The sequence below is a fragment of the Arachis ipaensis genome, chromosome B2, assembly GCF_059453495.1.
Source record: "Arachis ipaensis isolate K30076 ecotype BB chromosome B2, ASM5945349v1, whole genome shotgun sequence".
NCBI classification, from domain to species: domain Eukaryota; kingdom Viridiplantae; phylum Streptophyta; class Magnoliopsida; order Fabales; family Fabaceae; genus Arachis; species Arachis ipaensis.
The window spans coordinates 13,987,576-14,131,754 of NC_142437.1; the positions used below are offsets into that span (position 1 = coordinate 13,987,576).

Below are 144,179 nucleotides of genomic sequence, written 5' to 3' on the forward strand. Positions count from 1 at the left end.
GTTTTGGCATCTCACTTTATCCATTGAAGTTCAGAATGATTGGCATCTATAGGAACTCAGAGTTCAGATAGTGTTATTGATTCTCCTAGTTCAGTATGTTGATTCTTGAACACAGCTACTTTATGAGTCTTGGCCGTGGCCCTAAGCACTTTGTTTTCCAGTATTACCACCGGATACATAAATGCCACAGACACATAACTGGGTGAACCTTTTCAGATTGTGACTCAGCTTTGCTAAAGTCCCCAATTGGAGGTGTCCATGGTTCTTAAGCACACTCTTTTTTTGCTTTGGACCTTGACTTTAACCGCTCAGTCTCAAGTTTTCACTTGACACCTTCACGCCACAAGCACATGGTTAGGGACAGCTTGGTTTAGCCGCTTAGGCCAGGATTTTATTCCTTTAGGCCCTCCTATCCACTGATGCTCAAAGCCTTGGGATCCTTTTTAATTGCCCTTGCCTTTTGGTTTTAAGGGTTATTGGCTTTTTGCTCTTGCCTCTTGGTTTTAAGAGCTTTTGGCTTTTTCTGCTTGCTTTTTCTTTCTCTCTTTTTTTTTTCGCCATTTTTTTTCTGCAAGCTTTGTTCTTTGCTGCTTTTTCTTGCTTCAAGAATCAATTTTATGATTTTTCAGATTATCAAATAACATGTCTCCTTGTCATCATTCTTTCAAGAGCCAACATATTTAACATTCTTAAACAACAACTTCAAAAGACATATGCACTGTTCAAGCATTCATTCAGAAAACAAGAAGCATTGTCACCACATCAATATAATTAAACTAAGTTCAAGGATAAATTCGAAACTCATGTACTTCTTGTTCTTTTGAATTAAAACATTTTTCATTTAAGAGAGGTGATGGATTCATAGGACATTCATAACTTTAAGACATCGTTACTAACTACTAACGATCATGTAATAAGACACAAACATAGATAAGCACTTAACATAGAGAAAGCGAAAAACAGAGAATGTAAGAACAAGGAATGAGTCCACCTTAGTGCTGGTGGTGTTTTCTCCTTGAGGAACCAATGATATCCTTGAGCTCTTCTATGTCTCTTCCTTGTCTTTGTTGCTCCTCCCTCATTGCTCTTTGATCTTCTCTAATTTCATGAAGGATGATGGAGTGCTCTTGATGTTCCACCCTTAATTGTCCCATGTTGGAACTTAATTCTTCTAGGGAGGTGTTGATTTGCTCCCAATAGTTTTGTGGAGAAAAATGCATTTGAGGCATCTCCGGGATCTCATGGTGATGAGCTTCATGCGTCTCTTGAGCTCCATGAATGGGCTCTCTTGCTTGCTCCATCCTTTTCTTAGTGATGGGCTTCTCTTCCTCAATGGGAATGTCTCCTTCTATGAAAGCTCCAGCTGAGTAACATAGATGGCAAATAAGATGAGGGAAAGCTAGCCTTGCCCCAGGAGAGGGCTTTTCGGCTATTTTGTAGAGTTCAAGGGAGATGACTTCATGAACTTCTACTTCCTCTCCAATCATGATGCTATGGATCATGATGGCCCGATCCACAGTAACTTCGGATCGGTTGCTAGTGGGGATGATGGAGCGTTGGATGAACTCCAACCATCCTCTAGCCACAGGCTTGAGGTCCAGTCTTCTTAATTGAACCGGCTTGCCTTTGGAGTCAATCTTCCATTGAGCTCCTTCCACACATATGTCCATAAGGACTTGGTCCAACATTTGATCAAAGTTGACTCTCCTTGTGTAGGGGCGTGCATCTCCTTGCATCATAGGCAAGTTGAACGCCACCCTCACATTTTCCGGACTAAAATCTAAGTATTTCCCCCGAACCATTGTAATATAATTCTTTGGATTCAGGTTCTTACTTTGATCATGGTTCCTAGTGATCCATGCATTGGCATAGAACTCTTGAACCATTAGGATGCCGACTTGTTGGATGGGGTTTGTTAGAACTTCCCAACCTCTTCTTTGGATTTCATGTCGGATCTCCGGATACTCATTTCTCTTGAGCTTGAAAGGTACCTCAGGGATCACCTTCTTCTTGGCCACAACATCATAGAAGTGGTCTTGATGAGCTTTGGAGATGAATCTTTCCATCTCCCATGACTCGGAGGTGGAAGCTTTTGTCTTCCCTTTCTCTTTTCTAGAGGATTCTCCAGTCTTGGGTGCCATCAATGGTATTAGAAAAACAAAAAGCTTATGCTTTTACCACACCAAACTTAGAATATTGCTCGGCCTCGAGCAAGAGAGGAAAGAATAGATGAAGAAGAAGAAGAAAATATGGAGGAGAGGGGGGAGGGGTGTATTCGGCCAAGAAGGGGAAGAGGGGGTTGTGTTGTATGAAAATGAGGAAGAATGGAGGGCTATATATAGGGAAGGGAGGGGGGTAAGGTTCGGCCATATATGGTGGGTTTGGGTGGGAAATTGATTTTGAATTTTGAAGGTAGGTGGAATTTATGAGGTAGGTATATGGGGAAGAGTGGATGGATGTGAGTGGTGAAGTGGTGATAGGGAAGAGAGATTGAGGTGATTGGTGAAGAGTTTTGGGGAAGAGTGTTTATGGGATTGTGTGAAAGAGGGGTGAGAAGAAGTGAGTGGAGGTAGGTGGGGATCCGGTGGGGTCCACAGATCCTGAGGTGATCCTGTGGGGTCCACAGATCCTGAGGTGTTAAAGGATTTACAACCTTGCACCAAATGAGGCATGCAAAATGCCCTTGCACACAACTCTGGGCGTTCAGCGCCAGATTGGTGCTTGTTCTGGGCATTGAATGCCCATTTGTTGCCCATTTCTGGCGTTGAACGCCAGAACCATGCTTGTTCTGGGTGTTCAGTGCCAACTCTTCTCCAGGGTGCAATTCTGGCGTTCAAACGCCCAGATGCTGCCTATTTTGGGCGTTCAACGCCAGAACCATGCTCTGTTCTGGCGTTGAACGCCAGCCAGATGCTTCTTACTGGCGTTTAAACGCCAGTGAGATCCTCCTCCAAGGTGTGATTTTTCTTTTGCTGTTTTTGATTCCGTTTTCAATTTTTAGATTTATTTTGTGACTCCACATGATCATGTACCTATAAAGACATATAACTAATAAAAATATAATTAAATAAAAATTGGGTTGCCTCCCAACAAGCGCTTCTTTAATGTCAATAGCTTGACAGTGGGCTCTCATGGAGCCTCACAGATGTTCAGAGCATTGTTGAAACTCCCCAACACCAAACTTAGAGTTTGGATATGGGAGTTCAACACCAAACTAGGAGTTTAACTGTAGGGGCTCTGGTTGACTCTGTTTTGAGAGAAGCTTTTTATGCTTCCTCTCCATGTTTACAGAAGGATGACCTCGAGTTTTAAACACAAGGGAGTCCTCATTCAATTGAAGGACTAGTTCACCTCTGTCAACATCAATCACAGCTCTTGTTGTGGCTAGGAAGGGTCTTCCAAGGATGATGGATTCATCCTCATCCTTCCCAGTATCTAGGACTATGAAATCAGCAGGGATGTAAAGGCCTTCAACCTTTACTAACACGTCCTCTACTTGTCCATAAGCCTGTTTTCTTGAATTGTCTGCCATCTCTAATGAGATTTTAGCAGCTTGCACCCCAAAGATTCCCAGTTTCTCTATTACAGAGAGGGGCATGAGGTTTATCCCTGAACCAAGGTCACACAGAGCCTTTTCAAAGATCATGGTGCCTATGGTACAAGGTATTAGGAACTTTCCAGGATCCTGTTTCTTCTGAGGCAATGTCAGTTGATCCAGATCACTTAGTTCATTGGTAAACAAGGGAGGTTCATCTTCCCAAGTCTCAATACTAAATAATTTGGCATTCAGCTTCATGATTGCACCAAGGTACTTGGTGACTTGCTCCTCAGTAACATCCTCATTCTCTTCAGAAGAGGAATACTTATCAAAGCTCATGATTGGCATAAGGAGGTTCAATGGAATCTCTATGGTCTCTAGATGAGCCTCAGATTCCTTTGGTTCCTCAGAGTGAAACTCCTTATTGATCACTGGACGTCCCAGGAGGTCTTCCTCCTTGGGATTCACGTCCTCCTCCTCTTTTGTGGTTTCGGCCATGATGGTCATTTCAATGGCCTTGCACTCTCCTTTTGGATTTTCTTCTGTATTGCTTGGGAGAGTACTAGGAGGGATTTCAGTGATCCTTTTACTCAGCTGGCCCACTTGTGCCTCCAAATTTCTAATGGAGGAGCTTGTTTCATTCATGAAACTTACAGTGGCCTTAGATAGATCAGAGACTAAGTTTGCTAAATTAGATGTATTTTGTTCAGAGTTCTCTGTCTGTTGCTGAGTGGATGATGGAAAAGGTTTACTATTGTTAAACCTATTTCTTCCACCATTATTAAAGCCTTGTTGAGGCCTTTGTTGATCCTTCCATGAGAGATTTGGGTGATTTCTCCATGAGGGGTTATAGGTGTTTCCATAAGGTTCACCCATGTAATTCACCTCTGCTATTGCAGGGTTCTCAGGATCATAAGCTTCTTCTTCAGAAGATGCCTCTTGAGTACTGTTGGATGCAGCTTGCATTCCATTCAGACTCTGAGAAATCATATTGACTTGCTGAGTCAATATTTTATTCTGAGCCAATATGGCATTCAGAGTATCAATTTCAAGAACTCCCTTCTTCATAGGCGTCCCATTACTCACAGGATTCCTCTCAGAAGTGTACATGAACTGGTTATTAGCAACCATGTCAATGAGTTCTTGAGCTTCTGCATGCGTTGTCTTTAGGTGAATGGATCCACCTGCAGAAGTATCAAATGACATCTTTGATAGCTCAGATAAACCATCATAGAATATATCCAGGATGGTCCATTCTGAAAGCATGTCAGAATGACACTTTTTGGTCAGTTGCTTGTATCTCTCCCAAGCTTCATAGAGGGATTCACCTTCTTTCTGTCTGAAGGTTTGAACATCCACTCTAAGCTTGCTCAGCTTTTGAGGAGGGAAGAACTTGGCTAAGAAAGCCTTGACCAGCTTATCCCAAGAGTTCATGCTATCTTTGGGTTGAGGGTCCAACCACACTCTAGCTCTGTCTCTACAGCAAAAGAGAAAAGCATGAGCCTGTAGACTTCAGGATCTACTCCATTAGTCTTAACAGTATCACAGATCTGCAAGAATTCAGTTAAGAACTGAAAAGGATCTTCAGATGGAAGTCCATGAAACTTGCAGTTCTGCTGCATCAGAGAAACTAGCTGAGGTTTCAGCTCAAAATTGTTTGCTCCAATGGTAGGGATAGAGATGCTTCTTCCATGTAAATTGGAATTTGGTGCAGTAAAGTCACCAAGCATCCTCCTTGCATTATTATTATTTTCGGCTGCCATCTCCTCTTCTTGTTCGAGAATTTCTGTAAGGTTATCTCTGGATTGTTGTATTTTAGCTTCTCTTAATTTCCTCTTCAGAGTCCTTTCAGGTTCTGGATCTACTTCAACAAGAATATTCTTGTCCTTGCTCCTGCTCATATGAAAGAAAAGGAAACAGAAAAATAATAATAGGGATCCTTTTTACCACAGTATAGAGGTCCCTGTGTGAGTAGAAGAAAAGAAGAAGAAAAGAATGTAATGTAAGGAAAGAAACACAAGGGTGAGGAGAGCAGAGATGTGAGATGAAGGAGAAAGAGAATTTTTGAAAATTATTTTTGAAAAAGAGTTAGTGATTTTTGAAAATAGTTTTTGAAAAAGGTTAGTAATTTTCGAAAATTAAAATTAAAAATTAAAATAATTAGTTAATTAAAAAGAAATTTTGAAAAAGAGGGAAGATATTTTCAAAAATTAGAGAGAGAGAGTTAGTTAGGTAGTTTTGAAAAAGATAAGCAACAAACAAAAAGTTAGTTAGTTAGTTGAAACAAATTTGAAAATCAATTTTGAAAAGATAAGAAGATAAGAAGTTAGAAAAGATATTTTAAAATCAATTTTTGAAAAAGATAAGATAAGAAGATATTTTTGAAAAGATATGATTGAAATTAGTTTTGAAAAAGATTTGATTTTAAAAATCACAATTAATGACTTGATTCACAAGAAATCACAAGATATGATTCTAGAACTTAAAGTTTGAATATTTCTTAACAAGTAAGTAACAAACTTGAAATTTTTGAATCAAAACATTAATTGTTGATGATATTTTCGAAAATTATGAGATAGAATGAAGAAAAATATTTTTGAAAATTTTCGAAAATAAATAAGAAAAAAATGAAAAAGATTTTATTTTTGAAAAAGATTTTGAAAAAGATAAGATTTTCAAATTGAAAATTTGATTTGACTCATAAGAAACAACTAGATTTTAAAAATGTTGAAAAAGTAGTCAATTCAAATTTTCGAATTTGATGAGAAGAAAAAGGGAAAGATATTCTTTTTATTTTTGACTTTTTAATGATGAGAGAGAAAAACATGAAAATGATGCAATGCATGAAAATTTTGGGATCAAAGCAATGAATGCATGCAAGAATGCTATGAATGTTAAGATGAACACCAAGAACACTATGAAGATCATGATGAACATCAAGAACTTATTTTTGAAAATTTTTTTTTATGCAAAGAAAACATGCAAGACACCAAACTTAGAAATCTTTCATGTTTAGACTCTATGGATGCAAAAATGCACATGTAAAACAAGAAAAGATGCAAAACAAGAAAACATCAAGATCAAACAAGAAGACTTACCAAGAACAACTTGAAGATCATGAAGAACACTATGAATGCATGAATTTTTCGAAAAATACAAAGAATTTTTAGAAAAAATGCAACTGACACCAAACTTGAAAATTGACTCAAGACTCAAACAAGAAACACAAAATATTTTTGATTTTTATGATTTTCTAATTTTTTTTGTATTTTTATTTTATATTTTATTAAAATTAGTGTAAAAAAGAAAAATAAGGATTCCAAAATTTTTAATATGAATTCCAGGAATCTTGTATTCTTATTCTAAAGCTCCAATCTGAGGGTTAGGCATGGCTTAATAGCCAGCCAAGCTTTAGTATGTAGCTCAGACATGACACGGCTGACATTCCAATTAACTGGCTTCCATGCTGATGGTTGGAAGCCTCAGTCCAAAAGAATTTAGACATGGCTTTACAGCCAGCCAGGCTTCACATGCTTCATGAAACACTAGAATTCATTCTTAAAAATTCTGAAGAACATAAATTAAATATTTTTGAAAAGAATTTTTATTTTTATTTTTTTTTTTGAAAACAAATGAGAAATTTTTGAAAGATTTTTGAAAAAAATTTTTGGAAAGAAAACAAAAAGAAAATTACCTAATCTGAGCAACAGGATGAACCGTCAGTTGTCCAAACTCAAACAATCCCCGGCAACGGCGCCAAAAACTTGGTGCACGAAATTGTGATATCAGGCAACGGCGCCAAAAACTCTGTACGCACGTCTTAATAAATAATTTTTCATTCACAACTTCGATACAACTAACCAGCAAGTGCACTGGGTCGTCCAAGTAATAAACCTTACGTGAGTAAGGGTCGATCCCACGGAGATTGTCGGTATGAAGCAAGCTATGGTCACCTTGTAGATCTCAGTCAGGCGGATATAAAATAGTTATGGAGTTTTTGAAAATAAATAATAAAATAAGGATAGAAATACTTATGTAAATCATTGGTGAGAATTTCAGATAAGCGCATAGAGATGCTTTCGTTCCTCTGAACCTCTGCTTTCCTGCTGTCTTCATCCAATCAATCCTACTCCTTTCCATGGCTGGCTTTATGTAAGGACATCACCATTGTCAATGGCTACTTTTGATCCTCTCTGAAAATGGTCCAAATGCTCCGTCACAGCACGGCTAATCATCTGAGGTTCTCGATCATACTGGAATAGGATTCACCCTCCTTTTGCGTCTGTCACTACGCCCAGCACTCGCGAGTTTGAAGTTCGTCACAGTCATTCAATCCCAGAGTCCTACTCGGAATACCACAGACAAGGTTTAGACTTTCCGGACTCTCATAAATGCCGCTATCAATCTAGCTTATACCACGAAGATTCTGATTAAGAGATCTAAGAGATACTCATTCAATCTAAGGTAGAACAGAAGTGGTTGTCAGGCACGCGTTCATAGGGAATGATGATGATTGTCACGTTCATCACATTCATGTTGAAGTGCGAATGAATATCTTAGAAGTGGAATAAGTTGAATTGAATAGAAAAACAGTAGTACTTTGCATTAATTCATGAGGAACAGCAGAGCTCCACACCTTAATCTATGGAGTGCAGAAACTCTACCGTTGAAAAAATACATAAGTGAATATAGGGTAAGCATGGCTGAGTGGCCAGCCTCCCATGGAGGTCTAGAGATCTCAAAATGATCAAAAGATTATAAGATGTCTAATACAATAGTGAAAAGTTCTATTTATAATAAACTAGCTACTAGGGTTTACAGAAGTAAGTAATTGATGCATAAATCCACTTCCGGGGCCCACTTGGTGTGTGCTTGGGCTGAGCTTGAATGTTACACATGCAGAGGCTCTTTCTGGAGTTGAACGCCAGTTTGTAACGTGTTTCTGGCGTTCAACTCTGGTTTGTGACGTGTTTCTGGCGTTTAACTCCAGACAGCAGCGTAGAACTGGCGTTCAACGCCATTTTACGTCATCTAAACTCGGCCAAAGTATGAGCTAATATATATTGCTGGAAAGCCCTGGATGTCTACTTTCCAACGCAATTGAAAGCGCGCCATTTTGAGTTTTGTAGCTCCAGAAAATCCACTTTGAGTGCAGGGAGGTCAGAATCCAACAGCATCAGCAGTCCTTCTTCTACCTCTGAATCTGATTTTTGCTCAAGTCCCTCAATTTCAGCCAGAAAATATCTGAAATCACAGAAAAACACACAAACTCATAGTAAAGTCCAGAAATATGAATTTAGCATAAAAACTAATAAAAACATCCCTAAAAGTAACTAGATCCTACTAAAAACATACTAAAAACAATGCCAAAAAGCGTATAAATTATCCGCTCATCAGCGCTCCATCCCGCTGAAACAACAACACCTATCAATAATAATGAATTATCAAACACAATAAGTAGTTCAAACTTACTAAACTAAATTGAATCTATCTTAACAACCTAAGTCCACTAAAACTAGTAAAATTGAGTGTATTAAATGAAACTGATTAACTAAAATGGTTTGCATATGAAAAATTTAAAATTGAACTCACGCTGAAGTCCTATCAAGCAAAATCGTCATCCGTATGATGGGAGGTGGTGGAGGGACATCTGGCTAGAATCCGTGAGAGAATTCCAGCGGTGCGGTGTCTGTCGCTAGAGGCGGTGTCATCGAGGTAGTGCGCTGTTGAGCGGATGGAGGTGGTAGATGAGTCCAATCTGATGAAATAGATGGACGACTTCCTGCATGTTACGGGGCAGCGCAGTAGTAGGTACCAGGTAGTTGGGGTTAGGGATCATGATGAACGGTTGATCCTGTGCACCCATTGTCTATGACGTCACAGGAGTAGTCGGCGTAAAAGGGGACGACTGAGAAGTCTTGGAGGTTCCGGTAGAACTCCTCCTTCTACCACGACCACGTGGTCGATCCGTGACACCTCTACCTCTCGTCATGTCTACAAAGAGGATATCAATTAACACTAGTCACAAAAAGAATGCAATAGCAAAGATAAAATTCATAGATACTTTAAATCACATAAATCAGCAAATACAACACAAATTCTGAGTACATTTATATTAGTTGAAAAAAAAATTAGCATAACCTCCCCTAAAGTTGGACACATATCCACCTTTACGGTTCACACAAATCAAACTAACCTCAATTATGAATTAAAACTTACAAACGACCACAACATATCCAAATAACTTAATCAGTTAACTAATTAGTTGAGTTTCTACCTACTTAGGTGTTTTAAGTTGTTTATAATCAAACCAATAACTTAATCAACAACACCTCAAAACATATTTTAGTTAGAATCAGAACAAATCAGAACCAAAATAACGAATACAATTATAATAACAACTCATAACTAAAATTATAATAACAAATTAGAATAAATCAGAACCAAAATAACGAACACCTCAAAACATATTTTAGTTAGAATCAGAACAAATTAGAACCAAAATAACGAATACAATTATAATAACAACTCATAACTAAAATTATAATAACAAATTAGAATAAATCAGAATCAAAATAACGAACACAAAATTATAATAACAAATCAGTACCAAAATTATAATAACTTATAAAAACAAATCAAAATCAAATAACGAATGCAAAATTATAATAACAAATCAACACCAAAATCATAATAACAATTCAGAACAAATAAAAAATAAAACAACGAACACAAAATTATAATAGCAAATCAGAATAAAAATTATAATAATAAATCAAACCTTATTCCTATTTTAGAAAAAGGAAAGTTCAGAAGCATTACTTGAGAACCAGCGTAGAGAAGAAGAGGGTGATATAAGCGGTGGGAGCAGCAACGGCAAAAGCAGCGGCAGAATTCGGTAGCAACAACGTGACAAACAGAACCAACGAATAGCGCCAAGGGAGAGGAGGCTGCCGGCGTCGAAGGGGGCTTCCGGAAAGGAGGAAGGGGTAGAGAGAGAGTGGGAGGTGAGAGGGTTAAAGAGAGAGAGAGAAATTCAAATGAGGGAAAAAAGGATTTGCGGTTTAAATTTAGGGCACAATTACTGTTGAATTTACCGGCGGATAAAGACGATAACATGTTGCAGGTTATCAAATCGTAGTTTTCACCGAGTGGGTTTACCATCAAAATTTTTTTACTGTAAATATGACCCTAAATGTCGCGCCTATTTCTCACGTTTTCCTTTAATTATTACCGATGAATTTACCGTTAGAAACGATAATTTGCTGGTAATATTTTGACACCACGATTTCTACGCCTAAACCACTGGTAAAGACGTCGCTACTCTGCGACGTTAAGTTCGACAGTAAATCTAACTAGGGGTGTTCAAATTCAATCTGAACCAAATTAAACCGCCCATCCAATCCAATCTAAACCGAAAATCGATTAAAATCGCACTAATTTGGATATGATTGGATTTTATCTTTTACAAACAGCATAGATCGGATCGGATTTCAGCTCTACTTATTAAAACCGATCTAATCCAATCCAAACCGCATAATCTATATTATTATTATTTTATTATTATATTTATAATTTTACTTATAATATGTTCAATTTGTTATACATTTTTATATTATTCATATATTATCATTATCTAATAAATATTTTATGTTCAAAATAAAATTTATTTATTTATTTTAACTAACATAATTTTATTTCTATTGTTATATTATTGTTGGTTTTTTAAAATATTATTGAGACTTGTTATGTCATTGTTGATTATTTAAAATTTGATGTTGAGACTTGTTATGTATATTTAATTTTTTTAATTTATAAAACCGCAAATCTAATTCAATTCAAACCGCTTGAAATTGGATCGAATTTTTTAAAAAATATCATAGAATCCAAACCGCACCGCAAGTAAAATTAGTGTTCAGATTGGATGAATTTTTTTATTCAAAATCGATCCAAACCATACCGCGAACACCCCTAAATTTGACGATACTCAACGTTTTTTTTGTAGTGACAATTATTTAGTTCATTAAGTTATAACAATAACAATAATATAAACTAAACTTATTATTGTAATAAATTTTATTCATTTTAATATTTTATTATATATGATTTTTAATATTTTATTATATAATTAATATATTTTAATTTGTTAAAAAATATTTAATTCAAATTTTTCGTTTTGTATTTTTATGATTAATGAAACAATGTTTGAAATGAATAAATTTAATAATAAATATATATTTTATATTATTATTATCAATCAAACAATTATCGTTAATTTATATATATAATTATAATAATTATTAAAAAATACATATTTTAGTTAAGTGGACTAAAAAATAAATTATTTCAATATTACAGAAGCATAGAATATATTTTGCAAATAAATAAAAAGATAAATATCATTTAGATATCTCATATAGAAAAAAGTATCGTGTTTGTTAAAATAAATTCCTTTTTTTATTTATTTATATTTAGAATACTAACAAATTTATCTATGAAAAAATAAAATCAACTTTGTATCAATAAAAGATGAGTTTTAATTGACAAAATTATCAAAATCATAAATAATTATTTAAAATTTTTAAACTATCCCTCCTCAACTAATTTACCCTACCACAATTTATAATCCGTAACCATAGCCACAATCATGCCAATCCCTAACTTTTTACCACCATTACCTATACCTTTTCTCATCAAACTCTTATTCTCAAGTCCTACCATCAAACTCTTTTCTCATCAAACTCTTATAGCCACCTTCATGCTCTCCAGTCCCTTCAGCATTATTATTTGTGCATCAAGTTTAAACAACTGATGTGATTCTTTAATAGCTATAATCATAAAATAATCAAGGATACCGATATTTCAAAACGCAAAAAAAAAAAAGCAAAAAGAATATAGATATAAACATATAGATACTCAAAAACCTATTAAGAGTGGTGGTAGTTATGACGATGGTAGTTAATGATGAAAGTTGGATGGAAAAAAATTTGGTGGTAGTAATCTCAATTTGGTCTCTGAAATTTGGTTTGATGTTCAGAATGACCCTCATAATTTCGTTGGCCCTAATTAGAACCCCAAATTTGCAATCGTGGCTCCATATTGTCTCTGCGATCATCTCCGTGACTGAAATGCTGATCTGGCGTAATTACATGACACGGTGGACACAACTTAAATGACGGCGTATTGGTTTCGCGTCCAAACCCTTTGGAAACCACGTCGTTTAAGTTTTTTGTGGGTTAAAACTCTCTTTCTTTCCACTACAACGATTATAAGTTGTAAAATATCAAGAAATTTCATACACTTCTTCTTCTTCTTCCTTATTCTCCCTGATGCATTGTTGTCAAATTCAAAGGAGCTCCTTGTAGCTATTCTGGAAATCTTTGTGAACCTGGGGGTTTTGGCAAGAGTGAAAAAACCACAAGCACGAAACTTTATTGTTCATACAGAGGTTAGTTATGAAACCCATTGCTACCAATGTACTATCTTCTACTTCTTTAACTTTTGATTGCTGATTTCTCCTGTATTTTGTGTTCCATTGTGTTAATAAACTGTTGTAGTTAATGTACACATGCAATGTAGAACTTAAGGGTTGATGCTATTTTTTTTTAGTTTGCTACAAAGTTAGTTTTGTTGATGAGTGAGATATTGATTGGTTGTGTGTCTAGGATTAATGTTATAATGAAAAGATTTGACATTGGTGCTTTTGGGATGGTTTCGTATGAATGACATATGCATAAAAATTTGTCTGAACTTGTTTGAAATTTCTTTGCAAATGGATAACCATATAACCATAGTATTTCACTATGGTGGTAGGTTTGTTACCAAAGAGGATGGTAATGTAGTATATGTTAGAGACAACATTGATGAATTGGTTGGGTTAGATGAAGACACGATGGATGTGTTTTCAATTAGGGACTACTACAAAGTGTTAGGATATGATAACATTGTAGAGTGTTGGTGGCGGGATCGTGGAAGACTTCTAAAGACTGGGTTAAGATCTCTTTCACATGATTCTGAGTTGTTGGAGATATGTTTTCATGCGAAGAATAACCAAGGAATTGAACATGTCTACTTTGAACATGGAGTGTCCCAACCAGAATTTGATAATAAGGAGAAGTGTCCAGATTTGTGTGAGATTTTTTTCAACCCCATTTCTATTCCCATCCCAAACCTAAACACAAGCACCCCATATCACCACCAAACAATCCATTATTGATTCAACACCAACAATTCCCATCTCTAATGTAGCCATAAAATCAAATATTGAGACTACTTCAATTACCGAACCCCCACTCAATGCATCAGCTAATGCCCCAACAAAGTCAACAACCACCAATAAAGCCAAACCAACTACATCCAAGCCCAACTCATCTAAGCTCATCACTGCCATGCCCACTACATCCAAGCACAACTCACCTAATCACACCACTGCTAATCCCATTACATCCAAGTCCAACTAATCTTAGCCCACCACTGCGAAGCTCGCTATCTCTAAGGCCAACTTATATAAACCCACCACTGTCAAGCAAACCCAACCAAAGTCCTAGTCATCTAAGCCTACCACTAAAAAAGATACAAGCAAACATTATCAAATTCATTCTCCTTGTGACCAGATCAACTAGTAGATCAATACCTAAAGTTCAACAAAATGAGCATCTCAATGAGGATGACAGCAGCAGTAACAATGATTCATATGAGAGTGCTAAAGACTTCCTTTATAAGCCAGGAGCTATTGACAACTCAAGTGAAACTAATACTAACAATGGAGGATTTGAAGTGACGAAGAAGAATCATAAGTTGAAACATGCACCTGGGTCTGCTTGGAGCAAGGGAAAGAAAAAATGCTATTGAAAGAAGATATGCTAGTGGTGAACTCTGATGAGGAGGTTCAATTGGTAGAAGTGTTAGGCAATACAACTATTGCCCAGGGTGAAAAATATGATGCCTATGATCCATATCGTGCTGATTCGGATGAAAATGACTCCTGAAACTCCAAAGAGACAAAAACCTCCCAAACAGCGAAGATGAGGACACAGCTGATGATAGTGATGATGTGTTCCCATAATTTAATGAGGGTGCTAGATCCGAAGATTGCAACCTTTAAGTACGAATGAAGTTCAACACTAAACAAGACTTCATTGAAGCAGTTAGGAAATTCACTATACAAGAGGGAAGGCAAATCAAATGGAGAAGGAATGAGAGCTACAGGGCAAGAGCAATTTGTAAGTGGAAAAAACAAGGATGTAAGTGGATGGCTTATGCAAGCAAATATCATGAGGAGACATGCTAGTAGATGAAGACATATTATAATGATCATATATGTCCCAGAAAGAGAAAAAACAGAGCTACAAATAGGAAGTGTCTTACAGAAAAATTAGTCAAGAAGCTTAGGAAGTATCCAAACCTGAAACATGGCTAGGCAGCAACATATTTTAAGAGAATATGTGACTTGAATTTGAACAAATCATCATTGACTAGAGCCCTTACAGATGCACAAAATGTGGTATATGTGATGCGACTACGCAGTATTTAAGATTGAGAGACTATGCAGAGACTCTTCTTAAGAGAAATCCTGGATCCACCATTATGGGTTGTGTTACTCCCCAACTCGATTCAGATCCCATTTTTTAAAAAAATATATGTTTGCCTTGATAGAAGCAAGAAGGGATTTAAGGCTGGGTGTCGACCACTAATCGGCCTAAATGGAGCATTCTTGAAGACACAGTTTGGAGAACAAATCCTCTCTGTAGTTGGCTAGGATGCCAACAACCATGTCTACATCATTGCTTGGGCCATAATGGAGATGGAGAACATAGAAAATTGGAGGTGGTTTTTGGAGCTGCTGGTTGATGATGTTGGTGAATCAAATCATGGGTGGTGCATAATGTTAGACATGTAGAAGGTAACGAAATTCGTTCATTTATTTAATTTTCCGAACTTGCTATTAATTGAGTTCATTAGAATATTTAAGGAGTTGTATTGAGTACATTAATATATTTTGAGGGGTCTATTTGAGGCACGATATTAAATAAATTGAATGATGCAGGGACTTATACCAGCAGTACGGGAGGTAATGCCAACGGCCCACCATAGGTTTTGTGTCTGCCACATGTCGCGGAACTTTAATAAGCAATGGAAATAGTTAAAACTTAGGGGTCTTTTATGGGAGTGTGCTAGAGAAACTACAAGGTATGAATTTCAGCAAAAAATGGACAGGATTCGAAAACGAAGTGAAAAAGCGTGGGCTTATTTAGACAAATGGCCTAAGGAATCGTGGACCAAGGCATTCTTTGAGCAAGGCATTCTTTCAGCATGGCCCAAAAATTGATAACATCACAAATAATTCATGTGAAGTTTTTAACTCTAGGATCAAGGAGTACAGAGCAAAGCCGATTATAACATTTTTAGAGGAGGTCAGGTTGTTTGCAATGATCTCAATTGCAAAGAATAAAGTGAAATTAGCCAATCACATAGGTAAATTACCCCCAATTCAGCATAGCAGACTATAAAAGATAAGAAAAGAATATGAAAAGTGGCTTCCTCATTGAAGTGAAGTTGAATACTATGAAAGATTTGAAATTTATGAGTGCCCAACCAATATGTCAGTTGATTTGGGAAAGAGCATCTGTACCTACAAATTTTGGCAAATAAGAGGTCTATCTTTCATTATTATATGTACTCTAAAAATTTCATTAATATATATATTATTTGTTTATGTTGTTGAGCACTTGAGCTGACCTTATATACTTCGACAAATTTAATTAATATATGTATTTGTTTTTGTTGAGCTTATTGTATAAATTAAATATATACTTCGGCAAATTTATATATATGTTGTTGAGCTGACTTTAAATACTTTAAAAAATTCATTAATATATATATTTATTTATGTTGTTGAGCTTGCTGTATAAATTTCATTAACTAGTTACATAAATTGTAGATATGTCATGTGTTTATGCATGTGTTGAACTGTTAAGGGTAAACAAAGATCCTAAAATTTTTTGTCACAAATGGTTGACTATGAATTCTTATAGGGTTACATACTTGCACTCATTGAATCCAATTACAGGAAAAATACTGTGAAAAAAATCTCAATACCTTATGCCTTTAGCTTCTAAAGTAAAGAGAAAGCCAAGAACTTTGAAAAAAAAGAGAAGAAAAGATGTTAATGAAGAACCTTCCGACAGTAAAAAGAAAAAAAGTAAAATTAAGTTGAACAGAAAGTACAAACAGTTCATTTGTACCTATTGTGAGACAAAAAGCCACACTAAAAGGAGCTACAGTTATAGAAAGATTGATGATGAAGCCATTGCTGAAGCTGCTGCTGCACATACTAACAATGCTGTAAATACTGGTGATGTTGCCAATGTTGGTGTCGATGGACATAATGGGGCTGCTACTAGCAATAATGGACATGATGTTGCTAATGATATTGAAAATGATGCTGGTAATAATGCTGAAAATGATACTGCAGTTTCAGAGGATGAAATCACATAACTCAATTATTCACAACCATTGATTAATGAAAGGATATGAGTCTCAACTCACTCCGAAGCAATAAACAATAATTCTTGCTTACACATTTCTGTAGCAGAACTGACCCATTATCTTGCTGGTTGCTCTACTTGTTCCAATTCCACTTACAAAGCTAAAAAAGTTGTTCCCAAAAAAAAAGATCAATTCAACCCTCATCTGCTGCAAATATGGACCTAATGCAGGGAGTAAGTTATGGGACAATAGCAAGATTGGCAAGGGTCATAAAGTTTGTCCCTATGCCAGGCTTCATACCTCCAAAGAAGAAGTGATGGAATGCTTTATGTTTTGTAGTATTCAATTATGTTAAATTTGGGTTCATCTTAATCATTGTATCTTGAGATTTGTTTATGTACCAGTTAGAAACAGTAAACTGATATAGAGTGTTTAAGTTTGAATTTAAATAGGTGGTTTTATTTTAAATAATTTTAGTATTTTGTATAATGATGATACTATATAGGTATCAATGCTGGTGACTATTATAACTGTTAGTGTTAGTATCACCTTATTATCAATTTGGAAAAGAAACTTGCCTATTAATTATTATTATCATTTACCTTTAATTAGCCAATTTGATATGTGCACATTGTAAAATGTGATAATATTCAACATCACCACATTAGCCAATTTGAAAATGAAACTTGCATATTAGTTGTTATAATAATTTTTCTTCCATTAAGTACTGTTCTTAACTACAACTTCATGCATTGCAAAAATATAATTATATTGAACAACACCATATTAGCCAATTTTAAAATAAAACTTACATATTAGTTATTATAATTTATTTTTGATTGGTCATGTTTTTAACTGCAACTTGATATGTGTACATTGCAAAAAGTGATAATATTCAATATATCTATTGTATTCAAGTCAATTTGATTTGTACAATCAGAAATAATTCAACATATTATTTTTCTACAACTAAACCATAACCAATACACAAAACCACAATCGAAAACACAAACAAACTTAAAACACAGTTCCATATTTTTAAAATCCTAACATTAGCTTCTAAATATCTAATTGTCCAACTTAAATTCATTTTTCAATGGTCAGCATTTCTTGGTGGATTAACTCTCCCAACAATAGCTTCATCCTCCTTATCTGCCCATACGAAAAGACCACACTATTTCTTTCTTATGGTCTATAATGATACCAGAACAAAAAAAGAAATTAACATAAAAAATAATTAATAAAAAGGTTCCAATAAGCTCTCAGGATTCAACAACTCACATTATAGTTTAGACAACAAAAAAAGATCGCTTAGAGTTGGCATCTGTACCAGACCAACGAAAAACAAGCGCATCCTGCATTCACACCATTGAGAAAGCAGGAAGCTCTTATGCGATTGGTGGTCCTCGCCCACATTCTATGTGAATGTGACCTACTTGAGCTCTCTGAACCTTGACTGCTGCTCCCAATTATCCCTATGAAGACAATGATGCAGTTTGGGGGACTTTAGGGATTATAGGAGCTAGATTGAGACATAAAATTCCTTCTCCAAATTATATAATTATTATCAATTCCTTTCGGCACTTAATAGATCACATGTAGTTCACTATATCATGTAATTGCATCAAATCAGTATTTTATGCTACGTTTGTTTTTGAGAACAGAACATGACAAGACATTGAGAACAGGACAGGACAAGACACTGATGGATAGAGACATAAAATTTTGTGTTCTTATATTCTGTTTGGTGATAAACTAGAACAAATTATGAAAATCTAATTTATTCTTATTTTTTTTTTTCATTCAAAAAATTTGAGATGAAAAATATAACAATAAAATATATAATTATGAAAAATTAACAAAAATAAAGAAAGAAAAAATAAAAAATAAGTTGTTCCTTGTTAGTGTCTCCGTGTCCTTCCTGTTAGGATGGACACAAAATACACTAATTCATTGTTTTTAGACACACTATCTCTGTCCATGTCTCTTCTGCTAAATATAATTTTGTGTCTCTGTGTTCTTATCTCAGTGTCCTATCTCTGTAAACAAACGTAGTCTTAGTGACAGAGATATTGTGGCCTTAATAAATTAGTTACATTCCATTTCATTGACTTTTCATTTTTAAAATACAAAGGTTCAAATGAGTTCAACATATATATCAGCCGTTCGTTTAAGGTTAAAATAAACATCTAAACTTAATTAGAAAGATCTTGTAAATATAATAATTTACTAGATCGTGATGGGATCAACAACAAAATTTTAGATAAATAATTGTTAATGTAAACTATGACCAGTACTTTATGCTAGCTGATTATTTTGTTCCATATCAAGTGAAGATAAATGTATTGAAAATAAAATTATCAGGATGCGTTTCGTTTATGTTTTTTTTTTTGTGTTTTTTATTTTTAAAATTTTATAAAAAAATAATAAAAATAATAAAATTTTATTTTTTATCTGTTTTTTTAATTATAAAAACAAAAAACAGTAAAAAAAAATAAAATAAAAATACAAATAAAACACAATTTTAATCGCTGATTGTAAAAGACCAAGAGATCACTTAAGATTTTTTCAAACATGTTATTAATTGAATATTTTAAAAAGTTTGGTCTTGAATGGTCGTCGTCCATGAATTGATAAATTCATATATGTCTACAGTCTACTAATCATCATATATATGATAAAAATTAAGGAAATATTTTTGAAAGATATATATACCTAAATGTATAAATAATTAGGAAGTATATTAATATTTTTTTTTGGAAAAAATCCACAGCTATAATTTTTTTCGACCAAAACTATTGTTAGTTGGATTTTGAAAATGTAATAAAATTCAACTATTTTTCTTGTCAATTACAAAATTTGAATAAGGAAAAAGGTAGAACCTCTTAAGTTAATACATAAATTATCAAATTATATTTTTGTATATTTAATTAATTACCACCAATGAATAGATATCCAATTAATGTTAGAGAAAATGTTTAAATGTCTTTGTAAGAATTGCATGATTTTCGTAAGCATACGATATAAAAGTTTTGATAATAAGTATGCTGCAAAGATAAATTTGCTTAAATGAAAACTTCTAATCAAATCAAACCATTATAAAATTGGCAGAAGATAGAACTTTCATTTAAATTATTTAAAAGACATTAAAAAAATACAAAAAAAAAAAAAAACGAAAACATAGCACTAGCAGACATTCTTTAATTTGGCAGATTTATTTAGTAAATAAAGAAATTGGAAAGATATTGCATTTGGCAACAACTCCTTCAGCGTAAAATGGCAATGCCCCCAAAGAAAAGGAACCTATCTACGTCACATAACTCACAAGGCTGTCTTTAAGAAATTTAATGTAATTTAATCTGCTTTGAAATAATGCCTCTCCTAAGCATTATTAACAAATCCATGGCTGGTCGAATGATCCGCTTAAATAAGTATTAAAAATTTAAATTCTATTTTATATATGTAGTAATTTATTGGTCAATAATAAATTTATAAATAAAATTTAAATTTTTGATAGATCAGTCTTTGGTCTGTAACTAAAAGATATTATAGAAAAAAATTTCCTAAAAAAATCTATATCAAAATGTATAATTATATATCCTACAGGAACTTACAAATAAAGAAAATGAGATAAACCTTAAATAAGAAAAAAATGTCATTGTATTATTATTATTATTATTATTATTATTGGTCTAGCTCATAAAATAGTTCCCAATAAATGATAATCTTTAATATTACTTAATTAATAAGAGTAATATATATGACAGTTATATTTTTGAAAAACTTTATAATAAATTTATAGCTCCATAAGAAAAAAAAAATTCCATATAAGTATTTAATGATTGAAATGGTAGATTTATAAATTCTTGACAGAATGTAATAGAAGACTGAATTAATTAATCAGTAATATTTTAAGAATTTAATATAATATATTAATAGTGTAAAACTTATTGCATATTTATTAATTTATATTTGTTTTTTAAAGACTATTTACATGATAAACATAAAAGATAACTACTTTTACTAAGGTATAAAATTATTTTATATTAATATGAAAATTAAATTCTTAAATTAAAAAGGAAAGTGCAAATCAACAACATGGGACAGGCCACAAATCAAATGTCAAACTTAATATTATAATCTTTGAAGACCAAATCTCATGCAGACCAAAGACGCCAACAAAGTAAGAGAGAAGAGGCTTTCACGTTTGCTCCCTTCAATCACGGGCTTCCACGTGGATCCCTCCAATTCGTGGACCCTATGCTGACATGGACAAAGGGAGTGAAAAGAGAACAAGAAAAACTGTACCAGAAAAAAAAACACACACTAAACTCGCACATATAAATACCATCAGCAAAACACAAAAGCGAAATAGGTTGAAGAAAAAAAAAAAAAAAGAGGCCGTCCCAGCAACAATTTTAATTTTTTTTTCCAAAAAATTCTCCATTTTCCTTTTTTACTTTATTTTTCTTCTTCTTCTTCTTCCTATTTTCTTTTTTCTTTTTTCCAATTTAATTATTTTCTCTCTCAACAAACGAACAAACATCAGTACCTCTCACAAAAGAAGAAAAAAAAAAGAAAAAAAAAAAACACCGTTTCGTTTTTAGCTCTCTTCTTCTCTTCTCCCTCCGCTTTCTAGGGCTGCGAAACATTTTCCGAGAAATTAGAGGAAGCTAGATTGATCGAAGACCTCAACGACGACGACGAGGAAGAAGAAAGAAACCTGAAAAAATTAAAATGATAGTAAAAAATTAGGGAAGAGAAGAACGAACAAAGAAAAAGAAAGAAAAAAAAAACGCCGCGAAGAACTTTCAATTTTTTCACGAATCTGGAGGGATTTCGAATCGCAATCTGGTGGTGGTGGTGGCGGATCTCGGTTGGCGCTGAACCTTCCCTGCCATTTTTATTTTTTGAATCGGCACGGTTGAACGCATTCGGAGCTGTAATAATCGCAGATTTTCTTCCTTTTTTCATGTTGTTGTTGTGGATCTGTTGAAATTAACTGTGTTGTTGATGTGTTTGAAGGATCGAGAGGTAGGAGAACGATGAAATGGGGGACGTTGCTTAAGGACTTCAGAGAGAAGGTTGGCTTCACTCAATCGCCGCCCTCTGTTTCTTCTTCTTCAGCTTCTGCTTCAGCTTCCGCTTCTTTTCCTTCTGCTTCTTCCCCTACATCTCTTCCTTCGTCTTCTCCTAACCACAATGCCTTCTCAGCTTCGCAAATCTCTCCTCTCTCTCCTTCCAGGTTTGTTCCGCATCAACATTCTTCTTTTAGCACTATTTTACTTTTCCTTAATGTAAATCTTTGAATAATTAGTTAAGGAATGCTTTGTTTTAGTCAGGCTAGAGGATTGATACTTCACTTCTTATTTTATTTTATTTTTTGTGTGTTAAATATAGTTTTTGGCTAAATCTCTCTCAGTGTGAAGTTTGATTCAAATGCATTTGATTATGAGCTATTTTGAGTTGAAAATAAGTATGATTCAGATGTGCTAGTAGTTGTTTGGTTGAGTTTAAGCAATGGAAATTGTATTCTGTTGTTTGAGTGGGAGGATTTGAGCTTGGCTATTACATTGGCTTCGAGTTTTGCTTGTGAAGAATGGAAGGGAAAGGAGAGAGAATTGTGGATTTACCTTTCCTAGAAAACTTTATTCAGACAGTTTACTTCTGTAATTGGTATTTTGTGGGAAGTATGAAGGGTTATGGGCTTATTTCCAAAATCCTTTATTAACTTAGCTTTCTATTTTCTGCCATTGACTTGAGTTGTCAATTCTAAGCTGTAAGAAGTTTTGTTAGCTTAATTTAAGGCAAAGGATTATTGCTGGGTAGAGAAAGCAGAGTCCCGTTTGTTCTTAAAGCCATGGCAGTTATCTTTGTGTGCATGTGTGCGTGTGTGTATGTCTCTTGAATAATTTAGATTTTCGCGAGATTGCTAGTGTTTGTTTTACCATTAGTTTTTGATTTGTCAACATGGTTACTAAAATTGTTATCTTGTAGGGAAGTGCATACAGTACAACTAATTTCATTTCCTTGGCTGGTTTTCACTAAATACTATAAATAGTAATGTTCTAGTTTGTGATGATGCATGGTGCAAATGGCATCGTATTAAATTTCAGTAATAGAAAGTTGGAAACTTAACTGCGTGATAGTTCATCAGTAGCTCAATTCGAGAATCAAATTTTTAAATTGCAATCACATAGGCTGATCTGCACATTTAGCTGTTTATGACATTTAGCTCCGAGCCACCAGGTGCTCATATTTATCGAATAGAAAGTTTAAAATTAGCCAATGGTTTATATATTAATGAAAGCACATTTACAGTTAGTTTTGCACATCCATTCATTAATCATTGCCACATGGGAGCATATTTTGGAACATTTCTCATGTTGGTTTATTGTTGAGTCTAAGTTTAAAGAATAAGATATGAACTCACGTTCTTTCATTTAGTGCCTCTAATTTCAAATTCTTGTAATTGATGTATAATATTTGGTGAGAACTGATTCTCAAGCTTTTTATTTTTTATGTTCAATTTTAAATTATTACATCACATGCTTCACTTTTAATGTTACATATGATTATGACCTTTTCTAGCTTTAAATCAGGGATAAACATGAACTGGAATTGGACTTCAAGAGATTTTGGGAAGAGTTTCGGTCATCCAGCTCTGAGAAGGTTCTTTCTCTTTATTGCTTAGGTTTCTGGTGGTCTCATTCATATTTGACCTTGAATTGTTCATTATGGTAAATTATCAGTTGCTTATGCTTTGTCATTTGCTTGCAGGAAAAGGAAGCGTCCTTGATTTTGAGTATAGATGCCTTTTGTAAATTAGTAAAGCAGCATGCTAATGTAGCTCAGTTAGTTACCATGTAAAGACACTATTTCTCCTTATCTTCATTCCATACTTATTCATGGATGCCTTACCTTATATGCAACATTTTGGTGTGATTAAGCATTAGGGCAAATGTTTTGTACTCCAGTAATCGCATTCCTTGTTTTGTAAATATAATTGTCTGTTGGAAATTGCAACATATTGCTTTATTTTATTTACTATCCAGTTTGTGTGGTGCAGTAAATGCTTCTTATATGCTTGACTGTTCTTTTCCAAGTGCTTTGTATTGATAAGGATTGCTAAAGGTGAAAATGCCAATACTTAAATTTGCTGTAACTTATAATGATGACAATTAATGAACTTTGAACTGGTGGTTGATATATGTGTGGTCCAAGAGAGTAAAATCATCATACAGACATGTATGGTTTTTTTGGTTGAAAAATTGTCTCATATAACCACAAGCAGGTCTAGAGATGTCATTGTCATAAAATAATCATATGGTTTATATAGTTATAGTTATTCTTTCTGAAGATTTTTGGAAAAAAAGGTAGATTGGTGTTTCCTTCCTGAAGATTTACTGTTCTGAAAGATAAAATGTTATTCATGTTGCTGGTGGGATTTTGTTAAGTGATTTTTTATTACATTGATGGCAAACAGGTTAGTTGAGACACACATATTCTCTTTCGTTGTTGGAAGAGCATTTGTAACAGATATAGAAAAGTTAAAAATAAGCAGCAAATCAAGATCTCTGGATGTTGCTCAAGTTTTGAACTTCTTCTCTGAAGGCAAAAAGGTATCTCTTGAACATTTCTCTCTCGAAATTGCCCTTTTTAAAGCTGTATATCCTTTTGTGAATTTACAGTGATACCATTCTTTGCAGGATGACATCAGTCCAGGAGCAAATTTATTAGCTTCAGTTGAAATCCTTGTTTCTGGAGTATGCTTCTTGAAAGATTTTGTGAAAGATTTTATGTTTCCATCGTTGTAAATTCCTTGATTCTTCATAAGCATTAAGTGGAGTTTTTGTGTGTGCATTTTTCTGCAGCCTATTGACAAACAATCTCTACTTGATTCTGGGATATTTTGCTGTCTCATTCATGTTCTAAATGCCCTTCTAAATCCTGATGTAACCAGTCAACGAGCAAATACTGCTATTGATGATGAAGAGCAGTTGGTATTGCAAAAAGATTATAATGGTGATATTGGGGAAGGGCGCCGACTTGAGGTTCCTTTCTCTCCATACTATGTATATTTTATGCGTGTTTTTGTGGTTCAATGCACGAGTGGGTGGCATCTAATCATGTTTTAAAGATTTGAATTTTTCTTGTGTGTGACAAACTTAGGCCTAGCAGCCTTTGTTAATTTGAAAATATTGAACAATGATTTGGGCACTAAATTCTAATTGCTATTGCAGCACAAGGCATAATCACTGTATTGCAGTAGTTCGTATAGCAGTTCCTTTCTGTATCCATAGAGCATTAAGCATAAAATACACGAATTGGTTATCAGTTTATAACTGGAATTTTCCAATTCCTAAATTTGCATTTTAAACTAGTTTGCTTTATGTAGGTAGAGGCTAGTGTTGTGCATATCATGAAAGCCCTGGCAAGCCATCCATCAGCTGCACAGAGTTTGATTGAGGATGAGTCACTTGAGTTACTTTTTCAAATGGTTGCCAAGGGATCTTTGATTGTTTTCTCTCGTTATAAGGAAGGACTTGTTCCACTGCACAGTATACAACTTCATAGACATGCCATGCAGGTACGTGAAATGCATGCTTCTATGGTCAAAATAGTGACAAATGATGTAAATACTGTTTATGTGAGTAGTTTGAGCTGGTTTTGTGCATCTGATGATTGATTGCCTCACAGTTTTGGTGCTTTTATAATTTTAGATACTTGGTCTACTTTTGGGCAATGACAATGGAAGTACGGCCAAATACATCCGCAAGCATCATCTGGTATGTTGTTAGTTTGATTCCTTGTTCTCCCCTCTCTATTGTCAAATAACTTGTGTCACTAGATAGATATGATACCTTTTGTTGTATGTTGTAGTTATGTATATATTTTTTCAGCTGTTAAACTTTACTGTACAAGCCAGTGGTCACCAGCAATAGCCTAGATTATTGATTGAGCCTCCAACGTTGGAAACTTATTTTCTTACTATTGGGAATTGGCTCAAGGGGTGGATTGATGTAGCTGTTGGATTTGAATATTGTGAGAAAAGATCTTCTCGTTTCTTCCTCTTGTCATTTTATGCCAAGTGAATAGAAAAACAAAGCATTCACAGCTTCTCATATGATAATCATATTGTGGACCTTGAGCTGCGTAATTACCTATACATGAAATACAATGCACGTTTCATAAAGGAAACATTGTCCATTCTGTAATAGAAAGGCAGATCTGTTATTTAAAGGCAAAAGTATTCACATCAGGCTCTTCTGAGACATAGCTTAAGGGAAGTACATGGGAGAAACCATCAGAACACAATGCAGGGGTTACTAACTTCTAATTTTTTGTTTAGGTGGATATGCTAATATATTATAAACAAGTTCCATGAAGTTGGATTTCTTGTGTTGTTAATTTGATTTTGTTGATCGGTTTGGATATTCTTCATAGAAAAGACAAGGCAATGGGCCGATTTACTCAAGATATCATCTGTGCAATATTCAATTAACCCATTTAAAACTCATGCAAGCATCTCTTCAGCAACCAATACTATATATTTCATTATTTCTACGTTCTTTGTAAGCATACCCATGAAATTACTATATATCAGTGCTGAAATTTTCCTGTGCTTAACTTAAGACAGTTCCAAACATCTTAGGAAGTTGCTGTACACAGTAAAACTATCATGAGCTCAAATAATTTAACATCCTGATAAAATATACATGTACAGTATCATTATAAAATATCATGTATTTGTACCTTTGTTGCTTGCCACTGGCTATATTGTATAATGCTGAGGTCGTTAGTGTTTGCACCTTTTAAGCAGTACAATCGTTGTAGGATATTGTACTGATTATGATTTATTACCCCAAGTATTCATTTTATTTTGTTGAAATTTATGTTATGTGATATATCTTTTTGTCATGCAGATAAAGGTTCTTTTATTGGCTGTGAAAGATTTTGATCCTGATTGTGGTGATGCCGCCTATACTGTAGGGATTGTCGACTTGTTACTTAAGTGTGTGGAATTGTCGCATAGAACTGGTAATTTCCTAATCAATTCTTCCGAGTTACCAAAACCAAAGAGGAAGTATGAGTTTCTGATAGATGGCATAATTATTGGCTGCATATATTTCTTCACTGCTAGAAAAAATTGACAGCATTATTGTCCCCATCTACTGTTTGGGTAGTTTTGATTTGTTATATTTATTTTACAGATGCCGGCAGTGTCAGACTTCGTGAGGATATACATAATGCGCATGGATATCAATTCCTTGTTCAATTTGCTCTCACTCTGTCCAACTTGAAAAAAAACCAGGGCTTTCAGTCTATTCATTCCAACTCATCTGATGAACAGGATGGTGCTACAGATGGTTCCCAAGATTGCAGAAGAGAAAATTTCGATGACTCCATTCAATATCTTTCACCCACATTATCTAGATTGCTAGATGTTCTTGTTAGTCTAGCCCAAACCGGGCCAATTGAGTCTCCACATTCTGGAGGAAAGGGTTCTAAGAACAAGGGTGGGCCTCATAACAGAAGTCACACATCATCGATGGATTGGCTTGGTGATGATTTATGGGAGAAAGACATTGATAAAATTAAGGACCTGGAAGCAGTCCAGATGTTACAAGATATTCTCCTCAAAGCAAGTAGCCGGGAGTTGCAGGCTGAAGTATTAAATAGACTGTTCAAAATTTTTTCAGGACATATAGAAAACTATAAATTGTGTCAGCAATTACGAACTGTTCCACTTTTAATTCTAAACATGGCTGGTTTTCCTTCATCTTTGCAAGAGATAATTTTGAAAATTCTCGAGTACGCTGTGACTGTTGTCAATTGTGTTCCTGAGCAAGAGTTACTTTCACTTTGCTGCTTGTTGCAGCAGCCAATAACATCAGACTTGAAGCATACAATACTCTCTTTCTTTGTCAAACTCTTATCCTTTGATCAACAGTACAAGAAAGTTCTGCGTGAAGTTGGTGTTTTGGAAGTTATGTTAGATGATTTGAAGCAACACAGGCATTGGGGTCTGGATGCACAGAATGTTAACCTCCATCCGTTGGAGAGAAAAAATAGCTCGACCAGCTTCAAGAAACATCTGGAACAAAAGGATGCTATTATTTCTTCACCTAGGCTTTCAGAACCTGGTACCGGGAAGTCCCCCATTTTTGAAGCTGATGCTACAATTGCTATTGCCTGGGACTGCATGGTATCTTTATTGAAGAAAGCCGAGACTAATCAAGCTTCGTTTCGTGCAGCTAATGGTGTGACTACCATTCTGCCTTTCCTGGCTTCTGATGTACATCGCCCTGGGGTCCTCAGGATATTGACATGTCTTATAATTGAAGATAGTTCTCAGGTTGGTTTAACTCCACAATTTCTTTTTTCTTGTGATGTATCCTGCCTATTAGATTTATTAGTGCTGTTTTCCTTCCTCTTTACTTGAATCATCATGATGATCGTCTGATTATAATGTCTATTGTCAGGCACATCCTGAAGAATTAGGTGTTTTGGTTGAAATTTTGAAAAGTGGAATGGTGACTAGTGCTTTGGGGTTGCAATATCGGCTCTCCCTTGATGCAACATGTGATACTATGGGTGCACTATGGCGGGTATTGGGAGTTAATAGCTCTGCACAGAAGGTGTTCGGTGAAGCCACAGGCTTTTCCCTTTTGCTTACCACACTACACGGATTCCAGAATGAAAGTGGGGATGTGGACCAATCTTTATTGAGTGTTTACATTAAAGTATTTACATATTTGATGCGTCTTGTAATAGCTGGAGTTTCGGACAATGTTGTTAATCGAATGAAGTTGCATGCCATTATATCTTCACAGACTTTCTTTGATCTTCTTTGCGAGTCTGGCTTACTCTGTGTTGAGCATGAAAAGCAAGTCATCCAGTTGATGCTAGAACTTGCCCTTGAAATAGTGATTCCACCTTTCTTAGCATCAGAAGGTTCAACTAAATCAAATGCCACTATAGATGAGTCATCTCATAATCTTTTATTGACTGCGTCAGGTCCAATTAATCCTGACAAAGAGCGAGTTTACAATGCTGGTGCCGTTAGAGTTCTGCTCCGTTCTTTATTGCATTTTACTCCTATGGTTCAATTAAAACTTTTAGATTTAATCGAAAAGTTGGCTCGAGCTGGCCCCTTCAATCAGGAAAACCTAACCTCTGTAGGTATGTACTATGCCTTTTTGTTTTTGTTTTTTGTTTTCCCATCTCTCTTGACAAGCTCATGCACTTTCGTCCCCCTCTCCCCTTGCTCTCTTATCTATAGGTTGTGTGGAACTTTTGCTGGAGACTATCACCCCTTTTCTTCTGGGTTCATCTTCATTGCTTTCTTTTGCATTGAAAATTGTTGAAGTCCTTGGTTCTTATCGGTAGGATTCGTACTCTTTTTTTGTTATTGACTGAAAGTGATTGTGTTACATTTAATGTGCGCCTAAGTTTAAGTTTGAATAACTAAATGTTTCTGTTGATTAGGCTATCTGCATCTGAACTTCGTACGCTCATCAGATATGTTCTGCAAATGAAGCTGAAAAATACAGGTCATATAATTGTTGAAATGATGGAAAGATTAATTCTGATGGAAGATATGTCCTCAGAAACACTCTCTCTGGCACCTTATGTGGAGATGGATATGAGCAAGGTTGGGCATGCTGCTATTCAGGTTTCATTGGGGGAAAGATCATGGCCTCCAGCTGCTGGTTATTCCTTTGTTTGTTGGTTTCAATTTCAAAATTTTTTGAAATCACAGTCAAAAGACAATGACCCATCGAAATCTACTATTCCCAAGAAGCGGTCTGGCTCCGGTGGATTGCATGAGCGGAACTTTTTAAGGATCTTTTCTGTTGGGGGTACTGGCAATGAGAATGCAACCTATGCTGAACTTTATCTCCAGGAGGATGGTGTTCTGACTCTTTCCACTAGCAGCTCTTCCTTCTTATCATTTTCTGGTTTAGAACTTGAAGAAGGAAGGTGGCATCACCTTGCAGTCATTCACAGCAAACCAAATGCTCTTGCTGGGCTCTTCCAAGCAAGTGTTGCCTATGTTTATCTTAATGGGAAGCTAAGACACACTGGGAAGTTAGGATATTCACCGTCCCCTCCAGGTAAACCATTGCATGTCACTATTGGGACGTCAGCTGGGGTTGCTAGAGTAAGTGACTTGACGTGGAAAATGCGCTCTTGCTATCTATTTGAGGAAGTTCTCACTCCAGGCTGTATATGTTTTATGTATATACTTGGTAGAGGATATAGAGGGCTTTTTCAGGACACAGATCTTCTGCAATTTGTGCCTAACCAGGCCTGTGGTGGTGGTAGCATGGCCATATTAGATTCGTTAGATGCTGATGTTGCCTTGGCTGCTACCGGTCAAAGACTTGATACTTCCAACAAACAAGGAGATCTAAAGGCAGATGGGAGTGGAATTGTCTGGGATTTGGACAGACTTGGGAACCTTTCCTTACAGCTTTCAGGAAAGAAACTTATTTTTGCATTTGATGGAACTTCTACAGAGTTCAATCGATTGTCAGCTAGCTTTTCAATGCTCAATCTGGTTGATCCTATGTCAGCAGCTGCTTCTCCCATTGGAGGTGTGTGACTAAACTTGGAAAGTTTTGGATTTTGTTTTCTTTCACCTATTTGAGTTGCTGTTCCAGTCTGAGTCTTCTTATGGTCATTTTTTATGGTTGCAGGTATTCCACGCTTTGGACGTCTCTTTGGAGATATTTATGTTTGTAAACAAGGTCTAATTGGAGAGACTATCCGCCCAATTGGTGGGATGGAGCTTGTCCTTGCCCTTGTAGATGCTGCAAAAACTAGGGATATGCTGCATATGGCCCTTACTTTGCTTGCTTGCGTGCTTCATCAAAACCCTCAGAATCTCAAGGACATGCAAACATATAGGGGTTATCATCTACTTGCTCTTTTTCTGCATCGCAGAATGGCATTATTCGACATGCAATCTCTTGAGATCTTCTTTCAGATAGCTGCTTGTGAGGCGTCCTTTTCTGAACCAAAGAAGTTGGAAGCTACTCAGACCATTTTGTCTCCTGGATCTGTGCAGGATACCAGTCTTGAGGATCATTATTTGTCAAAGTTTCATGATGATAATTCTTCAGTTGGATCTCATGGAGACATGGATGATTTTTCTGTGCCAAAGGATACATTTAGCCACCTTTCAGAGCTGGAGAATACTTATACTGTTGCTGAAACTTCTAATTGCATTGTTTTGTCCAATGCGGACATGGTCGAACATGTCTTGTTGGATTGGACACTATGGGTAACAGCCCCAGTTTCAATACAAATTTCTTTACTTGGATTTCTTGAAAATTTAGTGTCCATGCACTGGTACAGAAATCATAATCTTACAATTTTGCGTCGAATTAATCTTGTCCAACATTTACTAGTGACTTTGCAAAGGGGTGATGTTGAAGTTCCTGTCTTAGAAAAACTGGTTGTATTGCTTGGTGTCATTTTGGAAGATGGGTTTCTATCTTCTGAGCTTGAAAACGTGGTTAGATTTGTGATCATGACATTTGATCCACCAGGATTGGTTCCACAAAGTCCAATAATGAGGGAGTCAATGGGGAAGCATGTAATTGTTAGAAATATGTTACTAGAGATGCTTATTGATCTTCAAGTCACTATAAAATCTGAAGAGTTGCTTGAGCAGTGGCATAAACTTGTTTCATCTAAGCTAATTACATATTTTCTTGATGAAGCAGTTCATCCCACAAGTATGAGATGGGTGATGACTCTACTTGGCGTGTGTCTTACTTCCTCTCCAACATTTGCACTTAAATTTCGCACAAGTGGAGGTTATCAGGGTTTGATTCGGGTTCTCCCGAGTTTCTATGATTCCCCAGATATTTATTATATTTTGTTCTGTTTGATATTTGGCAAGCCAGTTTATCCTCGATTACCAGAGGTTCGCATGGTGGATTTTCATGCCCTTATGCCAAGCGATGGAAGTTATACGGAACTGAAGTTTGTTGAATTGTTGGAATCTGTGATTGCTATGGCTAAAACTGCTTTTGATCGAGTAAGCATGCAGTCAATGATTGCACACCAAACTGGTAATCTTTCACAGGTTGGTGCAAGCCTTGTGGCTGAGCTTGTAGAAGGAAATTCTGACATTGCTGGTGAGCTTCAGGGGGAAGCTCTGATGCACAAGACTTATGCTGCCCGCCTAATGGGTGGAGAGGCATCAGCTCCTGCTGCTGCAACTTCGGTTATTAGATTTATGGTTGATCTAGCTAAGATGTGTCCCCCGTTTACTGCAGTTTGTAGACGAGCAGACTTTCTTGAAAGCTGTATTGACCTGTACTTTTCCTGTGTGAGGTTTGTTTTGAGATGAATTTATCTTTCAAGTATAGTTATCCTAAATTTTCTACGTATAATCATAGGGTGACTTTACATAACTTTATTACATTTGGTCATTCATAAACTGAAAGAGATCAACTTCTTCAAGCTAATCCTTTTGTGCTTACAGGGCGGCACATGCTGTTAAAATGGCTAAAGAACTCTCTGCCATGACAGAAGAGAAAACCTTGAATGATTGTGATGATACGTCCAGTTCCCAAAATACGTTTTCTAGCTTGCCTCTGGATCAGGATCAGTCTGCCAAAACCTCCATCAGTGTTGGAAGCCTTCCACAAGGACAGGTAAGTACTAGCTCTGATGATATGGTAGCACCAGTGAACCCTATATCTGGAGGGAAACCACAAAATGGTATTACTGTATCGACATCAGAGTCAAATAAATCTGCCCATGAATGTGTCCAAACTGTTCAGAGCTTGGATGGTGACGTTGCTGATCAAGGTTCTGCAACTTCCAGTGCAAATGAGTTTAGCTTTCAGGGTATCAAAGGCAATTCGGATATCCTCCCTCCAACTGAATCCCAGAGTTCGGCATCTTTTGCTGTACCAGATTCTCCTGTTTTTTCAGAAAAGTCCAGTTTTAGAGTTGCTGTTGCACCTTCGTCACCTGTTGCTGCATTGACATCTTGGCTGGGTAGTGCAACGACAAGCACTAATGAAGCTAAATCTCCTTTGACAGCCACACCTTCTTTTGATTCTTCCATGTCTGCTTGGGAGTTTGATTCACCTTCAGACCTGAAGTCTGGTTCTCAAGGTTCATCTGCCACAAATGCTTACTTCATTGTAACCTCAAAGCTTCTTTTGGATATAGATGATTCTGGATATGGAGGTGGTCCATGTTCTGCAGGAGCTACTGCTGTGTTAGACTTCATTGCAGAAGTTCTTGCTGATTTTGTGACCGAGCAGGTGAAAGCATCACAGGTCATTGAGAACATCTTGGAAAGTGTTCCGCTCTATGTTGATAATGAATCAGTGTTGGTTTTCCAGGGTCTGTGCCTTAGTAGATTTATAAATTTCCTTGAAAGGCGGCTGTTGCGTGATGATGAAGAGGATGAGAAAAAATTGGACAAGATCCGCTGGTCCTCAAATTTGGATGCTTTGTGCTGGATGATAGTCGATCGTGTATACATGGGGGGTTTTCCTCAGCCTTCAGGGGTTTTGAAAACTCTTGAATTCTTGTTGTCAATGTTGCAATTGGCAAACAAAGATGGTAGAATTGAAGAAGCTGCTCCTGGTGGAAAGAGGCTCTTATCAATTTCAAGAGGAAGTAAGCAACTTGAGGCTTATATTCATTCAATTCTTAAGAACACTAACCGAATGATATTATATTGCTTCCTCCCATCATTTTTAGTGAGTATAGGGGAAGATGATCTTCTTTCACGGTTGGGTTTGCTCACTGAACCTAAAAAAAGATTGCCCTCAACTTCCTCTCAAGTTGATTCTGGAATTGATATATGCACTGTCTTGCAATTATTGGTTGCTCATAGAAGAATTATATTCTGTCCCAGCAATACTGACACAGATCTTAATTGCTGTTTATCTGTGAATTTGATATCGCTTCTCTGTGATAAAAGGCAAAATGTACAGAATATTGCCATTGATGTGTTCAAGTATCTTCTGGTACATAGGAGGGCTGCATTAGAAGACCTACTTGTTTCCAAACCTCATCAAGGGCAGCAACTGGATGTTCTTCATGGTGGTTTTGATAGATTATTGACCAGAAGTTTACCTGAGTTTTTTGAGTGGTATCATACTACTGAACAGATGGTGAATAAAGTATTGGAACAGTGTGCTGGCATTATGTGGGTGCAGTATATATCTGGATCAGCAAAGTTTCCTGGAGTAAGAATCAAAGCTATGGAAGGTCGTCGAAAAAGGGAAATGGGAAGAAAGGCTCGCGAAGCTGCAAAATTGGATTTAAGACACTGGGAGCAGGTGAATGAGCGAAGATATGCTTTGGATTCAGTTCGTGATGCAATGTCCACAGAGTTGAGAGTCGTTAGGCAAGATAAGTATGGATGGATTCTCCATGCAGAGAGTGAGTGGCAATGCCATCTGCAGCAACTTGTGCATGAACGAGGGATATTCCCACTGAACAAATCCTCCTTGACAGAAGAGCCAGAATGGCAGCTTTGCCCCATCGAAGGTCCATATCGAATGCGGAAGAAACTGGAGCGAAGCACATTGAAAATTGATACCATCCAGAGTGTCCTTGATGGGAAGTTTGAATTGGAGGGATCAGAGTTGTCTAAAGTAAAATTTGAAAATGGTCCTGGTGGTGCATCAGATTCAAAACCTTATTTTCAACTTTTGGCTGATGGTGGGAGACAAAGTGATCCTGATGGTGAGCTGTTTGAAGAACCGTTTTCTGATAATTTGGATAGTCTCAAAGATGCAATTTCTGATAAGAATGAGTGGAATGATGACAAGGGCAGTAGCATAAATGAAGCAAGCCTCCATTCTGCACTTGAACTTGGTGCTAAGTCTAGTACAATGTCGGTCCCAATAGAAGAAAGCACGCAAGGAAGATCTGACATGGGATCTGCATGGCAATCTTCTTCCATGAAACTTGATGATGTCAAGGTTTCTGATGATAAATCTGATAAAGAACTGAAGGATAATGGGGAATACCTAATCAGACCTTTCCTGGAACCATTTGAAAAAATACGATTCAAATATAATTGCGAACGGGTTGTAGGTCTTGACAAGCATGATGGTATATTCTTGATAGGTGAACTCTGTTTGTATGTAATTGAAAACTTCTATATTGATGATTCTGGTTGCTTCTGCGAGAAGGAATGTGAAGATGAACTGTCAGTCATTGATCAGGCTTTGGGTGTCAAGAAAGATGTCACTGGTAGTGCAGATTTCCAATCCAAATCAACATCATCATGGACGACAGCAGTTAAGTCATTAGTTGGGGGAAGGGCATGGGCATATAGTGGTGGTGCATGGGGAAAGGAGAAAGTACATAGCACTGGAAATTTACCTCACCCTTGGCGCATGTGGAAGCTTGACAGTGTTCATGAGATTTTGAAGCGTGATTACCAGCTTCGTCCTGTTGCTATAGAAATATTTAGCATGGATGGATGTAATGATCTCTTGGTTTTCCACAAAAAGGAAAGAGAAGAAGTCTTTAAAAATCTCGTTGCCATGAATCTTCCTCGGAATAGCATGTAAGTGTTAATCCCATCAGCTTTGGTTGAGTGCTTTTATGCTTTTACATTCTTGTTGATGAGTCATGCATAAAACAGTTGAGAACTTCAAATATATACAATAACTCAATACTGTTCTTTTTAGACGCTTTAATGTTATTTTGCCATGCATCTTTATTTTCTTAGTTAATTTGGTTCTCATGCGCTTTCTTTTATGCGCGTGTTATTTTGTTTACTGCTTTTTGTTGTCCCTGATCATGATATTCTGCATTGTATCAGGCTGGACACAACTATTTCAGGATCATCGAAACAAGAAAGCAATGAGGGTAGCCGACTTTTTAAGATAATGGCAAAATCATTTTCGAAAAGGTGGCAAAATGGTGAAATAAGCAATTTTCAGTACCTCATGCATCTTAACACCTTGGCAGGACGCGGATATAGTGATCTTACCCAGTACCCAGTCTTTCCATGGGTTCTTGCAGATTATGAGAGTGAAAATCTTGATTTATCCAATCCTAGCACATTTCGCAGGCTTGATAAACCAATGGGCTGTCAGACACCTGAAGGTGAAGAAGAATTTAGAAAAAGGTTGGTTTCTACCAGTGCTGTCATGGTATTCTCCTGTTTCTCTATTACGTTGGTTATATATGATTGTGTTGTTTGCAGTCATTGATATGGGATTATTTTCTGAGTTCAAAGAGGTATGCAGACAAAATGTATATCTATGGAGATGCAGAACAATTTTTGCATTTGTGGGAAATTACATTTATTCCTGCTTTAATGTTACAGTAATTATAATATGGAAGGAGATTTGTAACTGTTGCATTTGTTTCGGTAGATCCTCTTGTAACACATTGTCTTTTTTTGTTAGATACGAGAGCTGGGATGATCCGGAGGTCCCAAAGTTTCATTATGGATCTCATTATTCTAGTGCTGGAATTGTCCTGTTCTATCTTCTCCGCCTGCCTCCATTCAGTGCAGAGAATCAAAAGCTTCAAGGTGGCCAGTTTGACCATGCTGATCGTCTTTTCAACAGTATAAGGGATACTTGGTTTAGTGCTGCTGGTAGAGGAAACACATCTGATGTGAAAGAGCTGATTCCAGAGTTTTTCTACATGCCAGAGTTCCTGGAGAATCGATTCAATCTTGACTTGGGAGAGAAACAGTCTGGAGAGAAGGTTGTCCTAGTGCCAATGTTTACTTAGTTATCCCATCCGTATCTATAGACTATAATCAAGAAAGCCAAAATTCAGGTGAAGTTACTATGTTTAACAACTATTGTCTATCTTTCAGGTTGGGGATGTTATATTACCTCCATGGGCGAAAGGTAGTGCTAGAGAGTTCATCAATAAGCATAGGCAAGCTCTTGAATCTGACTATGTCTCAGAAAATTTGCATCACTGGATAGACCTCATTTTTGGATATAAGCAAAGAGGGAAGGTGGGGTGTCTTATTGCATCACTGTAGATATTTGCACCTCCATGTTGTCTGGCTCTTATATTTTCTGAAGCTTACTTTTTTACATTGTTAAATTTTCCCGTTTTTGTTGTCAAGGCTACTCTACAAACTATTGCCACTAATTAGATCCCTGCATTCATATTTATTGAAGGCTCTGGTTGTTTACTTGTGGGGATTCATAATCATGGACTCCAATGACAAAAGAAGTCTCTTTGCTTCCTTTAGTTTTGTAGAGTTAGGAAACAGTTTTTTGATGCTTTAAAGTCTTCTATTTGCATTGATGCTTGATTGTCATAATATGCAATTTTACCATCATGAATTGCATCTGAACTTTGTCATAATTGAAGTTTAGTTATTGATCACTACTATTTATCCCTTATTAATTAAATCATTAGCCAAAATTTGTAGAAATTGAATCCCATGCTATTAAAAATTTATTGGTAGTTGTAAAACTGTGACATTTCTTGATGACACGGTTAGTAAGTTCAAAATCAATGCCTAAATTTGATTTTTCCTCTTTTTTTCTTTTGGTTGTTTCTTCTCTTCTGTTCCTAATCTGTATTTCCCCCTTGTACTTTGGACAGGCTGCAGAGGATGCAGTCAATGTGTTCTATCATTATACCTATGAAGGGAGTGTGGACATAGATGCAGTTACAGATCCTGCAATGAAAGCATCTATTTTAGCACAAATTAATCATTTTGGGCAAACTCCGAAGCAACTATTCCTCAAGCCCCATGGGAAAAGGCGAACAGACAGAAAACTTCCTCCCCATCCCCTTAAACATTCCACTCACCTTGTTCCACATGAGATCCGCAAAAGTTCTTCACCTATCACTCAAATTGTTACTTTTAATGATAAAATTCTCATTGCAGGAACTAACAATTTGCTTAAACCAAGAACATATTCTAAATATGTTGCTTGGGGTTTTCCTGATCGGAGCTTGAGATTTATGAGCTATGAACAAGACAGACTTCTTTCGACACACGAAAATTTGCATGGAGGTAATCAAATTCAGTGTGCTGGTGTTAGCCATGATGGTCAGATTCTGGTCACCGGGGCCGATGATGGGTTAGTTAATGTTTGGAGAGTTAGCGAGGTTGGGCCCCGTTTCGTGCGGCGCTTGAAGTTGGAGAAGCCCCTTTGTGCACACACAGCTAGAATCACATGTCTTCAAGTTTGCCAGCCTTACATGCTGATTGTGAGTGGATCAGAAGATTGTACTGTTATTATTTGGGATCTCAGCTCCATGGCGTTCATACGGCAGCTTCCCGAATTCCCAGCCGCCATCTCTGCAGTTTTTGTCAATGACTTGACCGGAGAGATTGTTGCAGCTGCTGGTATTCTTCTCTCTGTCTGGAGTATCAATGGTGATTGCCTGGCATTGATCAATACATCACAACTGCCATCTGATTCTATTCTCTCGGTGACAAGCAGTACATTTTCAGATTGGCTAGACACAAAGTGGTATGCAACAGGTCACCAGAGTGGAGCTGTCAAGGTGTGGCAAATGGTTCACTGCAGTGAACCCGAGAGCTCCCTTAAATCAGGTTCTTCTGGATTGGGAGCGTTAAACCTTGGTGGAAAAGAACCAGAATACAGGTTGATTCTACGGAAAGTGCATAAGTTCCATAAGCATCCAGTCACTGCCCTTCACCTTACAACCGACCTGAAACAATTATTGAGTGGAGATTCCGGTGGGCATTTGTTTTCCTGGACACTACCTGAAGAGAGTCTGCGAGGTTCACTGAATCAGGGGTGATATGGGTAAATGATTATAGTTGTCTTGACTTCTAAGCTTTTGGGGCCAGCCTTTGATCATTGAATCCTGACATAGGGTTGAGAGGGTAGAATCGGTCCCAATTTGTCAAAAGATGGATTCGTGTTCATTATTCATGAAAGTTCCAATGAAGATTGCGTGGCCTGGTCGAAACAGCGCGAACAAGGTTGGCAGCGAACAGATGAGACCGCACAGCACGTAGAAGAGGGCTAACACCATATGAGCCGTTGTTTCACTTGATTGGTGAAGTATCTGTAAAGAAAGATGGATGGGTATGTGGAAACAGGAGGAAGCAGAGTTGATTCCGGTGGGTATTCTTGTATTTTCGGTGGCTGGCAGAGCATATTTTGATTTTATTTTTCTTTTTTTAGAGAAGTCCACAGTTTTATGTTAATTTGATGTAAATATGTGAAACAGCTTTGTAGTGTGTAATTAAGTTGTATAGTAAAAGGCGAGTCTGTGAAATGGAATGTGATTTTTGAAATGGTGATACTGTTGTGGGACTGCTGATGGCACGAGTGTAATCCATTCTCGGAAATTCTTTTTCCAAGTGACACTGGGGCATTTCTTTTAATTAATGGTCCCCGTTATTAAAGTTAAAGGAAAACTTCAGAAAATTTCATGTCATTTTTGTATATTTTGTATAAATATTCCATGTTTTTGCTTTGAAAAAAAGAGTCTGGTATGTTCGTTCAAGATTGAACATTGGACTCAATAAAATAAATCACTTGCAATTGTAATTTCCAGTATCGTCAACTTGTTCAGATGTTGAAATCGTTCTACTTTAGATTATATTGATACACATTTCGTAACCTGCACAGTGAACTTATAGGGCTGTGATATCTCTACTACTAAGGAAAAAGTTGGGATGGTATAACCACTTCTGGTTAAATTTAATTTTGGAATTTAATTTTAGTATTGTAATAGATAATATATGATTGGATATTTGAATAATACAATGGCCTTATTTAGACGCTATTTTCGAAAAACATATTTTTTTAAAAGATCTTTTATAAAAGTAAAAGTGATTTTATGTTTGAATATTTCATGTAAAAAGATCTTTTCGTCTATCAATTATATTTGGGTAAAATAAGATAAAAGTATTTTTTTATTCATTTATTATGTGAAAAATATCTTTTTTTAAAGAAAAAAAAGCTTTTAAAAAAAAGATGTAAATTATAGCTTCTTAAAAAAGATATTTTTTTATTTTTTTAGTGCTTTTATTTTTACTATCAAAAATTTGTCAAACACACTAAAAAATAAAAAAAGATTTTTTTCATTGAAAAAAGATCTTTCTTGGAATAGTACAGACTTTGGCATCCATAAGAAGTTGTTGGGGGTTCAAGAAACTTCGTTGGAATTCAACTCTACGGTCTTCGACAATATTTTTATTAAAAAGAGAGAATTGGAGGCTTATTTGAATTGTATTCAACGGAAAATGGAAGCTGACGATGATCCGATTTTGAAGCACAAAGAGGAAGAATTGAGAGCTGAGTATAATCTAGTTTTGGCCCAGGAAGAATTGCTTTGGTACCAGAAGTCAAGAGATCAATGGATTCGGTATGGTGATAGAAATACTAGCTTTTTCCATATGCAAACCATCATTAGAAGAAAATCTAACAAGGTTCATGGGTTGCTGGTCAGTGATGGGTCCTGGTCTGATAATCCGGAAGTTTTGCAAAGAGAGGTCGTTCATTTTTTCAAAAATATTTTTTACTCTACTGAGCCTGTTGAGGTTAATTGCATGGGAGAAATTCTTATGCCATCTCTTAGCCAGGATACTTGTGATAATTTGTCTAAACCAGTAACAATGTTGGAGGTTAAAGAAGCTCTGGATAATATGAGCTCGTTCAAAGCTCCTGGGCCGGATGGTTTTCAAGTTTTTTTCTTCAAGGAATATTGGGATGTGGTGGGTCATGAGGTGTGACGTACTGTTCAGAAAGCATTCTTAGGGGAGACTTTAAGCCATTCTTTGTTGGAAACTTTGATTGTTCTTATCCCTAAATGCGACCCTCCAACTAGATTGAAGGATTTTCGGCCAATAAGCCTTTGTAATGTAATTTATAAGTTAGTGACTAAAGTGCTGGTTAATAGATTACGACCTTTTTTGGATGAGATTGTTAGCCCAACTCAGGGAGGGTTTATACATGGTAGAGGAGCGCCTGATAATATTATTGTGGCCCAAGAAGTTCTTCACTTTCTTAAGCGGACAAAGTCTAGAAAAGGAGCTATGGCTTTTAAGATTGATTTAGAAAAGGCTTATGATAGAGTTGATTGGAATTTTCTTGAGCACACTCTTGAATCTTTTGGCTTTCCTTCTCTAATTATTCGGCTTGTAATGAATTGTGTTCAGGCTTCAAATCTTTCCATCCTTTGGAATGGGAATAGATTGGACAGCTTCCAACCTCGCAGAGGGCTCAGGCAAGGAGATCTAATTTCTCCTTATTTATTTGTTTTGTGCATGGAGAGATTGGCGTGCTTCATTTCTAAACAAGTTGACGAGGGTATTTGGGATGGTGTGGCTGTTTCTAGAGGAGGACCTAGAGTTTCTCACTTGATGTTTGCAGATGACCTCCTCCTTTTTTGTAAAGCGAAGAAAAATCAAGTTCAGAATGTTGTGCACACCTTGGAGTTGTTCTGCAAAGCTTCAGGTATGAAGGTTAACATTGAAAAATCTAAAGCTATTTGTTCTAGAAATATCTCTAATAGAAGGAAGGAAATGTTGTCTGGTATTTCTCATATTCCTTTTACTAGTGACCTAGGCAAATACTTGGGGGTGAACCTTAATCATCCTCGAGCTGCTAGGTCTATTTTTTCGAACTCTTTAGAGAAGATAAAGAATAGGTTGGCTAGTTGGAAAGGTCGGCTCCTTAATAGAGCAGGCAGGCTTTGCTTAATTAAATCTGCTGCTTCTTCTCTTCCTATTTATCAGATGCAAGTGACTCTTTTTCCTACTTCGGTTTGTCAAAAGATTGATTCTGTACTTAGACAATTCTTGTGGAAAGGAAAGGTAGGGGAGCGTTGCTTAAATTATGTCAAGTGGAGAAAAGTTGTCACTCCAAGAAAATATGGAGGCTTGGGAATTAGAGATACCCAGTGTGTAAATTTTGCTTTATTAGGAAAGCTTGTTTGGCAATTACTGCATAATAATAATAAGCTTTGGGTAAGAATTATGTTGGCAAAATATTTATCTAGGAGGTCTTGCTTTTCACCCAATTTTTCTAATAATGTTTCAAGCACTTGGCGAGCGATTTATAAGACAATAGAAAAGTTTCGTGATGGTTTTGATTGGTGTACAGGCAGGATGTCTCAATCCTTTTGGTATCATGCTTGGCGACCATGTGGAACGCTAGCTCCTTTGGTTCATTTTGTACACATCTCTGATTCTCACTTGAAACTAGAAGATGTCTGGTACCATGGACATTGGCGGTGGGATATTCTTTGCACAATGATTCCGGAAGAAGTTAAACTTGATTTGATGCTCTTTGATCCTATCAAGCAGGCAGGAGATAAAACAGGTTGGTTTTGGACAAACTCAAATACTCTCACCTACTCGACTAAAAGTGGGTATGAATGGCTATTGAAGAAGAAATTTGGCTGGAACGATAATGAAAATTGGCTTTGGCTTTGGCGCTTGAGAATACCGGAGAAGATAAAGTGTCTGCTCTGGCTTTGTCTCAACAACGGAGTTCCCACAGCTAGTTACCTGTTTCAAAGAGGTCTTGCTACTTCTGATTTTTGTCAGCGATGTTATCTTGCTCTAGAGGATATTAACCACTGCTTTAGGACTTGCCAAAAAACTTATCAGATTTGGATTAGATTAAATTTGGGAATGACCGTTGAGGACTCTAGTTTGAATTTTGTGTCTTGGATTCGTTCTAACCTCAACAAAAATGAGTTTCTCTTTGCAGCGGCCTTTTGGTGGATTTGGAGGGATAGGAACAATGGCATCTTCCATCAAGATGATCCATGGAGTAAGGAGAAAATTATTCACTTAGTTCAACATGCTGCTCGTGATTTCTCTAAGGTTGTTACCAACCAAAAACATATTATTCCTTCCTCTTTTCAATATAACTGGGAACCACCTCCAATGAATGTCTGTAAAGTGAACTGCGATGCAAGCGTTTTTGAAAATGGGCAATTAGCTGGCTCTGGATGTATTATTAGAGACAGCATGGGAATTTGGATGAAAGGTTGTTCTGCCAGTATACCTCTTTCTAGTGTTCTCTCTTGTGAGCTTCATGCTATTTGGAGAGGGCTTGTTATGGTTTGGGATTGCGAGTGTAAAGAGGTCATATGTGAAACTGATAATCTTGATGCGTTTCTTCTTGTTTCGCGAGGCACAACCAGCATGATTACGAATGACTCGGATCTGCTTGACAAAATCAAAGAGATGCTTTAGCGCAATTGGACAGCTACTTTACTGCTCATCCAGCGTACAACAAACAGAGCGACTGATTTAATGACTAAGACTGCTGCTTTAAACAAGCAGGTGTATCTAGAGTGGTTACAGCCCCCTAATAATTTAGACATTATTATTAGAGAAGAGTACTACTCTTTCTCTTAGATGTTTTTTCTTTGTGTTATGTTCAGTCACCAAAAATTTAATGACGTCCAAACAAATATAAGATCAGTTCGTGCATTCAGTTTTACATATATACTTTGTTATATAATATTAGGTTAATAAAAAATAATTATTTTTTATATTTATTATGTGAATTATCTAAAATAAGATATGTGATTGGACTATTACGTAGAACATCAGAAATTAAACTCATGAGAATTAAATTCTTGATTTTGTCCAAAATGTCTTCTTTGAGAATAACTTGTTTATTATAAGTTTATAACTAAAGCTAGCGTTGGTTTGTACCATGATGGATGCGCTTCTAGCAAAAAGTGGAGTCTTTAACTTTCACACAACCACGTACTACGTTGTTGTAAGTATTGCATGAGACCTTTGTTCAGGTGCAGCGCACTGCACCTACTCCCCTGTACCCTTACCACCACCATGGCCACTTCAACCCTTCTCTCTTCCAACTTCCACCGCTCCTTTCGTGAAAATCCCCGCCTGAACCATGTTGCTACCGTGATCCCAAACTTCTCTTCTCCCAAATCCATTTCTCTCACCACCCCTTCTTCTCTTACACTGAGCCACACTTTCAAACGCACAACTCTCAAAGAAGCTTTTCAATCCTTGATGACCCTCTTTCTCACTCATCCATTCTCATTCCAGTTCAGTCACCCTGAGGCCTTTTCCATGGTCCTTGAGCTTTGTGGCAGTGAAAAAGCTGTGCTACAAGGGCAACAGGTGCATGCCTTTTTGGTTAAAATTTGTGGGTTGTGTGGTTCTGTGTTCCTTGGTACAAAGCTTGTGCATATGTATGGGAAATGTGGCTTCTTTTCTGATGCAGAGAAGGTGTTTGATAGAATGCCTGATAGAACTGTTTTCACATGGAATGCTATGTTAGGTGCCTATGTGTCAAGTGGGAACCATGTTAAGGCGCTTGAATTGTATAGAGAGATGAGAGTTCTTGGAGTGGAGCCTGATGCTTTCACTTTCCCTTGTGTGCTTAAAGCGTGTGGTGCTCTCACTGATCGCGATTTTGGGGATGAGATTCATGGCTTTGCTCTCAAGTGTGGATTTGGTACATTTGTGTTTGTGTGTAATGCGCTTATTGCTATGTATGCAAAGTGTGGTGATCTCGAAGGTGCTAGAACTTTGTTTCGTAATATGGAGGATAAAGATGACCCCGTTTCATGGAATTCTGTTATTTCAGCACATGTATCTGAAGGTAGGTCCTTAGAGGCATTATCACTATATAGAAGAATGCAGGAGGTTGGAGTTGCTAGTAATACATACACTTTTGTTGCAGCACTTCAAGCCTGTGAAAATCCATTCTTTGTTAAACTTGGCAGGGAGATTCATGCTGTTATCTTGAAAGCTAACCATTATTCTGATGTCTTTGTTGCCAATGCTTTAATTGCTATGTATTCAAAATGTGGGAAGATGGAGGATGCTGAAAGAGTATTTAAAAACATGCATTTCAAGGATAATATATCTTGGAATACACTGCTCTCTGGTCTTGTCCAAAATGATTTATATACTGATGCTCTAAACCACTTCCGGGGTATGCAGAATTCTGGTAAAAAACCTGACCAGGTGTCAGTGCTAAGTATGATTGCTGCATCAGGTCGATCAGGGAATTTGTTGAATGGCATGGAAGTTCATGCGTATGCAATAAGAAATGGAATGGATTCTGATATACAGATAGGGAACACCTTGATAGATATGTATGCTAAGTGTTCTTATGTGAAATATATGAACCGGGCTTTTGAAAGTGTGCCTGAAAAAGACTTGATTTCTTGGACAACAATTATTGCTGGCTATGCTCAGAATGAATGTCATCTTGAAGCTTTAAATTTGTTTCGGAAGGTTCAGTTAGAAGGGGTGAACGCTGATCCCATGATGATTGGAAGTATTTTGTTGGCTTGTAGTGGTTTGAAATCCAAAAACTTAATCAAAGAAATTCATGGTTATGTTTTGAAAAGTGGTTTAGCTGATATTTTGCTGGAAAATGCCATTGTCAATGTATATGGAGAGGTTGGGCACATAGATTACGCACGACGCGTCTTTGAATCTATTGAACCCAAAGATATTGTGTCTTGGACAAGTATGATTACTTGTTGCATTCGTAATGGACATTCGACTGAGGCTCTTGAGATTTTCTACTCTCTAAATGAAACTAATATTCAACCTGATTCCATTGCTCTCATCAGTGCACTTTCTGCAGCTGCTAGTTTATCTTCATTGAATAAAGGGAAGGAGATTCATGGATTTCTTATTAGGAAAGATTTTGTTCTGGAGGGAGCCATTGCTAGCTCCTTAGTGGACATGTATGCTTGCTGTGGAACTGTGGAGAACTCAATAAAGATATTTAATTCTGTAAAGAACAGAGACCTAATTTTATGGACTTCTATGATTAGTGCAAGTGGAATGCATGGACATGGAAATGAGGCCATTAATTTGTTCAAGAAAATGATTGATGAAAATGTTATTCCTGATCATATAACCTTCTTGGCTTTATTACATGCGTGCAGCCATTCAGGGTTGATAGCTGAAGGTAAGAAGTTTTTTGATGTGATGAAACATGAATATCTGTTAGAGCCCTGGCAAGAGCATTATGCTTGTCTGGTTGATCTCCTCGGCCGTTCCAATTCGCTAGAAGAGGCTTACGAATTTGTGAGAAACTTGCCTGTCCCACCTTCTTCTGAAGTTTGGTGCTCTCTTCTTGGTGCTTGCCGTATTCATTCTAATAAAGAATTAGGAGAGCTTGCTGCAAAGAATCTCTTACAATCGGATATGGACAATTCCGGAAATTATGTACTGATATCAAACATCTTTGCAGCTGATGGAAGATGGAATGATGTAGAAGAAGTGAGATTGAGAATGAAAGGAAGTGGATTGAAAAAGAAACCTGGATGCAGTTGGATTGAGGCTGAAAATAAGATCCACACCTTCATGGCAAGAGACAAGTCTCACCCAAAATCCGATGAAATTTATCTAAAACTAGCTCAGATTACTAAACTTTTAGAGGAAAAAGGAGGCTACAGGGCTCAAACTAAGTTCGTATTCCACAATGTTAGTGAGGAAGAGAAAACTCAGATGCTGTATCAACACAGTGAAAGATTAGCACTTAGTTATGGTCTACTTGTTACCCCAAATGGTACTCCTATTCGGATCACAAAGAATCTTCGTATCTGTGATGATTGTCATACATTCTTTAAGATAGCATCTGAAATCTGTCAACGACCCCTTGTTGTAAGGGATGCCAACAGGTTTCATCATTTTGAAAGAGGACTATGCTCATGCCGAGATTTCTGGTAAATTCGATTATATGTTGAAACGTATTACAGGACACTACTCTTTCAGAATTGGTACTGGATAGATAAAAATGATGACGGGCACCTGTGGTTGGGTCCAGACAGTTACAGAATTTCATGCTAAATTGCGCCGAGTTAGTCGTTTGGAATTATATGAAAGCCATGCAGAAAACGGTAAATTGTCTTCCTGTTTATTGGCTTGTTGTAAGTGGACATTGGACAAGAACCAGCTGAGATGTTGAAGTAAGAACTTCACTTGCAAGAGATTGCTGTCCTTGCTTCAAATAGTAGTGCAGAAAACAAAGTCCACAGATGTAAGTCTGTTTAATTTTTTTATGTTCAATCACATTCCCTATATTCATTTTTATTGCTTGGAATATTTTTTTCATGAATCTGTAACTCCTAGCTAAAACTACTAATAGATTTCTTTTTGTTGAGTTATATATCAAGATCTCTCATTCCTTTGGTATATCCGTTAAGAAAGATGCACTATGCCTCAACTCAATTTGTTTATGAAACTAAAAAAATTGAATAGTGAGCAGGGCATAAATTTATTTGCTGAAAGAGAATTTATTGTACTTGTTATTTATAAAGTACTCCCTTTGTTCTCTCTTATTTTGTTACTGAAAATTTGATGTATGATTGGATCAATGTATGTATCTTGATAGAATACCAAATTTAAAAATGAGAGAAAAAAGGGAAGAAAGGGAGTATAGTAGGAACTTTTTAGAGAATCATGTTATGAATTTATAATGATGTACAATCCTGATTTCTTCTATTATATTAGTCCTATTTGTGAAAGGAAGCATGTTTTGCTGGGTATACGAATAGATGGAAGAATGAACTTAGAGAACCAATTCATATTGACTAAAAAGATTAGATTAAAGGTTTTGTGCTGTTTTAATTCAACATGTTAGTCCTATTAGTCCTAATTTATCATGCACACAAACTTGGTTTTAATTCAACCTGACTAAAAGGATTGTGGTAAACAAAAAGGTTGTGTTCAAATAAAAAATGCTTAAAAGAAAGAACATTAGATTAAAGGGTTGTGTGTTGTTTGATTCTAGGTAAAATTAATTCTGCATAATTGACTGAACATAATCTATGTTAGTTGTTCTTGTAAAGTTGATTATGATCACTTCTCACAATCAATTTTAGAAGATGTGAGTGAGCAACCAAAGGCAAACAAAAGCTGAAAAATCACTTTTCCACTCCCACCCGGCCCCGCCCAACCCGGCCGGCCGGCCCCTCCCCATATTCAATACTAACTGTGCTCAACCTGTTACCAAGCACACAATTTTTAATTCACTGGTTATTTAATGTAACAGTAAATCCTATTTAATTTCTATTGCTCTTGTCCTATATGCAAACAATTTATTGAAGATGTGTTCAGTGATAAACTATTACATTTTGTTATGTTGCATTTTGAAAGTGGTCCTAAACTTTATCTTAATGTCTGTCACACAGATTGAAATCACCATTTGCAAGGAAACTCTGATATGGGGACCAGTGATCCTTTTCCTCAACCTTCCAAAGGGCATGTAAGAACCTGTCACACCAAATAGAGCTTGAATGTTATGGTATGCAACCAATTTTTTGAACTCTGATTTTATGATCCTTTCCTCAAATAGTCCAGCAACTTCATTGCAATGGAATTGCTTCTCATTATGTGCTTGTTTTTTATTTCACATTTCACAGGACAATACAATATAGTACTTTCAATAAAGGTAAGCAAAATAAAAATGTAGTTTCTATTTTATTGTTATTTGGTTTCTTTCCATTTCTTGTATTTTCAATATTTGGTAAGAAAAACAAGAAAAAATAGAAATAAAGAAAAAGACTTTATATCATCAATAATTTCAATTTTACCTTTAGAAAATCTTAAAAAAATAAAAAAGAAACGTAGGAAATGAATATAGAAATCACACAGAAAAATTTTCTCCCTTTTTCTTTTTTTTTTTTTTGAACTCTGGTACAAATATTACATCCAAATTTTTTAGGCAAACAATAGGGGTACTTTATATATTATTGAAAATTTTTCTTTTCCTCAAGTATATTATTTTTGTATTAATAGACTGAACAAAAGGGCCAACTATGGGGCCACTTTACATGAAGTCTCAGGTAGAGGTAGTTATGGTACAAAGGAATACATATGAATATGAGAATGAAGGGTAAAACAAAAGCAAATAAACAAAGAGCATCAACGTACAGAGCATAATGTACCAAATAAATTTAGCAGCATACTCCACTATATGACTAATGTCTTGATCATATCAGATTTTTCATAAGTTGTTCACTCAATTATTTTTTTTTTTAGTTTATGATAAGCTTTCTTGTGATAACATTTTATTCTTTAAACTATAATTTAAAATGTAGTTATGTAGAAATATATTATTTTTTATTTTAATTAAAAAATTCTTATTTATATTTTATATACCCTCCTTTCCCTCCCTCCACCCATCAGTTGCTATTTTTTAATTACATAATTTGAAATTTTAAATGTGATAAAAAATAAAAATAATAATAAATAGGATTATCTTATGCAAAAATTATTAGAGATCAGATTTTTTTTTTTTTTTAAAAAAAAGGGAATCTTACATAGTCACACGGCATATGGGCTCATATGCTTTTGCCCTTTTGAGGTGTAAACACCTAAGTGCTAAATTAAAATTTCTCTGGAATAAATTTTGAAGTTCTATCCATATCTCCGGACAGAAAATTGAAAATTGATCCAGTTAATAAAAAATTGGTCACCCAATCAATTTGGTTCAAAATAAAAATTAATCCGTAATGAATCGGTTGGAAAATTAATTAAACAATTAATTAATTGGCCAAATCAGTTTGATTTTATAGTGGTTAACTAATTTAAAATAATAAAATAAAAATATATTTTTTAAAAAATTATATATTTTATATATAAATATATCATTTTATTATATCAAATTCAATTCTAGTTGAACCTTAATTAAATTTTTAAACTTTTAAACTTTTATCCTTACGAGTTTGGTCACCAGTTTAATCTTCAGAACTTTGCTCTTTACATTTACAATGCTGACCAGACTAGTTGTACTTTTATCTTTCATAGTTACATAGCTGTGTAACACTAAGGAGCACAAAATAATACACTATTAAATAAAGGAAAGGAGTCTAGATATAAATAAAATACAAGGACGGACTAAAGCTTCCAAGTCCAAATATTCTTAAAATCCTAATTCTAATTTAATTTAATGTTTCTTTTTATATATTCAATTTAGTATTTGATTTGTAGTGCATATAGCATATTGCTTATTATGAATAGACTAAACTAAGTGACAGAATATAATTTAAAAAGCAAATTAAATTAATTTGAAAGATGAAAAAAAGAATAGGCATATGGAAGAAAGCCAACTGGATAATTAATTGGATTGTCCATACGTTACAGGTCTATGAGGCTATACAGAGACAGAGAGGTTTGAATCAGAATCAGAAATCACAGAACTTAGCTGTCCAAATTTTACAACGCATGCAGAGATCCCTCAGTGGGATATCATCATAAATATCAAACCTTTTCTCACATTTACGAATGTCTGTCCGTGACCAAATTTTATAACGGTAAATTATACTCATTTTTTGTTCTCTTTCTACTATTAAATCATTTCATACAATATGATGATGTGAATTGTATTGCAAAATTATCCCATCTAATTTTTGTATAAAACTTACAAGCTATATGTATTCCTATCTGTGGTGTTAATATAGACATCTCAAGTCAAAAAAGATATCACCTTGTGAACATGATACAATGTTGCCAAAAGTGTTTTGAAATAATGTTTCTAGTAATATTTTAGTGAAATAAATATTAAAAATAGAATAAAAAAAGTTATAAAAATTTTACCATGATTTAGTTCTTTATAAGAAGTATTTTAAGTAGCGGTTGTTTTGAGATATTGGGACAGAGACTGAAAAATTAAGATTTAATATCATGTTTGTTGGCTCAGAAATTGGTATTAAAATTTTAGTCTTTATTCTCAAAATTTCAGTACTTCTAAAAAATGGAGATACAAGAGATTAAAATTTTTGGAAATAGAAATTAAAATTTTAATAATATTTTATACTTAAAATATTTCTATTTCAATTAATTAATTTCAACTTCACTCTTTGTACAAATTAAATTAGAATTTTGTTCTTATTTCAGTCTATTTTACACTAAATATAATACTAAAACTTATTTCAATTTCTGTGAGTCTCAGACTCTTAATTTTTATCTTTTTTTCAAACACTATCTTAAAAAACAAATAAAAAATTAGTCATTCAATTAATTATTTATATAAAATATATATTAAAAATAAATTAAATAATATATTTATACATAAATATATAATAATTAAATTTAAGATGTACACATTTTTATAAAAGAAAAAGTAAACTTTATAGAAATTTCTTTTAACAAGTAATCCTTATCTGATTAGACTAGACTACTTCTAAAAGATTTTCCCTAGTAAAAAGTTGGATCTTGTTAAATTTTACTTTAAAAATATATTTTAAGATGATTATAAAAAATATTTTGTTAAAATAATTAAAAAGGTAATTTTTCATATTTTTAATGTATTAAATATATAAGATATTTTAAACTTATTATACTACTCTTAAAATATATTTTTAAAATATCAGGTAGTTAAATCTTAAAAGATTATGCATAAAAAGAAAATCAAGATGTACTGGGTTAAAGGAATATGAATGGAAAATGCTTTCGTTGTCTCGTTGACTATAGGGCTAGCTAGGGTCCAAATCCAACGGCTGAATTCAGGAATTGGCACTGTGAAGATGATAACGATGATAATAATGATGAAGATTAAATGTACTTTGTATATAGAAAGAATCTTTATAATAAATGTTTTAAGAATATCAATTAAAAATATTATAAATAAACGATTGTAATAGAAAGTATAAAAAAATTTTAGTACTTTAAAAGATTCTAATCGAAAGTATAATTTTTTTAATATTTTTAATTTACTGAATACTTAATAATAAATTAAATTTTTTTTACTTTACATTCTTAATCAATATCTTTAAGATACTTTCAATTAAAATATAAAAATTACTTTTTTCTTCAAGGTAAATTTTCATTTCAAATAATAAGAAATACAATTCTCCGAAACTAAAGACACTCATTCTTAGTTTTTTTAATATAATTATTAAAAGTTATTTATTTTGCAAAATTGTTATACAACCAAATTTTTTTTATAATTAAGTTCAATTAAGTTTGTGACGTTTTTTTTAGTCTTTTTATCTACGTTTCTTTTTCTTTTTGTTTATTTTTTCGTCTTTTTCCTTTTTTTTTTTTTACATTTTTTTTATCTCCTTCACCTTCTTTTTTAGTTTTATTTTTTTATTATTTTTTCTCCTCTTTTATTATCATCATTATCATTATCATTGTTGTGATCATTTTCTTTATATATATATATATATATATATTTAACAAATTACTAAATACAAAAATTTTGATAATTTTAGTGTACAATATATAAATTTTGTGATAATTAATACAAAATTTTGTAAAAATCACATAAGCTAAAATATTATACTCAATCGTCAAAATATATTTAAGATCTCAAATATTATTACAATTTAACACAAAATTATTAGATAAAAATAAAAAATTATCAAAAAACAGCAGTAGTATAAATAATTTTTGAATTATGTAGCAAAATTTTTTAGATTGTGTGTAAAATATTTCTTTTATTATATCAATAAATTTGTATGTTAGGTATAAATTTTTGTATTATATTGATTTTTGTTGAATTGATACAAAGAATAAGATTTATTTTGTTTTCAAAGACACAAATAAATATATTTTAAGAAGATATTAAGAAGTTTTGAATGAAGAGGGTAGAAAGAGGAAAGAAAGTGAAAGGATATGTGTTATGAATATGGTTGGTGGTGCTAAGTGCTAACTCCATTCAATTTAATTTTTTATTTGAATTAATTTTCTCGATTGCTGAGAAGGTGGGAAAATGTTACATTGAATTGAAGTAACTGGAAACATGAATTGACAAGTGAGGTTGATCAAACACACATATATAGAGATTAGAGAGAGAGGGCCATATACATCCAAAGCCAGCCTGAATTTTCTTTTGCATAGAAATTCTAAAAACCAAAGTCATCTTCTTTTGTTTCGGAACCCAATAATTGTAGGGGCTGTGCCTTTTTGTCCCTTCCTACAACCTTCAACAGTGCAGGAATGAATGAATGAATCAACTACATAATAATTTCCCCAATAAAAGTTAAAATTTATTTAGGAGACATTCGGATGAATTTTTAAAATATAAATTTAAGTAATTTTTTAAAAAAAATATTCTAAAAATAAAATAATTTAATATTTACATATTTTGTGTAGAAATATTTTTTATTTATTAATTATATTTGAATATAACAATATAAAAGTATTTTTTATTTATTTATTATGTTAAAATATTTTTAAAAATGAGAATGATATTTTTTTTACAATGCTTTTATTTTTATTTAAAAAATTTAGATTAATGCTGAATTTATAGTGCAGGAATGAATTAAGTGCATAATTTTTTTAAAAGGCAGGGGTAGACCTCACCTCACATAATAAATTTAAAATACATATTTCTTTTTGACATTAGTATAACTATCTTAATTCGTAATTGATTAAAACCACTACTAAGGTTTCTTGTGTGTTTAATATTATAAAAATATAACTTAAACATTTTTAATAATAAAAAAATTTCTTTTTTATATTTTTCAAAGAGTAGTTTTAAATTTTTTTTGTTAGTAAAATCTTCAATTTTTTATTGTTAATATTGGATGAATTTTGAGATCCAATTAATAAAAGTTCTTATTACATTCTAACTGTTGGAATATATTAGGATCAATTAACATTTATTAAAATTATTTAGTACATTTAAATATTTATTATAAAATATTATATTTTTATTATATCGATTCTCTTAATTCTATATTGTATTATTTTACACAACTTAAATACACACAAATATTTTTTCTATTATTCTCTCTTACTTTTCCAACACTAACTAATGATAAATAAAAGATGAGAATAAACTGACTAAAAATACAAATAATATTAATCTTAAAAGTTAAAAATGAAATCTATAAATGTTCTTATATATGTTAATAACACAAAGCAATAGAGCCATGTTAGTTAAGATTCATCCATGATCTATTTCGTGCTGATGCTGTCATGTGTGTTATTTTTTAATATTTATTGTTAATGATAAATTTACTAGAAAATGTTGTGATTCACTAACATAAATTTAGTTTATTTTCAATTAAGTTAATATAGTGATGGAAAAAAAATATAATTTATTCTCTTAATTTTGATTTTTGAGTACTATATACTTTAAACTTTTAATATGTATAATTTGACTTCTTATAATATTTGTTATTTTTAAAATTTTGGTGTATTAAAAATCTAATATATCTAAACATATATTAATAGTCAAATACATTATATTATTAATAATAAAAAAATTACAAGTTTGCTAATATTTTCTTTTATATGCTCTAGTTATTCTCTACTATCCAAGATTCTATTATTAATATTATTATTATTTAAAATAATTTTATATAAATAAATTTTAATATGTTTATATTTATCATGACTACAGTAATTATAAAGTATTATTAAAATTAAAATGATATTTTTTATATTTTAATAACACTTTTAATTTTAAAAAATGTTACTAATAATAAAAATATTATTTAAATTTTAAAAATATTATAACCACCATAATGATTAAAACATATTCATACTAAAATGAGTTTTTTATATATCCTAATCATAGAAAATAAAAAATAAAGATTTATTATGGAAAAGTAAGTGGTGAGTGAGAAGCATGAGATAGAGATAGGGTTTAGGTTCATGAGTGGCATGCCACCCTAGCTTAGCTTAGTAAGTAGCTGCTTCTCTTTTATCATATCTGATTTACTCTCAGTTCTGACCCTAACACTAAAAACCCTAACCCTAACCCTAATCTAACTAGCTAGTGTCTTAGCTTAAGCTTAGCATCATCATGATCATCATGCCTTCTCAGCTGTTCATTTCTAACTTTCTTAGCTGTATGGGTGTGTTCAATTTTTTCCCTTTAATTTATTTTTTGTTTTCATAGTTTACCACTGTGCATGTATGATACCCTTTTCTTTAATTCACTGTTCCACAAGGTGGGTTATGTCTCTATACTCCATATAGCCATGATCACATTTTCTATTGATCTTTCACATTTGTCCCATTCTTTCTCTCTCTTTCTCTCTCTATATATATTCCTTCTTAGTTCTTAGGTTTACCTTTGTGGCTTCAAGTTGAGTTCTTCATGTGCCCATTTAGCCCTTTAGGTTTAGGGTATCCCTTAATTCATATTCCCTCTTTTCTCCTTTACTCACCTTCAAAGTTTTTATCTTTCTTGACCCTTCTTCTCAAATAATTATGAGGGATTGATGAAACTAAGTAAATAATAAAGATCACAAGGGAAAAAGTGAAGCTGCCAGCATGATCTAGCTTTGGTTAGTGAAAGCTATTAACAAAGATTATTAGTACAAATTATTAACCTTTACTAGGTCATGCTGTGCCAGCCTCACTCCTTCCTATTTGGAGACCAAACCAATCAAAATCTTATTCATTTATTCATTTCAACACTACAAGCAAGGTGATGATGATCAAGGTATAGTTATGACTATATAACAATAATATATATATATTTTTTTCACTGTGTTAGCATAGTATATTCTTTTAGTCTAAGATTCTATTGTGTATACCAATAATAGTTTCTTTTTCCCCTTTTACTTGGTTTTCTGTTGTTACCTTTGCATATATTCTTTTGATCTTTCCTTTGTGTTTTCAGTGCAAACTATTATTGCTTGCCAAAATGGGAGATAATATATATATAAATGAAAGTACATGTATTTTTATGTTATATCCATAGATTGCAATGATTCCCTGTTCCTAACTTTATATTTTGATTTGCTAACAACACCATATACATTTGAAGTAGCTTTCTTCTTTGTTTTCTTCTTATTTCTTTAACCACACAAATCTTGATCCACTTGTTCAGATTCTGCCTAGTTTTATTTCTTGAATACACTAGAATGTAATTAGTTTGTACATAATATTTTTAGATATGGTGTCAACATGCTCTAAAATGAAATTATTGTGTTAAATATGTAGCATGAACATTTTTGAAATGTTTCTTCTGGGCTGCATAAAATGCCAATGAACACAGCACAATAAGATTAAATGCATTATGTTTGATTCAATGCATTTTTTTATCTAAAGTGAAGATTAAAATAGTGTGTAACTGTTTGTTGAATGGAATGTTGAAAGATCTTGAAGTGCAACACTATAAATTAGTGTTATATTTATGCCTTATATGCACCAATTATTTTTTTTCTTGATCTCAATGATGATAATAAGGATCTTAGAAATACAAATGAATATATAATCTTATTTTCATATATATATATAGAGAGAGAGAGAGAGAGAGAACATTGCCTAGAGAAATATTCTTTTATTGGTATTGTCATTCTGAAAATGATTGTTCTTGCTGGAGAATAATTATATTATGTATATGATAAGATATGGCTATATGCATTTTTTGGTAGATATTATCTGAACATGTGTGAATGTATGATACAGATAAAACTTAAAAGGATAAGAGATGTGAGGCTTGCATCATATAATAGAAAGTTTAGTTTGCTTCATCTACCAAAAAATGATAATGATAGAGTGTGTATTTTGCTATTCATGTAACCTTCAATAGAGAGAGGTTTTTTCTATGTTCTTTAATTTATTTTGGTGTATGTTTTTATTTTAGTTTTTTGCTAAATATTCATTATTTATTTATCTATTTATAGCATATGGTGTTTGTTTCTTATCCTTGCCGGTTTCATCACTCATCATCTGAGACTAGATAATCACATGATCCCAAATTGTTTCTTATATTATGACAAAATTTAATTTCTGGCATTATATTTTATTTATTATATTTGTATATATTTATTAGGAAAAAAGAGAATATTGAATGATAAAAGTTAATTTTATTGGAAGTACCTTACTTTGTTTTATAAATTAAACGTCAATTAATTCTTACAAATTCTCTTTTATTTAAATTGCAATGCTCTTGCCTTAGTCTAATTTTATTATGGTCTAAAGAAATTCAACTAGCAGTTCAAAATTTAAGAATGAATTAATAATGGTGATAGGAAGTAATGTCATAGTACATAGGCAGTACAAATCGATAAATTTAAATATGAAAGTAATTAATTCATTGGGTTTTCATTTGGCTGCTGTATTTATGACACAACTTCTCTTGTATGCTGATTCGATTTACAACAAAAAAAATATTATTTGTACATCAAAATTAGTTATTAACGTATAAATACATATATAATAGTTGATTTTAGTGTAAATAAGTACTTAATGAATTAATAATTATGTTATCTGTAATTTTAATATGAATTTGATTATGATTTTATTATTTTTAATTTTAATATAAATTTAATTTGTATTTTTTATTTTATTAATACTTTTATTAAATATGTAGAGATGATAATGGGTATTATTTTTGTCACGAGTCTCCATTTAGTTATCTTCTTAGGGATTGTGGATATATTGAGCTAATTTTTTTTAGGTAAATTTTGTTAATATTACGACTTTTTTTTTTGTGACTAATGTTTTTTTTTTTGCTGACTATAAATATTACGACTTTGATATAATAGAAGTGTTTAGAATAAATAAAAATTGTGAGTAGCGATTTTAAATAAGATAAAAAATTAAAAATAACCAAAAAATTTTTTTTTCACGATTTTAAATAGGATAAAATCTGAAAAATGATAATTTTTTAAATTTAAAAAAATTGTAATTTATAAAATTATGAAACACGATTTTTTTTTTTTATACAAATCGTCATCTACGATTTTTGTTACTTCTTACTTGACTCTTAAGTTTATCACATTTGTAGAATGCACAGGGTTAGATTCATATTAGTATATTATACAACTTAATCTATCATATATCATATGAAATATAATTAGGAACTATATGATAGTATCTATGAATATATTTTAAAAATTAAAAAAATAACATAATATAATAAGTCAAATTACCATAATTCAATTTAATCCAACTCAATTAAGTATAAATCGAACACAATTTATCATAATTTAATTTACACACACAAAATTCATAATGTATTTATTATAAAAGTAACCATTTAAAAATTAACTTAAAAATAACTTTTAACATAATAACACATAAGTTAATTTTAAAGGTACTTTAGTAATAGTTTAAAAATAATATTTAGCGGGGCTGTTTTTTTTAAACAGTTTTTTGTTTTTTTTTTTTTGTTGTTTTTTTTTTCAGTCACAAAAAAAAAAAGACGCTTTAGTAATTTTACATATTTAAAAATCCAGGGAATTTCTATAAAATGGGTACTTATTGCTGTTTTCGTTTCTGTTTAATTCGCAGAGGGGGTTTAATCTCTGTCTCCATGGATAGTTGGTAAGTCATCATTTAGCCTCTCAATTGGTAAATTACCATTTTAGTCTCTTATTGCGGATACTAGTTTTGTCTCTTTCTTTATCATTCTTAGAAATATAAAATAATTAAAAAATATAAATATATTTTTAAAAAATTTTGCATTAAATATTTTTATTTTTAAAAAAATTTTAGAAGTGTGACACAAAGATTTATAGATTTTATTTTTATGAAATTTAAAAACTTTAATGTAATAAAATTTTAGAGATTTATTTAAGTATATATCCATAACTAAATATTATATTTTATTAAAAATAATTGTTTTTTTTTTTTTTTTTTTTGTGGATAGGGGTATGTAAGGTCGAGTGAAAATTGAAAAATATAAGGGCTTAGACAAAGTTTGGGTTGAAGGTGGTGTATACTATATGAGTAGGTTGAGTTTTAGAAAAATGTTAAACCTTTGAAAAGGATTAAGTTAAAGTCTAAATTCTAGAATAATCTTTGCATTGGCAATTCAAGTTAGAGCAAGGTTGTGAGAACCGGATCGGTCATTAAATTGGTTGAGTAACTTGTTTAATGGTTTAATGGTTCAATCGAGGTCGAATCGTGGTTGAATCGGTTTAATTAAATATACAGTAAAATTATTTAAAAAATTTAATATATAATTTTAAATATTTAAATTCAATAATTTCTAAACTAATAAAATTTAAAATTTAACAATTTAATACAATAAATTATTCATAATTATTATTAAAATAAAAATTCATAAACAGTTTCAAATATAAAATTTTACGACTAAAAAAAATCAAAACACAATAAATTGCTTTTTCAGATTTCAACAAATTCAAATTATCTGCTTTCTTTAGTTACTATTATTTAATAACACTTAGAGTTAGGGCTGACAATGGGTAGGGTAGGGTAGGGTTTGGACTCTACCCTAACCCTATCCGCGGGTTGAGAATTTCTCAACCCTACCCGCACCCTAAAGTTCTAAATCCTACCCTATTCTATCCGCAGAAATATCAAATTTTTTCAAAGTAAATATAAAATTCAATCATTTCAAATTTTATACATATTAATAACATAAAAAATAAAAAAACTAATATTTTAAATTACTAAATTAACTAATTAGATTAGTGGTTGTTCACTTATTGTAAGTTATTACATAAGGAAAGTTGTGGGTTCAACTCTCACTTACTTCACTATATACTTATTTTTTAATAAAATATGTGTTATATATAAGGTGCAGATAGGGTACACCCTAAACCCGTACCCTACCCTACCCGCAGACATACCCGAACCGTACCCTACCCTATCCGCAGCGGGTTGGGTAGCCTATCCTACCCAAACGGGTTGGACCGGGTTGGGTACCCGCGGGTAGGATATGAATTGCCAGCCCTACTTAGAGTAATGCAAGAATGTGTACTCATTCTATCTAGAACACCATTCCATCCTAATACTTCAACAATGCATGTCATTGTTACTAATGCACTTTTAATGGTAGAATTACATACACCAGTCATTACAATAATTACAACAATTTAGAATCCAAATTATATCAAAATTCTATATAGCATTCAAAATTCAGAATCCAAACTTAAACTTATATCCAAATTATATTCAGTAAAATTCAGAATTACAGAATGATTAACCAAATAAAAAAATCAACTCAATTCAAATCAGTGGACAAAACTCATAAAAATAGATTACGGAAAAGCAAAAGAACTGCATCAATTCATATAATTAACCAAATACAAAAAATTAACTGAATTCAAATTAGTGGACTAAATTCCTCACTCCAGCAACCAACAATTCATATAGTTAATAAACAAAAAAATTAATTGAAAAACCATTAAAACTCACGGTGGCAGAAGTGCAGAACAGACGAGCAGACGACATTGACAGAGAAACTTTCGACAACCAAACGAGCAGACGACGTCGACCGCGGAAGTTTCGGAGTTCAGACGACGGAGGAACGAAACAGGCGGCGAAAAAGGAATGAAACTCAACTGCTGGCGGCGATGGCACCTACCCTCTGGCTGAGGAGAAGAGTTCGGCGACGGCTTCTGGCTACTACTACTGCTGGATGAGAGGGGCAGTGGGTTTTCAGCGACCGGAGCAAGCGGCGGGTGGAAAGAGATTTAGGGTTGGGTTGGCGTCACACAGAGAGTCAGAGAGAAAGGGGTGGGGTGGGGACGACGACGGAGAGGGAGATTGCAGTGCTGGGTTGGAGACGGCTGGGAGAGAAAGAAAATGATTTCAGAAGGGAGAGGGTTAGTGGGTTACGCGTTAGGGTTGATTTGGGACTGGGTCAGTGAAAGTGCATTTTGTTCTCTTTTTTTTTTGGCGTAAAAAACGACGCCGTTTTTTAGTAAGAAAACAAAACCGGACCTTTAAAAAATTCGGCCGGTTCGTCCGGTTCATCTGTTAACCACTGGTTCAGCCAATTTTTTAATAGGTTTTTTGTAAGATGGTTTTGTACGTGGACCAGACCGGCCAACTGACCAGTTCCTGGTTAACCCGGTTGAACGGTCGGTTCGGTCTGGTTTTCAGAACCTTGAGTTAGAGAACTGTATATGCAGTTACTTCATTTTTCCTTATGCCTTTTTGTTTAATCGGAGATAGGGAGACTCGCAATTTCTTAAATGAGTATAGAGAAACTATGCTATTTGAACTATAGCTCATTGGCTTGTTTTTTTCTTATGTTATTAATATTGCACTCCCCATAATTTCTAACTTTTCTTTTATCTAATCTTTTGTTACCAAACATTTTTTATTAATATTTTACTCCACTCGAAATACAAGAATGATTCATTTTAGTAATAATTAATGATTCATTTTTTGTCTAATTTTTTGTTGTCAAATATTTTCGATTAAATATAGTTAGTTATTTTATAATGTTAAGTTTTAACTCCTATACTATTTTGGAGGGCTATACTTTATATTAATTTTTTTAACATCAAAAATTTCGGTAATAATTCTTTAAATGCTAATGAGTTAAAAGATAATTTTTAATAAATTTTTAGAAATCGTTTAATATTCTGTTTTAACTTTATAGGTTTATAAAAAATAAGTTTATAAAAATATAGATTTTCTAAAATTTGACACAAAAATTAGATTTCTATTCTTATTTATTTTTATTTTTTTTGATATTTTACTTGAATTCAAATGAAAAGTATTTCCTTATTGATATATGTTTTAAAGTTAATATAGAATAAATAAACAATTAACTTATTTAGTAAATGTCAATAATCTATATCAGTATTAAATCGAATTAAACTGATTTGATTAACGAACTACATATGGGATGTTCACTAGTAAATCGAATTAGGTCAATTCAAATTCGATTTACTAGTATGCACTATGTTTTATGTCAATTTGATTTACTACTAAAAAACTAATTCGAATTAGGTTAATTCGATTTATATAGATATGTATATGAGACTTTAACGCAACGATTTTTATTTCAAAAAATTCATGTAATTTTGAGATACTTTGGTTTAGTTATGCATTTACCTTTGTTTTAAGAGACATAGTTATATAATATAATATTAATTTAATTTAATTTAATTTGTTGATCACTTTTAACTTATATCTATATTTTTTTACTCAAATTCTTTTTCCATATCCTTCACAATATCACATGACTTGAAGATTCTCACCCTTAAATACCAAAAAGTAAATAAATCTCACCCATCCACCCTTGTCAAACTCATTTGGTTCAAGTTAGTCATTCGAACATGTCATTGCTAATTAATTGCTAGTATATAGTATGTGAGGTAAAATTTGTCAAATCTCATTTTAATGGTAATATGTTACTAACAGAAAAATAACAAAAGTATAAACTTCTATTTATTTAGAATTACGAGAATAGTTTAGAATTCTCAATTTTTTTAATTTTTTATATAAGAAAAAATATATTTTTTGTTCTTTAAGTTTGGAGTTTCACTACACACTCAAGTAATTTTACATTCAAGTTCATCCAAGTCATTTAGTTTACGCTGTCAGACTTCGTCTTCTTTTCTCCTCCTCATCCTGCTTCTTCTTCTCCTTCTCCTTCTCCTTTTTCTTCATCTTTTTTCATTATCGTCATCGTCACCACCACCACATTTATCTCCTTCTTTTCCTCCTCCTCCTCCTCCTTTAAGTTTTATTTTATTTCAATTTTGTTTCAAAAATTTTTAATTTGTATCAAATATACTTCTGACAACTAAATTTTCAGAAAATTTAGAACTAATCTAATAATAATACATGACAACTATATCTGGTTTATATGTGCTGATAGTTGTGTTCTTGTAAAATTATTGGTGAATTGGTCCTAAATTTTTTAAAAAATTAATCATTAGAAATATATTTTATGCAAATTGAATACTTTTTGAACAAAATTAAAACAAAATAAAATTTATGAATATTTTTAAAATTTTTAACAAATTTTAAGAATAAAAAATATATTTTACCCTTTTATACATATAATTTCACATAATTACCTATAAAATTTGGGTTCACCTAAGTATTTTGGATTCTTTTATAAGTGGAAGAGGTGAATTGAAATAAAAGGAAGCAACTTTGTTAGATGAAGACTATAAATAAGGTTAAGTATATATGAAGGTTAGTTTTACGTATTCAAAGACAAATAAATCAAAGTCTTTGACCTTAATCTCACCAAGCTAAGTTACATCACCAAAGACCAAACTAGGTTGACTTTACATTATCTTTGACTTAGGTGAAAGTCTCCAACTCACGTGTATAGTATTTTCCTTATGTAGTGTAACAAAAACATGTTATGTTCAGCCTTGAATAAGTCATAAAAATTATACAAATGAAAATGAAAATGATTAGACTAAATACAAAATAAATTAAATTAATAATGCATGTTAATGGCCTCATTATTTAAATTAATGTGAGATCAATTGAGCAACATCATTCTTGCAAATTCTTCATAGCTGACTTGACCATCACCATCCAAATCTGCCTCTCTTATCATTTCTTCAGCTTCTTCATCTGTTAGCCTCTCTCCCATTTTCATCATCACTTGTCTCAGCTAAAAATACATAAAATAAATAAATAAAATTAGCTCTTTCTAGTCATGGTTAATTCATAAGTTAGAATTGAAAAAAAAATGTCCTTTAGATTATATTTGAAAAAGAGACTGAAATTAGGAGACAGAAACTAAATTACGTTTTTGTACTATATTTGATATAAAAAGTATTAAATTGAGTTATATTTTAATATTATGTTTAGTTTAAGATAAATATGAAGATTGAGGATAAATCTGAAATTTGAAATGTTAAATGAGGATATTTTTTTTAAAAAATATTATTGAAGTTTCAGTCTCTTTCCTAAAAAATTTTAATTTCCTGTATTTCTACTTTTTAAAAATACTGAAGAGACTGAAATTTTGTGTCTCAATATTAAAATTTTAATTTTAGATCTAATCACTGAACAGTGAACACAATACTAAATTCTAGTCCTCTAATCTCATTCTCCATTTTTAAAAACAAATGCTACCTTATATTGTTTGCTATTACAGAAGAGAAATATTTAAAAGACATAGTATGCTATTGGATTAAATTTTCACTAACAATATTTAGTGTGTAAGATTTTTACATTAAAAAGAAATTCCATTACAAATTGATCAGCAATACATGGCACATTATTTTTTACCTCAGTGGCTGATATGTATCCATCATTATTTCTATCAAACACTTTAAATGCATCTTTTAACTCCTCAGCCTGATTTTCCTGTTACAATAATTGACAATAACATCATTATTAATCTCAAGCAAATACTTCAAATATTTTTATTTAAAAAAAAAAGGAGAAGAAAATGCTCAAAGTTCAAACTTGGTGGCCTAATTAATAAGCAATTCCTCCATGTATATAGTTTTTCTAACCTTGATTTTCCTTCCCATAAAAGTTAAGAACTCTTCAAAATTTATTATCCCATTTCCATCAATATCAGCTTCACTAATCATTTCTTGGACTTCTTCTTTTGTTGAATTTCCATCTAATTGTTGTAAAATTGCTATAAGCTCTTCCAAAGTAATGAATCCTATATAAGACACCAATTAATAAGAATAATGTCAGCATAAAATTGAATCATAAATAAAGGCAAACATGATAATTAATTAATAAGAACATATATAATTGGTGCATATTAAACAATAAATGTAAACATTTAATATAATTTTGTTGGTTTGTTTCACTAAGCCGAAAGCCTAATGACTAATCTATACTGTAGAGACATATAAAATAGACAACCTTATCAAATAAGCAAACTCTATTTTTATCTTTTAGGAAGAATCGAATTCGAAGGTGATGGTTAAGAAATACTATAATTAAAAGAATTTAATTTTGATGCACTGTCAGTGTAAAATTATTTTACACGTATATCCAATCACATAACGCCATATTAGTAAAAATAACTACCTTTTACATTAACTGCGTGAATGGTCATCCAAAAGAACGGTTGTGATTGCGCGACTGTATAAAATGCTTTACACTATTCGTGCATCAAAATTAAACTCTAATTAAAATGCACAAAAGAACTCACCATCAGAGTCCTTGTCAATTACAGAAAAAGCTTCCCGAAATTTAGCAATCTGATCTTGTGTTAATGAAGTTGCCATTTAAATTCTTGTTGTTGAAGGTACAAAAACTGAAGTGTATATATATAGTAGCTTGAAAATTCTCTAATAGTATGAATTGGTTGTTGGGGTGAGAGAGAAAAAATGTTTGTCTTATGTCTTATGATGCTGTTTTCTTTGTCTCCTTCAGTCCTTTGTGCTTTTATAGCTGAAAGGGGAAATTTTTATTTTTATTTTTATTTTTTATTTTTCTCTTTGTTCCTTCAATTCATTGATTAGTCAAACTGTCAACACACGCTCATGATGGAGAAATCATAAATCAAAGTGGAGAAAACTTCCAGAATCCACAAGTCTTGAGTCCTCTATTAAATCGTTGAAAACTTTCAATTATATTGGATTTCATTATTCCTATGTATCTAAAACATTAAATCGTTTGTTAGTCTTTTAATTTTCTTTTCTATTGCTTTTACTTCTTTGAACAAAGTTTACCGATACAATTTAATACCCTTTTTTCTTTCTAAATAAGTGTCTATTTTTGAAATTTGTGATGATTATCGTAAATAAGTGTCTAGTTCAAATTAATTATGTTACGTGGACACAAAAATTTAATTACCTATTAACCTATTATAAAAATACATATTTGGTATTTATAAGAAAAATGATTATATTGCTATAAATTAACATATGTTTATTCTATCATTACAGTATTGATTATTATGTTATAAAATATTTAATTATTCTAACAATTCATTACTTTGTCAAATAACATGTATGAAAATATATGACAATTAATTTTATGACTTAATTTTTATGTTGAGTGAGCATTTTTTATTTGAAAAAGCTATGCAACATAATTTTTTATACTAGTAATCTTGTTAAATACTAGAGCAAAAAGAATAAATAGAAAGAGAAGACAAATATAAAAATTTTAATAAATAAATGCGACACTTTTGCGGGTTTTTTTTTTTTTTTTTTTTGCTATGAAAGTAAAAGTAGTGATATATTCTAACTTATAATTTTTTGTATTTTTCAAAAGTGTGAAATGTACATAAATTGAAAGGTTCGATTTTTGTACTTCAAAATTTTTTATTTTTTTTAACAAAAATCTCTCGATTCAATTTTTGTACCTCTTACAAATTGGATGGTCTAATTTCCACTTCACTAATTAACTGTTCCATATTTAAAAATAATACTTTATCAGTCCACATTTTAAAAAAATGCCATTGTCACTCCAACGTCAAAAACAAAAAGTGCACTTCTTTTGTATAATTAACTGAATTATCTAATATATTTAAAATGATTTTCCTAATTCTTATGCATAAACTAAATTAAACATTTATTTAGGCATAGGTTACTTTCATTGACCTACCAAAACAAACACACATTAATTGTAATTGGAAACAAATGGAGTAGGTAATAGATAATCTAGAATAATGGAAACTAAAAAAAACCTTTAGCTCTTATATCATTTATTAACACTTTTCTATCCGTGCATTTGTTGAATTAAACATTAAACTTTGAATTATAGGACATTTCAGAACACTCAAAAATTTAGTAAAAATTAACCAACAACTGTCATATTTGAACACGTGCATTCTATTCTAACCTTAACCCCAAATGGTTGACACTTTTGTTATTTCAGCTACGTTATAAGTTGTTGACCAAAAAAACAAAGTTTTCAAGTCGAAGATAGATTTTGCTTTTTTTTTTCCTGGTTCATAACTTGTTGAAAATTCCATTAGTGTGGTTTGGAGTAATTAATTTGTGTTCTTTCTCTCTGCAGGTCTCTGAGGGTAGCTACAATATTTATTCCGGTATTATACCCGATAAAAATTAAACAATAAATTACTCTTTTTTATTTATATATTATCGTCTATCATTTTTTGTACATCTTTTATTTGATAATAAAATATTATGTTTTGAGTTAAATTCTAAATAATTAATTTATCGCTCGTATCATTTTCATTTTGATGGGATTATTAAACCTGAGAAATACTCGTGTAAATCCATGTTTCAAAAACGTATTTTTGTCCCAACTTTAAGTATGCTTTAAATTGATTAAATGTATAATTATTTTATATAATAAAAATGTGTAAAATATATTTATTATATTTTTTTTTATGGAGAAATATATTTATTATATGATACGATACTGTTATACGTACAAATATTTTTAGTAACCAGTTATTTTATAAAATAATATATAAGAAAATGATAATTTATTTTATAATTTCAGGAAAAAAAATATTAGAGCAATTGCTTTCGATTTATCTACATTAAAATACTATTTACATATTAAAAATTAATTATTAAATCAATTATCTTATATTTATGTTGTATAATTTAATTTATTTTTAATATATATTTTATATTTTAATATGTATTTTTTATTAATAATTAATTTTAATAATTGATTTGATTGACGATAGAAGAATATAGTAAATATTAAATAAACAAGAATTGTGAATTAGTTCTTTTTAAGTAATTTTTGTCTTTTTTTTAAATTCCCCGGCTATGCACCTCATGATTAGTTCTTGTTGACGTTAATTGCATTTTTTTTTACTAGATGCAAAATATGGTTTATCCTTAAATATTTTTTATTAAGTAAAGAATATTATATTATTTATTAATTAAATAAATGTTAATTGCTAATTATTTTTGTTAGGTAAAATCGAAAGCCTACTAACTTATTTATTATCTCTAATAACATATTATTTTCTTAAAAATACTACACTTTCTACTTTATTTTTAAAATGTATTAGCATTTTTTTTTTATCAGAAAGATGAATTAGACGATCTCTAATCTCAGTCAAGTCTCGAATCCAAATGTATCTATTACACTAGGCTATGCGTGCAAAGCGTTCACATTCTAAAACGCATTAACATTTGAAACATTCATATAGCTTCTATCCGGAGCCAATGATTACCCTGTGTGAATGTTTTTTTTTTTTTTTTTTTTTGTTATCCACGGTATTTTTCAGTCCGGCAAATCAAGAACTAATCCGTTACGATATTAAGTTTTATAAGGGTTTGTCATTAGCCAATAAATTATTATATACACAAAGCGAAATTCGAATTTTTGACATCACTTGTTTAATAAACTAATAACTAGACCAACCCAACTTGGTTACCTTGTGTGAATGTTGGTAGGTTCCCAGAAAGCAAACATTTTAGGCAGGCCTGGTCCATATAGCAAGTGACAAGAGTGCACTGAACTTTCAGTGTTAGATGGCAATGTGCCATAATGAATTGGGTTCGTTATGGCCCAACTTGATTGACCACACTTTCTTCCACACATTGTAATGCAAATTTGATTCAAATGTCTTCCTTTCCCACTTCAACTGCTAATTCCATCTTGACCAAAAAAAAAACTGCTAATTCCATGCTCACCTCAAAAAATACCAATTTCATGCTGGACCATATTAATATTTTTTAATAAATTTAAATTAAATTACACTATTATAGGTGACATTCTTGTAACAAAAATAATAACAAAAGAAGGTATAATAAATATTACACTAATTATATGTAAGATTAAAGTTACATAACATTTGATAACTTATGTTTTGTAAATTGTTGACACTAAAGAGAAGTTAATACAAGGATTTGTCTATGGTGGAAAAAGAATTTTGTGGTTCTTTAAGGACCCATTGATAAGATTCCTAACTTGTGGTTAGTATTGCAGCCATATAGTATTTATGTGTGTTTGTATTGTGACCCAAAATATTTTATAACAGCAAATGGGTCTCTTATAATTAAGGCAAGCAAGCATGATTTGTAGGCCTACATTCTTTATTTGTAGTCTATACATTGGCATTCAAAGAAAAGGTTTTATGAATGATTTTTTTTTGTATAACACTTTTTTTTTTTTTTAAAAGTATAACTCTGATGAATATTTTTATTGCGTTGTTATATTTATTTGCTAGTTATAATGAATAATTTGTTTGCCTTGTTATATTTATTTGTATTTTTTTTAATTTGACAAAATAAATATAGTAATTATTTTAAAATTTTAACCTTTTAGACTTTTTTTGAATTATAAAAATATTCTTGGTTTAAATTTAAAGAAATTAGCAAACTCCATAATATATTAAAGTGCACATTGTTGTTGTATAGTTCAAAGAGAAAATTTCAAAAGACTAAAATTTTAACAATTATTTGATACAATCATTTAAATAAAAAAATGTTCACTATAAAAAGCTAAAATTTGAAAATGTCAAATCTAAGAATATAATGAGAAAATAATTTTGTATTATTTTATGTGAAGATAATTTTGTTTGATAAGGTGTAATAAATGAGACTAAAATTTATAGAATTAAAAAATATTAAAAATTTAAGATTATGAAGAAAAAATATTAATGACTAATTTGTTTAATTTTTAAAATTTTAGGAATGAACGTATATATTTTTAGGGATTAATTTGACGAATAATGTTACACATCCAAGTGTTTTTGTTAACCAAGTTAGTCTAACATTAATAAAAATTAATTATAGATAGCATTACTACTCCAAGTATTATTGTTTAACTTAGTTGGATTTGGTTCATAAAAAGATTTGGATATATAGTATTACTCGTAACGTGTTATTTAATGTAATACATCATCATCTAATTGACAGAAGGATCAATTTGACTTTTGGTTGTATCTTTTAAAGACTAATATGACTAATTTAATATTTAGAGGACTAATTTAAAAAAGGTTTAATTTTCTATTGGTCCCTATAGTTTTATCAAATTTTTAATTAGATTCCTATACTTTTTTTCTTACACTCCTTTTAATTTTATAATTAAGGCATTCATAGTGTAAAAAATAATTTTATAATTAAGGCATTCATAGAGTAAAAAATATTAGAATTAACTGAATATTTTTTTATAAATTGAAAGTATTCATAATTAAAAACCTAACTAAATGGTTGACTACATGTATTTTGAGAGAAATATTATATTAATTTTTAATATTTTTGATATGAAAAAAATCTAATTATAAAATTAAAAACAAAGACTCAATTAAAAAAAAGTATAAAAATCTAATTAAAAATTTAGTTAAACTAAAAAAACTAACAGAGTAGTTAAATATTTTAAAAATAAATAATCTTTCATGAATTTGAACATTAACCCTTTAATTAATATATCAAAAAGTATATTAATCTAAAAATATTTTGTTAACAGAAATTCTATCACAATGTTTCTTTGTTATGTTCTTCGTTCCAATTATTTTTTTTAACGAATCTTCAAATTTTTTTTACAAATCCAAATATAATTAAGAAATAAATTGAAAGATCTTAATTTTTTGTCAATAATTTATTTTTTGTCAAATACTATTAGAACACTCGTCAAAAAATAACTTATATCTATGAAACGTTTAAATAAACTTTTTCACAAAACTAGTATTAACAAAACAACACCCCACACTTTTTTATATTATAAAAGTATCCATGTCCTTAAAGGGACCCAAAGATACTTTCTCCACCCTAAAACCGTCTTTAATACAAAAATGATAAACAAATAGTTATGTATAATGTCACCTAATTTCACAAAAGAACTAGTGTAATTTACTCTTTTTTTAATGGTATATTTTTTACATAATTCTCATTACATCACTCTCTATAGATAAGTATTATAATTTTAAAAAAAAGTACAATATAACAACACTGACTTATTCAAAATATAAGATATTTTAGATAACCTTAATACTAAATTTCTTATTTTTATTTGTTCATAGTCTCTTTTTTTTTAAATGAAGTTTCTTAATTTTAACTGAGATTAAATCTTAACCTTCATCATGGAAATTAAGCTCAACTAGTTAATCAATTAATTAACATGACTAATTGTTGACATTGGGCAAACTGTATTAATCTTTCATTTGATGAAAAATGTAAACAAAACAGATAAATTGATAATATCTCAAACTACCACTTTTTATTTATAGAAACTAACCACAAACGGCTCTTAGATTGGCTGACCCTTGGGAACAATTTGATCCTTGAGCCACATGTAAATAGGAACCAACACAAACCATGTAGCTGCCAATGCACCCAAAATCAAGCGATATAAGAACACAAAGGGTTTAACAGGCTTCTCCACATCTTCTTCCTTTGGACCAAGCTGCACAACAATATAGAAAACCAAGGTGCACATTAGTATCTTGTGTTATTAGTACTTCCTATTATCATCCTAAGCTAAGAAAATATATAAATGCACTACCATTTTATCAACAGCAATTACCATATTCATTTTACCCTTAAAGATGTTCCATCGATGGATCATATTACAGATGAGCAAGCATTCAATAATGTTTTCACTAGCAGTGGCAAACAAAGTTGAAAATTTACGTGCTTGGTTGGAAAATCTAGTTTATTCAAAGAACATAAAACAATTGGGTTTGATATGGGGGTAAATACCAAAGTCACCCTGGAAGCTCAATAACATACTGTAAGCTCAGAAAACAGCAGTACATCACAAAGAAGAGAGAAGAGAAAATAAACCTCCTTGAGCATTCAGGTTAGAGAGAGAGAGAGAATTAGGGGAGTTTATACAAAAGATCATTGAATTTGTTTAGGTGGAATGAACCTTCGGAGAAGGTATATCAACACATGGTGTTGATTCAAATAGCCAACTCCATCTAGTGAGATCAGTCTTGGTTTTTGTCATTGTCGAGCAACCAAGTGGCTCTCAAATCCCAATTCTACTTTTTTCCTCATTCGTCTCTCCTTTTATATGCTTGGATAATTCATTAAGTTAACCAGAAATGGAGGGGATAACAGCAGATCACATCAATCAGAACACCATGTTAATTACACAAACGGATATTCATGAAGCCATCAACAAGATAGATACTCATACAAACCACAACTCAGTTTAAAGTAACAACAAAATCCCCAAAGAAAACAACGGAAAACATCGACAAAGATATTGATTGAGAAGCCAAGATGACAAATACCTGCAAAGGAGAATCACCAGATGCAGGCTTAACACCGGTAACTGAACAACCCATAATCAAGCCATGGCGCCGAACACCACGATACCACTTTGGGCCAATCCGTTTTAGTTGGACATCCTTGAATCCAGCCTTTTGAAACCACTCAATGTACTCTTCCTCCTTGGGGAAAAGCATCCAAACATCAGCAAAGAATCGTGACAACCAGAATGTTGGGTAGACGGGACCAATTACACATGCTTTGCCCCCAAGTTTCAATACCCTGTATGCTTCCCTGATGCCGCGCTGTGGATCCGGCCAGTACTCAATGCTAAGATCAAGAAACAACAGCACATCATCAGCATTGCCTCTTTAAGACAAGCTACTTTGTATCATAACATAAAGTAACCTCAAATATTTCAAGAGAATAAATTGATCACTTGATAACATTATAACAACAATGCAACTAATAGCATACTAATCCATACTTATCATCAAGAAGGGCATACATAATAGATCTTTATAGAAGTTCATTATATTCAATTATATGAATTGCAGATGAAATGTCACAATAGAAGCTTTTCAGTGTTAACTAAAAAAATATCAGTTTTCAAATATTTGGATAAATTTTATAAAATAACCCAGATGCGAAGATTTTTTTTTTTTGGCAGAAGCTGACAATAATAGCTTATCAGAAGGATCATTTTTCATCTTTTCAATTATACTTAAGATTTTTTCAGAAAATGAAACAAACACCCTCGCCGTAAATATAAGTGGAAAGTGGTTTTGATGGGAAACTGAGCTAATCCAAACACTTTACAAGCTTACAACATGCAGTGCAGTACCTTCCAGCAGACACATATCTGTCAGCATAATCAGTTCGAAAGGGGAGATCCTCGGCATCCCCTTCGATAATCTTGCAATCCTTCAAGGGCTCCTTCTGCTTGGCCTTGGCGAGCTGGTGCGGGGACTGGTCAAGAATGGTGACATTCTTGGCATCCACATGCTTAACAATCCCCAATGTGGTGAAACCGGTGCCGCCACCAACATCAACAACAATCATGTTCCTGTCACTTAGGTCAGCAGGCTCAAGTGCCTCATCTCTCATGTCCTCAGTCCAATGGCCAGGGTTTATGACATGGTCATACACAATTGAAAGGAACCTATAGAACCAAAATGCTTCTTTTTTGTGCTGAATGAACCTAGGTTGTGATGTTGGCCTAGAAGCTGATAAACTACATTTTGGTACTATGGTTCTAACAATCCTATTACTATTATGACGAACCCTAGCTTTATTACTGAAATTGAAATTAGTAGTGCTAGAATTGAAACCTATTCTTTTAGAGTGAAAAGTGGAAGCATTGAAGCACAAACCGTTCGGGGTTTTGCTACTGAAAAGTGTGAGGCTTTCGGTTCCACTGAACATTGATGAAGCCATTGTTGAAGAAGGAACCTGAAATTGCAAAGACTGAAAATTGAAGTGGAACTGAAATCAAGTGGAAAATGTGAAGTGTAGTTGAAGACTTGAAGCAGAAAAATAATAATTAAATTAAATTAATTAAGAAAAGAGGGGAAAAACCTTTTTGGCGTGAGAAAGATGGTGGATGAGAGAGGAGCACGAAACTTTAGGCTTGACACAAGGTCATGCTCAGACAAATGCCAAATTTTCAGCTACACAAAAAGGAAGGAAAATAAATATATATTTAAAATTTTAAGGTGAATTATTATATGGTAAGGATGAAGTTGGTATAGAGATAGATTGAGGCAACCAGGAACGGACACGTATGGCTGTGAAAGTGCTGGACGTATCAGATGAAGCAGATGGTGTTATCATATGATATTTATGTTTTTTTTTTTTAAACAAAAGAAGCTCAACACATTAAAGTGGAGCAAATAAAAGAAAGAAGAAGACACATAACCAGCTACCAACAAATAAACCAACCCCCACTATCCCCAGTACTCTCATCCTCCCCCAGGCTCACCACCACTCCATTCCGTGTAACTCATCAACGTCTTTGTGTGTATGACCTCCAGGCTTGCTCTTGCATTCTTGAAGATTCGTGCATTCCGTTCCAATCAGATGTTCCAAATCACTGCAAAGAATACTGACATCCACATCTTCTTCCCCTGTTGTCTATTATGCATTCCATGTCAACTCTCAAACATTTCTTTAACAGTTCAGGGAATCACCCACTCCCTTCCTAGTAACCTCAGCCACTTGCACCACACCTGCCATGTTACCTCACACCTAAGGAATAAATGCTCAACAGATTCTAATTCCTTGGTACACAGTACACACATACTATCCCCCAGAATGTTGACTCCTAGTTTAGTCAGCCGCTCCTTGGTGTTAACTCTACCCACTAGCACAAACCACCCAATGAGCTCAATTCTCGGAGGGACGAAACCTTTCCAAATGGAACTCGTGAAGCTATAACTCGTTATCTCAGCTGATAATGTCTCCGCTTGTATAGCCTGGATCACAGAACTAGTAGAGAAAATACCTTTATTTTCAAACTTCCACACCACATTGTCCTCCCTACCTGATGACAACCTCACTGGCCTTAACCTCTCATGCAGTTGATTGACAAGCTCCAGCTCCCATTGGAACATCGCCCTCCTCCATTGAAAATTCCAAATTCAATCAAGTCCATCCCAAAAACCACACTCCCCGATGACAAGTCCTTGCTGACTGGAAATAGAGTAGAGTCTCGGATAACTTCCTTTCAGAGTACCACCTTGAACCCAGTTATCTTCCCAAAATCGAGTCTGCATACCATTGCCTACTTCCATTGCCAGTCCACTTACCACTTTATCACGAATCCGCGGTTCTTTTATATTCAGCTGACATATGTCCTTCCAAGGGCCACCCTTTACTGGTAAAGGCTGAGTTGCTAACATGACATCCGGGTTCAACTTATTACACGAACACACAATCTTCTTCCACAGCGGGCAATCCTCCTTTGAAAACCTCCACCACCACTTAAACAGAAGCGCTGTGTTTCTCAGCACTGCATCACCAACCCCCAATCCCCCAACCTTTTTTGGAGCCTGAACTATCTCCCATTTTACCATAGGTATACCATAGTTCCCGTTCTCCTTGCACCACATAAAGTTCCGTTGTAAAGCAATCAGCTTGTCCGCTACCGCCTTCGGCATCTTGTATAGACTAAGGTAGTAGATGGGGAGACTATTCAGCACCGATTTGATAAGGACCAGCTTACCTGATTTATTCAAAACCTTGGCTTTCCACAAACTCAGCTTCTGTTCCACCTTATCAATGATTGGTTTCCAAGTCTTCACCAAGCGCGGATTCGCACCTAGAGAAACTCCCAAGTATCTAACCGGTAGAGAAGCTTGTTGGCATCCCAGCAGTCCACATGCCTGATCAATCCATCCTTGCTCACAGTTCATCGATATCAGATTCGATTTATCAAAGTTAATGCTCAGCCCAGACATCAACTCAAAGCACCGTAACAGTCTCTTATAGTTTACAATTGTTTCAGTCTCCGGTGGGCAGAATAAAATAGTGTCATCTGCAAATTGTAGGTGCGACAGTTCAATAAGATCTCCCCCTACCAGCAGTGGAGCAATGCGGCCATTCCTCACAGCCTCCCCCAACATCATATGCAACACATCTACAACTAATACGAATAGCAATGGAGAAAGTGGGTCCCCTTGTCTTAGTCCCCTCTCCATCTTGAATGGCTTGGAAGGTGCCTCGTTTACCAAGACTGCCATGGTGGCCGTAGTAACACACTCCTTCACCCAGCTCCTCCATTTTTGGCCGAAGCCCATTTTCTGTAGCACAATGTCAACAAAATCCCATCTCACTCTGTCATAGGCCTTCTGAAAATCCAGTTTGATAATGACTGCTGACTTTTTCCGAGTCTTCAACCAATGAACCGTCTCGCAGGCTATGAGTGCACCATCATGAATTTTCCTTCCCTTTACAAACACAGTCTGAGTCTCTCCAACCAGTCCCGACATCACAGATCGCATCCTGTGCACCAACACTTTCGAAATCACTTTGTACACACACCCCACCATACTAATCGGCCTAAAATCCTTCACCTCCTTTGCACCTTCAAACTTTGGAGCTAGTGTCACCCACGTTACATTGACATCCTTTGGCAATTTCGCACTTTGAAAGAACCCCATTACCGCAGCAGTGAATTCCGGCCCAATGTCATCCCAGTATTTCTTTATGAAGTTCATGTTAAACCCATCACTCCCTGGGGCCTTGGAAGATTCGCAATCCCACACAGCCTCCTTAATTTCCTCATCCGTCGGCATCACTTCTAAAGCTACAGCCTCATCCCTATGGATACACTTTACTAACCCATCTCTGATTCCAATCCTCGGAACATATTCCTGTCGATATAAATCCTTGTAGAACCCTCTAATCGCACCTTTTATTCTCGCCTGATTCCGCACAAGTCTTCCATGTAACATCAGAGCATCAATCCTGTTATTCCGTCTTCTGGCCGAAGCAATGTTATGGAAGTATCTGGTATTCCTATCCATGTTTGCAGCATGCTTAGACTGAGATATCTGTTTCCAGTGCATTTCCTTTCTAATATACCATTTTGAACAAAAGCTCACAAGCGCCTTCCTTCTAGCCTCCGTTGTACCATCATAAACTCCATCACTGACTGAATTGTCCAGCTTGGTGAGCTCCTCCTCAAACCTCATGAGTCTCTTATCCATGTCCCGGAAGTTATCCTTGTGCCATTGCCGCAGTTGTATTGCTAGAGCCCTCAGCTTGCACGGGAACTGCGCTTTTCCGAGGCTTCGCCACTCATCCTTCACCATTCTCAGAAATCCCTCATGTGTAAACCAGGCGTCTAAACTTCTGAATGGTCTAGGGGGCCCCGTTACTCTTGTTAGTTCCATGATCACTGGGCAGTGATCAGACAATCCCCTTGGGCCACCCTTAATCCTAATATCCGGAAACACCTCAGTCCATTCAACATTAACCATCACCCTATCAATCCGACTACCGGAACGCCCCCTAAACCATGTATACTTCCTATCAGTAAGAGGCAAATCTATCAACTGCATGTCTCGCACCCATTCCTTAAATTCCTCTGATGACGCCATCAAGCTAGTAGCTCTTTTACGATCCTCTACTTGTAAAATTTCATTAAAGTCTCCGAGAAAACAGAAAGAAATCTGACACAACCCCGCCACATAGCTCAGTTCCTCCCACACCCCCTCTTTGCCTCCCTCCCATGCGCCCCGTACACCAAACAGAAAGCACATCGGAAGTTGGTCTTTGTTAAAACGCCTTCAACACACAGCCACCTCTCACCTTTATACCTTTGATCTACTTGAAACACTCCTTCATCCCAAATTAATAGCAGACCCCCCGCCATTCCTGCAGATTTCACAAACTCCCAACCAGCAGTACTAGATCCCCAAAGCCTTGCAACCTCATATTTAGTAATCACTTCTTTTTTTGTTTCAAGCAATCCCAACATGTTCAAATTATATTTATTCTTCAAAGATTTCAGCATGCTTAATTTACCGTCCCCCCTCCACCCCCTAATATTCCAACAGCTCACAATCATTTAAATAAAGATTTGCTCACCTTATTTTGATTTTTTGGTCGACTCCTTCTCGCCTTTTTCTTTTGCTTCGCCAGTTTTCTCTTAGCTGCTATTTCTTCATTTTGTGCTTGAAAAATCGCCATAATATCTTCTTCCTCATCGCATAAAACCGCTCCTGATTCCACAGCCAATGCCCAGGTTGCTTGATTCTCCTGGCGCTGCTCTTCCTGTGTCCCCTCGCCTTCTAAATGGCTAACTGTGCCCAGCCTAGCCCCTGCTCCTGCCCCCCGGGCATTGCCACAGGCAGCCACCTCTGGGACGTCCCTCACTGCGTTTCCCTGTGCCCCCGAGGTACCATCCTTCCCCATTAGGCAGCTCAATCCCGCTTGGGATCCCTCATCGTGCAAGCCGGCCTCACTTATCCCATCCTGCGCCCCTTGCTCCTGCTGGTGGACTGCCGCCCTGATTCCCATCCCCTCCTGCGTAACCCTTCCCCCATCAAGCTCAACTACCACCCCATCGATCGGTCCTCCGCCCCCCACCATCTCCTCTAGTTCCGGGTTCTTATCCACCGACGGACCCCCGAGTTTAAGCGGCAACCCTCTCGCCTTAGGATCCTTCTCCGCTGGTGAGCACCCCAGCCCTCGCAAACCTTCCATCGGCGCCGCTTCAAACAGCTCCCGTGGATCCCTCCGGATCCTCAGGCCGCCCGACCCATCGTGGCCTCCAATGGAAAGAGAACCATACGCCGTTTCAGTTAGGAGGCCATCCTGGCCCAGCCCAACAACAGGCTCCCTCTCAATACTCATGTCCCTTACGGTCAGCCTCCCCCCTCCGTTCTTAGTTGGTGTTGGGCCAATTGAATGCGAGCCCATACTGTTACAATACTCCAACCGTGTCCCAGCTTGGTCCCAATCCGGATGGGCCTCTTTAGTCATACCAAATGGATCAGCCCACTTTGCATGAACTCCTCCCACCCCTCCCCATACTTGCGTGACTGTATTCTCCGACTCCCCCTCATGAACTATCTCAAATCCCTTCAAACCCGCTACTTCACCGTCCTTGGTACTAGCTGAATCCGGTACAACCGTATCCTTTTTGAATTTCAAAAAGGCAACATCCACATCATTCAATAACACATCAGAGATTACTATTCTGTCCTCACCGTGCTCAGCCTCCGTAGGCCTACCAGTAACCAGTTCCGCCGCCGGGTCCCAACTACCCTCCCCCTTCTTCATGGCCGTGCCAGCGGTGCCAAAAACTTCATTCTCCGCATAGACATTTCTGCTTCTCCCCATGCTGACCGCACCGCCCTCCTGTGGTTCTACCTCCTTCACAAAGATCTCAAACACCGTCTTCCCAACAACAATTTGCATCCATTCTCGGATTACATCAAATACCCCCGTCTCAACTTGAATCCTCCCTGCTTCAAACGATGCTCCTTCCCCCGTCATTACATCACACTGGACCACGTTGCCCCACTGCCCTCCTATTCTCTTGAACGTTTCCGGCGCCCATGCATGTAAAGGAATTCCGTAGCACTCCAGCCACGCTCGTCGAGTAATACACCGTTCCGATTCCTCCCAACGCGAGACCCTATGGAATACTTGCAACAAATTATCCATCTTGAATGTAAACACTCCCTCCGCATGCTGCACAGTATCAAATATTACCAGCACTTTGCACGGCCCGATCTCCCTAACATACACAATGTTGGGCAGATTTTTAGACACCACCTTCTTCACTGATCTGAGGTCCACTGGGTGTAAAGTGTGCCCCACTAAACTCCTCGCCAACCATTCCATATTTGCTTCAACTACCGGCACATCAATTCTTTTCACAGGTCCACTGCCCTCTGTGGCATTCTTATGGTCTCGCACTGGCTGTTCCTTCATAGCTTTGGCCGCAGCCACCCCATCCCCCTGATAAGAATCCAATGCTTCACCGCCAATGGGACTTGTTATTTCCTTCCGCACTGTGCCACCCATCTGAAACTGTCTTCGATACTTAGCTTCCCCCGTAATCTCCACTGGTTCATTTCTGCAATCGCCTTGAGAGCTCCCCCTTTTGTCGTGTACCGAACAAAGGCAAATAAATAGATCACACCACTCTTTCGTTTACGGTCAAGATAAATGTCGTTAATTCTTTTCGTCCAACAAAATAAGTGATACAGCTCCCTCCTTGAGATATCAGCCGGTAGATTATCCACAAACACAGAGAATGAATCATTTTCCAAACGATGATATGCCTCCCGATTCCAAATTCTAGGATCCTTTGGTGTTAACTGTACTCCTCTCGTACTACCCCCTGGAGTACTCACCTCTCACAGCCCCTCTGCCTCCCATTTCGTTCCCCAGTTCCCACTTCTCCTTTTAGTGTAAAGAGAAAATTTCAGGACAAAAAAAAAAAAGAAATTCAAGTGCACCATTGCACCATTATGATGAAAAACATAATATGCTTCAACTAAGTTTTGTTGGTGATCCATGTACCATGTTACTCAAATAGTTGGACTTGCATTCAAGATTAACTGATAAGAAAAACACAATCTTTTTACATAGCTGTTGTATCTCAAACAACTGCTCAACATAGTTCAAATTTAGAAGAAAACAACAATGAAACAAATCTTTGGCAACAACAGCAATGAATAAGGAAAACTATCATCATTAACATTGCAGTAAAGAGTCTAGTTAAATCAAAAGTGTGATTGGAAGGATTTCCATATGATATTTATGTTAAATTGTTAATAACACCTCTCTTTTTATTTTTTTTAAAAAATTAATATTTAATAAATAATTATACTAATTATCAATTATTTTAATTATCAATCATTTTAATTATATTAATTATTTTAATTGACAATAATTATAATATAATCCCATAAAAAAATAATTATAATATAATTGTCAATCATATATAATTAACATTTACATGATATTTACACTTAATAATTTTGTTATGCACGTGGGTATTAATAACAGATAAATTGATATTAATATTAATTTCAATAAGGTTATATATAGTACTATACTAAAGGTTATATATAATACCACATATAAGGTTTATGAGTCTAAATTTTAAAAGCAAAAAATTTTATTTAATTTTTTAGTTTGTTATTCTTCTTTGACTACTTCATAGAATAAGAGTATATTCTTTATTTTTTATTGAAATTATCCTTTTAAAATATAAGTTATAATTTGTATGATATTTTATTGATATACTCATTCTATTATTCTTTTGATAATTTGATTATTGTTCTCATTCAAGCTTATTTTTTCATCTAACATTACATTGTGATTCTTTTTTGCCGCAATTGTTTATAATGCACCACATCTATCAAATACCACATTGCGTTGTATTCAATGATCCGGGTTCTAATTACATGGACGTAAGAGTTTAACAAAAGGCAATGAACTTTATTTTATTGAAGGATAGTTGGAACTACTCATATATTATGACCAACCTAATAGAATGTGAATAAAGTTTATTTTTTTTACGAGGACTTCAACTTTTTATTGAGCAAATATTTTCAAGAAACTTTATAAGCCAATTTTAAATAGGGGTGATAAATAATTTTTTATGGATCTTATCATTTTACTTTGGATATATTCTTTATTTGAGTATTTTTTTTACTGACTTAAAAGAAAACAAACAACAACTAAGAACAAAAAAATAAACAGGAAACTGCTTAAGAAAGACAGTTTCACTGAATACTATTCTCAAACTCCTTCCAAGGCAACGGAAGCTCCACTTGGGGAGAAATGGTCCTTATTGCAGTCTTTGCCATGATGTCTGCTACTGTATTTGCATCTCTCAAGATCAATCGGAGATCAGCACGCTATTTCCAAGACATGATATCTCGGATTTTTAACACCAAAGGATTAATAAAACCAGAGCAATCCTGTAAATTATTGACAATAGTAAAGGCCTCCACATAGTCTATTTCACATATAATATCTCTTTTTCCCAAGTCCCATGATAAAAGAAAGCCTCTCCAAATAGCAAACAACTCTCCTTGCAAAATGCTACGACTCTCAATTGTTCTCAGACAGCCTCGTTGCCACCTTTCCTTCCAATCTCTGCTAACACAAGCAAAACCAACCCGAGTACCATTGCTAGGATAGCTAGCATCACAATTAATCTTAAAGGTACCCACTGAGGGGGAAATCCAAGAGCCACTAATGGTGGAGGGGATAGACAGTCATTGCAACTCAAAAATATTTTGGAACTCCTTTTCCAAGGACAAAGCCATAACAGTCACCTTGTCTGTGGTCTAAGGCTCGTAAGGATGAAAGATCTCATTATTCCTCGAACGCCAAATCCACCAGAGACCAGAAAAGAATCTAAAGGGGCGTTGTTTGCTATAATATAAGAACCAACTCATCAAATCCACTGGTTGACCGGAGATCCCCAAAGCTTGCCAAACTATCTGGGCTTTTGGACAATTCCGAATGCAATGTAAAACTGATTCTTGACCTGAGAAACATCGTGAATAGCTATCCATGTGCGAAATGCCCCTCCTAAAACGAAATGCAGCAGTAGGAAGCGCCTCCCGAAGACATAGCCAGGCCAAAAATTTGTACTTTTCCGGAACATGTTGACGCCAAAGCCAAAGCCAATTACCCCTATCCTCCTAACTAAACATCTTCTTACTGAGCCACAAATAACCACTACGAGCATCATAAACCTTTGAAGCCGCACCAGTCCAACACCAACTGATGTTTGAACTAGCTTGAACATCCGGGTTGTAAGAGTTAATGTTGTTCTGCAGAGACTGATTCAGATGAGAATAGATATTCTCAAGGTTCCATTGTCCAGATGTCCAAAGGTCCAAGATCTTGAGATCCGAATCAGAAATGTCAACATAATTCATCTCATGACACAGTCGCCCCTCTCTTCTCCATTTAGAAAACCAAAAGTTCTATTCCAAATCCCCAATGCACCAAATAAAACCTTCCTTCAGGATATCCCAAACTCGACATATACTTTTTCAAACATAAGATCCCCTTCCTCGAGACCGACTGAAATATTAGCACAAAAAGATCTCTAATTCCCAGACCCCAAACTTCTTAGGGGTGACCAATACCTTCCAGTTAACTAGATTTAGGCCTCTACCATCAGCTTGACCCTTCCATAGAAAGTTTCACATCATAGATTCTATCTTACTAGTTACCCCTTTATGGAAGAGAGATACTTGCATGCGGTAAGTAGGAATCGCAGTCACTACCGAATTGAGCAAACAGAGTATGCTCACCTTATTAAGCAATCTCCATTTTCAGCTGGCTAGCCTTCCCCGAATCTTGTCCAAAACATCGTTGAAAGTTGCACGTGTCACCCGAGAGTGATTAAGGTTCACCCCTAAATACTTGCCCAAGTTCTGGACGAAACTGATGGAGTACACTCCGGTGAAAATCTCTTTTTTTTTTGTCGCTGACACATTCCTGGAGCATAGTGCTTTAGATTTCTCCACATTAACCTTCATCCCAGAGGCTCTGCAGAAGTTTTCCAAAGCTACCATTACAGTTTGAACTTGCTATTTTTCGGCTTTAAAGAAAATACGTAAATCATCGGCAAACATCAAATGAGAAATTTTTGGACCCCCTCTAGAAACCGCAACTGGCTTCCACAAGCCCCTATCAACTTGTTGATTAATAGAATAGGACAATCTCTCCATACACAACACAAACAGATACGGTGATATAGGATCTCCTTGCTTAAGACCCCTGCTCGGAGTGAAGCTATTTAATCTCTCCCCATTCCAGAGGATAGACAATAAGAAAGCAGTGACACAATGCATAATCAGATTGACTGTCGGAGGAGGAAAGCCAAAACTCACAAGGGTTTGTTTCAGAAACTTCCAATCCACTCTATCGTACGCTTTCTCCAGATCAATCTTATAGGTCAGGGTGCCTTTATTTGACTTTGTCTTCTTCATGAAATGGAGAACCTCTTGTGCTACAATAATGTTGTCTGGGGTTCCTCTCCCTGGGATAAACCCTCCTTGAAGGGCCCAATAATCTCTTTGAGATGGGGACGAAGTCTATTGACCAGGACCTTCGTTATAACTTTATAAACCACATTACAGAGACTAATAGGTTGGAAATCCTTCATGGAAACCGAATTTTCTACCTTCGAACTAATAACCACAAGAGTTTCCATCATCCTTGGATCCATATCCAAACCAGAGAACGCATGACAAACCATAGTCCAAACATCAAAACCAACAATCTCCCAGTATTCTTCAAAGAAGAAAGCTTGAAACACATCAGGGCCCGGCGCCTTAAAAGAATGCATATTGAAAACAGCCGACTTAACTTCTTTCAAAGTAACTGGTGCTGTGAGGCTACAACAGGCTTCATCATTCAGGAAAGACAGCGGCACATCACCAAGACAACCTAAATCTACATCCTCCGACTAGCAAAATAGGCGTTTATAAAATGATTCAGCTTCCCTTCTAAGGACCTCCGGATCCGTTTCCCATACCCCATCTTGAAGAAAGAGACTATGAATCTTATTATGCTTTCTCCGCACAAGAGTCTGGACATGAAAGAACTTGGTATTTCTATCCCCGAATTTTACCCACTGCTCTCTGGATTTCTAAAACCATAGAAGTTCCTCCTGCACAAGCATGTTATTAAATTCCTCAATCAGCTGTTGTTCTTTTTGCCGCATAGACAAATCTTCCATTGCTTCTAGTCGCTTCTGAAGGAAATTAATCTGTCTTTCCAATTCGCATGTCCTAACGAAAATATTGGCGAACACTTTAGAATTAAACTCCAAAGAATTCTTCTGCACTTCTGAAAGCTTGCCATCCATCTCTCTATAGCCAGCCTGCCATGACTGGTTCACAATATCTCTGTACCCCGGATGAGTTGCCCAAGCCGCAATAAACCGAAAAGGTCTATTCTTTTTCGGTTGGGAATGACCTGTACAATGCACTAGAATAGGACAATGATTAGACTGAAGCCTATTTAAAATTTCTGCGTAAGCCTCTGGAAAGAGAGATAACCATCCACTGTTGATACAGACCCGGTCAAGTTTTTTTGCCACCTCAACATCATTTTTAACCCTTCTGTATCAAGAAAATCGTCTTCCAATAGTCTTCAAGTCAAACAGATCACTATCCCATAGAGAGACCGTAAGCCGATCTGCATGGTGACTCGAGAAGAGGCAACCCTTAGATTCGTGAGAGAATAGTAATTCATTAAAATCACCAAGAACAATCCATGACCCGCAGAAAGATGAAGACTGAGTAACAAGATAATCCCATAGCAAAACTCTGGTATTAAACTGAGGACTACCATATATACCACTGCACCTCCAAATCACATTATTTACCTGAACCTCAACTGTAACACACTGATCGAAAGCATCAACTTGTTTGCAGTGAGCACCTTACATTGCAGAAAGGAACCAGATACCCCCTTATGACCTGATGCCTCCACTATACCAATAGAGTGATAACCAAGTCTTTCCCAGAACAGTTTCAAGTGTTGAAAAGGACAGTGAGTTTCAACCACAATAAAAATTACAGGTTTAAATTTCCTAACCAGCTCTTTACAATTCATTCGGGCTAACTTATTAGAAGCACCCCTAATATTCCAAATTATTATATTTAAACTATCCATAATATAAAATATAAAAATATAAAACAAGGAAATTAAAGTGCTTCACCAACCTCAAACCGAGGCTTGCCCCACGGGAGTGACTCCCGTGACCTTCATATTTGCCGGATCTCCATGGAATATATCCTTATTCTCGCCTACAGATGCAGCAATAGTCAGCAACACACCTTCCTTCTCAAATGGAACCGACACGGTAACACTCTCCTTCACGGCTGCAAGAGGACATGACGATGCTTCCACCGCCGTGCCTCCACTATTCTCAACTGGCGAGCTCTGTAGGGAGGCCGGCCTTGGTCGTTTCTGGAGAGAGGAGCTGCGAGGCACTGGGGTGTGTCGGGTTGAGGAGATCGACGTCTCACCAACACGGGAAGCGCGGTGTCCGACCTTGACCCGTGACCCGACCCTGGCCCGATAGGAGTACTTTATACCAACCGTTTGATCTCATTATTCTATTAATTTTTTTATCTCATTATTCAATTCGTAGTGCTTCTCCTCTTACCACTAGATGCACTTTTCTATATTTTTACTGTTGCCGTTCTTCTCCTTCCTTCACCATTGCAATTGTATTGGCTCCATCTTTTCCTCACCTTCATTCACTACAATTACAAATTTTATACCGTTTTACTACAATTATTAATTTCATGCATAACTTTCACTTTCATTTTTCTTTCTCTTTAGTTTACCCCAATATGTATTCATTCTTCTATCTTTTTAATTTGCCTCTAGTGTTTCACATAAAAAGATAATACACTGTCTTTTTCTCTCATCAATTTGATTTAGAAAAAAAGAGTACGAAGAAATTGAGCATTCAAATAAAAAAAAAGTCAACACCACCACCTGATTTGGTGAATTACAAAGAAAAAACAACAGTAAATATGAAAAATACTTTATAACTGATGATGTTGCAATAATTGATAAACTCAAAGAACTTGAAACGTCACAATGTGACTATTATTTTTTTTATTATTTATTTTTCTTTAGTTGAAGTTAAGATGATGGCATTGATTTTTTTAACCTTTTTCTACTTATTAGGTGCATTTTTTATTAGTTTATTTGTGAATTCAAAAATTCTTGCTACATTTTCTATTCTCACCAGAAAAATATCATGCTATATTTTGATTTACAAGAGTCTGATCCTAAAATAATTTCAAAACCTTTACTATTCTTTTAGATTTTATTTTATATATATATTTTTTATTTAAGAGGCATAATTTATTGGAATTGCATTTATTCATCATTAGGTAAGTATTTTAATTATTCTGTCTCTTATTCTCTTTGATAGTGGGACTGCTAGATTTTCTCATGTCATGTGAAGAATTTGTATTGTGGGGTGGGATGGATTTTGATTTGGGGAATTAGAGAAGACAGATTGTTGTTGATACAAAAAGAATAAACGAAATAAGATTATAATACTTCCAAATGTGATAAAATATGGAGTCATTGCTTTGGGAATAATGGCCGCAAGTGATGTGTTCTCAGAAGCAAATCCAACATCATATATTTCAGAGATTAGGAAGCAAGCAGATTCTGCCTGATTCCAAATTAATTCACACATTCCATAAACTATGACAAGGTAATTGTTTTAAGTAGACTTATGTGGGACAAAAAATGATTGACTATCTAACAACATTAGACTAATCCCATTCTTTCACATCCATGGCATAATTAGAATTTTGATGGACAATGGTAAAAGTGTATCTTTTACATATTTGTACACGGGTAATATAAAAAATAAAAACAAGAGTCAATAACTTGCCAATAAGCTAATACTGAAACCTTCTCTTGAATATCTATATCGATTTCTATATCTTTCACTATTGTCGTATCACTATATACCAGTATAATCTAAAAAGTATTAGTTCTCAAGTTATGGAATCCTATGCTAACTATAAAAGGTTATAGTTATCATGGTGTGAAAATAAAAGTGGCTAACTGAATACAAAGAAACCAATCGGATTGAATAAAAAAATTAAGTTATTGTGCATTCTAATTAAAAAACAAGCAACTATTTTTGGTTAAATGATTTAACATTGCATTCTAATTTATTTTTGGTTGAATGATTTAACATTGCATTCTAATTGCACTTCAAAAATATTTGTTCACAAAATGAAATATCTAAACTCTTAAGATAACTCATATTTTTCAGGATATAATAGAAAAAAAGATATTGAAATATTCACAGGGTCTGATGTAAAAGAATCTCAAGAATTCAAGAGAGAAGTTTTGGAGAAAAAATTATCTGCAAAAAGAAAAATAATTGTTGAGACAAAACTATTTCAATACATTCTTGATATATGTAGAATTTGTGTTTAACAAAGAACGGGAGAAAACTGGAATAAACTATATGAAAATAGATATAATAGATTAGGTCAATATTAATTTTGTCTTAAGTAGTAGTATTATGATAATGGTAGCACACATGATGAAGGCACTATCCCTTTATGAGAATGAATTTTTGAGAGCGAAATGAGATTATAGTTATGTTAGAGAATGTGATTGCTCATAGTGGACAATGTGTTATTTTTGTTATTAACTATGTTTGCTTAGAATTGATATTTTGTCAGTTTTAATCTTACATATAGATTGATTTCTGTATGCATATATTTAGTTTTACATGTGGTTTAGTAAGATTTTTTTTATTTCTTTTTAAAAAAATAATAATACTTTTCTATCCCATTTGATCTGTTTTTTTATAGAATTTGTCTGGGATCAAGATTAAATTTTTAATCTAAATGCATATAAAACCATATTTTATCAATTTTGTAAATATTTTAAATTGAATTATTTTTTGTAAGAAAGTTTAAATTTACTTATAATCATATATATCTAAATGTCATTGTTCAAAATTTAAAATTTGTTGTCAAATACAATCACTAATATTTATAAAAATTATCATTTTTTTTAATAAAAATTTAGGCCCTTTCCAGATTAAATACATGCTTTGTAAGAAAGAATAATTTGAATTCAAATAATAATATTTTTCATATTTTTTTTAGTAAAAACTAAAAAGTTATTAGTCTAATATGTATTTTTTATTTGAAACTAAAAGTAATAACAAATAAATTTGTTTTAGTGAATTAATTATAAAATATTTATAAATATTATTATTCATGCTCATGCCTAAAACAAAAATGTCTTATTAATGTTTTGAAACAAACTATAACTAAATTATATTATCACTTAAGTATGATAAACTGGATGTAGTTTTCGATTAGAATATTTTTTAAATCTTTAAAAAAATCACTTAATCTACTTATATATTAAGTAAATTAACTCTTTCAATATATATATATATATATATATATATATATATATATATATATATATTAATTTTTTTATTAATTTTTACATATAAAGCTTTAATCTTTTTTTTTTTGGGTGACTCTAAAGCTTTAATTTTTGAGTCATATAGATTTATTTTTTCGTCGCCAAACAAAATATAAATTTATTTTTAAACAAACAGTTTTTACACATAGACAATTTGATATTACAATTTTATGAGTTATTAATAAACATAAATTAAAAATTATTATATTACATGATAAGTCAAACAATTTTATTAAAACAAAACATGTCTAAAAATTGAAATAAATAATAAGTATACACTTATACCGATGAAATTACATCAAAATAAAATCTCTACGTCCAAAAAAAAAAAATAAAACCTATAAAAAAATGTAATCAAAATTACATCGTCAAAAAATTGAACAACTATAAAATTAAATTCCTTAAGATAAAAATTATTATTACATAATCTGATATTTACCTTAATCGTAGATTTTTGCTGCCGCAGCACCACTGATCTCGTTCGAGCAGAGAGAGTGATGGCGGAATTGGATGCTGCTGAGTCAAAAAAAACGAAAAACGGCACAGTTTGAAATGGCGAAGGAAGTGTGCCTTTGCCTTGTGTCGTATGAAAGGTTGTTCGTGATCAAACTAAGCAATTTAAAGAAAGAAGAAGTTGATGTCAAAGATTGGACTTGTTTGTCTTCACCAAATTTCGATTTGGATTTGGAACTTCCAGAGCATGATCTGTGTCCTTTCGTGTTCGACTCCAAGATCTATTTGGCGACCAGCGAGCTGCCTCTAATTATCAAGCATGAGGAACCCGTTTCCATGGAGGATCTGAAACCCTGGTCTGGCTGGCCAGTCTATGAATTCAAATTTGAGGAGGGTCGTTTTGGGCGTGCGGAATCACTGGATGATGCACCCCTCCCTCTTCACCAATCAACCATCGCAAACACGCCAGGCTCGGGCGATGTTTACTTCTATATGAATCTGAAAACATGGGTCAAAGATTCATCTGGATTTTACGTTCTTTCTCCTGGTTCTAGAGTTTGGAGACCGTTAATGGCTGCTCAGGCCATATGTGACACACATCTCTCAAATTGCTTGTTCGTTCTGGATAACAACCTCTTTTTTTCATCCTTCAAGGGCACAGACTCCTGCTTGTCCCGCTTCGACCCCATAAAAGAGTCTTGGACGGTTGAGCCCTCCTCTGCTAACAATCTTTCCAACTTCATAATTGGTAGGGTCATTGAGGACCCCCTTCGTCTTACTTTTCCCCCACACATTTCTGTGTCCCTTCCCGGTCTTGGCAGCCGCAACTACACCGTTTGCCTTACGCATGAGTTTGTGGAGTTACCTCCTGATATGACACCTTTGGACAAGGTCCTTGCCATTCTCGTTAACCAACAGAGTGGCCATGTCGCATTATATCAATACCTTGATCTGTGTTTTCAAGGTATTCAACCGGAGTTGGTAGAATGTGGCAGACTTATTTTTGTTGACCTGGGCAACGGGAAGCTGTGTGCAATACTCACTGGGGATTCTTACTTGTCCGATTCAGTGACGCTCTGCATCTCAGTTTTCACATTGTCCGCGGACTTTACAGCATTGCAACTTGACAGTGGGGCTCCTCCCATGGAGCGAGATTTCTTACAAGTGACTGTCCATAGTAAGAGTGTCTACACCATGAACAGAACGAGGCTTGCTAATCATATATGCCACGCCTTTGTTTGGCCACCTACTAAGGGAGGAAGATTTAATGATAGGACAACTCGACCATTCTAACATTTCTTGTTATTTCTTGTGGCTTGTTATCATCCTTTGTTGTCATGAATGAACAATGAATTACATCATTAAATTTAGAAAGAATTTAATATATTGCTAAAATTTGTATTTTTATTAAACCAAGTGAAATGTATATGAATTTAAGGAGATGATATAAAAAATTGTGTACTATTAATGAGAAAGTGATGAGTTGTCAATTATAATTATAAATCGGATAAACTACATTATACTCTGAAATGAGTTAAGTCTCAAAATTGTCCCTGAAGTTACACTCGAGATTCAAAGTAGTTCCTAAAGTTAATAATTATCCATTTTTGTCCCGGAAGTTGCATTTCGAGATCTAGAGTCGTTCTTCAGGCACATTTCGTCCACTTGGCACCACTGGAAAGCTGACGTGGATTAGTAAACTTTTTTAATATAATTTGGTCCCTAAATCAAAATTAAAAACCCTAATCTCTAAATTTAAAGATCACTCTCTGCAGTACCCCTTCTCTTCTCTTCTCTGCAATATCCCATTCTAAAAGTGAGCTCGAATTTCCAAGAGAGCGCCTTATAACACAATTTGAAATAGACAATAGGTCTGAGGGATTCTCATTGTTTGATGTTGATAAGGGAAGTAATAATGAAGATAACTGTGTCACCTGGAGTCCAGGATTGTTCTACAAAACAAAGATAACTGTGCTTGCAGCAGTTAAAGTTAATCCAACTCCCCAGCTTTAACAGATAGCTGCATGATAACGTGTCACATGAAATTATTATCTTAAGCACAAATACTAACCAATACAACAGAAAAGATGCTTATAACGGAAACACATCGAAGAAATGCACAACGGAAAATACCACCATACAACAGCCGCCTTGATATATATGATCCTTTTCCTGGAAATCTGTAACCAATTGTTGCCTTGATGCACACCGGGTGTACCTCCATCAATCCAGAAGCAACCCACTTTTTTCTTCTGGAAATTTTCAACGGTTTTTGTAAATGTTTATAATTTCCAATATAAAAAAAAATGAGTAAATCGAAATGGTCTTACACGAAGGCACTCATGTATTGCATTTATCATTGGCTGATGGTGCGCAAATATAAGAAACTTGCAACCTGCCTGCAGTGATCCCAACATATTACACATAATAACCACCTAATTCATTCAACTTATAGTCCTGCAGTGATCACAACATAGAAAATGGCTTAAAATGCCCTTATGCTATGCAAAACAATTTAAAAAAAATGATTTAAAAAATGTTAGTACTATTATAAAAGTTTGTAATATTTTAGTAATTTAGGTAAATATTGGTTATAACTATATTTTTTAAATTTTTAAATTACTATTGACTATATAGAGTATTTCTCTAATGTCCTAAGTCATTAGGACATTACAAATTTTTATAGTACTCCTAACATCTTTTATGCCATTTTTTAAAATTATTTTGTATAGAATAAAATATTTTTTGTGGTATAATTTAAATAAATTTATTAAAAAAATTTTTAAAAAAATATTCATGAACTATTAAAAATGGGCAAACGAATATTATATGAAGTTCGACTTGATAACTCATTAATATTTTAAAGAAGTCTCGTAATTAAATATTTTGTTAGCTTTTTTTTAATGCACGAAATAAAATATATATTTTTTTAATTTTTAAATTATTAATTTTTTTTAATCAATTATTAATTTTTTAATAAAAGAATGGGCAGAATTAAATCATGAGTAATTCGAATCTGGCCAATTCAAATTACTATGTGCAGCGTGTGTGAGTGTAATTCGAATCATCCTGATTCGAATTATTATGGGGGTGTAATTCGAATCAGGTTCGAATTAGTGGGTGTGTGCGTGTGTGAGTAGTTCGAATCAGTGTTATTTAAATTACATGTAATTAGAATTCGAATTAGACTGATTCGAACTATATATAAATGAGTCTTGGTTGATTCATGAACCAGTTTTTGGTTTTATAATTTTGTGTATAAATAATAGAGAAAAATACAAATAGGTCTCTTGCCTTTTCGCCTGTGAATTTTCTGAAAATTTAAAAATATATTTAAATTTTTAACCTCCTTAAAATTTGGTTAAATCAATCCCTTCATTAGTCACCAAAAAAAAAAAAAAATCAATCCCTTCATTTACTTGGGTCCGTCAAACCTAATAAAAAAATCTGATATAACTCCTGTTGACTTGGTCGTTATGGATGCACATATGAAGAAGAAGTTTTCAAAACAGGACGAATTAATGACTTCGTTTTGATTCAAATCCTAATTCATCAAATTGAGAGTTAGGGTTGCTATCGTCACCTTCCTCCTCCTCCTGTACTACTACACGCACATCCTTCCTCAAACACCACACCCGCTTCAGTGACCTCTTTGTCCTCGGCTCCACGGGGGGATCCATCTTTCTCTCCCTCATCCAGCGATTCTCGATTCCTGTAGGTGTGTATGGGATGATCATTTTCTGCAAAATAAATTTTCTACTGTTAAAGCAAATCATTTTAGTTTGCTTAATTCACTGATCTGATGAAAACGTATTCACTAATTTTAGTTAAAGCAAATCATTTTTCTCTTTTATCTAAATCGGCTTCATTTTTATAGTTATTGTTTCTATTTGAATATCATTGTGGTAGCTATTCATATGATGGATATATAAGCTTGCATAATTATATTGTTAAGTGTTTTATCACTATTGTAAATGAAATAAATTCTTAAATGATCACTTTGATTAGGTATTTTATCTTTTTTTTTAATGTACATGTATTTATACATGTCTAATTTTTTTATCACAAATTTATTAAAGACTTCTTTTTTAAGGGGATTTTAAATGAATGTTGTGAGCAGGATTTTCATCATGGATTGGAGTTTATGCTTCTAAAATCATTTAGGGTGACCTAGCTGAACAGGCATCGGCTTCTCTAGCATTGCTGATATTAGGATCTCCTTCTTTAATGTCTAATTTATTAATGGTGTATTTTTTATTCCATCAAACTTATCCAACAATTCTTCATTGCCTGTTTTAGTTGTCATGAAGGAATAATAGTATGTATAGTTTGATTTTCTTTTTCATTTCTTATTTTAAAGAAATAATCAGTTCATAATATTTATTAATTTTTTTTTAATGTCAATCTTTTTAGTGCCTCAAAATATTCAATAACTTAATAGTTTATATCCCTGTCAAGTTCTAACATATATATTTTGCAAAATCACAATCTAAGCAACTGACTAGCTCCAAAACATCAAAATTGTCCATGATTTACATTCATACAAATACGAATAATATCTTTCTTATAATGATTTAGATGACTTGATAGCATTCACCACTTCCTTAGCCTTCTATTTTAGTTTCTTATACATTGATAAGCTTTTGGTACATATTTATGTGTATTTCTTATTTGTTTACTATGTATTATTGGATACGTGTTCTTAGTCATTAAGAGTTTAGAGAGTGTTGAAACCTATGGTGTTAATTAATTGCTTGCTATATATTTGTGTGTGTAATAATGCCATGGGTACTAGGTTGAACATACTAACAAATAATAATATTGTAAAGTATATTGAGTCTTTTGATATATATAATAAATTGGTGGTCTCCTTTTGGGTTAAGTCTCCTATTCTTAAACATTGAATCTCTAGTGTCGTGGTTGACCTACAATTTGTTTCAAATATTTTATTGTTGAATAGTTTACTGTATTTGTCTTCTCTTAATTATATTGTTGATTATTTTATTTTTTTTATGTCTTATATAATTTCTTAAACATGGAGAATCTGAGGTTTTAATTGACCTGCAATTAAAATTTTAAGTTTCTCTAATTATTTGTAGGAAAAATAGCAGACAAAGATAAAGGAGTAGATTGACGAATGTGTACAAAAAAAAACAGATGCTGAAATTTGCTTCTTTATGTTTTCTTATAAGAATTTGATTGGAACTATGTTAATATAATTATCCAAAATTTAATTAGCAATTTTCTTTTATGCCTCAACATTAATAAACTTTGTATTTTTTTTATGCTAGAATAATATATTTTTTTTATGCTGAGTTAAAGAAGCAAAAAATTTCTAAAGCAAAGACCGTATTAACCAATTACAGTATATATATATATATGTTTAAGTAGAACAAAAATATTGATTTTGTTATATCAATTACTGTGTTAAGTATCTGCACATCTTAATTGTTGCTTTTTTTTTATTGGAATCATTATGCTAATGAAGCTATACGAAGAATGTGTGTAATTTTCTGAGAATATATTATTAATTTATGTGATTAATAGTTAGAATTTTGTTTGAGGTGTTTGAGCAAGTCTTATTCGATATAAATTTGAGGAAATACTTTTAATTTTTTTTTTCAGTTGTACAACAAAATGACCTATTAAATATGCTAAAAACATATTATTCATAAAATACTCATTAAATGATAACTTATGAATAAAATAAAAATATGTAACAAATTAAATAAATTATAAGTAAAATATTAAATTTAATAATTGAATAATAATAAAATTTGAAATTTATATTATATGATATTTTATAAAAAAAATTACAATAAAAAAGTAGGCTTAATGTATTATAGTTATATATAAAAAAAATGCATAAAATAACATATATTTGTACTTAATTTTAGAGAAATATTAGAGGTAATATTTTAGAGTTTAGACCGATATTTTTTTATACTATTAAAATTTTATAATGAAATTAATACGTAATATTTAAAGTGTAAGCCAAGTATTAAAAAAATAAATTTTATTGGTCATATAATATTATTCTTTACTATTAGAACACATATAAAATAGTTAATTTTATCTTTATATAACAACAAATTTATATACTTATTTGTTTTTATAAATTTAACTAAAATATAATCTAGAATTTACTAATAAAAAAATTATTAAAAAATACAAATAAAATATTAACTATTATTAAAGGAATTAAGCATTCTAAATTTATATATTGAATTTTTATAATTTGATTAAACATTAACTACTCAATTCATATATATGCTAATTAAATTAATTCTTTTGTGAACCTTTAATATAATAGTACGTTTGCTGTTGCAACTTGCAACAATAATAAGGTGCAGAAAAATTCACTTGGATATTGATTTATGTTGTATTGAATTTTATTAAAGCTTCCACTTTTATTCGAAGCCTGAAATAATTTGTATATGCTAATTAAATTTTATTCCAATTTTGTAATTTTTTTAAATTATTTATTTTTTGCACATTATTTATATGTGTCTTGTGTATGTTTGATATACAAAATATTAAAGATGATGTACTTCAGAAAATATTTTTATAGTTGTATTAACAATATTTACACGATTTTTCAGTAGGTTTTGATTAAGAAGAAATGCTGGGAACTATTTGTGATAGTGACCATTATGATAATCTGTTCCCAATTTTTGGTGTTAATGATTAGTCTGTCATTTTGAATTTGGCGATACAGTTATAGTAAAAGTAAATCTACTTTTAGGTAGTTGAAGAAATGAAAAATCACAATGTTTTGCATTTTTTTAAAATGTATTTAAAGAGGGTTATTCAAGTACAATTTTTCAACTAAATTCTACATTTTTATAGCTTTTAATATGGTTGATGATCAACTATGTGACCTATATCTTGTTAATTGATAATGTGAGATATATCAATGTGAAATATATCAACGATGTAGATTTAATATAAATTTATTTTATTTTTATTCATTAATATTCTGTGCCTGTTAAGAGTTTTAGTAGTGTACTATAACCTTTCTTCAGTTAATTTATAAAGATAATAAACTACCTCTGACTTAAGACATGTCTCTGGATAACTTTCAAAATTTTAATCTTAGTTTTCAATATTTCACTTAGTAATGCTTTAATTTTAATAATTTTTAAATTCTAATAATATAGCATATTTATGGCTCTTTTATTTAATTTTTATATAATAAAAAAGAAGCTAAGTTTTAATTTATTTTTATATATAGTTATGCATGACTTTATATAAACATATCCTGTAATTTTTTTTTTTAACTTTCAAACCTTAATTTGAGAGCTAATGATGATGTCAGTGGTTTGCGGATTTTGCAACATGTCAAAAGTATTCATGTTCCAACAAAATAGAAGTGATTATGGAAGCTTCATATTTTTTTCTGTGTTTTTAGTATATCTTCCTATAGTTTATCTATCAATTTATGTAGGTGAGGATATTAGCGAGAGATATAAATACACTCAATACAAGAAAAATAAGGTCACTTAAAGAAAAGAAAATGCTTAAGGTGCATGTTGTTAAGGGATGCAACAATGTCAGAAAATTGTGTTTGAAGGTTTAACAGATGAAGTGGTAGGATAAAATTACAATTTAGAAATGGACCATGAACTTATCCAAGTAATGGAGAGGTACATACACATGCTTGAAATAGATGATAGCAAATTCTTCCATTTTTATATTACTAGATATAACCCCGTAAATAATACAAGAAGGAGACTTCAATAGGTTGTTTATGACAATGAGGTGAGACTGAAATCACTTATAAAACTTTGTATCCTGTATGACATAATGCATTCAGAAACGACAAATTTTTACTTAACAAAAGAGTAGGAATTTGTTGTTAGTCATTTTTACTTAAATTTTCTATTAATGTCTGGATCTAAGTTGTAGTGTTGTGTAATGTCAACTTGGTGTTGCTATTTTTTTTTATATTTTGTTTTGCCTTTATTTTGTGCACTACTTTTGGAGCATGACGTCTTTAATATGGAAGTACTTAGTACAATCGCACTACAACATTCAATTAATCTTTTATTTGTACGTTCTTTTTAAAATTCAATCTTTATCTATATAATGTGCTGTTACGATCTGTTGAAATAAATAAAAAAAAAACACGATGTAGGTAACATAGAATTTTAGTAATCTATTTTCAAATGCAAAAATATCACATTAAAAAGAATATTAATTAACCTCCATGACTTAACTATAACATTTTTCGTTCATATTTACGTACCAATAAATTATACCAATGAATGTCAAATATTCATGAGTAATAGTTATAGTGTACTAAAAAGAAAGTCTAAACATTTAAAGGAGTTAAGTTTTAAAGTGGTCTCTGAAGTTACACTCGAGACTCAAAGTAATCCTTAAAGTTAATAATTACTCATTTTTGTTCCTGAAGTTGCACTCCGGATTCCAGAATCGTTCTTCAGACACATTCCGTCCATCTGCTGCCACTAAAAAGTTGATCTAGATTTCTCTGTGACATTCTGGAGACGTAATGGCTAGCTGATGTGTATTAGTAAACTTTTTTTATGCAATTTCGTCCCTAAATCAAAATTAAAAACCATAATCTCCAAATTTAAAAATCACTCTATGCATTACCCCCTTTCCTCTCTTCTCTTTAATAAACCTTGCATTCACGTATAGTTTCTGATTGTCTTCTTGTTTATTAGGGACTCAACAAGTCACTCATAGAAAACAGCGCAATAACACTAGGGAGGCTTGCATGGGTCTGTCCAGAACTTGTATCTCCGCATATGGAGCATTTTCATGCAACCTTGGTGCACTGCTCTGTCAATGTAAATCACTGAAATTCTGTTGCCGATGACTTGCATCCATGATCCCCCTAACAAATATCTTTTGTTTTTTCTTTGTGTGCTATAACTTTAAGAGAAAAACCCAAATCAGCCCCGGACAATTACCTCGAAAGACAACGAGGCCCTTGACAAAAAAAAACCCCAACCCGACCCCTGACAAAAAAATAAAACCCAACCCCGCCCCTAACAATTACTTCGAAAGGACAATGAGACTCCTGTGCTTTTTTGGCACAGGGACTAATCAGTCCCAAAAAAAATTATCAGGGACCGGATTGGGTATTTTTTTTTTCTTGGGAGCCTCGTTGTCCTTTCGAGATAATTGTCAGGGGCCGGATGTGGTATTCACTCTAACTTTAACTGACAAAGGTGTAATCACTATATAGAGAATATAGATGATATGGTTGTATTTCTTTCTTGAGCTAGGCATTTAGCTTTATTTGTTCGTCCTAAGATCTGATATTGAATTATTGATGCTTTAGAAACTGGTAAATGGTGGCACCTTGGTCCTTTGTTGATATATATAGCGCACAACATTTAAAAAAGAGTAAAAGTGTGTCTAAAGAATATCTTTATTTTAGGAATTGGGCTATAAAATGTACAGGGTGTTGGGAATAAGACACCATTCCCCTTTGAGAAAATACTTTTGACAGAGAAATAAAATAGACACAATCACAACACAAGAATTTAACGTGGAAACTCCAATTACCGGAGAAAAAACCACGGCCGTTGTCAAATGACAACCAGAGAATATCACTATGTGAAAATTGTTACAACACATAGACTTCTTTCTCTCACCGGCACCCCAGTACACCCACACTCTCTCAAAGCAAATATCTAACTACACCTCACAACATTCTCTAATCAAAGAGTACAGAGGAAAAGAAAAATCAGATACAAGCTTAAAGTGTTTCTGACTGGTGCAAAAACAAATGGAGAACTTAGCCTCATATTTATAGCCTAGGCCACCCACTCCATTTGCTATCCTGAGCAATGTGGGACTAATTCAACCAAATCTTAACAATCTCCACCTTGATTGAAATAGTCACACATCTTCAGCTTCCATTGTCAACACCGACAATTTTTTGCTGCCATTGTCTATACCGACAATCATAGTTCAGAGAACTATCATACTCCACCATGAAAGTATACTCACTTGGAATTTGACCACTCCAAGCATTTTGCCTTGGTACAGATCGAAACCTTGCTGAAAATTCATGGTGCAACTTCCAGATTGGCTTTTCCTGGAAGTTCTTCAGCCATCGACCTAACTCCGCCACACACCTTGCATCTCAACGCCAACCAATGCCCGTGTGCAATTGTGGACCCGATTGCCACAACTCATCCTTATCCATGGCAGTGCGGTAATACCATGAGGATACTTCTTGTCTTCTAGAGAACATCATCTTCTCTCATAGAGAGAGCAACCAGAGATCTTCTCCTTCAACGCCTTGTGCAAACCTGATTGTATCAACACATCCTTGACTTGTATTTGCCACAAGCCAAAATTGATTCTTCCATCAAATTTCTCTATTTCAAGCTTCACAGTACTTGAATATCCTGACATTGTTGCAACCGTATACTGGAATAGTATAACTCAACCGTGCACTAGGAAGGGTCCCCAGGAAAGAGAGGTGGGTCACAATGGACACACTTAAATACCAAGTCTTTCCTTAGCCAGAACCTTTCCAAACAGCACTCTCACAGTGTCACACTGCCTTCCAGCAACAACAATAGCAACCAAAGATCAACCTCAAGCCACAGGACAAAATTCTTTTCTGATGTGGAAGGTCAGACTAGGCTGCAACCACAGAGCATACTAAGAATAAATCCCACCGAACCGAAGCTCTTGATACCACTTGTTGGGAATAAAACACCATTCCCCCTTGAGAAAACACCTTTGACAGAGAAATAAAATAGACACAATCACAACACAAGAATTTAACGTGGAAACTCCAATTACCGGAGAAAAAACCACGGCCGTTGTCAAATGACAACCAGAGAATATCACTATGTGAAAATTGTTACAACACATAGACTTCTTTCTCTCACCGGCACCCCAGTACACCCACACTCTCTCAAAGCAAATATCTAACTACACCTCACAACATTCTCTAATCAAAGAGTACAGAGGAAAAGAAAAATCAGATACAAGCTTAAAGTGTTTCTGACTGGTGCAAAAACAAATGGAGAACTTAGCCTCATATTTATAGCCTAGGCCACCCACTCCATTTGCTATCCTGAGCAATGTGGGACTAATTCAACCAAATCTTAACACAGGGGATGACTTTCAACCTTTTGGAAGTGCTTGATTCTTTCTTGTCTTTATAGTTAAAGACATATTTGTGATTGAATTTTGGACCATAATAGCTTAATATCTCTTGTTCAATGGACCATAATTACATTATTTATATTGTGACTATATGATTTCATTTGATAACAGCAATTGTATTGAAATTGGAACAACACCAAGTAATATGTAGTTTTTGAATCAAACCTGCGAATTTCAGCTGTTAATACATTTAGTAGTCTGATCCAATAGAAGTTTCGTGAGCATCATCTACTTCATTATTACTTCCCTTATCAACATCAAACAATGAGAATCCCTCAGACCTACTGTCTATTTCAAATTGTGTTACAAGGTACTCTCTTGGAGATTCGAGCTCACTTTTAGAATGGGATATTGCAGAGAAGAGAAGAGAAGGGGTACTGCAGAGAGTGATCTTTAAATTTAGAGATTAGGATTTTTAATTTTGATTTAGGGACCAAATTATACTAAAAAAGTTTACTAATCCACGTCAGCTTTCCAGTGGTGCCAAGTGGACGAAATGTGCCTGAAGAACGACTCTAGGTCTCGAAATGCAACTTTCGGGACAAAAATGGATAATTATTAACTTTAGGAACTACTTTGAATCTCGAGTGTAACTTCAGAGACAATTTTGAGACTTAACTCATTTCAGAGTATAATGTAGTTTATCCGATTTATAATTAGAATTGACAACTCATTACTTTCTCATTAATAGTACACAATTTTTTATATCATCTCCTTAAATTCATATACATTTCACTTGGTTTAATAAAAATATAAATTTTAGCAATATATTAAATTCTTTCTAAATTTAATGATGTACTTCGACAATTTATATAACTTTTTAAGTATTAATACTTTTCGCAACGTATCTTACATATAAGTAACTATACAGATAAACAAATAAATAGTTCATCACTTTAAAGAGTAGTTACAACGGTTAAACACTACTACTGCTTGTGCGGGGGTTCTGCTAGTCCTCCTTTAATAGTTCAAAGGAAAAAACTTTTGTTTGAAAGAAAAAAAGTTATAAAAGGAACTAAAACTTTGCTTTATTGGTTCTGCTAATACCAAGAATAAATGCATATAGTATTGACATATCAGTGTAATCTCAGAAAAAATTGATATTAACTATCTGACTTGATTCAATCAATAATCTTTAGAGGGCTCAATTGTATGTTAATATAATTTTTTTTCACACTAGATAAATAAAAATATGTAGATGACCTATGGATATGGGGACTATATTTACAACTTAACCAAGCAAATGATAAGATAGCATGAAATATGTCCAAATGTGAAATTTTACTTTTCTGGCAGTGGCATATTGGAAAGAAAAATTACTTCAACCGTTTATATCATCATTTAAACTTTGGGAAATATGATATTGATGTAAAATCTTGATGGTTCTAGATGAATTTGAGGAGGGGGTTGAATCAAGTTAGCTTAAAATTTAGAGTTTCAAACTCTGTTGCAGTGGAAGCTTAAGTTGCAGGAGATTATTTGAAATTATCTCATACACAGAACATTAAAAGAGCAGAGAAGAAGAGAAAGGGACCAGCATGTATCTTGGTTCGGATTCTTAGTGCCATGAATCCTACGTCCAGTCTCTACTACAAACCATGGTAAAATTTTCACTATAATCCTCAGATTACATACACCAATACTATTGAATTACTCCCTAATTCAACTAGTATCTACCCCAAGCTTTCTTCACCAAAGTTTAGTAACCCCAAAGTGCTAACCCAACTTGGAAGGGAAATCTACACAGATTCAATTCTCACCAAGTGCTAACCCAACTTGGCAAGGGGAACTAATCCTAGTTCATACACCCAAATTACATCAGAAAAACAGTGGCTATTTTGCATCACTCATGCCTTTTCTCTCTTGGCTTTTGAACCTCACATAATTGCCTTTTCTCAAAACAGAAAATAATGCAAGACAGCCATAACACAAAGTTAGAATTAAGCTTGAGTAGAAGAAAGAGATTCCAGCTCTGTGTTAGAGATGGTGCTCTGAATGTGTGTGCTCTCTTCCTTGACTTGAAATGTTGGAGTGAAGCTTGTTATATATCTTCAACTTGGCTTCATTGTAGCTTCATCCTTTTGCTTGTCCTTGCTGTCCGTTGGAGCTTGGCACAGCTAGCAAGCTGTCCTTCTTCATCCTGCTCCACTACATGTCCATTTTCTTCTTGGATGCAAGGCAAACCTGCATGTTCTTCAACTAACATTAGGTATCCAAATCCATTTGGATCCTTTGATGTGAAATCTTCTTGGTTGTCCAAGAGCATTAAAATCATGAACAACTTTATATAATTTACTATCATTACCAAAAGACTTAAGAAAGATGAAACATTGAGGAGGATCATGACCATTTCTATTGCACTTGTAGCATTGATTCTTGCTTACTGATTTTTGAGGTTTGCTGAATCCTTTTGGTTTGAAAAGCTTGGAAGAGGAGGCTTCAGATTTTTTAAAGTTTTGTTTGAAAACAGCCTTGTTTTCCTCTATGAATCCAAGTCCAGATTTTTCAGACACAAACCTTTGACTAGCAAGTAGTTTGTTCAGATTATGAGAACCTTGAACAAACTTTGCTAAGTCTTCATTCAAATTTTTTATTTGTTCATTCAGCTTTTTGTTTTCAGAAATCAAATCAGTGGAAGCAGTAACTTCATGCTTGAGTTTGAATTTCTTTAATTCAGCTTGCAAAGCAATGTTTTCTTCTTTTAAAAATTTTCATTACTAGTTTCATTTGCCTTAACCTTTTTCAAAAGAAGATCATTTTCTGTCCTTAAAGCCTCATTTTCTTTCTTACATTTTGCATACTTATCCAAGAGTTTCTTAGAGTTCACAGAAATGTCTTTGATAATGTAGTGCAATTCATCAATATATAAGTCAGAGAGATCTACCTCATCATCAACATCATGATCTGCCATTAGACATAGTTGAGTTTCTTGATCTGAACTCTCTGAGCTGGTGTCGTTCTCTAAGTCCTCCCATGTTGCCATCATCACCTTCTTTTTGTCTTTCTTGGATTTTTCTCCTTTCTTAAGTAGAGGGCAATCTGTCTTGAAGTGACCGGGTTCCTTGCAGTGGTGGCATGTGAACTTGACTTGATCTTTCTTGGAGTCTTTTGATGAGGAGCTTCCTTTGCCTTTATTTTTGTATCTCAGTAGTCTTCTCATTTTTCTTGCAAAGAGCACCATTTCTTCATCTGAGAAACTGTCATCAGATTCTTCTTCTTTGGCTGTCATTCTTGATTTTAGTGCTATACTTTTCTTTTTGTCATCTTTGTCTTGAGACATGTGAGTGATTTCATAAGCCAGCAGCTTGCCTCTTAGCTCATCATAGGTGATTTTGATCAAATCATTCCTTTCAGAGATGGCTGTGCTTTTCACTTTCCATGTCTTAGTAAGACTTCTCAGGATCTTCCTTACTAAGGTTTCTTCAGAGTAGTTTCTTCCCATGGTGTCCAGATTGTTGATGATTATTGAGAACCTTTCGAACATTTGATCGATGCTCTCATCCTCCTTCATACTGAACATTTCATACTCCTTCATCAGCATATCAATTCTGGTCTCCCTCACTTGCTTAGTGCCTTCATGAGTGAGTCTGAGCTTATCCCAGATTTCTTTAGCCATTTTGCACCTTGACACTTTTCTGAACTCTTCAAAACTGATTGCGCAGTGCATCAGGTTGATTGCCTTGACATTGAGTTCAACCTTCTTCTTTTTTTCATCTGTCCATTCGTTGTCTTCCTTTGCCACTACTTCTCCATCAGCATTCTGTTTAGTGAGAACGTCTGGACCATTGAGAATAATCTTCCAGATGTTGTAGTCGATTGACTGCACGAAGATTCTCATTCTCTCTTTCCAGTAAGAATAGTTGCTACCATTGAAATAGGGAGGTCTGTTATTAGACTACCCTTCAGTGAGAGTGAAAGCCACAATGTTGGGATTCATGTTGTTGGCCATGGATCTTTACTCCAAGCTGTGAAGCTTGACTCCTTGAGACCTTGCTCTGATACCAATTGATGGTTCTAGATGAACTTGAGAAGGGGGAGTTGAATCAAGTTAGCTTAAAATTTAGAGTTTCAAACTCTGTTGCAGTAGAAGCTTAAGTTGCAGGAGATTATTTGAAATTATCTCATACGCAGAACATTAAAAGAGCAGAGAAGAAGAGAAAGGGACCAGCATGTATCCTAGTTCGGATTCTCAGTGCCATGAATCCTACGTCCAGTCTCCACCACAAACCATGGTGGAATTTTCACTATAATCCTCAGATTACATACACCAATACTATTGAATTACTCCCTAATTCAACTAGTATCTACCCCAAGCTTTCTTTACCAAGTGCTAACCCAACTTGGCAAGGGGAACTAATCCTAGTTCATACACCCAAATTACATCAGAAAAACAGTGGCTATTTTGCATCACTCATGTCTTTTCTCTCTTGGCTTTTGAACCTCACATAATTGCCTTTTCTCAAAATAGAAAATAACGCAAGATAGCCATAACACAAAGTTAGAATTAAGTTTGAGTAGAAGAAAGAGATTCCAACTCTGTGTTAGAGATGGTACTCTGAATGTGTGTGCTCTCTTCCTTGACTTGAAATGTTGGAGTGAAGCTTGTTATATATCTTCAACTTGGCTTCATTGTAGCTTCATCCTTTTGCTTGTCCTTGCTGCCCGTTGGAGCTTGGCACAGCTAGCAAGCTGTCCTTCTTCATCCTGCTCCACTACCCCTGTAGCTGGAGGAGCTCGTCCACCACTTCTGTGGTCCTTGGTTTTGTTTTCTTCCTTGGCATGCTCTCCTTTTTCATTCTGCTCCATGATCTCTGCCATACGAGGAGCTGCTCCTTGTTTCTGCATCCTTGTAATGTTTGTGTTTAGCTCAACCACCAACAAGATGTTGCTCTGCTATTGTCCTTGGGTTAATGGGGTGTCCTTGTGTGTTGTTGCTTTGCTAGAGCCCCAACTGTCCTTGATGTTGACAGATGTCCTTGTCTTTCTTTTCTTTATAACCTTTTACTCTTGCTGAACGGTGCAACAAAAATGAGCTTTTGGCTCTTTTACATTGCTGAAGCACTAGCTGATCTTGGACTGAAGCAATGTGGATTTGGACATTTGGGCCTGCATCACTAGCACCCATATTAGACAATATTGAGCTTTCAACCCAAAACAATGTTTGTCATCATTTATAAAATCCAAAATCAAACTTAGACTTAACAAATCTGATAAAAAACTCGTCTTGTTATTTTTTATTTTTGATATTGAAGAGAAGATGATGTTTTACAATATTATTGGAGAATAATGTGTTTAACTAATGAAGAACACAAATTAGACCGTTAAATTTATCACTTAAAACACAATTTTCATATTTGTGTATTTTAAGTTTTTAAAATTTTTAATGTACAAATCTGAACTCAATACTTCACTCAAATTTAACTCTCAGATTTTATTATTTTTCTCTCTTCTTAACAAATTTGACACTCAAATTTTTCTAGAAATTTAAAGAAGCTAAATCGGAGCTTCCAATTTACTTTTTCTAATTTAAAAAAAAAAATTATATTGATAGAAAATACACCCACCATTTCATAATGCTGCATAACACATCAACGGCCTCAGTTACCAAAAAAAATGTATTTTAACACTATATGGTAAATCAAATCAGAAAAGTGGATATTTTGACACATTGCTATGAATAAATCTTGTATTTATGGGATCTCAATGAGCGAGTTACTAACTTACTACAGCCCCTAAGAGATGATAATGCCAAGATTTTCTTTTGGGATAAAATACATGTGCCAAAAAAATTAATTGAAGATAAATAAATGAATAGTGAGTTCTATGATGCTTTTGTAAAATTATTAAAATAAAATATAAAATATTTAAAATAAAAAATAAATTATGTAAAATTATTAAATATTATTTTTTTACCTTTTTTAATAACTTGTGTACAAAATAATAAGTACCATAGCATTCACCTAAATAAATAAATACAGAATGCTAAAATGATAACAACCAACACGGAATAACAAGAAATATTAATATATTAATATTAATTCCAAATAGGGCCCTCAAATTTGAATTCATAGATTGGGTAGGATTCAGGCTAGCTTTGACTGGAAGGCAGGCCATGTAAATCTTTGAGTCGAGCTCGAATGGACACAAATCAGGCTCTGGAAGTTCCAATAAATTAGGAAATCGAATCTCACAAAAATATATTGCCTGTGTTTATATACAATAAAACAACAATCTGATAGGGTACTGGCACTACATATGTACAATTTTCCAAACAGCATACCAGCAAACTATTCATTAGTACTTTCCTGATTCTCGCCCAAGAATCTAGCCACAATGGTTTCAACATCCTCCAATGCAACCCCAACGAATAGAGGGTTGGCTGGAACCTTAACTGAATCATTGAACCCCTCAGCTATTTTATCCGCAGTAGAGTTCTGTATCCTCACATTAGGTGCACTCTTGCACTTCCCCATGCACTTGCATCCAACAACAGCAGCAGCAGCAGCACCTCCTTCAGCACCAACCACTCTCTCAAATTCTTGCAACAATGCAATAGATCCTGATTTCTTGCATTTGTTTCCCATACATACCTCAATCCTCTTCTGAGGAATAGATTCAGTGGTAATAACCGCAGTACTCTCATTCTTAAGGCTACCATTAATGCTTCCAACTGATATGTCATTGTTTCTAGAGAATAATTCCATGGCCTTATGATGATGGTCATTAGCAATAACATCCTCAGGCAACAAGGGAGGTGTATATATCATGGTTTCTGCCTTTGGTGTGGAATCTGCTACCGCAACACCAACCTTCATGTTCTTCTTCATGTCAACCACCTCATTGTTACATTCACTCTCACTTGATTCAGATTCAGATGATGATGATGATGTCGCAATCAGAGTTGGTGTTCATCTTAGAGGCTTTGAGTTTTGCCTCCTTCTCTTGCTTCCTTTTTCTCTTCAATTCCTTCTCCTCTGCCCTTAGTTGCTCTAGCTGCTTCATCAAAACCTCAGCAGCATCCTGTGTAAAAACAAAACAACAATAATTAAATTTACCATTGAATAAAAACTTGAGACTCTGTTAATCACTTAAAGGCCAACAACAATAACATGCACTTATCACTTAAATTCACCAAATAATCAACGGAATCGCATATTCAAATGCATTATTCTAAACCTGTTAAATTTGATTTCAACCCTATGCAACTAAATTTCAGTCCAAACATAAAGCAACAAGATGTAAAAATAATGAAGTTACCGAAGTTAGGTTTCCTTGAAGATCATCGAAAAGGACACGTTTCTTCAGCATCTTGAGCTTCTTCTTGGTGCTCAACACAGCGGTTCCCTTCTCCTTCTTCTTATTCTCGTCCCCGTAATACCGCACATACCCCGAATCACTGAACCCGCAGCAACAACGCACCACCGCCTTTTTTCTCAGCTTCACCGGCACCGTAACGCAACCACCACCACCACCACGACGGGAATTCACGTGCATGGAAAAGGAAGGGCACGTGATATTCCTTAGAACGGTGCCGGAAACCTCCATCGTTGACGGTGAGAATTAATTAGGAATCGAATTCTCCTTTTCTCTCTTCTGTGGTTTTGACTGGGTTCGTTCCTTTTTGTTTGAAGGTGCTGTGAAGAAATTGATTTCTCTATTTGTGATGACGTGGCGATTCATCATTGGCTTTTGACTGGGTTCGATCCTTTTCATCATTCACTCGTTTAGATTTTATTTTACTTTTAATTTGTTATTAGTACTATTTTAAATTTTAAATTTACAAGATTTTTAGGATAAGTAATCCTTAAAATGGATAACGTTCAGGTGATAAGATATAGTATTATTCTTATATAAAAAATTAACCATATTACATATCCACAAAAAAACTTAATTACTAATATATAAAAAAATTATCTAACTTTTCGTTCAAAACATTATTATTGCAAATAGTTTTAATTATTAATCTAATTATTTTAGTAACTAATTATTAAATTAAGAAAATATGTAAATTAATATATACAAATAAATAAGAATTAATTTAGTAACAAATTTATAGTAGATTATATTTAGTATTTTTTATAAAAAGAAATTATAGATTATTATTATCTTTTTTTTTTGTTTTTCACTTAATACAGAGCATGCTTAGTAAACGCTTCAAAATGTTCTTTACAAGCACTACATATTGAACATCACTGCTATAAACTAAGTAAACATTTTCCCTCGTAATTATTTATTGTTATTGCAGCAATAAACACAAGTACATACACCAAACAAATTCACGGTTGAAATTTAATAACACTGAACTATTAATATCCTATTCCTAGATTGTGACATGTTGATCTTGGAAGCTGCTAGTTTGTAACCATTTTGATAGCATATTGATGCATTTGCATCTTTGCTATATTAGCTAGTTAGTTTAAGTAGTTTTAGCTTAATTTCATTCATTTTCATCAAAATAAACAAGCAGTTATATGAACTTTCTCTCCATGTATTCATGAACCAAGAATTAGGTGGAACTTGGCCATATTGATGCAAATAATTCAAGAAGTTTACAAATGAATGAGTATGAATGAATCTCTTGAAATTGATTGCATGGAATGGCAATACTTTGAGACAATTTCTTGGGTTAATGATAGGTAATGAAGCAAGAAGGCAAGGGAGCAAGAATTGGAGCAAAAAAGATTGGGGGCATAGCAAACAGGGCAAGGAGGAAGGGACTTGGGCGTTGCTAACGCCAGGAACAAGGGCGTGTTCCTAGGCAACGCCAGGGACAAAGGAAGCAACCCTGGGAAGTGATCATGCACGTTGCCAACTCCAGGAAGAGCTGGAGTGTTTGCCAACAACGCCCAACAATGGAAGACAGCCCTGGCTCTCTTCTAAGCACGTTACCAACGCCACCAACAAGGGCGTGTTTGGTGACAACGCCAGCAGCAAGAAGGCTTGGGTAGGAAGGGTGTGAAGCACGTTGCCAACGCCAAATTCTGAAGGTGTGTTCCTTGGCAACGCAGCAAGCAACCTTGGGGAGCTAGTCCAAAGCCTTGAGCACGTTGCCAGCCTAGAGATGAGGGGTGTGTTTGAGGACAACGCAGGCAAACAACGCTGAATAGAATACTTGGCCCAGGAAAGGGAGATGCACGTTGCCAACGCCAAGTTCTGAAGGCGTGTTCCTTGGCAACGTAGCAAGCAAAGCTTGGTGCCATAGGGAAGGCTCGAGCACGTTGTTGGGCTGGGAGAGCATTGGCGTGTTCCAAGGCAACGCCAAGCAAGGAAGCAGCCCTGGAGAAGCCAGCACGTTGCCAACTTGGAAGAAAGGGGGCGTGTTCAGCAACAACTCCAGCGAACTTGGCAGCCTGACCTTACCTTCTTCAAGGATGCATAACTTGAGCTACAAAGCTCCAAAGGAAGTGATTCCAGTGGCATTGGAAAGTAGACATCAAGAGCTTTCCAACCATATATCATAGTATGGGGTTAGCATTCATTTGAAGCTTCAAAAGCTGGCTTCATTTGGAGCCTCAGAAAGGAGCTCGCTGCTAACGTGGGTTCATTGGCGTGTTCATTGGCAACGCAGCAAACTTGGAGCTAGGAAGCAACGACGAGCACGTTGCTAACTTGGAGTTATAAGGGCGTGTTCATCAACAACTCCAGCAGCTAGGCAACCTTGGAATGAAGCAACCCACGTTGGCAACTTGGAAATACAAAGGAGTGTTTGCCAAAAACGCTGGTGAGCTGGACAGCCTGACCTTACCTCCTTCAATGGGGTATATCTTGAGCTACAAAGCTTCAAATGAGGTGATTCCAATGGCATTTGAAAGTAGACATCCAGAGCTTTCCAACCATATATCATAGTATGGGATTGGCATTCATTTGAAGCTTCAAAAGCTGGCTTCATTTAGAGCTTCAGAATCTGAGCACGTTGGCAACGCTGGAAACAAGGGCGTTTTCACCAAAAACGTGTGCGATTTTGGCAGCCTGACCCTGTCTCCTTCAAACGAGCATAACTTGAGTTATAGAGATCCAAATTGAGTGCTTCCAGTTGCGTTGGAAAGCTGACATTCAGAGCTTTCCAACCATATATAATAGTTTATAGTGGAGCATGAAATGAAAGCTCGAATCAGAGTCATCTTTAGGCCCCAAAAACAAGGAAATGAGGTTGAAATTCAAGGAAGCATGAATGGGCCCTGGAGGGGAGCAGCGAGCACGTTGCCAACGTGCCAACAAGGGGGAGTGTTCAGCAATAACGCCAGCCCCATGTCTCAGCCTTGGGAGGTTTGGCACGTTGCCAACTTGGAAGAGAGGGGCGTGTTCAGCAACAACTTCAACAAACTTGGCAGCCTGACCTTACCTTCTTTGAGGAAGCATAACTTGAGCTAGAAAAATCCAATTGAGATGATTCCAAGTGCATTAGAAATAAGACACTCTGAGCTTTCCAATGATGTATGATAGTTCATATTGAAGCAGAGGATTGACACTCAAATTCTGGGCAACATTAAGCATGAAAGTAGAGTCAAGAAGAAGAAAAGCAAGTTGTTAGCAACAACTTGGGCTAACAACGCCCAAACACCAATGCCCACTTCCAGGAAAATACTTTGCACGTTGCCAACGTGCATTAAGGCTAGTGTTATTGGCAAGAACGCCAAATCATTGGGCCAGGAGCATTATGAATGAGCCTCTCTCTCCCTATTGAGCAACACTTCTTCTATTTACATCTTCCACTAAGCCAAGAATTCAACAAGGATAGAGTCCACATTGCTAGCCCAATTGAAGATCTCTGAAAGAGTTTTAGGAGTAGTATAAATAGAGAAGAGTTTGATACTTTAAGGGACTTTTGACTCTTATTTTTTTAGCAATTTTTACTCTTAGACACTTTTACTTTTAGAGTTTTTTTTGGGTTTCCACTTTTTCTCACCGGTCTTCTATTTTGTTTTTCCTGTAACTTTGAATTTGAGTTTTAAGAACTTCTTCTTCTTCTTCTTCATTCGTCTCTACACTTAGTTTAATTTTCATCTTTGCAATTGTTGTTGAAATTGGAGCTATGATTCACTAAACCCCACTTTCATTAGGGGGAAGAGCTCTGCTCATTTGAATGAGTTGATAACTTTTCTTTTCCTTCTCAATTCAAGCGGTTCATCTAAAAGGAAACTCTTGTTCTTCACAGATTCAATCACCATCGAGAGAGGGATTAATCTATATGAATTATGTGGTGAATTTAAGAAAGGAGCTACATAATTCAGTTTAGAGTTCATCCTTTCATGATTTCCTTGATCAATACACTTTGGTTGGTATGTGAGATGTAACCTCCCTTAGTTGAGATTCTGGAAGTTGTGTGGCTTGGATTAGGAATTGAACTTCATCTCTTCTCATGAACAATTAGATCACGAGAGTGGCAATTGGTTGTGTTGAGAGAAATTGAGTTACCAAGAGATTGGGACTCAATTAACCATAATTTGCCATGGATCTATACCCATGATTGAGAAGAAATTGATCAACATCAATTCATGAGAATTTGCATCTCCGATCCTTAATGATCCTTTCCATCATTAATTCTCATTTCTTTTGTTCTTTAGTTATTTTGAATACCCATTACCCAATTCCCTTTTATCTTGCAATTTATCATTCTTGCCATTTACATTCTGTTTATCTAATTCTTGCAATCTACTCTTCTGCTCTTTATAATTCCGCAATCTTTACTTTCTTGCAAGCTACCTTTAATGTCATTTAAGTTTCTTGCATTTTAAGTTTCAGTTATTTACTTTCATTGTTCTTCTTTATTCTAGTTCTTTAAATTTCTTGCCATTTAAATTTTTGCAATTATGTTCAAAAATCACAAATCTCATGAAATCAAAATCATGTTTGCTTGACTAAATCTATCATTTAACTAAAGTTGCTTAATCTACCAATCTCTGTGGGATCGACCTCACTCTTAGTGAGTTTTATTACTTGATACGACCCGGTATACTTGCCGGTAATTACGTGAAAATAAATTTTTACGTATCAAGTTTTTGGCGCCGTTGCCGGGGATTGAATTAGATTGACAATGATTAAGTTAAGTGAAGATCTAGATCTAGCACTTTTTATTTTTGTTCTTTAACTTTTAACTAACACACTAACTGTTTGAATTTTTGCTTAAGCCAACTAACATTTCACTTCAGCCATGGATTGAAGTGTTATTGCCTTTCTGGTGTTGTGTGATTCTTATGCTTTGGTTGCATGTCAGGTACAAGGAGAATTATACCCACTTTTTGTGAACAAGACGAAAGAACCCTCAGAAGATTAAGAAGAGCTGAAAGAGGGAAAAACATTATTGGAGAAGAGGATTCAGACGGAGAAGACCAAGTCATGGAGGGCAATTCACATAACCATGCTGAGGGAGTTGCCAATAATAACAACCCAGAGAGAGTTGCCAACAATAACAACCCACCTCAAAGGAGAGTTCTAGCTTCTTACACTCTCCCAAATCCAAGACACTGTGGGAGCAGTATACTCGCTCCCAATATTCATGCAAACAACTTTGAATTGAAGCCTCATCTCATCACTCTCGTGCAAAACAATTGTTCCTATGGAGGAGGCCCCCTTGAGGACCCAAATCAACACCTATCTGTCTTCCTAAGAATTTGTGAAACTGTCAAGACAAATGGTGTGCATCCAGATGTTTACAAGCTGCTATTATTCCCATTTTCTTTGAGGGATAAGGCATTTCAATGGCTGGAGACATTCCCCAAAGAAAGTATCAACACTTGGGATGATCTGGTGAATAAATTCCTATCCAAGTTCTATCCGCCTCAGAGGATCATCAGGTTAAAAACGGAGGTGCAAACATTCACTCAAATGGATGGGGAATCATTGTATGAAGCATGGGAAAGATACAAAGCCCTGATTAGAAAATGTCCACCTGAGATGTTCAGTGAATGGGATAAACTTCAAAATTTCTATGAAGGGTTGACTGAAAAATCTCAAGAGTCCTTGGATTACTCTGCAGGAGGCTCACTACAATTGATGAATACAGCCGAAGAAGCTCAGAATCTCATAGACATGGTGACAAATAACCAATACTTCTTTGCTCATCAGAGGCAACGCCAACCTATTCAAAAGAAGGGCGTGTTGGAACTAGAAGGATTGGATACAATCTTGGCACAGAACAAGTTGATGCACCAACAAATCCAGCAACAAATGAAAATGATGGCTAAGAGAATAGATGGCCTCCAACTAGCTTCAGTGAGCACAACAAATCAAGCTTCAATTGAATGGGGTCAAAATGAAACAGGCAATGTTGAGCAGCAACAAGAACAAGTTCAATACATGCAAAATACCTCAAGTTCATTTCAAAATGACTTCCATGGTGACACATACAACTCATCCTGGAGGAACCACCCCAACCTGAGATGGGGTGATAATTAAAACCAGTGGCAGAAAAACAACAACTCCAACCATTCTCGCAACACACACAACCAAAATCATTCATCTAACAACACTAACCAATACAAAAAACCACAAAACACATATCAACCAACCCACAACAATTCACAAATTCACCAAAATAACTTCTCCACACCACCATTCAACTCACAAAATGCCCACCTCAATGCTCCAAACAACTTCCAGCCACAACAATCATACCCTACCATACCACCCATTGACCATCATGAAACCAGGATCTCAAGTCTTGAAGCAGCCTTGCAAGCCCTTACCCAAAACACACAGTCACTTGCCCAGACCACTCAAGGTTTAGCCAAGGGGCAAGAAATTTTGCTCAAAGGACAAGAGAGACATGAAGCCACCATGAAGAACCTTGAACGACAAGTGGGACAATTGGCCAAACAAGCTGAACGGCCAACCAATGTTCTCCCAAGTGATACAATCTCCAATCCAAAGGACACAGGAAAAGCCATAAAGTGGGAGGAGTGTAAAGCAATCACCCTGAGAAGTGGTAAGAAGGTGGAGACAGAAGCCATCACTCAGGAAGAGCACAACAAAGAAGGCTTGAAAGAAGAGGTAAAGGAGCAAAAGCAGGAGCAAGAAACCTCTACACAAAGTGATAAGTCAACTAAGAAAGAGGCAGTGAGAGCATATCAACCAATGCTACCATATCCTCAAAGATTCAAGGGAGAGAACAAAGAGAAGCAATACTCCAAATTTCTGGAGATATTCAAGACACTGCACATCAACATCCCCTTCATAGAAGCACTTGAACAAATGCCATTGTATGCAAAGTTCATGAAGGAATTGTTAACAAAGAAAAGATCCTTGAAGGAGGGACAAATGGTTGTAATGACCACGGAGTGTAGTGCCATCATCCAGAAAGGATTACCAAGGAAGAGGAAGGACCCAGGGAGCTTTCATATCCCCTGCACCATAGGCAACATGACAATTGAGAAAGCATTTTGTGATCTTGGTGCAAGCATCAACTTAATGCCTCTATCCCTGATGAGGAAGCTTCAGATTCATGAATTGAGACCCACAAAAATAGCCCTTCAAATGGCAGACAAATCCATTCAGCAAGCACTTGGTGTTGTGGAGAATGTATTGGTAAAGGTGGACAAATTTTTCCTCCCAGCTGACTTCGTCATCCTAGACATAGAGGAAGATGGCAACACTCCCATTATCCTAGGGAGACCCTTCTTAGCTACTGCCAGGGCATTGATAGATGTTGAAAAAGGAGAATTGATGCTAAGGGTGCATGAAGAGCATATAGTGTTCCATGTCTTCAAGAATTTGCAAGATTCTACCCAAGAGGAGGAGTGTATGAAGATTGATTCCATAAATCCAAACTTGAAAGAAGCACCTGATGAAACACTTCCAATGCACCTAAGCTCATGCTGGAAAAGAAAGGAAGAGGTAGAAGTGGTGCAAAAAGCTCAAAGAATAGAGGAGAAGCTACAACCAAAGCCTGCATTTGAGATTCTCAGCAAAGACATTCCAAAAATTGAGACTTCGAAACCTGAACTACCTCCTGAAAAAGAAAAGAGTCCCAAGAAGAAAGTGCCAAGAGGATGGAGAAACAAGAAAATCCCCACTGAAGGTTTCTCACCAGGGGATAAAGTGATGCTAACTTACCAACCAATGGAAACATCTCCACACTTTTCTGGATATTACACAGTGAACAAAATCCTATCACTTGGACATGTGGAAATCATCAAGAAGGATACTGGAAGGAAGCTCACGGTGAGAGGGGAAGGATTAAGGCACTATGATCATCATCCTCCCTAAAGAGGGACAACCGTCAAGCTAATGACAATAAAAGAGCGCTTGTTGGGAGGCAACCCAACCTTAGGTAACTATTTTTTATACTCTTCTCAGAATAAATGGTTAGTTCAACTTCTATGTATTGCAAGGAATTAAGTTTGGTGTTCCACACCAATGTGATTGTATCAACAAAAAAAAAATTTAAGGGTGAATGCATGGTACTAAGTTTGGTGTTCCACCAACATTCATGAAAAACAAAGTAACCTTTGAGACAATTATGAATAATCACAAATCCCAAACAATCATAGAAATTGACTAAGCCTGCAATTTCATTTGTTTACCTTTTAGTCCTGCATTTTATTTACTCATAGACTTAAAGCACATGATGTAGTATGCATGCATGAAAGAAGCATTCTGTGTTAGCATATAGAAGTAGGCAAGGAACTAAGTTTGGTGTTCCCACACCAACTTAAGTTCAAGAACTCACAAGCATAACTGCATGCTAACCATCTCTCAAGTGCTTGGGGACAAGCAACTTTCAAAGTTTATTGTAGGCAGTCACTTCAATCTTGGGAAGGATTAAGCATCATCAACCAAAGAGACAAAGAGGGATGTAAAGACCAACAATGATGATGATAAGGAGTAAAGCAAGTAAACTCCAAAAGGTTGTATTGTTAAGTGATTGTCTTTTATTTAAAACTGTTATGATTGAAAGCAATACTGCACCCCTGCTTGTCTGCTTAGTATAATCTCTTTAAAAGTTCAATAACTAAGATGCAAAATACATCCTAGCACCATACACTTGAAAATCTACTTACACTCAAGATCCATAAATTGCAAACAGAGAACAGTTCTTTGAAAAGAATGATTGAGGAGTCAAAATTTTGTTTTGAGGCAAGCAAAAGATTAAGAGAAGTGGTGGTTCTAGTTGTATGATTGTGTATTGAGGTTGCATGTTTGTGAAAACCTGCATGGGAGCTCATAGGCAGGAAAGAGAGTTCAAAGAAGTATTGTGGAGATTCTCAAATATCTTTTGATCCAAGAAGCAGCAAAAAAAAATAGAAGAAAAAAAAAGAGAGAGAACATGGCAAAAGGCTCTGAGCATCAATTACTAGGAAGAAAAAGAAAGAAATAAGAACTCAAAAAGTTATTATCCTAGTTAAATCTTGTGGTAGAATTGTGTCAAAGAGAGAGGCTTGAGCAAGTAAATCCTAAGGGGTGCTTCAACACCTAATACCTTAAAACCAACTGGTTTGGGAGTGTTGATTGAAAGCATATCTAAAGAGCCGCTTTGAGACATGACACTTAGAGTCAAGGCCAAGACACAAAAACTATAAGACTGCTTCAAGGTGATTACCTATAGAGAGATTTCCATGATATCATTTGAATGAAAATCCTAAGATCTAAGACTTCTAAAATGTAGGGACTAATAAGCACTGGAATCCTTGCATGAGCATATAATTCAGAGTTCACCCCACCATCACTTAATCACTTCACTCACCAAGGCATTACAAGCTATCCCTCAACTTGTTCCAATTAAAAGAAACCTTTGTCCATAGTTCTTTTCTTGCTTGAGGACAAGCAAGGTTTAAGTTTGGTGTTGTGATGCATTTGCATCTTTGCTATATTAGCTAGTTAGTTTAAGTAGTTTTAGCTTAATTTCATTCATTTTCATCAAAATAAACAAGCAGTTATATGAACTTTCTCTCCATGCATTCATGAACCAAGAATTAGGTGGAACTTGGCCATATTGATGCAAATAATTCAAGAAGTTTACAAATGAATGAGTATGAATGAATCTCTTGAAATTGATTGCATGGAATGGCAATACTTTGAGACAATTTCTTGGGTTAATGATAGGTAATGAAGCAAGAAGGCAAGGGAGCAAGAATTGGAGCAAGAAAGATTGGGGGCATAGCAAACAGGGCAAGGAGGAAGGGACTTGGGCGTTGCTAACGCCAGGAACAAGGGCGTGTTCCTAGGCAACGCCAGGGACAAAGGAAGCAACCCTGGGAAGTGATCATGCACGTTGCCAACTCCAGGAAGAGCTGGAGTGTTTGCCAACAACGCCCAACAATGGAAGACAGCCCTGGCTCTCTCCTAAGCACGTTACCAACGCCACCAACAAGGGCGTGTTTGGTGACAATGCCAGCAACAAGAAGGCTTGGGTAGGAAGGGTGTGAAGCACGTTGCAACGCCAAATTCTGAAGGCGTGTTCCTTGGCAACGCAGCAAGCAACCTTGGAGAGCTAGTCCAAAGCCTCGAGCACGTTGCCAGCCTAGAGATGAAGGGTGTGTTTGAGGACAACGCAGGAAAACAACGCTGAATAGAAGACTTGGCCCAGGAAAGGGAGATGCACGTTGCCAACGCCAAGTTCTGAAGGCGTGTTCCTTGGCAACGTAGCAAGCAAAGCTTGGTGCCATAGGGAAGGCTCGAGCACGTTGTTGGGCTGGGAGAGCATTGGCGTGTTCCAAGGCAACGCCAAGCAAGGAAGCAGCCCTGGAGAAGCCAGCACGTTGCCAACTTGGAAGAAAGGGGGCGTGTTCAGCAACAACTCCAGCGAACTTGGCAGCCTGACCTTACCTTCTTCAAGGATGCATAACTTGAGCTACAAAGCTTCAAAGGAAGTGATTCCAGTGGCATTGGAAAGTAGACATCAAGAGCTTTCCAACCATATATCATAGTATGGAGTTAGCATTCATTTGAAGCTTCAAAAGCTGGCTTCATTTGGAGCCTCAGAAAGGAGCACGTTGCCAAAGTGGGTTCATTGGCGTGTTCATTGGCAACGCAGCAAACTTGGAGCTAGGAAGCAACCACGAGCACGTTGCTAACTTGGAGTTATAAGGGAGTGTTCATCAACAACGCCAATATCTAGGCAACCTTGGAATGAAGCAACCCACGTTGGCAACTTGAAAATACAAAGGAGTGTTTGCCAAAAACGCTGGTGAGCTGGACAGCCTGACCTTACCTCCTTCAATGGAGTATATCTTGAGCTACAAAGCTCCAAATGAGGTGATTCCAACGGCATTTGAAAGTAGACATCCAGAGCTTTCCAACCATATATCATAGTATAGAATTGGCATTCATTTGAAGCTTCAAAAGCTGGATTTATTTAGAGCTTCAGAATCTGAGCACGTTGGCAACGCTGGAAACAAGGGCGTTTTCACCAAAAACGTGTGCGATTTTGGCAGCCTGACCCTGTCTCCTTCAAACGAGCATAACTTGAGTTATAGAGATCCAAATTGAGTGCTTCCAGTTGCGTTGGAAAGAAGACATTCAGAGCTTTCTAACCATATATAATAGTCTATAGTGGAGCATGAAATAAAAGCTCGAATCAGAGTCATCTTTAGGCCCCAAAAATAAGGAAATGAGGTTGAAATTCAAGGAAGCATGAATGGGCCCTGGAGGGGAGCAGCGAGCACGTTGCCAACGTGCCAACAAGGGGGCGTGTTCAGCAACAACGCCAGCCCCATGTCTCAGCCTTGGGAGGTTTGGCACGTTGCCAACTTGGAAGAGAGGGGCGTGTTCAGCAACAACTTCAACAAACTTGGCAGCCTGACCTTATCTTCTTTGAGGAAGCATAACTTGAGCTTAAAAAATCCAATTGAGATGATTCCAAGTGCATTAGAAAGAAGACACTCTGAGCTTTCCAATGATGTATGATAGTCCATATTGAAGTAGAGGATTGACACTCAAATTCTGGGCAACATTAAGCATGAAAGTAGAGTCAAGAAGAAGAAAAGCAAGTTGTTAGCAACAACTTGGGCTAACAACGCCCAAACACCAATGCCCACTTCCAGGAAAATACTTTGCACGTTGCCAACGTGCATTAAGGCTAGTGTTATTGGCAAGAACGCCAAATCATTGGGCCAGGAGCATTATGAATGAGCCTCTCTCTCCCTATTGAGCAACACTTCTTCTATTTACATCTTCCACTAAGCCAAGAATTCAACAAGGATAGAGCCCACATTGCTAGCCCAATTGAAGATCTCTGAAGGAGTTTTAGGAGTAGTATAAATAGAGAAGAGTTTGATACTTTAAAGGAATTTTGACTTTTATTTTTTTAGCAATTTTTACTCTTAGACACTTTTACTTTTAGAGTTTTTTTTGGGTTTCCACTTTTTCTCACCGGTCTTCTATTTTGTTTTTCCTGTAATTTTGAATTTGAGTTTTAAGAACTTCTTCTTCTTCTTCTTCATTCGTCTCTACACTTAGTTTAATTTTCATCTTTGCAATTGTTGTTGAAATTGGAGCTATGATTCACTAAACCCCACTTTCATTAGGGGGAAGAGCTCTGCTCATTTGAATGAGTTGATAACTTTTCTTTTCCTTCTCAATTCAAGTGGTTCATCTAAAAGGAAACTCTTGTTCTTCACAGATTCAATCACCATCGAGAGAGGGATTAATCTATATGAATTATGTGGTGAATTTAAGAAAGGAGCTACATAATTCAGTTTAGAGTTCATCCTTTCATGATTTCCTTTATCAATACACTTTGGTTGGTATGTGAGATGTAACCTCCCTTAGTTGAGATTCTGGAAGTTGTGTGGCTTGGATTAGGAATTGAACTTCATCTCTTCTCATGAACAATTAGATCACGAGAGTGACAATTGGTTGTGTTGAGAGAAATTGAGTTACCAAGAGATTGGGACTCAATTAACCATAATTTGCCATGGATCTATACCCATGATTGAGAAGAAATTGATCAACATCAATTCATGAGAATTTGCATCTCCGATCCTTAATGATCCTTTCCATCATTAATTCTCATTTCTTTTGTTCTTTAGTTATTTTGAATACCCATTACCCAATTCCCTTTTATCTTCTTGCAATTTATCATTCTTGCCATTTACATTCTGTTTATCTAATTCTTGCAATCTACTCTTCTGCTCTTTATAATTCCGCAATCTTTACTTTCTTGCAAGCTACCTTTAATGTCATTTAAGTTTTTTGCATTTTAAGTTTCAGTTTTTTACTTTCATTGTTCTTCTTTATTCTAGTTCTTTAAATTCCTTGCCATTTAAATTTTTGCAATTATGTTCAGAAATCACAAATCTCATGAAATCAAAACCATGTTTGCTTGACTAAATCTATCATTTAACTAAAGTTGCTTAATCTACCAATCTCCGTGGGATCGACCTCACTCTTAGTGAGTTTTATTATTTGATACGACCCGGTATACTTGCCGGTAATTACGTGAAAATAAATTTTTACGTATCACATATTAGCCATTCCCTCTTCATAAAGGTCAACCTCATCTCATGCATGATTGTGATGTGAATATGTGGTGTTTCTCCATTTTTGTTATCTCTTCTGTTTTGGGACCATTGGAGGGAGATAGATAAGGAGGAAAACAAAAAAAATAATAGTAATGAATGTTAGTATTCCAGCTTTTGGTGGTGACAACCAAGAGTCCAAAAGAGCATAGTAGAAGAAAATCAATGGCTTTTCATGATGATTGCCATTGGTATGCCAGCCAAAAGTTCTCGAGATCCTGCTGCAAGGTGTCCCGGTATGCGTTGCCTTATCTCTTCGAAAGCGTGCAGTGTTTCCGAGTCTAGGCCTCCAGCAAACTACAACAATCAAGATGTCAAAAAATTTGGTTCGACAGTGCATAGACTCTATTTCGTGACCTAAACTTGTAAGTTTGTAAAAGTATGAGTTAACTCGAGAGTTTGATACCCGTGCAGATGTCAAATGTTACCTGATAAGCTCTGTATGCAAAATGAACCCTGAAGCAGAAGAGAATCTTGGCTAGATTCTCTGTCTGTGTTCCAGTTGGATTCGAGCTCCATTGTCACTCTTTTCATGTACATCTTGGCTAGAGTCATGGAAGCCTGCTTTATCTGCATGGATTGTGTATTTATTTCATCAAGTTTTATAATTGCAGCTTTGAAGTTTACTATGAGAGTGTGAAATTTGTGAATACACTTTACTATTACTAATCTACAAAGTTAACAATTGAAGGAACAATATCTTTTTTCCAAGAGAAGAAATGATATAGCTCTAGATAAAGGAAAATACATGTCATTTGAGAATTGAAACTTGTGCATTGCATATAATGTGTAAAAGCAAACAGATCAGTGAATCAACTACTAGATCCAGTTCTATGTTGATAAATTTCGGATAATCACTAACTATAATTATCCCCCTACTACCAATGTAAAGATAACCGTAAAGCAAACAATTTACCATATTTCAATCTTTGTTCTCACTTTAGAGAAAAAATATGTTAAAAATAAATTTACCTTGCTCATTATCCCCGAATTGAGCATCCAAGCGGTTGGAATGTGTACGCTTGGTACGAACGCATGACAGAATTTTGCAGCTTGATTAGCCTCCGTATGCTCAGTTCAGACCTATCACAATGAGGCATAAGAAGAATATTAAATAGGAATACTATTATGCTCATCCACTTGTAAAATACTATTGACACAATACTTAACTGCTAAAAGATGAGCTGAACGGTTTTGAATTTCTCCAACAATGCTACTGTGTGCACTAATCGCTACCGGTTGCAGATGATTCAGAGGCCCTTTTTATGTCTCTCTTCATATCAATGATTCTTTAAGGAGTGAAATAGTTCAACAAGTGGTGGGGCCTTTTGGGCGCTAGCTAAATTTGCCAAACGCTGAGACGGCATTGATGGTGGCAAGCACTAGTTTGGTGGAGACTTTCTTTTCTATACTTTTGGATTTAGAATTGACATGAATTGTTGTCGTCAGAGATGATATTGAAGAAGCTTTACGAAAAATTGCTTCCAGAGCAGCTTGTTTTTTCACTTTAGACCTTCCCAATTTGTCAGAATTTCTGTATGTCTTTGGATTTGAATAAGTTCAAAGACAGATGAGATGTTTCAAAAATTCTGACATTGTTGTCAGAATTTTTTTTTACGCAGATTGATTTATTTTGACAGGAATTATGGGGACAGAAATAACGGTCTTCATGTACGAAAATTACAATATAGACTGAGAAAGTATTTAGACTCATGATTGGAGTAAATTCAAGATGTATGTAAAACAATTTTTAAAAGGACCGTCAACATTATATAAACAGAAGAATATGTGTTATGGGAAAATAAGCTTGGACCAAAGATACAATTTTGTAATATCTGAAAACAGAGCTCTTATTATAAGAGTAGAGGAATGATACTTTTCTAATGCAGTGCACAAAAATAAAATTATTTTGAATGAGATGAATAGTCTACATGAAGTTTTATTATTTTCATGGAATCTCGGTCTACCTCCAATAAAACTTGACATGTTTTTAAAGTTTTTATCAGAGTAAGTTAATCTATTCTTTTAATTAGTATATTATTTTATTTGAATTTCGTATATATTTTATAGATAATATTTATTACTATTATTTCATGGCTAAATCATGGAAAATGATATTTTGTCATCCCTATCTTTTTAAGTTATCAACAGAAATCATATTATTTTGTTCAGCTTCACAAATATTTAAATGATCATTTGAGGCGATTTGATAAAAATAAAAGAGTCTTCGAGTCAATAGAAATTAGAAAATAACTTTTTCGCCATTGATATATAATGATGAAAAAGTTCTTTTCTAACATCTATTGACATCAAGGCTCTTTTATTTTTGTTAATTCACCTTAAATGATCATTCAAATATTTGTAAAGCTAAACAAAATAATATGATTTCTATTGATAACTTCAAAAATAGGGATGACAAAATATCATTTTTCGTGATTTAACCATGAAATAATAGTAATAAATATTATCTATAAAATATATACGAAATTCAAATAAAATAATATACTAATTAAAAGAATAGATTAACTTACTCTAGTAAAAACTTTAAAAACATGTCAAGTTCTATTGGAAGTGGACCAAGATTCCATGAAGATAATAAAACTTCATGTAGACTAGTCATCTCATCGAAAATAATTTTATCTTTGTGCACTGTATTAGAAAAGTATCATTTCTTTACTCTTATAATAAGGGCTCTGTTTCCAAATATCACAAAATTGTATCTTTGGTCCAAACCTATTTTCCCATAACACATATTCTTCTGTTTATCTAATGTTGACAGTCCTTTTAAAAATTGTTTTACATACATCTTGAATTTACTCCCATCATGAGTCTAAATACCTTCTAAGTTTATATTGTAATTCTCTTACATGAAGACTGTTGTTTCTTTGTACCCATTATTCTGTCAAAATAAATCAATCCTCGTAATAAAAATTCTGTGGGCAATGTCAGAATTTTTGAAACATCTCATCTATCTTTAAACTTGCTCTCTCAATCTTTGAAACCTCACATAATCTAACTTCTCTTCTTCTCTTCCTATCTTTTTTGTTCAGTTTTGTTATTGATCTGATCATAATTAAATAAAAATATAAAATTATAAAAATAAAATTAAAAGTTTAAATACATGTCTTCACAAACATACTAATAAAAATCAAGTATCAATTCTTAAACATAACTAATGATGCAAAAAAATATAGTAAATTAGTCACTGATACAAAATACTTTCTCAATTTACATATTCAAAGTTTATTGATGATAATCAATAACAAATTCAACTCTGATAATTTTTTAGCAACAAAAGAATTTAACTAAATATCATTCTTAATTACATCCCTAACAAGAATCGATCATTTGAATTACATAGTAGCTACACCATGCAACTTGGAATTCAAGATATGCATAGAGGCACATTCACAAGCAATTGGTGAATAAAAATATGAAACAAACAAGAACAATGTTCAATTAAAGTGTACATAGCATGTTCAAACACCAAAAAGCTTTCACAACCAATACCACAAGGTTAATGTCAAAAAATAAAATTTCACGCCTAATATAACCCAAAACCAATTAAACAAACAAAAGTTAATCAAATGGGGTTACATAGGATCAATCGTTAATCTTGTGTTATTGGGAAAAAGTAGGGGTGGCAAAGCAGGCCCGCCCGCCCCAACCCGTCCCGCCCCGCCAAGGCCCGACCCATAAACGGGGCGAACCGACCCGCCCCGCCAACTAAAATGGGTTCAAAATGCTAGCCCGCCCCGCTTTATGGCAGATTGGCGGGTTGGCGGGCTAGCCCGCTTGACTCTTCTTTTTTTTTTTTGAAAAATAAAATTAATTAAAATTAACCAAAAAATAATAATTAAAAAATCAAATACAAATAAAAAATAGTCAAATTATAATATAATTTTTTTACTATTTTTTTTTAATTTTTAACTTCAATAAAATTGTTCAAAATAATATTTGTCAATAGAATCATCTTTATTTTAAAAAACAAGTCACATAATTTGAGCATATATACGAAATTGTAAAATAAAATAAATAAAGTTAATAACTAAAAGAAGAATAAAAACAAAAAATGAAAAAAGGTGTTTAAAAATTCTATAATTATTAATTTTATAATAGTAATCACTCTTTTATTTAATAAAAAAATAAAAATCTTCGGCCCGGCGGACCGGCCCGCCCCGCCAAAACCCACCAATTTGGCGGTGCGGGTTTGGCGGATTTTTTTTAATTTGGCGGGTTCCAAATCCTAGCCCCGCCTTTTTAGCAGGTTTAGCGGATCAGCCCGGCGGGCTTGACCCGTTTTGCCATCCCTGGGAAAAAGACCTCAAACATTCAAAAAGTGTCAAAAATTTTGGTCAATTAGCATAGCACATTCACATCAATGCAAATAGTTATAACGAGTGGAAGACAAGCATTGAGCTCAAGGAATTGACCAAACTTTTTAATCAAAACCTCGAGGTAATTTGGCAAACACTAGGCATGCATACGTATTAAAAATGTAAAATCAGTTTAGAACCTTATTCAAAAGAATGTCATTCAACCAAAATTTCAACTTCTTCTCACAAAACAAGCATTCTTTAAACCTCAATTCATACAAATTTACTAAGAATGATACAAAAAATCAGTAGCATACTATCAATTTCAGCACAATCAGTAATCAGTTAATAACTAACCAAATAGTTAACCACATTCAACCAAGTTCAACAGCAATATCCACCAAGCAACAGAATTTCACAAACACTTCCAGCAGTCTTACACAACTAATAACCCTAAACCTACCAGCAGCATACCACAACTAATAATCCTAATCCATTCAAACAGAAAACTAAATCTAAGTTCTACTAACTAACTAAAATCAAACTCAACAGATTAAAATTACTAACAACAATTAACTAACAAAACAACAGCACATCACTATATATAAAAATCACAAAACACAACAGAAACACAGCAAAACAGCCCTAGCTAATCAATAATCAATTAGTCATTTAATCTAAGCACAATTAAGTCATCAACACAGTCAAAATCTAAGCACAATTGAGTCACAAAACACAAAACAAAAGGCAGCAGCACAATTTTAATGAAGATTAACAAGGTTAACCCGGGAACTAAATCAACTAAATCAGCATAATTTTAACAAAGATTAACCAGCAAAATAAATCAACTAATCATTCAATGATTCAATCCAAAACAAGAAAATAGAGTATAATACAGCTAATCCAAAAAGATTAAATGTTCTGAGTAAAGAATGAAGAACAGAGAACGAAAATTTAAAAAAAAAATCAAACCATTACCTTCGTTCCGAGCAGTCTGAGCAGAGGGGCAGAAGCACGACGGAGACAGAGACCGAGACCAGGCGACGAGCAGTACGACGGACGGCGCAGAAGCGCGGCTGAGCAAACGAGGAACAATCACTAACAGTGAGCACTGACCTTCGAAGGACGACTGTGAGCAGACGACGTCGACGGTAGAGAACGAGGACCGAGAGCCAATAGGGGTTGTTCTTGGAGAACCCCGACGGAACGAACAGAGAAGGCCCTGACTTCGACGGACGGCGGCGGTGGCTCACTCCTTGGGGCGGTGAAGCTAGGGTTTCCGTTTTTGTTTGGCTCACTCCTTTGTTCTGACTTCTACGCAGTCTGAGCTGAGGGGCAGAAGTGCGACGGAGACGGAGGCCAGACGACGAGAACGATGACGGACAGTGGTAGTCCTACGGCTGAGCAAACGAAGAGCAGACTCGTAGACGCCAAGCTCGAGGAAGAAGCTGCGATTGGTGAGTTGGGACTTCGAGCACCATGCCCAGACAAAAACGATGGTACCTGAGCACGATAGACAACGGCAGGAGAGTGACGGACGACGGCTGGAGTGCGACGGAGCACCAGGGACTAACACTGAGCTCGAAGAAGAAACTGCGACGGACGAGACGGCGGAAATCCTTGCAGCAATCCATGTGACAATGGTGCTTGGGCGCGATGGACAGCGCTAGCCCTTGCGGCGGCGGTGGAGAAGCCAGGGTTTCTCACTTTCAAGCTTTAGCTTTCTTTTTGTTTTGTGGAGAAGTGGAGAAGGGAGAATGCGTTCTCGGCCTACCGTTTTCCTTTTTTCAATTTCAAAAACGACATCACTTTATGTAAGCCTCCCGGGTTCCAGTTCGGTTCAACCGGTTAATTTCTGGCCGGTTTAGCGATCCAACGATTTTTATTGTGGTTTTTCTATTTCAACTGAACTGTAGAGATTATAGTTGTCAGAACCGAATTGGTAATCGAACCGGTCAAGTTATTAGATCACTGGTTCAACTGGTGAGTCACTGGTGAGACCGGTTGACTCGGTACTATATAAATAAAAAATAAAAATAGTCAAAAACTTAAAATTAAATTTTAAAAAATACATATTTTTACTAACATTTTAAGAACAATTAAGTCGAATTCTATAAATAACTAATACAAAAATAGACATATAATTAGTTCATACTACTATATAGTATCTTAATTAGACACAATAAGAATAACAATCTATGAATTATATCTAAAGAATAATTTCAAGGTCTAAATATTTTTGTATAATTAAATAATTATAATAAATTAATTTTTTCTCAGAATAAATAATTTTTATTTTATTTTTATATTCATTATTATTTTTATTTTAAAATTAATTAATTTGTACTTCAATTAAAAAATAATTAATTTAAAAAATATTGAGTTAAGTATTTCCATGTGTATATATATATGTATTAGTTATAAAAAATTGAAATATATATTATAAAAAGCATTAACAATACTAGAGAAACGGGTAGCGCAGTGGTTGTCAACTTGGTCTTCAATTCAAAAGACTCAGGTTTGACTCCTACCCCCTGCAATGTATTTTTCCAAATTTAACAACCCGCATGCTGACGTCATCGGCGCGCAGGTTGACTGGACCGATTTGATTTTGGTTCGTGTCAATTTTGACCGATTTGATTGGTTCGTATCGGTTTTGACCAGTTCATTTTCTTAAGCGGTCAATATACCAAATCGGACCGGTACAAGGTCCGGTTCATCGGTTTTCCGATCGAACCAGCCGATCCGGTCCAATTTTTACAACTATGGTGGAGACATCTAGTTTTCAGTCGGACCGCTTCGACCGACCGGTCTAATTTGATTTTTCATAACCATGATCTTGACAGAGAAAGAGAGACAACAAGAGAGAGAGAGAGGGAGAAAATTACACGGAAAAGAAGCTGCGACACGGTCAACAGAAGATGTGATGCTATCAATGGAAGCTGCGACGATAACAGAAGGACGACGGGTAAATTCAGGCGTTGGAGAAAAAGAAGCTCTGATGCTCTGGTCTCTGGTCTCACCGTTTCACTCACTCACAAGAAGAAGAAGAAGAAGAAGCCTTGCTGACGGCGGCAGACGGGTTAATTTTGGCGTTGGAGTCTTGGGAAAGAAGTTCTACTCTTAGTGCTCTGTGCTCTCAGCCTCTCACCGTTTCACTCTGAAGGAAAATTATGGATTAGAGTGAAATCCTAAAACTAGTTCAGAAATGTTATTTATATATTATTAATATTTATTAATTTTCGTATATCTAAATTATATATCTAAATTCTTTTATGGATTATTTAGATTTAAGCTTTCTATTTTGGAATATTAGAGGTGCCTCTAATAAATTGGCCCGGGTTCATAGTAAGGAGTTAGCGAATAAATTTCATCCTACTTTTTTCATTCTGTTTGAAACCCATATTGCTTTCGAGAGGATGAAATCTTTTTGGAATAATCTAGGTTACCAGGGTGTTGGTATTGTTGAGGCTAATGGTCATAGTGGGGTATCTGGGTTCTATGTTCTAATTCAAATATTTCTGTGAGAGTATTGGATGTAGTTGATCAATGTATCAGTTTTGAAATCACTATGGGCAATACATCTAGTTACTGCAGTGCGGTGTATGCTAATCCGCATATACATCGGCGTAAAGAACTGTGGGGTGACTTGACAAGGATTGCTAATATGATCCACGGACCTTGGATTGTGTTAGGGGACTTTAATGATGTTTTGTTGCAGAGTGAAGTTAGAGGGGGGCAATTTAGACTTGCCAGAGCAGAACAATTTGCGGAAATATTGGAGGATTGTGGGCTGTTTGATATGGGGGCTATTGGGAGAAGATTCACTTGGTACAGGAAGGTGAAAGGTGGGGTGCAGGTGGCCAAGAAGCTTGATAGAGCAGTCATCAACCAGGACTGGCGACTAATGTTTCCGGAGGCTTATACTGAGGTGCTGGCGCGCCTTCACTCTGATCATTGCCCATTATTCACTAGGTGCAAGATGGCAAAGAGGGCTACCAAGGGCCATCGTCCGTTCAGATTCCAGGCTGCGTGGATGACTCATCCTCTTTTTAGGAATGTTGTTGATACAGCTTGGAATAGAGGAGCTCCGGATGTAGTTAAATGTTTGTTGGAGGTTCAAAAAGATGCAACTAGCTTCAATAAAAAGGTTTTTGGCAATATTTTTGTTAAGAAAAGGGAGTTGGAGAGGCTTTTGAATGACGTTCAGATTACTCTGGAAAGTCGGGAGGATCAACAGCTTAGGATCAAAGAGCAAGTTTTGCATCAGGAACTGAATGATGTCCTTCTTCAAGAAGAGTTGTTGTGGTATCAAAAATCTAGAGAACAATGGGTGAGATGTGGAGACAGAAATACAAAATTTTTTCATCTGCAGACAGTTATCAGGAGAAAGAGGAACAAAATTCATGAGTTATTTTTGGAGGATGGGTCTTGGACCACGGAGACTACGACTCTAGAAATGGCGGCAAATTCTTTCTTTCAAAAGCTCTTTTCTACAAGGGAGGATATTGACCTGGACGCCATGGGGCCTTTTCCTTGCCCGTCTCTTAGTACTGAGGCTTGTCAAAAGTTAGTGGAACCGGTGACGTCTGAAGAGGTTAAAAGAGTTGTGATGACCATGAGTTCATTTAAAGCCCCAGGGCCAGATGGATTTCAAGCAATTTTCTACAAAGAGTTCTGGGACTCTCTTAGCAACGATGTGTGTAGACTGGTCAAGCGAGCCTTTGAGGGTGAGCCATTGAATGCGGCTATTTTCGATACTCTCATTGTTCTAATTCCTAAAGTGGAAGTTCCCTCTTCCTTACGGGAGTTTCGGCCTATTAGCTTATGTAATGTAATTTATAAAATTGTCACAAAGGTTCTAGTTAACAGGTTCAGACCTTTCCTGTCGGAGATCATTGGTCCTTTGCAAAGAGGGTTCATTCCAGGAAGAGGAACCACAGAGAATATTATCATTGCTCAAGAGATTATGCACTTCATGAGGAACACCAAGTCTCGAAAAGGGACCATGGCATTCAAGATTGATTTGGAAAAAGCTTATGACAGGGTAGACTGGCGTTTTCTGGAAGCTACTTTGGTCCGGTTTGGGTTTCCAAAGGCTACCATTAATCTTATATTGAATTGTGTGACTTCCTCTTCGTTGGCAGTTTTGTGGAATGGGAACAGGCTCCAAAATTTCAATCCAAAGAGAGGGTTGAGGCAAGGAGATCCTATGTCTCCTTATCTGTTTGTACTCTGTATGGAAATGCTTGCCTGCTTTATCTCTCATAGAGTTTCCCAAGGTTTGTGGAACCCAGTTGCAGTTTCTAGGAATGGACCACGACTCTCTCATTTGATGTTTGCAGATGATCTTTTGCTTTTCTGTAAGGCATCAAAAGCTCAAGTAATAGAGGTCATGCATTGTTTGGACTTGTTTTCTAGAGCGTCAGGTTTAAAGGTAAATCTTCATAAGTCAAAGGCCCAGTGTTCCAAGAGGGTGTCGGAGAGGAGAAAAGAGGTTCTCTCAGGGGTCTCTAACATCCGGTTCTGCAATGATTTGGGTAAATACCTGGGAATTAACATCGGTCATGCCAGAGCTTCCAGGAAGACGGCTCAGGAGATTATTGAAAAAATTTCGAGAAAGCTCTCCAGTTGGAAAGGACGCCTACTGAATAAGGCAGGGAGGCTTTGTCTTGTTAAATCGGTTATGGCCTCTATCCCAGTTTATGAAATGCAAATTTCTCTTCTCCCGAAGTATGCATGTAATAAAATTGATTCCTTGATGAGACAATTCTTGTGGAAAGGCCAAGCGACTGGAAAAGGGCTGCCTCTGATCAGGTGGGAGGTCGCCATAACTCCTAAAAAGGCAGGAGGATTGGGTATTAGGGATACTTCCTGTGCTAACATGGCGCTTCTGGGAAAGTTGGTATGGGATTGTCTAAATAATAGCGAGAAGTTATGGGTGCAGGTTCTGAAGCATAAATATCTCAGGAATCAATCTGGTATGAACGGAAACAGTAGAAATTCTTCATCGGCTACCTGGAAGAACATTGTTAGTGCCTATGAGCATCTCAAGGAAGGGCTTCATTGGAATATTGGAGATGTCCACAAATCAGTTTGGTATGATGATTGGACTCCATTTGGTAAGCTTTGCAACCTTGTTCCTTATGTACATATTTCTGAATCAGATTTCATGGTGGCTGACTTGTGGAAAGGGGTGTCTTGGGAGGTTGATAGTCTTACCACGCCTATTCCACATGAGATTAAGCAGTTTATTTGTGGTCTGAGATATCCTAGTTTGACTGAGTTGGAGCCACAGTGGGAGTGGTGGCCTGCAGCAACAAAAAAGTATAGTGCAAGGGAGGGTTACAAATGGTTATTAAAGAAAACATTAAATTGGAATGCCAACAGTAATTGGAACTGGTTGTGGAACACAAACATTCCAGAGAAGTTCAAATTTACTATGTGGCTTAGCTTACATGATGCTCTACCAACTGAGACCTTTCGATTCAAGCGGCATTTAGCTTCTTCAGATATGTGTAAGAGATGTAACAAGGCGCAGGAGACTATGGAGCATTGCCTTAGAGACTGTGAACGATCAAAGGTAATCTGGTATATGTTGGATCCTAGTATCCTGGACTCGACGGCTGGTACTGCTCTTGAAGAGTGGTTTCGGAAGACCTTGGCTAACAATGAGGCGTCCTTTGGTGCAGGGCTTTGGTGGGTATGGAGACATAGGTGCAATGACATATTCAACACTGACAACCCTTGGACAGATCATAAGGTTGTTGCCTTGGCCAGAATTACCGCCAAGGACTTACAGGTTTACAGGAATCGAAGCAATGTCTTTAGGTCTCTCCGAAATTGCCTGTGTTGGGAACCACCGGTAGGCAATAGTTTTAAAGTTAATTATGATGCAAGCTTGTATATGGATTCAAATTTAGCGGGATTTGGGTGTATTATTAGAGATTCTAAGGGAGATTGGATCTCGGGCTGCTCTGGAAGCATTCCCCCTTGGTCTATAATCAGATGTGAATTATTTGCTGCTTGGAGGGGGCTGGTTTTAGCTTGGGATTGCGGTTTGAGGGATATTATATGTGAAACAGATTGCCTTGACATTCTGCCCATCATGCATGAGCTTACAAGTGGGTATCCATCTGAAGTAACAGATTTGGTTCACAAGATTCAGGAGCTTTTATCTCGTCATTGGCTTGTTCACGTTGAATGGGTGTCCCGAGAAGCAAATAGAGCTGCGGATTGGATGGCTAAATATGGTGCCAAGAGTAACTCTAATCATGTTATTTGGTCTGAGCCTAGTGTTGATCTCCAACGAATCATCCGCTCGGATTTAGAATAGTTTTTGCTTTGTTTCTTTCCTTGTTTAGTCACCAAAAAAAATGCTACATGTACATTAAAATTAGCCACTAAAGTCAACTATTAGTATAAAATATATGTTGAAATAAAAATACACATTAAAAATAAATTAAATCACATATGTATTTATACATAAATACATTGATGACTGATTTTAATGGCTGATTTTAATTTATGAATACTATTTTTTATTATATTTTATATTATTATATAATATACACCCTAGAGCTAGGCTGATTATAGAGAAAATGAGAAAGAAAGAAGGGATCTTTTTTGGCATGCCACAGGCCGGACAAATCCAATTCACATTGAAAATCCAGCAACTAAGGTTCTGAAAACCAGACCAATTATCAAACCACTCTAGTTACTAGTTTATTGGTCCAATCGGAATAATCGTTTTATAATAAAATAATAAATAAAATATAAATAAACACATTAAAACATAATTATCATCTAATATAAACTTTAAAATGTCATCTAAATTTAAAACACTAGATCAACCAAAGTCTTATGCCAATATAAAAGTTTGTTATTAATCATTAAAATTCGCAAAAACTTGTAAGTTTGTAAAAGTAGGAGTTAAGTCGAGAATTTGATACCCGTGCAGATGTCAAATGTTACCTGATAGGCTTTGTATGCAAAATGAACACCCTGAAGCAGAAGAGAATCTTGGCTAGATTCTCTGTCTGTGTTCCAGTTGGATTCGAGCTCCATTGTCACTCTTTTCATGTACATCTTGGCTAGAGTCATGGAAGCCTGCTTTATCTGCATGGATTGTGTATTTATTTCATCAAGTTTTATAATTGCAGCTTTGAAGTTCACTTATGAGTGTGAAATTTGTGAATACACTTTACTATTACTAATCTACAAAGTTAACAATTGAAGGAACCATATCTTCCAAGAGAAGAAATGATATATCTCTAGATAAAGGAAAATACATGTTATTTGAGAATTGAAACTAGTGCATATAATGTGTAGAAACAAACAGATCAGTGAATCAACTACTAGATCAAGTTCTATGTTGATAAATTTCGAATAATCAGTAACTATAATTATTCCCTACCAGAGTAATGATAAACCTAAAGCAAACCATTTACCATATTTCAATCTTTGTTCTCACTTCAGAGTAAGAAATTTACCTGGCTCATTATCCCCGAATCGAACATCCAAGCGGTTGGAATGTGTACGGTTGGTACAACGCATGACAGAATTTCGCAGCTTGATTAGCCTCTGTATGCTCAGTTCAGACCTATCACAATGAGATGAAATAAGGCATAAGAAGATTATTAAATAGGAATACTGTTATCTTGACATAAATCTTACTTGTCTAAGAGGCTGGCCATTTTTTTCAAGGCAGCTCCTTGTAGGAGGAAATCTCCTGTTCTAATAGCTTAAGCTCCCGATACTCAACCGCAGCCTCTCGCAGCGCATTGGCTTTCTTCTCAGGCCACTTGAAATGTCTCAAGACAGCGCGCTCATCCACCTGTAGAATACACAAGACAAAGCCAGTAAGAAGCAAAGTTGAAAATTCTAACCATTTTCAAATATTACAATCCTTGATTTCCAAGTCAGAAATCACAAGACACTAAACTGTTGCACCAAGGCTCACCTTCTCAGAAATTCTATTAAAACAATGGTTTTATAGTAATTATAATAACTTAAAAATGATTAATGAAGTATCATATAGAGAGCCATTGGCCCACCAGATCAATAATTTTCTGAGAAATGTACCAATGAGGATAGTTCACCATCAAGCCCATCATTCCATCAACAAACTTTAAGACTTCTTCAATGTCCATGTAGGCTGCATCTACCGCCTTTTTTATAAGGTCATTGATGAACTCCCCTTTTGTTTCATTGTCTACCCTTATCTAGAAAGTATGGTAATTCATTAGTCATCAACTAGCAGTACATAATTTTGAGGTGAAAAAAGAAACAGGAACTAGAAAGTGTAATAATCACACAATACTTAACTGCTAAAAGATGAGCTGAACGGTTCTGAATTTCTCCAACAATGCTACTGCGTGCACTAATCGCTACCGGTTACGGATGATTCAGAGGCCCTTTTATGTCTCTCTTCATATCATGATTCTTTAAGGAGTGAAATAATTCAACGCCATTGATGGTGGCAAGCACTGGTTTGGTGGAGACTTTCTTTCTATACTTTTGGATTCAGAATTAACATGAATTGTTGTCGTAGGAGACGGTATTGAAGAAGCTTTACGAAAAATCGCTTCAGGAGTAGCTTTTTTTTTCACTTTAGACCTTTCCAATTTATCAGCAATGACAATGAGTTTCTGTATGTCTTTGAATTTGGGGCTCTGGTGCTCCCCAATTGCCTCCTTCATTCAGCAAAAACAAGTAGAGTTTATAAAAACATATATATATATATATATATATATAGGATTTTGATCCTCTAAAGTTTGAATTTCACTTTAGAGAATAAAGTGTGATCTCTCACTATTGATTTCATAGGTGGGACCAAAAATAAATATGAAAGAGAAACTATTTAAGGATAGAAGATCACACTTTACTCTCTAAAATAAAATTCAAACTTTAGAGAATCCAAATCCATAAATATATATATATATATATAATCTCTTTTTTGTTCCACCATATGAATTGAAAGTTAAAACCATTGAAATAAAGAAACTATTTTAGATAGTGAATGATGACTCTTAACACATGGATTAACCACCCTTTATATCATAAAGAGAAAAACAAGATAAGTAACAATGAATTATGACACATTCCATGCTTTCAGGTAAAACACATCAAAAGAAAACAAACCAATCAAAGTTTCTCGTACCTTGCCACTGGTACCAACAGCTACTACCATCTTAGCTTCAGCAGCAGCAAGATCCTCACTGAGCTTCTTGTTCTTTGATTCAAGCTCTACATTCAAACCCTTAACTCTATCCAACTCAGCCTTCAAGACCCCCCACCTCAGACTTCAAATCTTGACAAAATATAAATATAAACCAGAATAGAACCACCAGTTTATTTTACCATATGAAACTAAGCATTATGTAATAAAATTGTGAAAGAATAGGAAAATAAAAGAATTGTGAAAGAAAAAGATGAAGAAAATTTTATTGATTGTTGATTGATTGAATTGTAAACTATGAAGGTAAAACTAAGTATATATAGAGTATTGGCCTATGAAAGATAAAAGTAGATAAAGATAAGATAGAGATAAAGATAAAGATAACTATAAGATAAGATAAAGACTAAATTATAATTTAATTTGTGTATTCTGTTGGGCTGAATTTGTGGGCCGTGAGACGTCTTTATTGTTGTCATGGGCTAAGGTGGAAGAGTGGTTTAATACGCCCCCGCAAGCTGGAGGATGAAAGATGTCAAGAACACTAAGCTTATTCAGATTAAGATGGAAGGGTTGAGGAGACAAAGGCTTGGTGAAGATGTCAGCTAGTTGCCCAGAAGAGGAAATTGGGAGAAGTTTCATCACTCCAGCTTGAACTTTTTGTTGAACCAAGTGACAATCAACCTCTAAATGTTTGGTCCGTTCATGAAAAACCGGGTTAGCAGCAATATGAAGAGCACTCTGATTATCACAATATAAAACTGGTGGGCGGATAGGAGAGATGCGTAAAAATTGTAACACATTTAATATCCATTGAAGTTCACAAGTTGTGTTGGCAAGTGCACGATATTCTGCTTCCGTGGATGAGTGGGCAACGGTGGTTTGTTTCTTGGTCTTCCAAGAGACTAAAGAACTGCCTAAGAAGAAACAATAACCTATTAAAGATCGTCGAGTGTCAGGACATCCGGCCTAATCAGAGTCACTAAAGCCGAGAAGCTGAATTTCTGATTCCCTTGGAAAGAAAAGTCCTTTGCCGGGACTAGTTTTCAGATATCGTAACACATGCTTGGCAGCTTGAAGATGAGATTCAGTAGGAGATGCCATGAATTGACTTAATTGTTGAGTGGCATACATGATGTCCGGTCGAGTATTGGTGAGATAGATAAGACGGCCAACCAAACGACGATATATAAAAGGATCGGATAGCAGGGGACTTTTGTCTTGATATAGTCTTGTGATATTATCCATTGGAACAGAGGCAGGTTTAGCACCTAATAAACCAGAATCCTCCAGAAGATCAAGACAATATTTTCTCTGAGATAAGCAAATTCCCTTCTCTGATTGAGCAACCTCAATACCCAAAAAATATTTTAATGGGCCCAAGTCTTTAATTCGAAAGTGTTGGTGCAAAATAGACTTAATGGCAGCAAGTTCAGAAATAGAATTACCAGTGAGAACAATATCGTCAACATAGACTAAAAGGATAGAAATTTGATCACCAATGAATTTGACAAATAAACTATAATCAGATGAGGTCTGCTGATATCCATGAGATAGCAAAAGATGAGAAAGTTTGTCATACCACATACGACTAGATTGTCGTAAACCATATAGTGATTTTAGTAGCTTACAGCATTGATTCGGTTGAGGAGATATAAATCCGGGTGGCAGAGTCATATAAACATCCTCAGAAAGATCCCCATGTAAGAAAGCATTATTGACATCCAACTGATGTATAGGCCAACGCTTCATAGAGGCCAATGCCAAAACTAATCTGATGGTGGCATGCTTGACAATAGGGGAGAAAGTTTCCAAGAAATCAACACCTTCAGTTTGAGTGAACCCTTTAGCCACAAGGCGTGCTTTATATCGATCAATTGAACCATCAGGCTTGCGTTTAATGCGATAGACCCATTTACAGCCAACCGGCTTAACCCCTGCAGGGCAATCAACAAGACGCCAAGTTTTGTTCTGCTCAAGAGCATCCAACTCATCTTTCATAGCACTACGCCAATTAGAGTGTTGATTGGCGTCCTTAAAAGACTTTGGCTCAACGTCAGAATGTAGAGATAAAAGAAACTTTTTATGTGAAGATGAAAGAGAAGAAAAAGACATGACTGAAGATAAAGGATACTTACACTTTGAGGGAGATTGATTTGTAGAGATGAGAGAAGAATTACACAAGTAATCAGAGAGATATGCTGGAGGTCGGTGAGGCCGGTCAGAATGACGAGGATGGGGTTGCTCAGGTGGTGAAGAAGGTGACAGGGGATGAAAAGGTGATGGTGGACTAGTGTCTAGTGTTAAAAGTGATTCAGTTGTCATGGGTTCAACTTGGTTAGGAAACGATAGTGTGGAAGAAGGAGAGGTTGTTGGAGAAAATAAAGAACTAGGTGGAGTTGGATCAATGGGTATAGGTGATGGTTCAACTGAAAGACTAACTGAATCTTGTTTTTGAGAAGCTGTGTTTGGCAATGTTGGGTTGAGTGTCTGGAATTGGACATTTTTTGTGACTAAGGGCAAGATCATTTCATAAAAAATCACGTTTCTAGAAATCTCAATTCTTTTATCTTCTAAAACATAAACAATATACCCTTTAAAACCAGGTTGAAAGCCAATAAATACAGCCTTTTTAGCTCTTGGATCAAATTTTGATCTGTTTACCATTTGGGTAGAAACAGAACATAAGCATCCAAAAACTTTAAGGTCATGATAATTTGGTGGATGATTGAATAAAATCTCAAATGGTGTTTTAAAATTAATTGCGGATGATGGAACTCTATTAAGTAAATAAACAGCATGTCCAACAGTATAAGACAAAAAAGATGATGGTAAATTAGATTGAAACATAAGAGCACGAGCTATATTCAAAATATGTTGATGTTTGCATTCTACCCTTCCATTTTGTTGAGGAGTTTCAACACAACTACGTTGATGAATAATGCCCTTTGAAGCATAAAAACCAGGTAAAATAAATTCTGGTCCATTATCGGAACGAATAGTTTTGACTTTGGAGTTGAATTGTGTTTCAATTAAAGTAATAAAATTTTTTATTTAATTTTGCACTTCTCCTTTTGATTTTAATAAAATAACCCATGTAAAGCGGCTAAAATCATCAACAATAGTAAAAAAATATTTATGATTATGAATAGAATTTTGTCGAAATGGACCCCAAATGTCAAAGTGTAATAAATCAAAACTTGCATTGGCTTTGTTAAAATTTTGAGAAAATGAAAGTTTCTTTTGTTTAGAAAGATGACAAATGTCACAAGCCTCGTTATGATGCATAGAGATAAAAGGAAATTGTTTATGTAAATGATTAAGTCTTTGTCCAGAAAGGTGTCCTAAACGAAAATGCCATATATTGGAAGGTGTAATGGGTGGAGATTGGATGGAATTTATGGAGTGTGTAGTGGATGAATTTTTACCGAAATTGGGTTCAAAGACATATAATCCCTCTCTCATTCTGGCCAAATCAATCGTTCCCAAATTGTTGCTCTGTAGAGTGCAAGAAGAAGATGAAAAAGTGAGTTCACATATGAGTGTTGAAGTAATTTTTGAAACAGAGATAATATTAAAGTTGAAATGAGGTAAATAAAGAACATCATGAAGAACCAATGATGGTGAAAATTGAACGATGCCTTTATAAGAAACAGTAGTTCGAGAACCATTTGGTAAATGAACAATAATAGGAGAAATTTGTGTGTAAGAAATAAACCAAGACAAATTTGATGCAATGTGATCTGTGGCACCAGAATCAATGATCCAAGTATTCAAGAATGAATCTCGATTTGAAGAATTGTTAACAGTAGAAAAGGCATTGAAAGAACAAAGATAATGAGTAGTTGGACTTGGCAAAAGCTCAAGCTGGTTTGAAGGACGAGCTTCTTCATTGGAAGGAAGTGCCATGAAAGAAAAGTGTTGGGCTGACGAAAGATCCAAAAGAGGCTCCGGATGAAGTTGCTGGTGTGCCCTTTCTCCTTGATCCATGGATGTCAGCAGAGCTCAAGAGGAGCTCTGATACCATAATAAAATTGTGAAAGAATAGGAAAATAAAAGAATTGTGAAAGAAAAAGATGAAGAAAATTTTATTGATTGTTGATTGATTGAATTGTAAACTATGAAGGTAAAACTAAGTATATATAGAGTATTGGCCTATGAAAGATAAAAGTAGATACAGATAAGATAGAGATAAAGATAAAGATAACTATAAGATAAGATAAAGACTAAATTATAATTTAATTTGTGTATTCTGTTGGGCTGAATTTGTGGGCCGTGAGACGTCTTTATTGTTGTCATGGGCTAAGGTGGAAGAGTGGTTTAATATTATGTTCATTTTGCATTACATATGATAGTTCCAAGATGATGTAGAGATGTACCTGCCCAAAATTATCCAGTTTGAATTGCACACATCTCTAAGGTAGCGTTTGTTTTCGGAGACAGGACACAGAGACATGGACAGTACATCTTTAAAAAGCGTTTGGAAGCAAATACATGGACACTAAACATATTGTCTTCGGGACAGTTTTTTATACTTTTGTGTCCCCTTTTTTACGAAGGACAATGATGGACACGGGATTTAGAAGAGGGACACGGACTGTTTTTATGAATTTTTTTTGTCCATAGTGCTATTTTTTATTATTCCACTGTTACCCCCTTCTTATTTTTCCTATTTTGCGCTCGTTCTCAGAATGTACTTTTTTTCTCCATACTCTTTTTCTATCTCTACATTCTCCTTCTTTCTCTTTTTTTCTCAAGTACTTTCACCTTTTTATAGAAATTTTTACTGGACTGGATAATTCTTTTTTTTTTATCATTCTTACTTCAACATTATTTTAACCTCATATTATATTATTTGATTTGTAATAAAAATAATAATAAAAATAATTAGTCTTGAGACTTTTGAAAGATAAATATTATAAAGGTAAAATTGATATTTAAAAATGCTAAAAAATAATTTATAAGTTATAATTGATTTTATATAATTTAAAGAAAAATCAATTTTTTAAAAAGAAAAATAAAATTTTAGATAAAAAAATTAGTTTTCTAAATAAAAATAGATTTTTATGTGTAAAAATTAATTTTTTTTCGTTGGATTCTTTTTTTAAAACTGATTTTGTATTTAAAATTAATTTGGCTTATTAACCTAAACAAATTTTTTTATTAATTAAACTGAGATTTTTTTTGTTAATATTAACCATATATATTTCTACATATTAATAATAAATTTAAAAAGAAAATAATTATATTTATAAATTTTATTTTAATATAAATACTATTATATAATTTTTTATTAAAATTTTTTACTGTTTCAAATATTTTTTTCAAGTTCCCATTATCTGTACTCCTACGTACTCTCATTTTTTATTAAATTAGTTTATACTAGAAAATTTGGAATCACATGGCTATTTTAGTCATTTTATATAATATTTTAATCTTGTCCATGTGTATCCAAACATGTTACATTAGTGTCCTATCCATCGTATCCAAACACAATACACAAAACATAATTTTTAATATCTCCGTCCTATTATCTTTGTCTCAGTATCATGTTCTGTCGTGTCTCTAAAAACAAACGCTACCTAAGATGTAAAAACATAGAAGATCGTCAATGCAAAATAAATGTTAAGTCAACACTATACTGAAGGGTCCATATTGAAGAGTCCATCCAAACAAATGTTGCTTTTGGCACTTGAGGATACTATACTGAAGCCTCCTCTGTTTGATCCACCACTTTGAGGTTAGACAATCTGCCAAAGATAGCTAGTTAGCAAAATTTTTTTATAGAAGGAAGAAAAATGACAATGTTACCAGAAATAAACCTTAGGGCGTATCAAATATATGAATTTTCTTACACTTTTTATTTTTAATATTGGATTAATAATGCTTTTTTTTAAATTGTGATCTACCGTGATATTTTTTTAAAATGTGGGATGATTTAATGTACGGAGTATAAATCGGACCGTTCGATTTTTAGGTACACAAATCGGACCGTCCGACTTTTGTACTCGAACCGTCTGATTTGTGTACTCCAATTTTTTTTAATTTTTCAACACAAATCGGAGGGTTCGATTTGTGTACTCCAAACTTTTAAAAAATTTTAAACACAAATCGGAGGGTTCGATTTGTATATTCTCATAATTTTAAAAAATACCAAAAATTACCACAAGTATAACACTCATTCTACTTTCATATCCAACCTTTTTAGCCATTTTCTTATCCTCAAAATTGCTATGTACCGCGCATAAAAACCCAGGGTACACATCTTCAATGTTTTCCAGGAAGCTTTTAGCATGTTGAAACACCATAGCCTTATCTCAGTTAGAAAAAATAATATAAAAAAATAAAATAATACTTAGTATATAATTTAAAAAATATAAATATCTAAATATTTATTATTGTAAAATATCAAAATATTATAGTTAAATTAAAACTAAAATAATAAACATAAAAAAATAATTTACCGGAAATTGACCATGAATTTTGTAGTGTCTTGCAAATCCAATAAAATGTCGAGGATAATGAGTATAACTTCCATTAAATAAAAATATAAAATTGATACTGATTCAGTCCGATTTGTGTACTCCAAATTTTTTTTAATTTTTTCAACATAAATCGGTGGGTTCGATTTGTGTACTCCAAACTTTTAAAAAATTTTAAACATAAATTGGAGGGTTCGATTTGTGTACTCCCATAATTTTAAAAAACATAAAAAAATTATCACATTAAAGTATAACACTCATTCTACTTTCATATCCAAATTTTTTAACAATTTTCTTATCCTCAAAATTGCCATGTACGCGCATAAAAATCGTGGGTACACATCTTCAATGTTTTCCAGGAAGCTTTTAGCATGTTGAAACACCATAGTTTTATCCCATACTGTTAGAAAAAATAATATAAAAAAATAAAATAATACTTAGTATATAATTTAAAAAATATAAATATCTAAATATTTATTATTGTAAAATATCAAAATATTATAGTTAAATTAAAACTAAAATAATAAACATAGAAAAATAATTTACCAAAAATTGACCATGAATTTTGTAGTGTCTTGCAAATCTAATAAAATCTCGAGGATAATGAATATAACTTCCATTAAATAAAAATATAAAATTGATACTGATTCAGTCCGATTTGTGTACTCCAATTTTTTTTAATTTTTCAACACAAATCGGTGGGTCCGATTTATGTACTCCAAGCTTTTGAAAATTTTTAAACACAAATCGAATGTGTACTCCCATAATTTTAAAAAATACCAAAAATTACCACATTAAAGTATAATACTCATTCTACTTTCATATCCAAATTTTTTAACCATTTTCTTATCCTCAAAATTGTTATGTACCGCGCATAAAAACCCTGGGTACACATCTTCAATATTTTCCAGGAAGCTTTTAGCATGTTGAAACACACCGTAGCCTTATCCCACACTGTTAGAAAAAATAATATAAAAAATAAAATAATACTTAATATATAATTTAAAAAATATAAATATCTAAATATTTATTATTATAAAATATCAAAATATTATAGTTAAATTAAAACTAAAATAATAAATATAGAAAAATAATTTATCGAAAATTGACCATGAATTTTGTAGTGTCTTGCAAATCCAATAAAATCTCCAGGATAATGAGTATAATTTTCATTAAATAAAAATATAAAATTGATACTGATCTTAGTTAACTGATCATAATTAAATAAAAATATAAAATTATAAAAATAAATTAAAATTAAAAATTAAAATACATGTCTTTACAAACATATTAATAAAAATCAAATATCAATTCTTAGACATAACTAATGATGCAAAAAAGATAATATATTAGTCACTAATACAAAATACTTTCTCAAATTAAATGAATAAGACAACACATCACTATATATAAAAATCACAAAACACAAATTAGTGGGCAACTTATTAACTTCTTAAAGTCTTTGGTATTCTTTAGCAAAAATACCCCAACATAGATTAGAGATGCCCTAGCTGAATCTCTACAAATTTCACATGTGGGCAGACAAAATAATACTAGCAGTTGTACAAAGATCTAAGAGGCAGACTTTCAATTTCATTAAAGAAAAGGTGGAAAGGAAGCTGCAAACATGGAAGAGATCTCTCCTATCCGTTAGTGGCAGAGAAGTTTCGGTGAAGGCGGTAGCTACTGCCGTGTCTATCTATACATTGAGCTGCTTTAAGCTCCCTGATTCATTGCTTGAGGAAATATAAAAGAAGATTCTGAGTTTCTGGTGGGTTAGAGAGGCTCAGAAAGGAGGCTACAGTGGGTGAGATGGGATATAATTTATAGAGAGAAGAAGTATGGGGGACTAGGTTTTAAGGATCTTAAAGCGTTCAATTTAGCTATGCTAGCCAAGCAAAACTGGAGGATTCTTACCAAACCTGAGTCCCTAATAAGCAAAATCTACAAAAGCAGATATTTCAAATATTCCTCTTTTCTACAAGCCCCAACAGGTCAGCAGCCATCATGGGCCTTGAGAAGTCTACGAGACGGAAGGAGAATTCTAGAGGAAGGAATCGAATGGAAGGTGGGAAGAGGTAATCAGAATAGGATATTTGAAGACCCATGACTAAGAAAGTTTAATCCTATTTCAGACTACCAGCAAAACAATCACAATCCAAACATGGTATGGATAAACCAACTCACCAACAACTCCAGACAGTGACAAGAAGAATTAGTCAAAACCATATTCAGAACCGATATTGCTACTGAGATCCTACAAATATCTATTTCAGAAGATGGGGAAGATAGCATTACCTGGAAGTGGGAACGAAATGGACACTATTCGGTGGCTTCTGGGTATCGTACTGCTTTCAGATTTTCTCACCTTCCAATCCAGCAGCTCCCGGAAGTGTGCAGAGAGAAGAGAGTTTGGAATAGCTTGTGGGAACTGCGGTGTCCACCAAAGGTCAAAGTCTTCCTCTGGAAAGCTCTCCACGGTGGTCTACCTGTCCGACACCGATTACACAATAGGTTGCTGACGGTCGAGGATGTCTGTCTGACAATGTTTTGAAAACCGGACCAGACTGGCCGGTCTGACCGGTTTAACTGTAAACCGTCAGATAAAATAGTCCGATTTGCCATGCAAAACCGTTCATTTGAAAACCGGATTTAAACTACTGAACCGGCCGAAAATCGATTGATCGAGCCGGATTGGGACCCGGCCGATTCTCATCAAACAATGTCGTTTCGCGTAAAAACCAAACAGAAGCACGCGTGAAGCCAGCAGTCAAGCCACAACCAACTCTTTCTTCAATTCTTCCATCTCCCTCCTCTCCAAAGAAACGGAAACCCTAGCCTCACCGCTGCAAGCTACAAGAAGTGAGCCACCATCGCAGTCTGTTGCAGTCAAAGGCAGGTGTGAAGCACAGAAGCCTCGCCTCCTAACCCTAGAGCTCCTTCTTTGGT

The 144,179-nt window shown here is 34.6% G+C and overlaps 6 protein-coding genes, 1 long non-coding RNA gene, 1 other non-coding gene and 4 pseudogenes across 11 annotated transcripts; 5 read left to right on the top strand and 7 right to left on the bottom strand.

The window, feature by feature from the left end:
• Positions 1 to 4,802: 4,802 nt before the first annotated feature.
• Positions 4,803 to 4,906, top strand: LOC148573089 (small nucleolar RNA R71). Its single transcript, XR_015906160.1, has one exon. It is a non-coding gene; the product is annotated as a small nucleolar RNA R71 (small nucleolar RNA).
• A 16,491-nt stretch (positions 4,907 to 21,397) lies between these two features.
• LOC107624911 (protein SPIRRIG) lies at positions 21,398 to 39,436 on the top strand. Its single transcript, XM_016327397.3, has 20 exons — positions 21,398 to 21,968; positions 22,052 to 22,271; positions 23,629 to 23,698; positions 23,807 to 23,892; positions 24,513 to 24,648; positions 24,736 to 24,792; positions 24,901 to 25,080; positions 25,425 to 25,616; positions 25,750 to 25,815; positions 26,953 to 27,067; positions 27,241 to 28,385; positions 28,513 to 29,212; positions 29,313 to 29,415; positions 29,519 to 30,630; positions 30,733 to 32,380; positions 32,532 to 35,594; positions 35,853 to 36,161; positions 36,445 to 36,751; positions 36,867 to 37,013; positions 37,616 to 39,436. The coding sequence occupies exons 2-20, from the start codon at positions 22,072 to 22,074 to the stop codon at positions 38,789 to 38,791; spliced, it is 10,812 nt and encodes a 3,603-aa protein (XP_016182883.1). The 5' UTR covers positions 21,398 to 21,968; positions 22,052 to 22,071; the 3' UTR covers positions 38,792 to 39,436.
• A 4,128-nt stretch (positions 39,437 to 43,564) lies between these two features.
• On the top strand, positions 43,565 to 50,483 carry OTP86 (Tetratricopeptide repeat (TPR)-like superfamily protein). 2 transcript variants are annotated; one of them, XM_088503762.1, is made up of 5 exons: positions 43,687 to 44,601; positions 44,683 to 47,004; positions 48,158 to 48,270; positions 48,389 to 48,417; positions 50,112 to 50,483. In XM_088503762.1, the coding sequence occupies exons 1-2, from the start codon at positions 43,758 to 43,760 to the stop codon at positions 46,692 to 46,694; spliced, it is 2,856 nt and encodes a 951-aa protein (XP_088359888.1). In that variant the 5' UTR covers positions 43,687 to 43,757; the 3' UTR covers positions 46,695 to 47,004; positions 48,158 to 48,270; positions 48,389 to 48,417; positions 50,112 to 50,483. The 2 variants fall into 2 exon arrangements, with proteins under 2 accessions (XP_088359887.1, XP_088359888.1); XM_088503761.1 differs by having other exon boundaries at positions 43,565 to 47,004.
• Positions 50,484 to 54,575: 4,092 nt separating this feature from the next.
• On the top strand, positions 54,576 to 66,715 carry LOC107624909 (uncharacterized). The gene is made up of 3 exons (XR_001617003.3): positions 54,576 to 55,371; positions 58,173 to 58,205; positions 66,552 to 66,715. It is a non-coding gene; the product is annotated as an uncharacterized LOC107624909 (long non-coding RNA).
• On the bottom strand, positions 62,778 to 64,810 carry LOC107624908 (uncharacterized). Its single transcript, XM_016327395.3, has 4 exons — positions 64,735 to 64,810; positions 64,076 to 64,233; positions 63,846 to 63,923; positions 62,778 to 63,222 (listed from the first exon to the last, which is right to left on the bottom strand). The coding sequence occupies exons 1-4, from the start codon at positions 64,808 to 64,810 to the stop codon at positions 63,088 to 63,090; spliced, it is 447 nt and encodes a 148-aa protein (XP_016182881.1). The 3' UTR covers positions 62,778 to 63,087.
• A 3,888-nt stretch (positions 66,716 to 70,603) lies between the features above and the next one.
• APG1 (S-adenosyl-L-methionine-dependent methyltransferases superfamily protein) lies at positions 70,604 to 73,381 on the bottom strand. Of its 2 annotated transcripts, none has more exons than XM_016327393.3 (4): positions 73,262 to 73,381; positions 72,528 to 73,135; positions 71,707 to 72,013; positions 70,604 to 70,871 (listed from the first exon to the last, which is right to left on the bottom strand). In XM_016327393.3, exons 2-4 carry the CDS (start codon positions 73,118 to 73,120, stop codon positions 70,716 to 70,718), a joined length of 1,056 nt encoding a protein of 351 aa, XP_016182879.1. In that variant the 5' UTR covers positions 73,121 to 73,135; positions 73,262 to 73,381; the 3' UTR covers positions 70,604 to 70,715. The 2 variants fall into 2 exon arrangements, with proteins under 2 accessions (XP_016182879.1, XP_016182880.1); XM_016327394.3 differs by having other exon boundaries at positions 72,528 to 73,150; positions 73,262 to 73,378.
• A 279-nt stretch (positions 73,382 to 73,660) lies between these two features.
• LOC148573090 (uncharacterized) lies at positions 73,661 to 74,295 on the bottom strand. Its single transcript, XM_088505667.1, has 2 exons — positions 73,924 to 74,295; positions 73,661 to 73,816 (listed from the first exon to the last, which is right to left on the bottom strand). The coding sequence occupies exons 1-2, from the start codon at positions 74,293 to 74,295 to the stop codon at positions 73,661 to 73,663; spliced, it is 528 nt and encodes a 175-aa protein (XP_088361793.1).
• Positions 74,296 to 88,623: 14,328 nt separating this feature from the next.
• On the top strand, positions 88,624 to 90,002 carry LOC148573091 (uncharacterized; annotated as a pseudogene).
• Positions 90,003 to 102,500: 12,498 nt separating this feature from the next.
• Positions 102,501 to 103,637, bottom strand: LOC148573092 (uncharacterized). Its single transcript, XM_088505668.1, has one exon. It carries the CDS (start codon positions 103,635 to 103,637, stop codon positions 102,501 to 102,503), a length of 1,137 nt encoding a protein of 378 aa, XP_088361794.1.
• Positions 103,638 to 105,939: 2,302 nt separating this feature from the next.
• Positions 105,940 to 107,430, bottom strand: LOC107624906 (diacylglycerol O-acyltransferase 3-1-like; annotated as a pseudogene). Its single transcript, XR_015905180.1, has 2 exons — positions 107,057 to 107,430; positions 105,940 to 106,819 (listed from the first exon to the last, which is right to left on the bottom strand). The product of XR_015905180.1 is annotated as a diacylglycerol O-acyltransferase 3-1-like (transcript).
• A 12,793-nt stretch (positions 107,431 to 120,223) lies between these two features.
• On the bottom strand, positions 120,224 to 133,964 carry LOC107624905 (INCREASED PETAL GROWTH ANISOTROPY 1-like protein 2; annotated as a pseudogene).
• On the bottom strand, positions 132,408 to 133,105 carry LOC148573093 (INCREASED PETAL GROWTH ANISOTROPY 1-like protein 2 pseudogene; annotated as a pseudogene).
• Positions 133,965 to 144,179: the final 10,215 nt, after the last annotated feature.

Coding starts and splice junctions, on each gene's coding strand:
- LOC148573092 (XM_088505668.1), bottom strand. CDS start 103,637: ATGAGAATCTTCGTGCAGTCAATCGACTACAACATCTGGAAGATTATT.
- LOC107624911 (XM_016327397.3), top strand. CDS start 22,072: ATGAAATGGGGGACGTTGCTTAAGGACTTCAGAGAGAAGGTTGGCTTC. Junction 22,272..23,628: donor TCTCCTCTCTCTCCTTCCAG/GTTTGTTCCGCA, acceptor GCTTTAAATCAG/GGATAAACATGAACTGGAAT. Junction 30,631..30,732: donor AGCTGCTTCTCCCATTGGAG/GTGTGTGACTAA, acceptor TTATGGTTGCAG/GTATTCCACGCTTTGGACGT.
- LOC148573090 (XM_088505667.1), bottom strand. CDS start 74,295: ATGTTCCAATGGGAGCTGGAGCTTGTCAATCAACTGCATGAGAGGTTA. Junction 73,817..73,923: donor ATTTATTCCTTAGGTGTGAG/GTAACATGGCAG, acceptor AATGCATAATAG/ACAACAGGGGAAGAAGATGT.
- LOC107624908 (XM_016327395.3), bottom strand. CDS start 64,810: ATGGCAACTTCATTAACACAAGATCAGATTGCTAAATTTCGGGAAGCT. Junction 64,234..64,734: donor AATTGACAAGGACTCTGATG/GTGAGTTCTTTT, acceptor TGTCTTATATAG/GATTCATTACTTTGGAAGAG. Junction 63,924..64,075: donor TTATGGGAAGGAAAATCAAG/GTTAGAAAAACT, acceptor TTATTGTAACAG/GAAAATCAGGCTGAGGAGTT.
- APG1 (XM_016327393.3), bottom strand. CDS start 73,120: ATGGCTTCATCAATGTTCAGTGGAACCGAAAGCCTCACACTTTTCAGT. Junction 72,014..72,527: donor AGATATGTGTCTGCTGGAAG/GTACTGCACTGC, acceptor TCTTGATCTTAG/CATTGAGTACTGGCCGGATC. Junction 70,872..71,706: donor CTGGTGATTCTCCTTTGCAG/GTATTTGTCATC, acceptor ATTGTTGTGCAG/CTTGGTCCAAAGGAAGAAGA.
- OTP86 (XM_088503761.1), top strand. CDS start 43,758: ATGAGACCTTTGTTCAGGTGCAGCGCACTGCACCTACTCCCCTGTACC.